Genomic DNA, 114,141 nt, shown 5'->3' on the forward strand with positions numbered 1-114,141 from the left:
TGACCTTCACCAAAAAAACAAAGCCTTGTCTGATGGGTGCAGTAGGTTTCATGTGGCTCTAGCAAGGGCTAAGAGGAACTGTGTCGGCCAGGATGTATAGAGATGTAGCTGCATGACTGTAGTTCAGACAATATTTTAAGACAGCATTATAAATGAAACCTTATATACTTAAGCGAGGCTCCCAGTCTGAAGAAGCTTTGGAAGTGGGGAAGTTTCCAAAACGAAAATGATCCCAGACAGACCGACAATTACCAAAGTTGTTTTAAAGAAGAAAAAGGAGAAAGTTATGACAAAGTATGTCCCTGATCTGAATCCAGTAAAATACATTTGAAGAAATTTGAACTGTAAGGCAGAGGAACAAAAGTCATACAGAAAAGATTAGCTTAACTAATTTTGACACCTTTGTGGGAAAATGTTTCTGTTAAAGGTTTTATTTTCACAATAAAACATTTTTACAAATTAACAAATTGCAAAGACTGCGCCACAAAACAAATGACCAAATGCAAATTGACTGCAAAGATTTCTCAAAGTTGTTCTAACTCAAGGTGAGAAAAAAAAAATAGCAATACAGGTTGTCACAAACTCTGCTGTGCAAGCAGGCAGATAAGTACTAGCAATAGCAAAAAGCTCTAAAGAAATTGTTTTATGTAAAGTAATAAGGTTTCTTCACATTCACACCATATTCTGCGAGGGCAGGAGTCAGGTCCTCCATAGTCAATGTGTACTTCTTATCCTATACACGGGAGGAGGAAGAAAATTATCAGGAACAAAAATAACTGAAAGCAGATGAAACCTTCCTCTTCTAGCAACACTCACACAGCGCTCTCTAAATATTGTACATCATATTTAAAGTGCCTGTTAAAATTAGACAAGCTTACCTTTGTCTTACTTCTTGAGCTTCCTGAGGCAGTGCCTTTCATTTTGCAGTACTGCAGCGCATCATTGGCAATGTCTGAGATAAATTTCTGAGATGCGAGGGAGATCAGACGAATTCTATGCATGGAAAAAAGAAAATAATTAATGACTTCTTCCCTTAATGGTTTACAGCCTATCTGTATCCTTACTTTGAAAAACACCACACACATAAACCTCAGATTTTCTCTGATCTTGTTCGGAGTGATCACAAAGCTGACATTAAAGAGTCTTACAAGGTTAGAGATGTTGCATTTTGGTTAAAAGGTTAAAGCCAGTTTGTTTTAAGCAAATCTAATCAGCCAACACTCCCTTTAATATCAGAAAGCACAGTGCTACCTGACTAATACAGTATTAAGATAAGAAATGCTGTATACCATTGGGAAATTCTTTAAATTAAGCAGGAGCATAGAAATATTTGACAATACAGTCATCTATTTGTGACTTCAACATGTTCCCAATGCCAGATTACATTAATTTCCGACTCATTCAGTGCCTTGAACTCGGGTTTTTAATGGTGAACTCATATTACATAAAGGCTTTTAAGTCATAGGTTTGTTAAGTAAATTGGTGGCTATCAATCAAACCTCTGAATGTACCAACTGAGCAGCCTTATGATTTGTGCTGTTTGTTTTGTTAGTCACACTCATATCAGGATTATGTACTCCTCCATGCGTGCACACTGACAGACACAAAGCTGTTCCTAGTATACAATTTCCCAGTCTATTTAAAGGACACATGTATAGGTGGAGCCTTTTTGCTGTATTTAATGTCTAAACTGACAAGTCCATGACATTAGACCAGAATTGAGTGTACTCACATCCTTGGATCAGAAGCCTCAAAGCCAGCCCGGTTGAGGTAGTAGCCTGTGACTGCATCAGGAATCTGATGGGGGGGGGGGGGGTTTAATAACTACTTATGTATATGCCAATCAAGCACTGATTAAGAAACATTACTGTCAAAAACATGTGAAGATATGATGTAGCAGGGTTAACTGACTTACCGTGGGAGTGTACTCTTCCAGCTGCATGAGGAAATCAGCCAGTGGCGTGGTGGAAACAGCAGGCTTCACATCTCCATTGGTGATGCCACCAGGAACATACACTCCATTGGAAACAGATGTGTCTGCAGACGGTGTCACCACAGCCGATGAGGACGAAGCTATAAAAAGAGACATCAAGAAGGGTCTATTAAATGCTTGGAAAAAGGGTGGCTTTACCCCTCTGGAAAATTAGGCAAAAGGAGGCCAACTGAACTTCTTTAAGTTTGTGAAGACGTTTCACGTCTTATCCAAAAGCTTCTTCAGTTCAAATAACGAAGGTGGAGAGTCCCAGATATTTAAACCCTAGTGCAGAATGTCACCTTTGGAGATAATCGTTGACCTACTATTAATCGTGTGTGACATGACATGAGCCAAGGAGTTAAAAAAGGGAATGAGTCATTAAACCAGAGGTTTCAAGTGAAATTAAAGTGAGACCTTGCCCCTCCCTATCATGACCTATTGAGGTTACCTGAGGCAAGGGTTGAAGTGTCTGGAAAGGGATCTCAAGATAGCATTGAAGGTGGCAGCTTGTGTTCAGTGATGTTTGTTGACACAGGGCAAAGATGGCCTATTTTACTCCTCTTTCAAACCATCTGTTTTGTCAGTCCAAAATGTGAACATTTGTATCATCAAAAGAGTGTAGCTGTGCATCTGCACCTAAAGGATAAGTTGCACCTTTTGCCGCTTGGTTATTTGGCCAGTGGTGTTGAGGATTTAGGTAAACTTGATTAAATTATAAACACACATGAATAGGGTCAGATTTTGATATCCACCACAAAAAACTATCTGGACACAGTTTCATCTTTTAGCATGACAATGACGCCAAACATATTGCTAATGCATTAAAAAATACCTGGAAAGAAAAATATACAATTAAGCACTATCACTCATGGATCGGGATCCCAAAGAACAAACTTCAACTTTACTGAAGAATAGTTGGACCACCTTGACAGACAACATAGCAAAAGGCAGCCAACATCCAAAGAAGCTTTAGATGTCCTTCAAGAAGCCTGGAAAACTATTGCTAAAGACTACTTGGAGAAGTAGTTTCCCATTTTTACATAAAAATTAAATCTATCTTAAGGATGGGGCCAAAGGGTCTTTCACCATCTCACAATGCTGTGACTGCACCAATTCCCCAACTCTCACTGAACGGTACCCATGGCCATTAATTAATGATCATGACAATTTCTATATTAGTAATCAGGAAACTGACCTAACAGTTAGTCAGTTGTGTTAGTTTCAGTCTTTATGCAAATGTAATGTTCACAAGGTTGGGGACCCCACAGTCAGCTGAAACTGAAGACGTCACTTGAATGAGTGATAAAACATATCTCAACAGTCAGATAAATAGAATCAGAACTTTCTGTGACGACTTAAAGAACCTACAAGAAAGCTTGCCTGAGAGAATTCAAGCTCTTTTAAATAATAAAGGTGATCATATCAAATATTCACTTTATTTTCAAGCTTGTGAGAATTGCACAAACTGTTTTTACCTTATATACTAACATTTTTGCAATACACTGTACCCATTTCCAATCTTCCCTGGCAAAATATAAGGAAATCATGGATGGCTTGAGACTTTTGCAAATTACTGTACTAACAATCTAAAAATTGCTACAGTGGTTAAGTTAGTGATACGGACTTAACCTGAAACATGGTAGTTGGTAGGTTTTGTAATAAATATGTTTAAATCACTTTAGTGTAAGACGGCAGCCAGGTTAGTACGCGTTTCTCTCAGTCAGGCTTGGTAATGTTGACAAAGTCAATGTACATCGTGGAAAATTCCGACTTCCACAGCGAGATGAAATCATCAAATGCTCTCAGAATAATAACAAAGACAATAACAAAGCCACGTTACGTTACCATTACTTGTGACCGACGGGATGCTGCTCACGTTGGTTGTCGTATTATCATTGGCAATGCAATTACTTGCCGTTGACGATGTGGTAGAAGGCACTCCTGTTGTTACAGACTGATTTAAGTTGTCCATGTTCATGTTGGCGTTAGCTAACGAGCTAACCGTGGTTAACTAGCACCGAAATATGCAAAACACCACAAATCCGCGATTTATAGCTGTAAGACAAATATTTTACAAAATTCTGTTTTAGTATAACTCTACCCTTTAATTCAACGAAATGAATTACCAAAACTAAAAAAAAAAACCTATAACTCGTAGCAGAAGTGTTCCTAAGTCCTTTGCAGTAAAACGCTGAGCCACCACTGTAAAGTAGATCGCTTCACGTGACCTATAGTCATCCTCTTCTTCTATGTGTTTTATTGCTGACTGCACACCGCCTCCTACGCCCCCTGCCGTAGCGGAGACTGTAGGTTATAAATTAATACACTTTCTTCGTGATATTTAAAGCATTTAATTCAGATTTGTTCAAAATTATATTGTACTCACAAATATAAAATGATTAGTGTGTAATTATGTCTTCCAATAAATTGATGCATTCTCATAAACTTAAAATGAATCCATTATGAAGACATGGGATCAGGCTCTGGCTTGAATAAGCAATCATGTTGCCCTGTCAGAAAATTCCTGTAAGAAATCAGCATTCAATTGATTGCAGTCTGCAATCTTTTGACATCTAGCGGTGCGATTTTATACCTTTAAACAGAGATTCACCTCTACTGGCGGTGCGAAGTGGTAGTTTACGAGGTGCACTGAATACAGCAGAGCGATCTCGTGAACACTGCAGGGGGCGTTAAGGGAGTGTCAGACATTTTCTCGGTTGATATTCTTGTTCGAAGAAGTGAGTCTCCGTTTTTGTGGTCAGTCTTTCACTGCAGTGGACTGTATGCTGAGCTCTGGACAAATTTTAGTCCTGTATTCGTCTGACCAACGCGGGAGACGGACGTTTGTGACAGTTGAATGGGACAAAACAGGTACTGACAGCCTTTATAAACGTGCAAGTTAAATTCTCCACAAACGTCGATTAACGACTTTCACAAAGTTCCTCTCGTCCCCTGTTCAATAATCACTCAGTTTAGTCCACTTTTAAATGATTGGCAATTTTGTGCCTATCTCTGTAGGTTTAACGTGTTTACATATCGCCGTATTAAGGGAAGTATCGTGCATCTGTAGAGGACTGCTCAACCTGTAATCTCACGATTATGTATTTTCTTCGGTTTTGTGGCGGTGTACCTACAAGCTTTAATTTGTATCAAAGTTCACAGGCTGGCAAAATGACTGCTCCTGTCCGTGCCATCGTGGTAGGAGGAGGATGTCGGGGTGAAATCTACTCCCAGTATGCGTCTATTCATCCCGAACGAATGAAGGTTAGGAGAGGCTTGTGTTTCTGAGGGAAACATTTGTCAAAACGTCAGCATGTCTTCGTCTGTCGAAAGGAAATAGCTGAAATCTGAAATTAGTCTCCTAATTATAACCCTTCTATGCTCAAGTCATTGATGCAAGCTGTTCCTACCAATGTCACGTAGTAAGTTGTAATATTTAACGGGGCGTACCTTGATTTATTCACTTTGACCTCCTCAGGTTGTTGCAGTGGCTGATCCACGGAAATTTGCAAGGACCAAACTTCAAAAACAACACAAAATCGTGGAGGAAAACGTATTTGAAGGTGAGAGGAAGAGAGAAAAAGTGTCAAATCCTTATAATTATCTGCCTTGTCCTTACTGAGTCCTCTTTTATCCAGACTGGCAGGCTGTAGTTGAAAGAGACAAGTTTGCAGACGCTGTGTTAATTTGCACCCCAGATCGCCTCCATAAGGTAAACATTGTCTGCAGCAAATATTTATTGGTTTAAATTACTTTGAGATGTTCTTAAATTAATTATTATGGTGATCACATTTATGCTTCCTAGGAACCTGCTGTGGCCTTTGCAAAGAAGGGATACCATGTTCTTCTGGAGAAACCAATGGCAGTGAGTGTTTGTGGATGTTATTGATGAACTGAGTTTACAGTAATAATGAATCCCTGATTTGCACCAAAAGTTTTATTGTCTGAAGTTTGGACACACAGTTTGATTTTAGCTTCTTTTTAAAAAAATACTTTTTAACTTGTATTGTTTAGAAAAATGGCCCATTGAACCTCTCTCAGACCATTTATTTTAGCATTCTAAAATCTGAGGCAGTGTTTGAACAACAGTATCAACATCAAGCAAAGATATTTTCTTCTATCTTGAAATTTGTATTTAGAGAAGACAGTTTAAAATATAATGTTAAAAGTAGTCTGTGTTTTCTTTTAATTTTCTTTAATGTGAACTTTATTAGTGTGTGCTCAAATATGGAACTTTACAGGACACCATAAACTGGCTAATACTTAGACATTTTTTATGTATCTGTTCAAAATTACAGATGGCAAGAAAGACCAGTGAAAATTTCAGGCTTATCTTGAATAGTGTTTTAAATATTAAATATCTTCAAATAGGTCTTTAATGTACAAAAAAAAAAAACTTCTGAAAGTGGGTCAACAGATTATTTTTTTCAAAGAAAGGACATCTGGAAAAGTATTTGATACATGAAGCTAAATTTTTACAGCAATTGTTCTACGTGTCCAAACTTTAAAGCTTTAAAATCTGCTGATTTGAGCTAGAGTGACCCAACAGTTGTTTGTTTTAGTTGCTTTCACGATTCACTATTCTGAGCAAAAGCTTTAACAAAACCACACACCCTCAGTATTTTACATCAAACTGAAGCACAGCGTCCCTCTTTTAATGTCCCCACATGACTTCAGACAACTGTAGAAGACTGCACGGCGATCGTGGAGGCTTGCATTCAGAGCGGCGTGATGCTGTCCGTGGGTCACGTTCTCCGGTACGATCCAGTCATCCACAAGATAAAGGTGAGCATTTTCTAGTGCACTTTATCCAGCTGTGACAGTTTTCTTCAGCAGGTAGTGGAATCTATTGTGGGTTCAAACACTTAAACTTCATCTGCCTAAAATCTATAGGAACTCTTTCTCATTCAAAACAGCCACACATTTACAGAATCAGCAGGATTGAGGAAAAATAAGCAAACAGAGCACTCTTTTGTGTTTGTGAAAGTGCAAAAAAAAACAAACCATCAAAAACAGCATTTTAATCAAGAGTGCTGAGGCTGTTTTGACTTGATTAAGTCAAAACTACAATTTTCTCATACTTGGGAAAGTGGTAAAGAAAATTTACAAAATCTGTATGAGGGTTTTGCTGTTTTTTTTATTTATAAAAATAAATGGTCTTTTACAGAAGCTCATAGACGCTGGAGTCATAGGTGAAGTGATCCATATTCAGCACCTGGAACCGGTGAGCAGGCAGATACGATAGAAACATAATAATAATAATAATAATAATAATAATAATAATAATAATTTATTATTATTATTACCATTGTTAAATTGAATTTAACAGACACATGTTGATTTTTCTTTTGTTGTTAATATTATATTGCAATATAAGACATAGTTTCATAATTAACATATTCATTAAGAAAATCATAATTTGGAGACATTTGCACATAGTTGTGGCCTGTGGGCAAAATTTTGTAGCATTGTATGTTTTTGTTATGTTTTGGGTTTTTTCAGGGTTTTTAAAGTGTTATTCAATGTTAACATTTCTGCAGCATGGTTAAAAACAGAATCGATCTTTCTTCCAGGTTGGGTTTTATCACTTTGCTCACTCGTTTGTTAGAGGGAACTGGAGAAACGAAGCAGAGAGCTCTTTTGCTCTTCTCACTAAATCTTGCCATGACATTGACCTCATACATCACTGGGCTGGAGGGCGCAGGTATATCATTAGACAGTAGTCAGTGATTAAACTCAAGGCTCAGTGTTCAAAAGTAAGATTTTCTTTCTCTTTTATTTTGGCCTAAAACAGCTAGAAAACTACATGTTTAGCCCAATTTTGTTGGACTAGAGGTAAATGGGGATGTTTTTTTGTGTAGTTTGATTATTTACTCTGGCAGTTTGTTCTTGGCAGGTGTGTGAAAGTGTCGTCATTTGGATCCGTCAGCCACTTCAATAAAGACAACAAGGTATGTTGTCTGTTCAGTGATCAAATGAAGATAATCAGTAGCCATGATGGGTAGAAATCTCTGTACTAAGCATGAATATAAAATGTGACGTTACTAGTTTTGTGTCAGCCAGCAGGGGCTGCAGATCGCTGCCTTAACTGTTCAGTAGAAAAAGACTGCCCGTACTCAGCATGCAAAATCTACTTGGACAGTGTGAAGAAGGTAAAAATTTCACCAATTTACTTTCATCATTTATGTACTTTTTTTATATACTTCTTATAAATAATTTTTGTGTTTTGTATGTTTGTGTGCTAGGGTCACACTGGCTGGCCAGTATCAGTCATATGCCCCAATTCACTCCCAGACATTGAGTCAGTAACAGAGGCATTGAAGACTGGACCGTATGGCCGCTGTGTCTATGAGTGTGACAATGATGTCTGCAGTAACCAGGTTAGAAAACACTGTGAAATCTGCAGCACTGACCCTTTCTGACTCAGTTATGCAGTATTAGGTTCCTATCAGGCATCAAAGATGCATTTAGAATATACAGAATATATTGTACTTCTACCTGCACCATTTTCATTATGTGTACTTTCTTTTTTCTTTAATCTCAACAAACAGTTATCTGCATATGAGTTAAAATAACTTAAACACAGTGAAATTTATTATTCATTTATTTATTTTTTAGCACAAGAAGCTTTCTGGTTTCTGCCGTTTTGCAGTTCTATACTGTACCTCTCATATTTAAGCAGGCTTTGTTGCAAGCAGGAAGATGGTGTGTGTGAGACTAAAAGACAGGTTGAATTTGGAGGACTGTAATTACAGAACCATTAGTTGTTGCTGAGATTAGTTTTTGTTTTGTAATTATGTGCATTTGCCCAAAATATTGGACATTGTCCCCATAGCTTAAATCAGCTGACTGACATACGAATTCCCAGACTGCACTTTGTTTATTTATTTATTTGGTCTGTGATTCTTTCCTTTTATCTCTTTTAACTTTTCTGATCTCCTGAGCAGGTTGTCAACATGGAGTTTGAAGGGGGTGTGACGGCAGCCTTTTCCATGGTGGCATTCACTGAGGAGATTTGTAAGCGAAAAACAACCATTTACGGCAGCAAGGTAGGACTGTAATTAATGTCTCTGGGAAAGATGAGAATGAGAGACTGAAGAAAATCACATAGAAACACATTAATTAGCAAATGAATTATATAAAAGTAAAAGTGTGAATGCTTACAGATACAGCAGGTAAGAAACATATATCACAGCACTGTTAATCCTTATAGACCCTGTAACAGTTCAAACTGTTAGAAGCATGTTATTTACTTCATAGGACAAAGGCACTCTTCCGCATCATAAAGCAGAACCGCAGACCAAAATCACCCATTCCATAATATGTTGAAAAATGGTTTAACAATGATATGTTATTATAATTAGGGATTTCCTGCCTCGTCATACATTCACAGAAATCTGTGTATTTCCATGTTTTTTTTTTTTTATGACCATTTGATTTAAAAACTATTATATTTTAGCAATTCCTTATTTGATAAAACTGATTCAGTTGTTTTACAATACTTTCAATTTTGCTTTGGACACCCTCAAAAACAGGACAAAGTTTCAATATTCAGACAAAAACCTTGTTGATAAAACCAGTTCGATGAGCTATCATTCATACTACTGATGTGCGACTGATGAAATGATATCTCCTTGAATCTTTAGTATTTGATAAACATAGAGTTAAGTATTTTACTAAAATTCAGCTCTTTCCTACATAATGAACTGGGTCTTCTCAGGGCGAGCTCTCATGCAATGGCCACGAGATCCATGTGTTCAACTTCCTGACCCAGAAATCCAGAAAGCACACAGCAGACTACAACACTACCAGGCAGTTCGGTATGAGTGGACATGGTGGAGCAGACTACTGCCTTATGCATGCCTTCATTTCTGCTGTGGCAGTGAGTGCTCATTACACTTTTTTTTATTTTTTAAAATATCTAATTTTAGATAAGATTTGTTGTTGCTGAGTTCTACTTCCACTTGAGATTGTCTGTATTTGCTTTTCTTGTACTTGTGATGCAGGACTTAAAGGATGCATGTGTCGTATCTATGTGTATCTGCTCTGTGATGGCTAATTTTTGTTTTCATATATCTTTATATGCATACAGAACAATGATCCATCACTGATACGGTCTGGTCCTGTGGAGACACTGCAGAGTCATTTGCTGGTGTTTGAAGCTGAGCGCTCACGACTAGAGAGCAGAGTGCTGCACTGTGGGGACATTAAACAGAGCTAAAAAAAAATACCTACAACATTTTTTTTTTTAGCATATTTTGTTATAGCTTCTTAATAAATCAGTGTAGTAATACCTATATTGTTAGTTATTGAACAAAACTATTAAACTTTCTCATTTGTCAATTACTAGATTTATATCCACACACTGACATATATAACAAGGACTTTTTTCTAGTGAAGCAAAGATGTCCTGAGAACGTATGATGATTAATGACAATGACACTCACTTCCTAAAATGATTACATAACTGATTCATGTCAGAAAAAGAAATATTAATTTCAAGGGACTGCCTGGTTTAATAAATGCTAAATAAAATCTGTTTTTAGTCTTGTGTCTTTAGTTTCCACATTTTTTTTTTCTTCCACACACTATCACGCTACAAAGCCTGACACTAGTCTTGAGGCAGTAGGACATGGAAAATATGTACTATTTAAAGAAAAAAGTAATCTTGAATTTAATGGCAACCGCACTCAAAGTTTGAGACTGTGTGTCACATCCAATCTTCAGCACCTGGACTCTTCTGCTCCAAAGCCATGCTATTGTAAGACATGCTGTTTGCCATCGCTTTGCTGAAATGTGAAACCTCTTCCATAAAAAAAGATGTTTGGATGAAAGCGTATGATGCTCTGAAACCTGTAATCTTTTTTTTTTTTTGGTCCCAATAATTTATTACATTTTGACATCAGGACAAATGGAGTACATGAGACCTCAGTTATTAATGAAAACATGAATTTCACAACTTATCACACCACTTTACAACTGCTCATTGAGGCAAATAGGTAGGGAAATATTGGGTGAATGATTGGGCACAAGCACAGGACTCTGTCAGATCTTTATGTAACAAGAAAGCTTATTTACACAACACCAAGACACTGAAGAAGTCACTTGGATGAGTGATGAAACGTTTCTTCCAATGAAAACGTTACATCCAGATGAACAGAATCAACGTTTGGGGATGCAGAACACCAAGTGCAGTAAAAAGTGATATTTTTTTAATTAAAAATAATTTTTTAAATGGAGGCTGTATGATAAAAAAAAGTATTTCTATACTATAAAATTAAAACAAAAAGACATTTTAAAGTGGCACATGGCAGCAGGTTTCCATGTAACAAAATTATGTTGTGATTCCATTTTTGCTATCGTTACCATTTAAAGTAACATAACATATATGAAACATAACAAGCAAAGGTCTTCACCATTTCAATCCAGAGCTTGGAGAGAAATTGACTATCACAGCGGTTGCAAAGCAAGGATTTACTAGCAAGCAGAAATTTGTTGGATTGCAAAACTACTGACCATCGACTGACAGCATGGGAAAAGTAAGTGCATGAATAAATGAATAAGTTCTTCAAGTCATTTGTTTTTGAATCAGGTGTTTAAACTTGAAATTCATATTTGCAAATCTAAAGATTGTACAATTTTTTTTTACATTCCTGCATTTTTTCTGTGCAGTCCTGTGAAAGGAAACCTTTTGAATCACTGTTTTGTTGTAACAAGAGTAAAAAGCATCTTTTAGTTATTGTATTTATTTTGAACCTTTAAAGCAGCTTGTGGTAAATATAACAGACACTCTGTCACGGTCCTCGGTCGGTGACCCAGTGTTTTGTGTTTTGTATTATTATTGTTATGAATTGAACTTACATTTTTTATGATTTTTCATTGCTAGTCTCTTGGTTTTTGTTTCTGTATTTCTAGTTCTGTAAGCTCTTTAGCATCTCCTTATTTCCAGTCTTTAAGTTTTGTTAATGTGCCTTCCCTCTGTTCACTGTCTTGTCTCTCTGTGCCTTTACTGTGGGACACAAATTTCTTGTTTTCCAGTTTCCTGAGACCTTACTTTTTTTAGCTTCTAGTTATTATGCTTTATTTTCTGTTACCCCTATTTCAGCTCTCTAGAGCGTAAGCTCATTTAGTTCATCCCTCTGTGTCCTGCAAGTCCTGCATTTGGCACCTATCTCCTTCCTTCCACACAGCTGTAGCCTTTACACACAGTTACTGAATTTGACTCATTTAAAATTTTAAAGGTAAAAAAAATAATAACCACTGACCAAATTTAAAAAAGCAAAACAAAACAAAAATAATATTAATAATGATAACAAAAAAACGCATTACAAAACTTAAATCTTCAGATAAAATGAACTGTTTTCATTTTGTTTATATCTATGTAAAAATGAAATATTTCTAATGCTCTGCTTTTTCCTTTAAATGTGGTGTCATATCATAATAAAAATTACTTGAAATGTGTATTGAAACAGAAAACATAAACCTACAATATATTTTTCACTACAGTTAACATTTTAATAACAGAACAGTGGTTTCTAGAATATATTTTTCATTTCATTATTGTTTAATCCACAAAACTTCTTTTAGTTCTTTAAGAAAATGTCTTACAGTGAAATAAATACAACTAAATCTTTTTTTTTTTTTTACATCTTGAATCCTGTCTGGCAGCTTTGGCAATCAGAATTATGATCTCAGTGTCAGTCACTGTCATTTATTCAGCACCAGTGTTTTGATGGGTATCAGTACATCAACACTGAAATGGTTTAACTGTAAATAATAGCAAGAATAAAACAAAGCAGATCACAACAAAACTTGTACCATGACTTCATATATTTGAGTATGTTTGCCCTTTATGTTTACCTGGTTGTTGAATGTCCCTGACAGGCAAAGATGAAGACAAAGTGGCTAGAGGACAGCAGCCCTGAATCCCTCCAACACCCTCCCGAAAAAACATATTGGACCACATTTGGTGCTCTGCTGGCGAGAAGCTCCAGCCCTCAGCCCTCCACCTCTGGCTTCCAGCATAGACGACCCAAGTATGCCAATCAAGAGGTGAGTAGAAAGCATATTCATAAGCTCATAGACAATGTAAATGTTTTGACATCTTCTAAATCCTACAAAAACAAGAACTGAGCGGTGAAAAAATACAAACTGGCATTGTAGACAAGCCAAGAGTTTTGACACACATTACTCCATCTCTAACAGGTAAACACTGCCCAGCCAGTGAGGAGGTCAAGCCCCCAGCCCTCCACCTCTGGTTTACACTTGAACCGTGACTGGAGAGCAAGGAGATCCAGCCCTCAGCCCTCCACCTCTGCCTTCAAGCATGGGAGAGAGGAGGCTGACCAGGAAGAGGTGAGTAAGCACAATGCTGTAAGCATCAGTGGTGGATATTTCAAGAAAAAAAAATACTGTCATGTATTCACTGTATTCACTTCAGCTTTAAATGTTTGTTGTCTGATCTCACTGTGCTGCACACACACCATACCCGCAGTCATTAGTGGCTTATACAGTCTCTATTTCTGACCCCTTCTATGCACATTACTGCCACCTTCTGGCACTAGCAGCATGTAGCAGCACACTATATTTGAACTCATGTTGGTTACATAAAGGTACATTTTGTTGCACTTTGCTAACTATTTCAGTATTCACAAACCAATTACCACCCCCAGTGTGCATACAGAACTGACTTCTGTTGAAGTTATCTGTAGTATTTTTGAAAAAAATAAAAGAAACTGCTAACGTAAGAATAATAGTTAGCATTTTCGGTGCTTAACATCAAGTGATATCTCACAGCTACCCCCTGGTCGGCGAGTGAGGAGATCCAGCCCTCAGCCCTCCAGCTCTGGCTTCCAGCATGGACGACAGGTGGGTGCTCATCAGGAGGTGAATAGAACGTATATTGTATGCTCACAGAAGTACATGTTTTAACATTTTCTAAATTCTACAAATACAAGATGTGAGTGATAAAAAAACAAACACTTGTTTCTAAAACTGGCATTTTCAGATAAACGAAGATCATGTGGTCCAACCAGTCTTCTACCTCTTTTTACAACCCTGGAAGAGAGGAGGCTGACCAGGAAGAGGTGAGTAATCACAATGCTGTAAGCATCAGTGGTGGATATTTCAAGAAAAAAAAAATACTGTCATGTATTCACTTCAGCTTTAAATGTTTGTCCTCTGATCTCTAATGACTGGAGCATTTTTAACCTGTTTGTTCCTTTTCGTTACTGCAGCAGGAACGCCAAAGATTCCGGAGCGGGTACTACAGAGTCCAGACTGACACCGACGGGTCCCGCCCCACCGTGTGCTTCCCTTATTGTTTTCTACCAAAAATTGTTAATGTTAATATTGTATATTGTATTTTGACTTTTCATGTTATGACATAAAACAAACAAAATAAAAACCAACTAATCTAATGGACCAGTTTTAGATTTTTATTGATTTGATGGGATGTTTCCAAAGGGTCGCGCCTATCTGTCTTTTAATGTTTTGTTTTATGTTTTCATTTATTTGATGTTTTTTAAGGTTAATAAAAATTTGCTAAAAGATTCAGTAAAGCCTTAACATTGTTTGCATTAAACTAATTCATTGTTTGGATTTTGAGAATATGGTTTCACTTCTTTATCAATCTGCAAACTGCCACTAATGAAAGAAAGCTCATGCTCAAACCATTATCTGCCCTGGTTTATTGATGAGTTTTGTTGTATTGCTAGTTCATTTTTCTCTCGCTCTCACAATGATGTGCGGTCATTCATTGACAAATGTACAAAGTAGAGAATGCCGCCGCCCGGTACACATTGCACCTGACCCCTATGGCGCCTCCTGCAGGAGGATAGGCCCATGTCCCTTTTTCAGGCTGTGCCCCGGCCGGGTCCCAAGGACTAAGGCCCGGGCACCAGACACTCGCCCTCGGCCACCCTCCCTGGGCCTGGCTCCAGGGCAGAGCCCCGGTAACACTATCCTGGGCAGGGTGAACTGTTCCCTTGATATTGTATTCATAGGGGTCTTCTGAACCTTTGTCTGGTTCCTCACCCAGGACAAATTGGCCATGGGAGACCCTGCCGGGGTACCAAAGCACCCGGGACAACACAGCCCCTGGGATCCCTGGGACACAGAAACCCCTCCACTACTATAAGGTAGCTATTCGCAGAGGGGATGGTGTAGAGCGTAGCCTTAAAAAAATCCAGCAAAGGCCTATCTATTTTAACTAAAATCCTTATCATAAATGTCCTTTGTTTCAAAGTTCGAGGAGTCAATTTTAAGGAAGGGAAAAAGTGAGTAAAGGCTGAGGTATGCCAAACACAAGAATTGGACTGAAAATCAGTGAACTCAATTCCTGTGGTAGGATATATATATTAACATGTGATTCAGAACCATAACATTTGAAAAATACCATAATGCAACATTAATAGTGAAACACATATAACAAAGTGGGAAAGGGTATAAAATCAAACAGGAAAAGTCAATAAATTTTGCCAAGTAGCTTTGGTATAGCAGCTAGTTATGTACAGAAGTTCCACCATTTGTGGGGATAGCAGAATAATACAACTTTGTACAGTCAGACAAGTAGCACTGAAAATGTCCAACTGCTGAAGTCATGAGATTAACTTTAACTTTATTACCATTACCTTTTCTGTATACTCTCGTTGATGTGTGCAGTATCCTTTGTGTATGGAAAGCCTGAATATTGCAGTAATGGGAGATTGTTTTGTTTCAGATCGAGCTTCTCTTTGATGTGCTGATCCACATCGTTAGCATTCTGGTTCAGCAACATCCTCTGTTTTTCCTGATTCTTCACACTAGATGGAGCCATCTAGTGTGAAGCACTCCAAGCACTGAATGTTGTTCCAAATTTGATACTGAAATTAGAGATCAGCAGGTATAAAATCACCGCCCACTGACCATTCAGTTCTTTGGAAAATAGTGTCACCATTCCTGGAAGATCCCTCTGACCCATCCATCCATCCATCCATCTTCATCCGCTTATCCGAGGTCGGGTCGCGGGGGTAGCAGCCTAAGCAAAGAGGTCCAGACCTCCCTCTCCCCAGCCACCTCCTCCAGCTTGTCCGGGGGAATACCAAGGCGTTCCCAGGCCAGCCGAGAGATATAATCTCTCCAGCGTGTCCTGGGTCTGCCCCGGGGCCTCCTCCCGGTGGGACATGCCTGGAACACCTCGCCCAGGAGGCGCCCAGGGGGCATCCTTGCCAGATGCCCGAACCACCTCAGCTGGCTCCTTTCGATGTGGAGCAGCAGCTGCTCTACTCTAAGCCCCTCCCGGATGGCCGAACTTCTCACCCTATCTCTAAGGGAGAGGCCAGCCACCCTTCGGAGGAAGCTCATTTCCGCCGCTTGTATCCGCGATCTCGTTCTTTCGGTCACTACCCACAGCTCGTGGCCATAGGTGAGGGTAGGGACGTAGATCGACCGGTAAATTGAGAGCTTCGCTTTTACACTCAGCTCCCTCTTCACCACGACTGACCGGTGCAGCGTCCGCATTACTGCAGCCGCAGCCCCAATCCGTCTGTCGATCTCCAGCTCCCTTCTCCCATCACTCGCGAACAAGACCCCGAGATACTTGAACTCCTCCACTTGGGGCAGGAACTCATCCCCGACCCGGAGTGGGCACTCCACCCTTTTCCGGCTGAGAACCATGGCCTCAGATTTGGAGGTGCTGATCCTCATTCCCGCTGCGTTACACTCGGCTGCGAACCGCTCCAGTGCGAGCTGGAGGCCCTCACCCGATGAAGCCAACAGAACCACATCATCCGCAAAAATCAGAGATGAGATTCTGAGGCCACCAAAGCGAAAGCCCTCCGCCACTTGGCTGCGCCTAGAAATCCTGTCCATAAAAATTATGAACAGGACCGGAGACAAAGGGCAGCCTTGGCGGAGCCCATCACCCACCGGGAACGAGTCCGACTTATTGCCGGCAATGCGAACCAAGCTCTTGCAACGGTTGTATAGGGATTGAATGGCCCGTAGCAATGGGCCAGACACCCCATACTCGCGCAACACCTCCCACAGGACGCCCCGAGGGACACGGTCGAATGCCTTCTCCAGGTCCACAAAACACATGTAGACTGGTTGGGCAAACTCCCATGCACCCTCAAGTATCCTCGAGAGGACAAAGAGCTGGTCCAGTGTTCCGCGACCAGGACGAAAACCGCATTGTTCCTCCTGTATCCGAGGTTCGACTAGCGGACGAACCCTCCTCTCCAGCACCCTGGCATAGACTTTCCCGGGGAGGCTGAGGAGTGTGATCCCCCTGTAGTTGGAACACACCCTCCGGTCCCCCTTCTTGAAGATGGGGACCACCACCCCGGTCTGCCAGTCCACAGGTACTGCCCCTGATCTCCACGCAACATTGCAGAGACGTGTCAACCAAGACAGCCCTACAACGTCCAGAGCCTTCAGGAACTCGGGGCGGACCTCATCGACACCAGGGGCTCTGCCACCAAGGAGTTGTTTAACTGCCTCAGTGACCTCGCCCCCGGAAATCGGTGGGTCACACCCCTCATCCCCAGACTCTGCTTCCTCCCCGGAAGACGTGTCAGTGGGATTAAGGAGGTCCTCGAAGTATTCCTTCCACCGCCCGACAATTTTCTCAGTCGACGTCAACAGCGCTCCGCCAGCACTATACACAGTGCAGGTAGAGCACCGCTTTCCCCTCCTGAGACGCCTGACGGTTTACCAGAATCTCTTCGAGGCAGTCCGAAAGTCTTTTTCCATGGCCTCTCCGAACTCCTCCCACACCCGAGTTTTTGCTTCAGCCACTGCCCGAGCCGCATTCCGCTTGGCCTGTCGATACCTGTCGGCTGCCTCCGGAGTCCCACAGGCTAACCAAGCCCGATAGGCCTCCTTCTTCAGCCTGGTGGCTCCCTTCACCTCTGGTGTCCACCATTTGGTTCGGGGATTACCACCACGGCAGGCACCAACCACCTTGCGGCCGCAGCTCAATGCAGCAGCTTCGGCAATGGAGACGCTGAACATGGTCCATTCGGACTCAATGTCCCCAGTCTCCCTCGGAATGCTGTTGAAGCTCTGCCGGAGGTGTGCGTTGAAGATCTCGCGGACTGGGGCCTCTGCTAGATGTTCCCAGCACACCCTCACTACGCGTTTAGGTGCACCAGGTCTGTCCAGCGTCCTCCCCCGCCACCTGATCCAACTCACCACCAGGTGGTGATCAGTTGACAGCTCAGCCCCTCTCTTTACCCGAGTGTCCAGAACATATGGTCGCAGGTCTGGTGATACGATTACAAAATCGATCATCGACCTACGGCCTAGAGCATCCTGGTGCCACGTGCACTTATGGACACTCTTATGTTCGAACAGGGTGTTCGTTATGGCCAAACTGTGATTAGCACAGAAGTCCAATAACAAAGCACCGCTCGGGTTCAGATCAGGGAGGCCGTTCCTCCCAATCACGCCCCTCCAGGTCTCGCTGTCGTTACCCACGTGAGCATTGAAGTCTCCCAGCAGGACAACAGAGTCTCCAGGTGGAGCACCTTCCAGCACCCCCCCCAGGGACTCTAAGAAGGCTGGGTACTCCGAACTGCCACTCGGCGCATAAACGCAGATGACAGTCAGGACCCGTTCCCCGACCCTAAGGCGCAGGGAACAAACCCTCTCGTCCACCGGGAAAAACCCCAACGTACCGGCAGCAAGCCGAGGGGATATAAGAATACCCACCCCAGCCCGCCGCCTCTCACCAGGGGCAACTCCAGACTGAGACAGAGTCCAGCCCCTCTCCAGGAGACTGGTTCCAGAGCCCAGACAATGCGTAGAGGTGAGCCCAACTATATCTAGCCGGTACCTCTCAACCTCACGCACCAACTCAGGCTCCTTCCCCACCAGAGAGGTGACATTCCATGTCCCTATTGCCAGTCTTGGCAGCCGGGGGTCGGTCCGCCAGGGCCTCCGCTCCTGGCCGCCACCCGGCTCACAATGCACCCGACCCCTATGGCGCCTCCTGCGGGTGGTGGGCCTGCGGGAGGATGGGCCCATGTCTCCTCTTCGGGCTGTGCCCGGCCGGGCCCCATGGACTAAGGCCCGGCCACCAGACGCTCGCCCTCGGGCACCCTCCCCGGGCCTGGCTCCAGGGCGGGGCCCCGGTAACCCTATCCCGGGCAGGGTAAACTGTTCCCTCGATATTCTTTTCATGGGGGTCTTCTGAATCGCTCTTTGTCTGGTCCCTCACCCAGGACCAGTTTGCCATGGGAGACCCTACCAGGGGGCAAAAGCCCCCAGACAACATAGCCCCTGGGATCCCTGGGACACACAAACCCCTCCACCACGATAAGGTAGCGATTCAAGGATCCCTCTGACCCCCTGCAAGCAATTTTGTTTTCAGATCATTACACAGCTCAACAGATAAAACTGTCTCTTAAAGATTGATTTAATGAAATACTTGATAATAATCCTTCTAATTGCCCTGTGCCTTAAAAACAGAGCAGTGATATTAAGTCTGCTAACTTAAACAGCATTTTTGCCACTTTGCTTTCCTGGCTATCCATATATTTCCAGTCTCGCTGACCAAAGTCCTTAAACACATTCAGAAATTCACACACCTCTTTTGTTACTAAACTACTGTAGAGCCCTTTTCCTTTCACACACACGTTCATGTCACTACTTTGTCTGCAGCAGCTTTATTGTTTTCCGCCTGTATTGTGAGTTTAATCTCTTAAGATTTTTCGGGTAGTATAGTTTTATCTTCCTTTGAAAAATCAACTGCTCTGCTGCCACTACACTCTTTCATGTTTGTGATTGGTCAGATGCTACCAATGCCACTCCTTACATGGAAACGTGCAGGGGAAACCCTGGATTTACTCAACAAGCTGTTAACTAGCTTTGTGATCACTTTTTTTTGTTGCAGATGTTAGGGTAAGTGAATCCAGATAACAGAGAGACACCCTGAGTATATTGAAGGGAGGCAGGCAGTGTTGGACCCTTTAATAACTCTGCTGGAAAACTGAACTCATATTTTCCAGCAAAGATTTCACATGTAGAAACTGTTTCTTCTCCATCAGTAGTGCATACAGCTCCCCCTTCAACTCACCATTCTTGGTTATCAGGCTATTTAAGCACTGGCAAGCCTTAAGTTAAAAAACATCTTAGCGTTTGTTTTTAAAAGGATTCCAACATCAAGGGGACCTAATACCAAGCACAACAGATATCTATTACTTTAGAAGTTGGCAAAATCACAGTGAAACTGACAGTAAAGTGTATTCTCTGTGCAACACTAACCCTGAAACACTTGTCTTCAGTATGCTGCATAGTTTTTAGAAATTTCCTGTTATCAAATTTATCAGATTTGTCAGGTGTGGTTGCCCTGATAGTCCTCAATTCCGCAAACTTCTCTCCCATTCAAGGATCTGAAAACCAAATCAACAATGAGGGACAATTTTATTAAGAAAGGTGGACTCAAATGTGCATTTAAAAGAAAAATATAATGGACAAAATAATGACCACTGCTAGTGCTAGTTCAGCCTCTTAGTAGATGAATTTAAAAATCCTTAGTGGCTTCCTTCTTGCGTGATTCATTGGAAGAAAACTTGATCTCTGATTTTAAACCTTGAGATCAAGGTCAGCAAATTGTACTTAGATTTTTAGTAGATGTACCTATGGTATTAATTTGAAAATCCTACATCTTCTCATTCTTGAGTCATCACAAAGTTGGATGTCCATGCCGAACGTGTGGCCATCCACCACCCGCCTGGTGGGGTGACAACAATACCCTATCAACCGTTTATGACTGAAGGGAGAAAAGCAGCAAAGGATTCACAAAAGATGCCAACATTTAAATTTGAGAAAAAAAATTATTTAAAAAAAAAATGAAAAAACAAAAGTCTCTGTAACTGACAGGTTTTTAACTCCATCCATCCATCCATCCATCATCCATCCATCCATCCATCATCCATCCATCCATCCATCATCCATCCATCCATCCATCATCCATCCATCCATCCATCATCCATCCATCCATCCATCCATCCATCCATCCATCTTCTTCTCCGTATCCAGAGCCAGGTCTCGAGGTTTTTAACTCAATATGTGAAATCTGTTTCTATCATATTTAGAATTTTAATGTAAGGGGTCAAAATATCATCCAGCCTCTGTAAAATGTCTCTAGAGCAGGCAAACAGGTACAGCCCCAGTCAAATATATGCACACACCCGAGGGCAGGGAAGTTTCTCATTATCCGAGACAAGTCATAATAAAAACCAACACGAAACTCTTTGACTGTTTACACAATGAACATGAAGTCAGTGCAGGAAGCTTACTGCATCAATTCGGTTGATGTTCTTTTGTTGAGTGTTTCATTATAAAATATGGGAAATAATGAAAAATAAAGAAATACTCCTTTTTAAAAATATATTTGTTATCCTTTTAACAGCTTTATTTGACAGAAACAGTGAAGATCGACAGGAAAGGCATGCGGCAAAGGGCCACAGGTTGGACTAGTACCCAGGCCCGCCACTTTCAGCCATGCGGCATATGGTCACCTGCTCATCCAGCCGAGCTAAACCGGCATCCAAGAAGTACTCCATTTTGACTGAGTGTGTCCAAACCTTTGACTGATACTGTAAAAAAACAAAACAAAAAAACAACTTACTCGTCTCTGCTGGTGATATCTTTGAATTTCTCAGTGCATGGCTGCTTGGCTGCCTTGGCTTTGTGACGCTGCCACTGCAGGTTTTTCAGGTCTGCTTCAGCCACATTAAAAGTATACTTCAGCAATGAGTCTTTTCATAATTACAGTGTAATGAATTGTGATCGCTGATATGTGAAAGATGTCTGTGTAATCAGGATTTACTGGTTATTATTTTGTGTTGCATCTTACAAGCAGCTTTCAACTAAAATTATTTAAGGAAAAACAAATGTATTTTTATTCTCAGTTAACTTACTCACAAAAATTATTCATCAGTCAGCATAGACACTTGAAGAACAAAAGCTGGAGCTGCATACCTGTGTGATGTGTTCTCATATATATCATACATTACAGCCACAGGCATTAGTGTGTGGAACACCTGTACAGATGAAGTTAAGAAAGGTACATCTATACAAAAATGTACACAATTGTTTAAAAACAATAAATTTTATGAATATAGGAAATGTTCCTCTTAGTGACTGAGATGTCCTATTGTGTTATAATAAAGCTTTGTCCTGATTTTTATTGATTAAGCAAAGCGTAACCCAAACGTAAAGTATTCATTAAGGTGTTTGTCACATAGGCATAATTCCATATGAAGCAAATTACAAACATCATAGGGTGTTTAGCTTAGGTAATATATATATATATATATATATATATATATATATATATATATATATATATATATATATATATATATATATATATTTACCTAAGCTAAATATATATATATATATATATATATATATATATATAGCAGCTGGATAGCGTAGTGGTTAGACTACACGCCTTTGACTACATCCTCTGTTCCTTTGGAACAGAGGATCGCAAGTTCGATTCCTGCCTGGGGCGTCTGTATCCAGTAAGGGTCCTAAGGCTAGACCCCCTATGCTAAGCAAGCCTACCGCAGACAGGGCGTTGTTGGAATGCTACTACGCAAGTAACCCCGGCGGAAGGGGCTACATGAATAGGATGACGGACCTATGGATTCTTCGATACCCAACATCCACAATGACGGCGAAACAACTAGTAGCTCAGTGTTCCAACATTCGAAAGAAGGGACTGCTCTCACAGCTAGAGATTGACGAGGTACAACACAAATGCTACGGCAAGGAGGAGTCAGGACGCCAGGTCAGGGGGGAGATATCATCACCCCCACCCGAGATTGGGTACATAGCCCCAAGTGCGATAGGAGAAGGATCGTTGAGTGCGAGAGGAACTGACCTGAAAAATAGGATAATGGCCAAGCTTGAAACCTGGATACCCCGTAGCCGGCTACCAAGATTACGTGAAGTACCCTCAGAAGGTCTGCTAGATGATGTTAATGCAGCACTACGGGCAATACCTACAACCACGATTACCGACACTAACAAGCTGATCTACAATACGGCAGCAGTGATCAGTGAGATGCTTGGCTACAAGTTGAACAGCCACAAGGGGCAGTACCCTCCATGGAGAAGGAGGCTAGAGGCCAAGATCAAAGTAGCACGGAGGGAGGTTAGCCAACTAACGGAGTTGCAGAAAGGTGCGACAAAGAAGGTGCATAAGAAATACAGCAAGCTGTCCATACCTGAGGCCTTGGAAACTGCCAAGCAAAGACTCACAGCCTTGGCCAGCCGCTTGAGGAGGTACACCAGAGGAGAATAAACCAGCTGTTCTCCACAGAACCAGCAAAGGTGTACTCTCAGTGGCAAGGGAACAATAAGAGAACAGCACCACCAAGGCTGGAGACGGAGCAATACTGGAAGAGCATATGGGAGAAGGATGCAACCCATAACGGCAATGCTCAGTGGCTAGAGGATCTGAGGGCTGACCACAGCGACCTCCCTGAACAGGGTCCAGTAACCATCACAGTGGCAGATATCCAAGAAAGAGTCTCCAGTATGAAGAGTTGGACAGCACCAGGGCCCGACATGGTTCACGCCTACATGGTTCACGCCTACTGGCTGAAGAAGCTGACTGCACTCCACGAGCGTCTGGCAGCACAAATGAACCAGCTGCTAGTTAATGAGAGACACCCGGAATGGCTAACCGAAGGTCGGACGGTCCTGATCCCCAAGGACCCCAAGAAGGGACTGGTCCCCTCCAACTACCGACCAATAACCTGCCTCAGTACTACATGGAAGCTCCTGTCAGGCATCATATCGGCTAAGATGAACAGGCACATGGGTCAATACATGAGCGGGACACAGAAAGGAATTGGCAAGAATACCAGAGGCGCAAAACACCAGCTACTGGTAGACAGAACAATCAGCCGAGACTGCAAGACCAGACTGACCAACCTGTGCACTGCCTGGATTGATTACAAGAAGGCCTATGACTCAATGCCCCACAGCTGGATACTGGAATGCCTAGAATTGTACAAGATCAATGGGACCCTAAGAGCCTTCATCAGGAACTCAATGGGGATGTGGCGTACAACACTAGAGGCCAACTCCAAGCCCATAGCACAAGTCACCATCAAGTGCGGGATCTACCAAGGAGATGCTCTGTCCCCACTGCTGTTCTGCATAGGCCTGAACCCCCTCAGTGAGATCATTAACAAGACTGGCTACGGATACCGACTACGGAACGGAGCAGTTGTCAGCCACCTCCTGTACATGGATGACATCAAGCTGTATGCCAAGAGTGAACGAGACATCGATTCACTGATCCACACTACCAGGCTATACAGCAATGACATTGGAATGTCGTTCGGACTGGAGAAGTGTAGTCGGATGGTAACAAAGAGAGGGAAGGTAGTCAGAACTGAGGGGATTGAACTACCAGAAGGCAACATTGCAGACATAGAGGACAGTTACAAGTACTTGGGGATCCCACAGGCGAATGGGAACCATGAAGAGGCCGCTAGAAAAGCTCTAACCACCATGTATCTGCAGAGGGTCAGGCAAGTCCTGAGGAGTCAGCTGAATGGTAAGAACAAGATCCGGGCCATCAACACGTATGCCCTGCCCGTGATCAGGTACCCTGCTGGGGTAATAGGCTGGCCAAAGGAGGAGACAGAAGCCACTGACATAAAGACAAGAAAGCTCCTTACCATGCATGGAGGGTTTCACCCCAAATCCAGCACCCTGAGGCTGTACTCTAAGCGGAAGGAAGGGGGCCGGGGACTGGTGAGTGTCAGCACCACAGTCCAGGATGAGACAACGAACATCCAAGAATACATTGGGAAGATGGCCCCAACTGACCGAGTGCTCAGTGAATACCTCAGGCAGCAGAAACCCAAGAAAGAGGAGGGAAACGAGGAACCATCATGGAAGGACAGGCCCCTGCACGGTATGTACCACCGGCAGATAGAGGAGGTGGCTGATATCCAGAAATCCTACCAGTGGCTGGACAAAGCTGGACTGAAAGACAGCACAGAGGCACTAATCATGGCAGCACAAGAACAAGCTCTGAGCACAAGATCCATAGAGGCTGGGGTCTATCACACCAGGCAAGACCCCAGGTGCAGGCTGTGTAAAGATGCCCCAGAGACAATCCAGCACATAACAGCAGGGTGCAAGATGCTAGCAGGCAAGGCATACATGGAACGCCATAACCAAGTGGCCGGCATAGTGTACAGGAACATCTGTGCCGAGTATAACCTGGAAGTCCCGAGGTCAAAAAGGGAGATGCCCCCAAGGGTGGTGGAGAATGACCGAGCTAAGATCCTGTGGGACTTCCAGATACAGACGGACAAAATGGTGGTGGCTAACCAACCGGACATAGTGGTGGTAGACAAACAGAAGAAGACGGCCGTAGTGATCGATGTAGCGGTTCCGAATGACAGCAACATCAGAAAGAAGGAACACAAGAAGCTGGAGAAATACCAAGGGGTGAGAGAAGAGCTCGAGAGGATGTGGAGGGTGAAGGTAACGGTGGTCCCAGTGGTAATCGGAGCACTAGGTGCAGTGACTCCCAAGCTAGGCGAGTGGCTCCAGCAGATCCCGGGAACAACATTGGAGATCTCTGTCCAGAAGAATGCAGTCCTGGGAACAGCTAAGATACTGCGCAGGACCCTCAAGCTCCCAGGCCTCTGGTAGAGGACCCGAGCTTGAAGGATAAAACCGCCCGCAGGGGCGTGCTGGGTAAAAGAGTAGATAGACAGATAGACAGATAGATAGATATAATAGTAGATAAAATAGCTCTCCAGTTGTTATCAGGAAATTGCATTCCATTAAGGAGCAAGGTGTCCTTAATTGTCCTCTCAACATAATAATGTCAACAACAGCATCCCAGCTCTGGGTCTTGCAACACATCCAAGATGACTAATCCTGGAGCATGTCCCACAGTCCATACTTCCAGTGGATCACGTTGTGTCGATGGCAGTTGTAAGACTAGTGTGGTAAGAAGGGTGTGTAGAGTAAACTCAAGAGATGACGACATGCTTGAATCACAGAAAAACTTTGACCTCGTGCCAGAAAGGGGATTACAGCAGCGCTGTGATGGGCACTCCTTCGAGCAAAGCCTCATTTTCCATTAGATGCAATCTGCTTTCTTTGAGCAGTTTGTGAATAAAGGAGTACAATTGTAGTTTTTTAAGAATGAAGCCTTTATTAGTACTATAACCTTTTCCTCTTCTCTTTTTCACAGTGACAATGATCACCTGGGAGGAGTTGTCTTCATGTCATAGTCAAGATATTAGTCCCTCAAAGGAACAGGGTGGACGCACACAAACACACATAATGCCACATAGGCTGGCGACGTGCTTCTGGAGACGAGTTTGCAAACTGAGTCAGCAGCTGTATTTCTGAATGACTCAACCGGTCCACCACAGAGCCCTTTCATTTCTCAGAGCCCTGCCTTCAACCCTGCCTAACACACAGGCATGCACTGAATATGTTAAACACTAGTGCTGACCTCACTACAGCATCACTTCCTCCCAAATGACCAGGGTAAGTACTCAAATACCAAGGCGCAATATGGACTTAATTTCCAAGGAAGTAATTCATCTCAGTGATCAATATTAACAGACAGTTTGATGCTTTAAGGTAATTTCTTAAGGCTACATCTTTTGTTTTTCATTGCTGCTGGAAACTTTTTTTTGGCATTAATGCTGTATACTGATGACATGTTGTGGCAAGTGAGGTGGTGAATTATCTGTAGAGCTAATAATCCTTTGATCCTCCAAGTCATTTACTGTATGAATCAGTCAAGTTGCCAGGAAGAGACTTGTACATCTGCTTTGACTTTTCCAAAATGCTGCTTGGAAGGCTGTTGTGGGCCGATGTTGTGTTTCATTCCCCTCAATTTAAAATGATAGCCATCTTGTGAACAAGGAAGTGGAGGAGGAAAGTTTAAAAAAAAGGGGGACTAATAAAATGTAAAACATGGTGCAGCCTGACTGTGACTCAACAGGAAATGATGGAGTGCGCGTAAGTAAGGTGAGAGAAGAAAAGGAGGAGGTCTGGAGTGGGAGGAGAGACACAGTGAGGAGGAGGGGGAAAAAAAGGAAAACTGCCTCAGGACTTCAAGTTAATTTTTGGGAAAGGAACAGACTATAAGAGAGCATACCATGCCTTTCTGGGGAAAACTGTGGGTTGTATACGTATATCATTTCTCAGCCTTGCTACTCAATAGAGCCATGACGTGGACAAACACACACACGCACACTCACTAAATAATCAGAACAACAATTTGACCAAATTTGACTAGTTTCCACCGTCCTCCTAAAGATGACCCGGGATGACGCAGTTGTGCAAAAAGACTTCGACCTCAGAACAAGTTGCGAAAACTGTGCAAACATTCAAATATTGACAGCGCCTTCGTGTCTCCTCTCTCTACCCAAAATGTCCTTGTTAGCTAATTTGCATTGATGCCTGCAAATGTTTTTTTCCACTCCAGCAAAAGTGTGATTTATCAAGAAAAGCTGCCACGGATGAGTTAAATAACGGTCAAAGATCAGTCCAAGGCACTCTCTGTATTCTTTTTATCTGGATTCTACACAGAGCCTCCTCCGGCCTTCTGTTCCCTTTTCTCATTTCAACTGAAGCTCTTAATGAACTGAAGATGGACTTCACAGGGCTGCGGAAGTCCTCCTGCTGGGTTTGCAGAGCCTCTGCCCACACTGAGGCCTGATGTAATGGGTAGAAAAGCTGGCCAGGCGTCCAGTTCAGTATCCTAGGAAAAGAATTGCTCTTCTTTCATGCTCAGATCTCTGCCATTCATTGAAACTGTCACCATGACATCTGATGTTGCTGCGTTTAAATCACTTTAACCCTTGATCCCTTGGTGTACTTCCTCCATCAGTTTGCCTGCTTACTGTGCTTTGTTTTTCTCTGCTGGTACTCTGGGAAAAGCTACGCTGCTTCATTGTTTGTTTGTTCTGTGTTTTAAAGAAATCTGTGTTCATTTATGTGTGTTTGTGTGTCATTTCTCTCTCCATTAAGCTCCATTGTAGCTGGATTTTATTCACAGAAAATATCAGTTGCTATTATTATTTTTTTAAAAAGCACTTTAGCATCAGATTAGATTACACAGAAGTCTTTGTGCACATCCAGATTTGTCCATTATTAAAAGGTAGCAGAGGCATGATTCTTCCATCTGTCCTCCTCTTCCTCCTGATGACTGTTGTTCCTTTGATAACTAAGCTAAGATGTGGTCAAAGGCTGTGGTGGTGAGCCCACACAGACATTTGAGGAGCCCAGCTCCCAACTTGTCAGATCTACCCGTAAAGCCATTAAATGAAACAAGGACTAGGTGTGGGGTGTGTGTTTCAAATCACACACAGCGTTGCACACAGCAGCACAACATTCAGGTCTTAATCACTGTCCGTCTACTTTGAAGTAAAGCATCAAACATAAATATTACAAATCAGGCTGAAGGAAGCAGTAGGTGGCAAGAGAGGGGTGCAATGCACTAAATATGAGAATTTCATAAGAATATCTTTCTGTTTTTTCTCAATTACAGCAACTCGAATCCAGAGTTAAATGACGACGCTCTTTCAGTTCTGGTGACCCATCGTTTACTCATCTCTGAACAATCTTGATTTTTAACCTCTTACACATATGGCAGCATCAAGTGGACATTGTTTTATGCAATCACATATTTAAAGTATACGGCTCATAAATATGGCCGCCATATGCGCCTGTAGTTATCACAACCTCTAACACAGATTCGCTGGAACAAGGAATGTGAAACCTAAACACAAGACACGTCAACCGCGACTTTGAAAACAGCAGCCCTGTAGCGGCGCTCTAATTGCTATTACATGTTTGTACACAGCTGGTTCCTCTATAAGAGAATTCCCTGTGTCACCGTGTCAGCACATCAACCTACACGAATGTATTTACCATAGAAAACATATGTTAACACCTACCTACTTCATTTCCTTTTCCAACTTGAGACACTGTTAAGCGCTGTGCTGCACACACACTCATCGTTTTAGTTTTCTATTCTCAGACAGATGGGGAACTGATAGATCAGTTTAATATAACCATAAGTCTTGATGAGTTTTATTATGATCTTGTACTTTTTACTCATTCTTGCATTAATCCTGTTCTTTTCCACAGAACAATTGATTTTTATACACACACACACACACACACACACACACACACACACACACACACACACACACACACACACACACACACACACACATATGTGTATCATAGTCCACCTGGTATTCCTGCTCATTTTTTGCCAGTCTGCATTTGAGTCAGGCCAGCTCTCGAAGTCTGACATATATGTATGTTTGCAACATTAAAAATAAGCAGTCTTCTTTATCTTTTTTGATAAGGATGTTGGGAGGTGGAGTGCTGCAGATGTGGAAGGTGGGCTTCTGACTGCACTGACATCTGTGAGGGACGGAGGTCTCTCAGAGCAGGAAATGACTTGACCTCCCCTGTAGGAGACTGGCCCACCCTGGCAAAAACCCCCACAGCCCTGAGCATCCTGGGTCACCACAAGCGCCCACAGAGGACTGCAAAGCAAGAGCAGAGCTGCTGGTAAAAGTGGCAAAAACTTTGAATTTTGCATGGCCATCTTTATGCAATTTATTAAAAGATGATTAGACTAAGATTTTGATTTTGAAGGGACAGCAGGTGGTATATTTAATTTCTATATAGTTTGGTATTGTTAGTCTTACAGTCTTAACTGTAACACAAAACGTGTACTTGGTTTACAGCTGAATGACAGTGGTGTGACTGGACATCTCTGTGTCACTTTGAAATTCCACATTGCACAATGTAAAGTTGATACATAACAGCTTATTTGTTGAAACTATGAGTATTCCTTTAAGCAAACAAGTTAACGTTAGTGGGAGAGGGATGGTTGATGATTGCAGCAATGTAAGCACGTTACATGTGGCGTATTTATTTTATGGGTTTGTGATTTACAGTCAGTATATAGGTATAAGGCACTCCTTAATCCGCATATGACTGTATGTGGGCTTTATTGGAGTAGTACAAGCAGAGGAACTACTCAACAATCTGCACCAAGGGAAGAAAGAAAGGTTACAGGGTCACTTGGCTTACAATTTTACGATTTGGTTATACAGTGTACAATATTTGATGGGTCATTTTGCCTAAGGATTTATTTGTGCTGTCACTGCAGTAAAAAGATCAGATGGCAGTCTGGGGGAAGACTGTAAGCTCAGTGTGGTCTGGACCCTGTGGTGAAAACAAGAATAGCCTGCACTCACTTCCCTGTTATTTTCTGGTAAATGGCCTCTCATATTGTCCTTCTGCCTCTCTCAGCGTGGGTGAGGACAAACACAGGACAAACACACACACACAGTCAACTCTTTTGTGACATGCAGGCTTCAAAACAAGTCCTCATCCTTCATGTCTGGTCTGCCAATCTAGTGCTTGTAACTCTTTATCAGTGTTATGTTGTACACACGCCAATATCCACCCACACACTTTCTGACTCCCACACAAGTCAGGCCACAATTGCTTGAAATGCAATTTCCTGTACACGCATTACAGGGAACAAATAAAATAAAGGACATTTTTGCTTTTTGACCTGCTGAGGCATACTTAGTGTAGGGTAAACGATGTAATAAAATGGGAGGGGAAATGCTTAATAGATTTAAGCATAGATCCTTAAGCTCTACAGAGTCTTAGTTCCACTGACTGTAAGGAAATAGATTTTGTGAATGGTGTCCTGAAACCTGAAAGTTGCGCAGACAGGTTAACAACATCTTGTTAGATTCACACTGCAGTTGAGAGTTCAGGAAGGTGAGTAAAACCGTACAGAGGAGTATAGAGATGAAACGTAAGAGAAACGTGAATTACTGCTGATAGCATAATGCGCAAGTACAATTTCAATGTTATTCCTGGTCAAAGGGAGACGATTTGTATAGTTTAATTGAGAACAAATAATCATATTTTATAACATTATCATGTGTATGTAAAAATGTAATATGAAAAGTAATTTCAGATTATCAGTTACATTTAATAGAGTCAAAACTATGTTGGACAGAATTGGGTTCTAACTACATACTCAAAAAATACATTTAATTAAAATTTTAAAAATCAAATAGTAAAGTAAACTTAGTAAAGTATTCAGTGCATTTCCTAGTAGAGTGATGTAAAAAGAATTACAGGCATTTTTCCCCTTTAAGGCAGCCATGGGTGGAGTTACAGTAACGCGTTCTGGGTGTTGAATTCTTTTATAAGGAGATGTGGAAACCCGCGTCACTCTGACAAAATGAGTTTCACCTCCCAGTGTTGTTGACAGAGGAGGGTCGATGCACATGGGTCAGGGTTGACTGACAGACTGGATTTTAGCCTCACGGGTGTCATTTCTCGCTTGGGACTGAGGGCGATCGAACGAAACCAGCTGTACGTGACGGATAAGCAGCATTTGCATGGTGAGGCTCATCACGTTCTCATAAAAGTTGTTTGATGAACATTGGCTCTTTTTTGTTGCCTTTGCCTTTACCACGGGACGGTCAGATGCTGTGTTGTATGTGATGTGAATGTTACTCTGTTACTAAGTGTATACGAGTGTTTTCCACACTGGGACGTCACGAAAAAAAAGAAAAAGAGCCGGTCAGAAATCACTGAGGTCTGTTCTCTGAGTAGAGCCTGTATAGTTCAGATGTGTGTGGACAGCATTTTGTAAGCTGGACATTTGTGTGAGTAGACCAGCTAGAGGAAGTTATTTATCTAGTGGAACGCACTGTACTTCTGACTCAATGAGGGATTTCACTCGCGTCCGCCGAGGGAAGTCACGTCGAGGCGGGATAGGTCTTGGACTGCTCGGCACTTCCATTTTCACCCACTAGTAGGCGATAAAGAGTAAACCAGTAATTCTATGTCTGTCTGACGTTTTCGTATAATTTAAAGCGCAAAAATAAAACAAAACGAGTGAGTCAAAATTGGTTCACAACTATCATTCAAAAAGTGTGACGTCAGTAATATAATGTAAAATAATTTACAGTAAAAAGCGCATGACCCAGAGTTAAACATAACTCGGTGTTATCAAGAATAGAGTGCGATAAAGGCCAATAACAGAAAGTGACAATAAGGGTTATGGAAATTAATTATAATAATAAAATAAACTATAAATATATAGTTTAATAGTTATGATGTGAAAATGTACTACATGCCGATGTGGCCCATGACCAGGTGGAGTTGCGCTTTTTTCAAACTATAAAAATGTGAAAATCTTCATTTTCTGCACACTATCTAGACTTTAGTTTATTAGAAACAAAACATTTCGGACATGCAAGTAGACTATAAAGTCTACCTACCATCTTGTTACATATTAGATATGTAACAATATTAGATAGGTTGTTACATATATAATATTATGTAACAATATTAGATATGTAACAACAAAAGATTTTTAACACGTTTATTTAATTATTTTTTTTTTTAAATATTTTTTGTAAGTAAAAAGCAAGTACTAAAACTGCATTTTTTCAGTTAAATATCATCACAAACATCTTTTCATATGCCTCTTTTATTCCCCAGGTGAATGAAGTTAAACAGTGGAAATGTCAGGATCTAATGAACTGCACTAAACTGTCACATTTACAGCATGGCCTTCGCCTGGTGACCCATTAAAAATCAGTACACGCAGATAAACCTAAAGGTCTGGTTTGTTAGTGCAATGGAAAAAAAAAATTGAAAGCTGCAGTCACACATTGAACCTAGATTAGTTTGGTGAATAAACTTGTATTTGGGCTGCGGATCTTGTTGTTAAAACGGTTTCTCTCATTGAATCAAATGCTTTATTGTTTAGTTTTGTGGCGCGCAGTGTTGTAGTTAGTCCCACAGCTTAGCAGACCTAATTAGTGTGTATGTATGTGTGTGTAAGGTGCAAACTTCACGCCATCAGGATAATCAACTCGTGCTTAAAGAAGGCCCGGTCACTGAATGGTCTATTGCCTGAAAAAAAGTTGAGGTGGGGACTGCCAAGGACAACACACCAAGGACCCTGCATGTACTAAACAAACTGTTTTCTCCAGCCTCTGGCTTGTCCTTCCAACTGTGCCAACACACGCAGTCCCCCCCGCAGGGGACTTTTTGTGGCACAGACTCATACCTTGGCCGTGGCAGCTTGTCTCCATGGCGTATCTCTAGTCCTAACCTCATGGGAGAGTTTACTTGTATTTTCAGGCTTGCTTCGCTGTGCACCAAAGTGGTACAAAGGCCCATTCATGCCCGAGAGTGGCTCCATTCATGGACACTGAGTAATTGCCGGTAGAATTCATAATTAGTCTGTGTCTTCCATCTCCGAGGCTCACGGGTGGAAATGACGCCACAGTTGGTTGTTTTAAGGATAGCATTAATATTCAAATCCACGCTTGAGTCACTGTTTTGTTTGTAGTTGGGTTTCCTTTGCATGCTCTGCATTGTTTGCTTCCCACTTCGGCATTGGAGTTATCATGGACAGGAAACAAAGCAGGTCTTTGAAGCGAAAGATTGCAGTGATAGTAGAATGGAGACCTTGGGTTGCCCTCCAGGCAGTGTGGTGCTTTCATTTTAATGTGAAATGGGTCTTTTTATTTCATTGCATAAGCACAGTATGTGTCCGCCTTATTGTATTTTAATTCTAAATGTTGCTTTCAATGCAAGAAGAAGCACAAATATGTAAAGTACAATATATGGGGAGAAAAAAGATTTAGAGGTATGTCATTGAGTCAGTGCAGCTGGGTGCTTTGCTGCGTCACTGCTGGGAAGACACAGGGGCACCACTCAGTTTTAAACTCCTTCAGTTGTCTGATGGTCTGCTTAACCTGAGCTGCACATCTGACCGTAAGCCAAAACCGCAACAGCAAGGTTGACATCATCATCTATCATAAAAAAAAAAAACCAGGATGACCTTCACCTTTGCCCTGATACAAGTGTCCATCGCCCTGGAATGATATCAGTTGCTGTGCATCATATCAGGAGAAACAGTCATCATCTTTATAGATATATGCTAGTTGAGAATCTTAATCATCAGCATGGATGTCACGTACAGTCTTTGTACTTATTTCATTGCTTTGCCTGTCTGCACAAAATTCTCTCTCACCTTAACCCCTTAAAATATTTTAACAGTAAGACATTTCCTAGTCATTCGCAGTGTGCCACTTTTTAAGTGCACTTTTGTTCTCAGCCAGTAGGCTAACAAGGTTAGGGCTTGTGACCCTGTCAGACTTAAACTAAATTTTCCTTCAAGTGCATCTATAATCGCGGTGCTTTGGGGCCGTCTCAGCGGTGGAGTTTGTCATCCAGCATCACAGGAATTCTGGACAATAAGCCCCTTTTGTGAGGGCAGATACTGGAGCGTTGCACAGAGACGAAGGAGGGTGCAGGAGTACTGTCGCCCTCCCACATCTGACCCAGAGGTTGTGTAATACCCTGCTCATCAGACAAATAGCTTTAAACTGGATACATATGGTGGCTGAGAGAGCAGGCTGAAGCAATTTTCTTGGCTTTTGTTGTTACTCGTTTCCTCAAGGCTCACCTAAAACATGCGGGGTATCGCAAGTCGTTTGTTTACTGCGTCTAGTGAAAAGTGGCATATGTTCAAAATGTAAACGTTTCTTTTGCCCTGCTTTCATAACCTTTTTGAGAATAGGAAAAAGCTATTGGATATAGTTGTGTAATGATACTTTTACTACACTGAAATGTGAATGATATGAATGTTTTTCACAATCCTGCAAATCTACATACTAAACATAAAGAATGTCATGAAATGTTACATCCTTTGAACTTTGTTATATGTTACTTATTCAATGTAAAATACTTTGCTTTATATACAATTTTCATGAAGTAGTCCATCTGTCTGTAATATATGCTGTATGCTTGTGTATGTGCAGTTATCTTGTATTGTTTGCTGCCTTTTGCCTTGCCTGGTAAGATAAGAACGTGCAGCTGAGTGTGATGGACGGTGATGAGATCCAGCTGTACCCTGCTTATGGGCATTTCACACCAGCAAAGGTGTGACCTGAATGATGTGATGTAATGCAAAAGCCAGATGTGAATGTAAAAGATAGCCAGATGAATCCCCTTGCACTCTAATGTCAGTGTTTCTTCAACAGCTTACCACTGGCTAGAATGAAGCTGTGATGGGTTTGACGGAGCTGACTTGTGTTGGAGCTTTAGATCGATATCAAACAGAGCTTCTTATAAGAACACGATCTCTTCTACATCATGGCCAGGAGTCAGAATAATTTGTGGAGACAGCATGACCTGAACAGGTACAATTAACACTACACAAGTCCTAATACTAATTTTTAAAAAAAATGTAAATAATCTGTTATTATTATCTGTGAATCTGTGGCAGCTTTGCAAAATGTTGAGCATGTAAATCTGACCAGGAAAAAAAGAGAAATATAAGAGAAGGGATAAATGTTAGCATGAGCAACTACATGTAGTCATGCAGGATTATAATATATGTATATAGCAAGATAATATGAAACTAAATAACAGTGTCTGGCAATCATAGACACAGAGTCTGGCTCAGAAAAGAAATCCAGTAACTTGTTACTGTTTTATACTGCAAATAGAAAAAGGACAACTGAACATATGTCCTGTTAATGCATTTGTTAGGCTCGTCTTATAAAGACTGATTTGGAATGATTTACCATCGTGCACAGCTCTGTATGGATTTCTCAACCTGTCCTGCTTTGCAGAGTGCAGAGCTTTGGCCTGAGGGCTTACACAGAGCAAACCCTGAAGGAGCTTCAACAGCAACAGCAAATGGCCAACGAGTTTAACTGTGAGTCTTTTTCAGATATTAGTGTTACATGTATGAAGGAAACGGATTTAGCATGGATGCATGAACTTTATCAAAGCTCCTCTGCTTTGAATTCGTATGTATCAGGAACACTATCAGTATGTATCTGCTATTACTGTAAATTGTAGAAATTCTGGCAATTTTTTTTTCATTGTTTTGAAATTTTGAAAGGATGTGAAGAGTTATGTTTGTTAAATTAGGTGAAGTTATGCACTTTTTTTTATTAGAGAAAAAAAAAAACCTTTAAACCTCATTTGTCTAGTAGAACAGTATTTAGACAGGATGCAAGTGAGTTTGCCATCACAGTACTAAGCTGTGTACCAGAGGAAAGAGATCGGGGTGTAGGAGGAGGGGAAGCTATCGCTCCCCAGTCACCAGCTGTTCCTGCAGTCTGGGGCACGTCGGATGTTTCCACAGAGAAGGTTATGGGAAGCTCAGTTAAGATTGTGGCCTGCCCTGCAGATAATGACGATTCCCGTGTTAATCAGGGTGTTGTGGCTGATGTTTGACGAAGAAGGCGATAGGTTAAGCTGGTGTTTTCAGGATGTTTTTACTCCCGTTTCCTGTACAGTATCTTCAGTAAGTACGTTTTTATAAGGCGGTTGGGCAGCAAGTTGTTTTCCATGTTTCTTCCTCTGAGTGTTGTTTCTGCACTGGAGGGGACAACAGCGATAGCAAAGCCTTACATAACAATTTGCTTTCTCAGTATAAAAGCAAACGTAGCATTTTGTGTGTTTTAACACATTTCCTTTTTTTGCCCCTTTTTCTCTCCGCAGCCAACCCCTCTCTCTCCCAGCCTCCATTTTTTTCTGATTCCTACCACCTAGCATCAGACAACATGCTGCTGCCCATTGAGGGAGACCAGGTGGTTCCTTCTTCCCAGAGACAGGCAGTGTTCGGGGTTGATCAGAGGGAGGCCAAACCCTTGCCACCTCTGCCAGACCCCGAGGAGCTTATGTCAGATGAAGCAGCTGATAGTGAGGTTGAGTTCTTTACCAGTGACCGACGGCCCCTTTTGCCCAAGAGCTGCCCTAAGCCTATCTGCAGGAACAGCAGCAAAGACTTTGGCCAAGTAAATTATGCCTACCAAGAGAGTTCATTGAGGGCTGGAGATGCTGGCGTTGGATCCATGGCATTCTCTTGGCCAAGCAGAGAGGGCCGGCCAACATTTGGAGGAGGCAGGTTTGCGGCCGACATTTGGTGCCTTGGTCACCAGACAGATGAAAACCAGCCTGTGGTGTCGGAAGCTGAGGATACCTTTGGAGCCAAACGGCCAGAGCAGAACCTATTACCTAGAATCCAATTTTTTGGCTCGGGTCCTTCCACCCAACCACACGCCAGCACCTCATCATGGTCCACTGACAGGCCACAAATCCCTCCTCGTATCCCCATCCCACCAAAATCAAAGACTGGGACCGATGAAGACAAACCTCCCAAAATCCCTCCTAGGGTGCCTTTAGTCCCACCCTGTCCACCACGCACCCCAAGCCCTAAAAGTCTTCCAATTTATATCAATGGAGTGATGCCTGCCACTCAGAGTTTTGCTGCTAACCCCAAATATGTCAGCAAGGCGTTGCTGAGACAGATGACAGGTGAGCCACCTGCAACCCAGTTTTCTCCCTGCATTGTTCCGATTTTGAAGGATGGCAGAAAGGCCAGCGGGACACACTACATCCTGCTGCCGCCGGGCCGACCGCCAAACACAGAGAGAAGAGAAAGACTCCTGAGTGAACCTGCTAAGACAGGGAACAGCAGCTTCTGGCAGAAAAGGTAGAAATCATCTCACCATGTCTGAAACTAGACGAGTACAAAACGGTGACTGACGTTATTAATCACTCTGTGATACACAACTGTACAGTGTGCGATGATATCTGCTCACATGTGTAACGTATTGGTATTTTCATTGACTGACATGTGTTTGGTGTAATATCCACGAGGTTTTTTTGACTGAACATTTTACCAATCAGTATTTTAGAGACGTCTCTTCTACTTCGACCACAACGACAATACACAATAATATAGTATTTTCACAAATAGAAAACAAATATTTATTTTCTATCACCATTTGTCAGTTTTTGATAACTAAGATACTGCCGTTTCCTTACTAAAAAAAAAATAGTATGATCACTTATAAATTTTTAAAGTCTGACAGTCGTATGCTCATACCACTAAAAACAGCCTTAGCTATGCAACATATACCTTACAAGAGAGCACGTCTTTATAAATGTACAAGCTGGGCTTGTGCCAAACTGTTCCACGTCTGTTATTTTTTATCACAATGCTGCTTGAAAAATATAATGTGTTGATAGATTTGATGTTTTTCCAAATAATTAAAGTACTATTTGAATATTTTAGCATCTTTTCAGGTAAACTTAATAAAGTGCTCCATTAAAAAATACCAGATTATAAAGAGTTAGCCAAGTGCAAGTCTAAAGATTCTTGACAAATTTTATAGTAAATTTGCAAATGAACATGTTAGATCCCCCCCCCCCCACACACACACACACACACAGTCGATGCAGCTAATATTGGGTGTTTGCGCTTTTGAATTAGCTTATGATTTCAGTATCACAAAGCTGATTGAGATAAGATAGCCTTATCACTCCCAAAGTTTAGAAATTTACATCAAACTACATTAACTACAGAAAAGTGTCAATTTGTTCATTTTAATCAGTGTGTATTTAAAGCTAGATTCTAATTCATTTTCATTAGAAACTTTGTTGAAAACCTGCAGTCACACTTATGTTCACAGGTCTTTAAACATATGAAGAGCAAGTCAGAAGTTTTTACTTGTTGCATTTGTAAATAGAGCTGAAAAATTGTCATTAGCTGATCCTCGTGAAATTTTTTAATGATGTAAATCTGATGTTGTGTATACTTTTTTTTTTTTTTACTGTGTGGGCATGGAAGTCATGTTACGTTTACACTGCTGAGGTGCAGGCCCACATTTACCTTTGTTACACCAACCTCTATGAAGTTCTCATGAAGGTTCTGTATCAGACTTGGCCCATTCAAAGGCTGTTTGTAAGTTCATAATTCTGTGTCAATTGTAAAAATTGTCTTTAATCTATTTATAGAAATAAATAACTTATTCATTCTAGGATTGCTTCATTCTCCACACTCAAGCTATGATATGGAGAGCTTTCTCTAAGTTTGACCTCCTTTTTTCAAGATAAGATAAACTTTATTGTCTCATCCATCTATAATCTGGGTTCAGGTCGCAGGGGTAGCCCAGACTTCCCTCACCCTGGTCACCTCTTGCAGTTCATACAGAGTTCATCTCAAGCCAGGTGGGGAATATATCTCTCCCATGAGTCCTCGATCTGTTATGGAGGAACTGAGAAACCTATGAACATATATATTTTTATGGCATTAGGGTGAAACCAGGCTGCCATCCCATGTCTAATTGAACTTTCAGGCACTACATAATAAAAAAGCACATGTTGTTATTTAGAGTGGATCATGTCACAAGCACCTGGAATATTGAACTAATAATAATAACACTACTAATAATACTATAATACTACTAATAATAATAATCAAAAGCAGAGAGTTGGTGTGACCGAATATAGGTGGATGGGGGCAGATGATCAGCTGTGAAGAACCCTAAAAGGAGCAGCTAACAGAAGAAGAACAACAACAACAACAATAACAAACTAAAGCGCTCAGAATGGAGTTTTGGGAGAAATTTTAATGGAGCATCAACAGTAGCTATGTGGAAAATTTCTCATAAAAGTATGAGCTACAAGATGAGAGATGTACATAAAAGAAAGGCTACTGTCTCTTCCCATTCCCTTGGTTCATCATGTGATGGTGGCAACAGTGTAACAGTTCATTTGGTGGTTTTCAGACATCTCAAAAAACCATTTCTTGTACATGCTACATTATCACCTCACAGCTCATATTCACAGCTCATTTGCCAACAATCCAAACGGGACTGGAGTATCAAGGTGATTCAGCAGGCTAAAAAAAACCCAACAAACCCTTCCACTATGGTACTGTTCGAGTTCATGCTCACATTCACGCATTTCTCCTGACTATTCCCTCAGCTCCACATTTGTTATCGCTTTATATTAGATCAGTCCAGTGATGCAGAAATGTCTCAAAAAACAAAAACAAAAAAAGGCCCAGGAAAACTAAAATAACTGTCACATGAGCAGAAGTTTTCAAGCTCCATAGTTTAATAAATTGGCCGGTTTTATCGGTTCATAATTAGCTGTGTTAAACATTTAATCGAAATGACATTTCACAAAAGAACAATTATTCTACTATGAAATAATTCATTTTTGCAAAATAAGTTAAAAAATAAACACAAAAACTTTTTGCTAACCCCTCATTTCACCCCCTCCCCACTGTCCCCTCACCCCTGCAGTTCCTTATGGGCCTTATTGAACTTTGACCTGTGTTCTTGGACAGGCACGGCCTCAGCGGTCTCATCTCTTGGAGCCGAGGTCCTTCGTGCAGCCACAGAGCTGGCAGATGTAGGAATTTAACCGTCGCCTTACCGCCAAGCCCGGTTGAGCAGTTTAACTTCTGCCAGGCGTTTGCTGATCATGGTGGCAAAGAAAAGGGCAAGAAGCACGCTACTGATCAGCATGTAGTCGTAGTCATCTTTTAGTACGTCGAACTGCTTCGAGGGATACACACGTGTCTGGTAGATGTCAAGACCATATGCCACAACCTAAAAAATAAAATTGTCATATTAAGATTTTATTTAAGTGGGGAGGAAAACCAAGTGGTGGCAATACATTTCCAAATAAGGAATCATCTACAGCCCTGTTTCCAAATAGTAGTGATGTGATGAAAATGTACATGCAATGATTTGAAGATGCTTTAAATTGGACGGTAAACAAGAAAAAAAAATGTTCTGAACTCATTTTGAATTTGACGTCAGCAACACGGGGAAGGGGCAAAAAAAACAAACAAACAAAAAAAAAAAGACTGGAAAAGTTGCGTAATGCTATACCAAGAAAAAAAAAAAAAAAAAAGATCCGGTGGAACATTCTCACAACTAATTAGGTTACTGAGTAACATGATTTGCTATACAAAAAAAAAAAACATCCTAGAGAAGCTGAGCCTCACAGAAGTAAAACCAACGAGGATTTCACCATTTGCGAAAGACAGAGACTGAGTGGGCAAACGTTTTTTTAAAACCACTGTCAATTTAATTTAAACTGGGGGAATTTCTCATCTATGGCAGATGATATTAAAGGATCCAAATAATTCCTTGTAAGTGGGGAAGAAAGTCAAAAGCAGATACTGAATAGCCAAGCTTTGGTTAAAAAACAAGACAATATTCCATTGTGGAAAATTGTGCATGAGCTCTACTGAACATAGTTCACTGCTGCGTCCACAAAAACAAGTTAAAACTCCACTATGTGCAAAAAAACCAAAAAAAACCCCAAACATAAACAAGACGCAGGGGCCAGGACATTTGCGAGGCCAAAGCTCATGTAAGATGGACTGAGGCAGAGTGGAAAAAAACTGCTCAGTGGCATGAAAAATCAAAATATGAAAATATTTTTGGAAACCATGAACCTGGAATACTACAGGCTTAAAAAGGGACCAGTGGGTTTGCTCTTAGTGCGTGGCTCACAGCTTGGTAATACGGTTGGAGAAAACGTGCACAGAGCTTGTGCACTAAATGATATGAAAATCTCAGAGCAACATGCCCAGAGTCTTTTTTCCAGGGAATGTATCAATTATTTCAGGATCACAACTCTAGTAAAGTACGCCATTAACTTTTGAGCAGCTGAAATCAATATATCTACCAAGGATGGGAAAACACTTCACTTTTAAAACAACAGCGTTTGTTTCCCCTCGGTTATGAACCCCATAGAAGAAATGATGCAACACGATATTAAACATGCTCCGATTGCCACAGTTACATGTTATATCCACTCACTGACCACTTCATTAGTTACACCTTGCTAGTACGATGTTGGACCTCATTTTGCCTTCAGAACTGGCTTAATTCTTCATGGCACAGATTCAACAAGGTGCCAGAAACATTGCTCAGAGATTCTGGTCCAAGTGGCACCTGGTGTGATCTACTCCTGCTTTAGTCCATCTCCTTTAAAGTTCGATGTGTTGAGTTACTGTTGCTTTCCTATCAGCTTAAACCACTCTGGCCATTGTCCTCTGACCTCTGACATCAATGAGACATTTTCACATAGAGAGCTCCTGATCACTGGATATTTTGTTTTTGTTTTTCAGATTATTATCTGTAACCATACCACATTCAAAGCCACTTAAACCACCTTTCTACCCCATTAAGATGCTCAGTTTGAGCATTACAATGCTGCCATGTGATTGGCTTATTAGATGTTTATGTAAACAAGTAGTTGAACAGGTGACCCAGTGCGGTGGCCGATGAGTGTGTTGTTCAACCAATAAAATTTCTTCATTTCAACATTTGATAGGTTGTCTTTGTACCATTTTAAACTAAATATATGTGATGTAAATGATTTTTAAACCATTTTATTTTAATCTTACACTGTGCTGTCATGTGCTTTTCATTACTTTGAAGGCAGACTTACCAGGCAGGTTGACTCCAGTCCAGACGGGGAAGTGTGAATACCTCGCACTCTTGATATACTCTGATTGTAGTTGATAAACCACTCTGTACGGATCATTAGCTCTGGAGCATAGGGTATCAGGTTCTCCTCACTGAAGATCAAGTTAACAAGTCAGACACATAACAGTAAAGAAAAATCTGACTTTCATTTTCACACTAAGCCTGACTTGAGGACTGACCGGCTTTGCTCAGATACTATTTCTGGCCTTCGTGGGTCGAGGAACATCTTTGGTAATGACAAAATCCCTCCAGACGGCAAGCCAACTATGACAAAGCAAATTCAAACAAACATATTACAAAAAGGGCAGCCCGGTTCTGAAAATACTTTTTATTTCTAACATATTATGTAATAACTAAAAGCCAAAAAACCACAGAAAACAGCAATATAACCGAGTAGCACTTACTGAGCAGATGGCGGCTGGTGATGCCCTTTTCAGTCAGCGTGGCCTCCATGGTAGAAATGGCGGAGGGGAAAATGTAAGACTGCTGGAGAACCTGAGGAGCGTGTGGCCGATCCAGCGAGCTGAACACGGTGCTGTTGTAGAGCTCCATTCCTTCATACAGTTCAATTACAGAGAACTCGTTCCTACGTGACTTGGTGCTCCAGTATTCATACTGCGGAGTCACACAGGGGAAGGAGACACAATAAATATAACCCTCAATATTTCTCCTTTTTTCCTCCATTTAGTTATGTGCTTTGAACAAATGGCCTTCAAACTGTAACGATGCAAAAAGCAAGACAACAAAAGGTGGTTGTAATTATTTCAATCCCTACACATGACTGTAGCAAACAAGCGTGCTCACCACCACCCAGTTTTCAGAATGCACAATATGCACCGGTCCTCTGGCTTTTCTCTGAACAGCCTCGTGGATGATGCGGCCGGTCACACCGTCAATCAGGATGATCCCGACAAAGCTGCGCTCCTGATGCGTGTCTGTGCTCTCAGTCACTACAGCCAGTAGATTGGGGTTCAGGTACTATAAAAATTAGTTAGAACACAATTGGACATTTAAATTAATATAATAGCACAAAAGTACATATCTCGTTAATTAAGATAAATTTGTTGTCAAATGAAGCAGAGCCTCACTCAAGCTACTTTTGGGCCACTCCGGATGTTTGATTTGGCAGAGTTTTACGCCAGATGCCCTTCCTGACGCAAACCCAAAATGGGATTTGTGTCTCCGGCTGGAGTCCAACCAACAACATTTGCTTGCCAAGCAAATGTGTAAAGTGCAAACCACTACAACCAAGTAGGACCGCATTAACGCACTGACTTTTTCTTTGTAGTAGGGAAATAAGTTGGGGGTTTTTTGTACCTGGTTTCATTTATGAAAAAAGGTTGGAAAATAAATTTTTCAGTCCATAAACGAGGGTTCTTGACTATGTTAAGCTACATTTGCCTTCTCAGGAATCTAGCTTACAAAAAATATGACCGGAAATACTTGCAACAAGGTCTCAAATATGGCAGTCAGCTGGCCATCAGCCTATCCAGATCAACAATTCTAGGAAACCTCAAGCACTACTCGATGTACCGCTATAAACTGTCCTAGTGAATGATTTCTAATGTGTTTTTATCCTCATCTTCTTGTGCTACTCTCTGAAATAATGAATGCAAGAGCACACTTCACGGGTGATTCATAAATCACAACAAAGGCAACAGTAAGGAGTACTAGCAGTGAATTCTTACTAAAAGAGGGCAGTCGAAGGGAGAATGTGATTCACTGGGAAAACAGTGACATGGGTTACAAGATTTCTTGGAAAGATGAGTTTTTAGTTTACGTCACAAGACGGGGCGTTACCGTCTTTTAGCGCAAAGAGGGAAAACTGAGCCAAAACAAACCAAAATCGAGCCAGAATAAAGTCAATAATATAAGCTTAACCAGAAGGATTTGAAGCTTTCTTAGTTGTTTTCACTTGCATACTTCAAAGACATACAAGTGTTTTTGTGAAATCATCACTGGGAACTTGTTCCTATCTTTGGTATGACTGTGTACATTAGACAAATTTAGCTATTTTACTGTTTCTTTTATTGTTGTAATTTTAATGTTTGTCTAGAACAGATCTATCTTGTAAATGAGACACTGAGTCGCAATGGGACTACCTGTATAAATAAAAGTTAAATAAAAATAAATTTAAAAAAATGTGTTTTAAAAAGGATGTTACGGTACCTTATAGAGAACACTGCGGTCTCCCATTACTCTTCCTTGCGAGTGGACATGCTCATTAGGCCTTTTCCCTTTGACAGAGACAATCCTTTGTATCTCCATTGGAATGACAACTTCCCAGATCTGCTCAGTGGACAAGTCCTGAGAACACAAAATGATACACATGAACTTTTTCTGTCTGTGACTTGGGTATAGTTTCATGACGGTTTCCTGTGAGAATCAGGAAATGATGCGTTCAAAAAGTTTCACTTGCCGTCCTTAGTCTGTAACCAGAAAGTCTTCCCTGGCTGGAGTCAACAAGATAAAAGAATATAGATGAGGCCATTTCCTGGAGCTGCTGCAGTACGTTCTTCGTAGAAGGAAATGCAGAAACCTGGGAAAAAGCGAGCAAGATGAATATCATTTGTTTGCAGGTAACCGACAGCTCACACAATGCCATTGTTAAACAGTGTTCTACTGCCTGGTGGTCATGCACAATATGTAAACAGTATAATTAATGGGACATAGAGTCGTTATGAGGCAGCATGATGAGTATTCATACAGAAATGGCTTCGAGATGCAATATAGTGAGAATGTGTAAATGTATACAGTTTGCTACAAACCTTGTACTGATCATCAACTAGAAGCAAAACTTTAGCATAATCCTGGTCCATGAGTGGCAGCAGGAGTGACTGAAGTATTGGCTGAGGTAGAGCAGGTGGAGTCACATGACTCTTCTTTCCAAAGATGGGGTTAAACACATGCAGTGTGGTGAGCCCTGTGTCCTGATGACCAAAAATAGAACAAAGAAAATAAACCTTAATCACGTTTTACAGGTCAGGTCAGTACTTTATCTGTCAAGTGGGTATCTTTAAGATTTCTTTTATCTTTTACTGAGCCTGTCTTGTCTTTAAAGTTGAAAACTGTAGGTACCATTTGGTCAGTTTTTTTTCCCTGCCAACTATTTGAGCTTTATCCATATTGTCAGCCTGCAAGATAAGAGCTTTGACACCAAACCTGAATCTCCAAACACAGAGCCTTTGCAATAAGTTACCTTATCTTTGATGAGCAACGTGCACTGCGGAGGATGAGGGAAGTGCGCTGTCGTTCGCTGTACCATCAGTTTGAACGCTGCATTCGATGGGACATCATTGAGGTAGTGCCTCCATAAAATACTGCCAGTCTTACTGTCAATCCCAAAGAGCTGAAAAAAGGAGAAGAAAAGAATGAACCTTGCAGGAAAAAGTGAGATGACTAATCTGAATTTATTTATCAGTGTTTCAATTCCCTTCAAGCCTGCCTGATTTTAGACAAAATAAACCAAATCTAGTTTGACCACAACTGTGCGGCGCTGCTCATCCTCCCTGAAATGCTAACAAACCATTTCTAAATGACAGGATAAGCTTTAGTTTCATACTTTTCCAGATGCAGTGACCATAACCATCATCTTCTGCAAGTTGAACTCATCTCTGGACAGGTTTTCGATGGTGACCTCGTTTTTAACTTGACTACGAGGCTTGCGTGCGTCATAGAACAGCTTCCAGAGGTGAGAGATCCAGGCCTGCAGCAAGATGAGCTGAGAGGACAGCCTCTTGAACACCATAGACATCAGCCCATCTGGACAAACGTAAACAAGAGCACAGATGCCGCTAAGTGACCTTCCGGGGACTTGACTCAAATTTTTAACATCTGATCCACATCATGTTTCATATCTTAAATACAACAAACGTTGCGAGAAACAACAAGGACACAGGGATACAGGTTTTATTTCAAGAGTGAAATAAAATGAAGCAAAGGGTTCAACAGAGGAATGGTTCACTGAATGTGAGGAAGTCCTAACCGTAAGACAAGGAATCAAGTTTTGCTGAAAAAAGGCACAGATTTGTTACCTTGAATGGCTGAATCCATAAGCAGCAATAACAAAAAACAGGACAAAAACAAACAAAATGAAAGCAGTAATATCAACACACATGCGAAAGATATGTTTGAAACTGGAATATAGCAAATTCGCCGATTTGATAAAGCAGCTGAGTTGTTTAAGGAAGGACAAAAGCAAATGCAACAACCCTCAGAAATGATTAGAAATTCTAAGTTATGGAACCATTAATGGAGACACCATCCAGTTCTGCTGAGTTTACGCTTTGTAAAGGAGATTTACATGACTCCATTCAAATACAGCAAAAATTTCGGTTTGACATTTACCGGCCTTTTTGCCGAACTCTCCCTCCAGCTCAGCCTGCGTTCCAGTGAGGGGCAGATCCACCATTTCCATTGTCACCACATCTGACAAGGCCTCCTCTCTAGTCCACATCACACGCCCTGGAAAGCAAGAATCATTATTGTTCTGCAATCGTTTATTCAATCTATTTCCCACACCCTGCGGCTGTATGCAGTTTGTGTTGACGCTTTCCATTAATTATATTATGAGACGCGTTTTTCCATCATTCTTGTGGAAAAGACAGGACTGTAGGTACATTATGAAATCTGTCCACACCGTGGTCAGATGTTGGCAGCAACCATGATGATTAAGAGGTGGGATAAACCAAAAATATTATCATGAGGCACTGCACAGCTTACAAGTCTATGCGCTTTGGGAAAAATGTCCAAGTTCTCAACACTAAACAAACACGCAGACTCCTCACTTACATTTAATTTGCCTACTGATTGACAGAAACCCACCGCAGTCAGACCACAGTATGAATATTCATGACGTTTTCATCCCTCTGTTTGACCTTGCTAAAACACATTCCAGAAAAAAATAGGGTGTCTATTCTTCTTTTGCTCTTTTGAGTACAATGAGAAGGATTTTACTTTGGTTAGCTTTAGTAAAACTATAATTAAAAAAGTCCTGCAGCATCAATAGCTCTGCTCACATTAACATCAGTACAGCCTGAAAGCACTCTTTCCTTGCTTCCTGTTTTTGCCGCTCATACCTGGCTGTTGTATGAAAGTGAGTGTGTGGTCCTCTGTTTGCACCATGGCCCTGTAGCCTACAGAGTCATCTTTTTTCAAGAATGGCTGTATGTAGATCTGAAAGAGAGAATATAATTTACTTCTATTGTAAAGCCATTACTAACACACTACGGGGCACATTTACTACTAAAGTTGGCATAAAAAAAAAAAGAAAAAAGTACTGTCTATATTTTCAAAGAAAGCCCAGAAACCAGCATGTCTTATTTTTTCCACATCATACTGAAATGAACTGACTGCACCTGTGTTTAGAAAACTCTGCCTGCTCTGAAAGGCCATAGTTCCCACAGTACCTCAGGAAAGAAAACTGACTCACTTTCTCTGGTTTGCCACCATTAGGATCCATAACGAAAATCAGTGTTGTATCTAGAAGTCTTCGTCCAGTTTCAGCACTAAAGAGGTTAATACTGCAGGCCTATGGGAAAGAAACAAATAATAATCTCCCAATAAAAAATTTTATTTAAAAAAAACAAGACACAAAAACCCCAAAACACACTTATAAGACAGTTTCCTGAAAGACATGAAAAAAAACAAAACTTACAGTAACAAGTCTAACCTTTACATTAAGTAAATCAATATGTGTATTACGCATCTGCCTTCTAAAATCAAATGCATTTATGACTAAGAAAACAGCTAAAACACATCAAAACCCACACATAAATCTAAAGGTGAAATATTACTTTAACTCACAGTTTTATTCTTGGGGGACATAACAGCAGCAATGGTCTTCTCTCCAGTGGTTGCAAAGGAAACCAGCAAGGCCTACAACAAACAAAGGATATAGCTCTGTATAATACAACAAAAGACATCATGTTTCTGTAGAAAAACAATACATTCTACAAAATGTCACAGGTTGGAAAAAAAAAAAAAAAAAAAGGATCGTATTTGGCCGTTTTTAACAGTTATTATGTTTGACATTTTCCCAGGGCAATAAAATATTTTGGCAAGGATGCCAAGCCACATTTACATTTTTGCAGATATTTACTGATGTTGGCTGATATAGCAGAACAACTGCAATACCAGGACAGGCTAATGTTTTTGAATATGAAACAAAAATATAGAGAAAAGCTTACGTACTGGCTTGAAATCCCTGAGCGTAACTATCTGACCATTGTTGAACTGGAGAAGCAGGAAGTTATCAGGGCCGAGCTGAAGGAAGAACTCAGACAGAGGCTGATGGGCTGAGTTGGGCTGGTGAGACACCAGGACCGGTTGAAAGTCTGGAGCTACTTCAAGTCCCAGTGACTGTGAGAAGACAAATAGGAGAAGACTGTAAAAGAAAAACTGTGCATTTACAAAGGAACATATAAGAACACAGAAGTGGAGAGCTGAGAAAGAGAGAGGCAGAATTTAAAACTTACCCAATCTAAAGCAGAGGACATACATGGCAATTTTGTACATTAGAAAGGTTTTTGTTAGAATCATACCTGCAGGGGGATCTGGGTCATCTGTAAATCATCCATATTTGGGTTTAAGTTGTACATGTACAGCGATGGAGTTGCAGAGTCTACACAAATCAGCACCCCCTGACCAATCACTGCACAGCTGGCCACTATGTTGGACAGCCACGGAGCTTCAACTGAGATCTGAAAACATTACAAACAAGAAACTCACAAAAATCATTCTATATACTGACCACTGGTTCAGTGTTTAAGTTAGTTTGTTCTTTAACAAATTACCTATTTTATATACATTAAATTTACAGAGCATAGGCTGATTTTTTTAATACTATCATTAATAAACAGGATTACCTGCTTGATTATTTCTCCATCATCAGTGCTGTAAGCAATAATAACAATGTGGGAATGGGGAACAATTCCCAAAGCATAAACTTCACCATTTCCTCCAGAATAAACAGTCTGGTAATCCACAGTCTCACTGTGGAGAGAAACAGAAGGTGACAAACGTTTCATAATAAAACTACTGTTTTTGCAACACTGTGTAGTATTTTCTACAAAAAAAAGCCTTTAAGGTGGTAAATGAATTCCTGTGTAGATTTATGTTCATTGAAACAGAGAACATCAGTACACAAAATTAACATTAATATAAAAACATACCTATCTGGTAGATTTTCTATCCATTTTTGATGGCCATTAGAAAGGTAATGGAGAGAGATAATGTTTTTTTCCAAAACAGCCACATGTTTCACTGTGCCTTGCTGTCCCACTAGACATGCTTTCTGGAAACTTGAACATATAAAAAGCAACGAGGTAAGATTTAATCAAATAAATGAATAAATAAAGACCATTCTTAACCTCAAGGTAATAATCACCTTCCAGAGTCGAGCACAATTTCCCAGTTCAAACCACCAACATTGACATCCCAGGATCGCAGCAGGCGGCCATTGCCAACCACTAGGATCGCATCTAGGACACAAACACAGTTTCATCAACTGGAGGAACTTTAAAAAAATCTTTAAACTTTACTGCAATTCAAATACATGATTAGAATCATTACAAAAAAATAAATCACCTTGTCCATGGTGCAAAAGAGCATCAATGTTTCCTTCGGGTCCAGACTTATCAACATGTCGCCAGACTGTAACAGACATTGATAACAAAGTGACAATAAAAGACTATACCTAATATATGAGAACTTCGTCTTTCAAAGGAACAACATACTCACAGAGTTCCCCGGTCCTTGTATTGAGTGCGGCAAAAACATTATTCTCTGTTGCTACAAGAACCTTTTTGGATGACTGTACATGTGTGTCAAAATGAGAAAAACGAACCTTGCCTACATACTGCTGCCTCCTGTGAAACATGAAGAGAAAGCACAAGCACTCAGACTGTCATCCAGCTCACCCATGATCATAGTGACACCATTGTTTTAATGACCACATGGATCCAATCCCGGTGCAAAGACATATTTCTCAAACTGAAAAGCCGAAACTACATGACACTGGTTTATTGATTATTATCAGATTGGCTACAACGTTTTCCTATTACCTTTAAATCACTTTCTATCGCGTTTCACTTGCTGAATTTAGTGGGACCAATGATTTACTTAATGTATAAACCATGGAGATATGTACACCTCCTGAAATTAACTACCAAATTTACATTTGTTTGTTTGTATTCATTCTGATGTGTTTTGACCTGTTCTCTCATTCAAAGTCCACCGATTCGCAGTTAGCTGCTTTGACAGGTGCTAACATTAGCATTTCCACATTAAAACATAATCGGCACACATTTGATCGTTCGCTTGACTCCTCTTACCAATCAAATTTTCCTACTTGGTCCTCAAACACAGCATCGACAGCATTGTATAATATGATACACTTAAGCCAAAGCAAAATTAGCTTTGCCATTGCTGCAGCAGCTCTGACTTGCTCTTCAACGGAAGGAGGAAGTCGGAAGCCGAACGACTTCCTTTTTGTTCTGCGATGGAGAAGTGCTGCCCCCTAAAGGTTGTAAAGGTTACAGCGTCGGTCCTGGTAGTGACCTTTCAGATTAACAAATATTCATGGATTGAACCAAATCCTAAACTGAAAGAAAAAAAAGAAAGCAGAGCACTATTGAAAAAAATAGTGTAAGACCGAGATTAATTCATGTGTGGGAAAATGTGTGATGGGATCAAGTGACAGAAACACAAATGATAAAATTTAAAAATAATGGTACCACAGGGGATAATAACAGGATTCAGGTGGAAGACAGAGGCTGCACCCCGACACGTTAAAAAAGCGAAAAATAAAAACCAATTAAATAAAGAAAAACGAAGAAGATTTGTGTATTTAATATATTTTATCTATTTAGCAGTGCATTCTAGGCCTTGTGTGGTGCAGTCAGAAATTAGACAATAAAATATTTATTTTATTTTATTTATTATATGAATTAATATTTACTTTTTTTTTTTTTACTTACTTGATGATCTTGGATAAAGTCCTGTTGGCTTTTTTGGAATCAAAAGGTGTCGTATTACTATATCTATCTATCGTTATACAAGAATATTAACATATGTGGATGAAAGTCACATAAAGTCAAAAACTTGATTATTGGTTTGTTGATGAAGTTAATATTAAAACAATAAAAAGATAAGTTAAACGCGGTAAAACAAAACAAAACAAAACAACCAATATGTAAGTTTTACTACTTGTATATGTAATTATATCACAAATGAATGAAGGGGAAAACATCGCTTTATTCGTTCCTGTAAAATGGGAACTATATTATTATACATAATTTAAAATGGGTTTAGAAACAGTAAACCAGTAAACATTTCGAGTGAAATGTTGGCAGGGCTGGTATCAGAGTGAGAGCGCCCCCAAGATTTACTTACACCACAGTTTCTTCTTCCAGTAACTAGTTTTTTCTGTTAGGATTTCAAGATGGCGTCGAGCGGAGGAGATGGGGAACACGAATGGACAGCGGCAGTTCGGCCGCTTTTATCAGCTTCGTACACTGCTTTTGAGACGAAGGAGCTACCTCAGCTTATTGGGTCTATAATCAACAGGTAACCGGTTAATTGTCAATAAATTGCAGGTTCATATTTGCTTGAATACTGCCTGTGTCCACCTAGGCGTAGGCTAGCTAGCTAAATTGCTAACCCTAGCTTGGTTAGTATAGTTGGATGGGAAACGATACCCATTTTGCTAACGTTAGCGGCTAGCAAGCTATTTAAGCTTAACTTGCACTGGCATGGAGTCAGCTCCAGACGTTAGCTGATATGCTAATGACAGCTAACTTACTCAAAATGCTATTTAGCGTTTCCTTTCTGCTGACTACAGAGTTTGAAACAACGCACGTCTTATGACTGATGGACATTTATCTTTAACGTAATGTCAGCGCTGTGCAAACGTTAAACGGTGTCGCAGTGTAAGCTTTAACAAAATTGCTTCATCATTAGCTAGCTAACACAAACATTAGCCGACAGGCTAACTCGGGGGGCCTTCCAACTGGACTGGCTAACCCTCAAACGCCCCAGCCAGAGTAATATTTGACTACGTCAGCTGACTTAATTGGGCTAAATTCAGCAACACTTGCATTATGAGGCGTAATCTGGGCATGTCATTAGCCAAATCACGCATTATATGGATGGCAAAAATAGCCAGTCTGCCTAACGTCATCTGTTTGTGGTTAGGCTGGAAGTAGGCGGGGGACCTTATCTCTCCACTCATTTTTGATCAGGTGATGGTGGGTTACCGTCAACTTGTTGTTAGTAAAATTGTTATTTAGGGTTATTGCTTCTAAGACTTGTACTTTAGGTAATGCTGAATGGTTCTGCTTAACCACAAAGATGCTGGTGCAGAATGAACTTGTTATCTCGTTACAACATTCCCACCTATTTATGTTCTCATAAAAGTAGGAATATGTGATATTAGTGCTTTGCAAGTATTGTTGAATGATTTATTTGATTCCGTAGTTTTCCCTTGATTCTCTGTTTGTGGCGTAACATAAGCTAGTACACTGAAATAAAAAGCTTCCTAGTATGTCTGTTGGTTTCGTTTTCCAGTGCAACAGGCTGTATGCAAACATAACTATTACGAGGATTGAAAGTAGTGTTGTGTAGTTGAATTATCCTATTGTGCAGTTTACTATAATAAAAAAAATTAAAATAAAATAAGACTCCATTATCTATGTAAGTATTGGATAAAATGTTTCTTTCTTTCAGTTATGTAATTGTAACAAGCCTGCTTATTAGAGGCCCCAGGTGCTTATGTAAAAGTACTTAAAAAATTCCAACCACACCAAAAGCCAGTTCCAATACCAACAGCATAAACACACCTTGTTTCCTTACATCTCAAGTCCTAAAGAACTATTTCATTCTGTGAAGACAACATTGAAGAAGTAGGCTTGAATTGCTAAAGCTTAAATGGCATACCACGAGTTTGACCACACTGAGTTTGGTAAAGCTGGGTGATAGGTTTATAAATTTTGTGTTCTCACTGTAGCACACTCTAGCACAGATACCAGAATGGCCATGCTATTGCAACTTGTCAATAGCATGTTAGCAATAGCATTCATTTTACTATTTTAATGCTTTTTTGTGAAGGTCATGATTGTTTTTTGTGAAGGTTCAATTAATTATTGATAATATTGACTATTTGTTGCATATATATTGCAATTGATTGTGGTTTGATATATGAAATTTATCTTCTTTTTTTTAAAAAGTTTTTTTAACTGAGACAAACTAATGCTCCTGGGAGATGTATCAGAAATGTTAATTAGTTAAGTCACTGAGGTGGTGTATACTGAAGAACAGTAATTATTTTGATGCTAACTTTTAACCAGATTATAAACCATTTAATAACCATTAAACCATTTTATTCTTTTATTTTATTAAAGGGTTGTGTTGACAAAATGTGTAAGAAATGTTAATGGATGGATGATAATAAATTATAATTATAAGAAGTCTGTTTTAAAAAGTTGAATTAATTTTTAAGACTGAATTCTTGCACAAACACATTGGACAAACTGTAGGTAAGCAAAGTTTACATAATTGCAGTGCCTCAGAGGAATCAATTTCACAATTCACAATGTAATGTCACCATAGCAACAGATGGAGCTGATTCTGTCTATATTTTAAAAGTAAGGCTGCAGTCAGCAGCTGTTTTCTTTATTGTTACTTGGACATTTAGTATGGCAGTTGATTTGATGTACATCATGAGAGGTTGCCATCTGTTTAATGTGACACAGCAGAACATGAGATTGTCCCGTGAACACTTTAACTCCCATCTTTGCACCTCTTACTCTTATTTGCGTGGAAGAATTAAGACACTAGTTGAGGAAAGGAGGAGGAGTTAGATCAAATCCACTCTGTGTCACTGTCCTATCTGTATTCTCTACCCCCTCCCCCCAAACAAACTAAAACAACCCACTATAAATGTTGTGTAAAAAGTCATATTTCCTTTGTTTGCAGTGAATCAGACATTCTTCACCACGACAAGCAGTATGAACCTTTCTACTCATCATTCGTGGCACTCTCAGCACATTACATCACCACAGTATGTGGACAAAGTATGTGTATTTCATTTTCTCCTAAGAGTAATAGACAAATTACTGCCACTCACTGACAATGAGCCAGAATCTTTCAGTGAAAACTGTTTTGTTGCTAGATGTTATTTTTGTTCTTTTCTTTGTTTCCCCAGTACCAAGAAATCAATTGCTGTCAGTTGCTGCAGCGTGCAAAGTATTGATCGAATTCTCATTGCTGCGCTTGGAGAACCCTGATGAGGCATGTGCAGTTTCACAGGTAAGTGAGACAGTCAGCAGGGTGGGTGTAGTCAATTGTAATACATTAGTGTAGTCATTTCTAGTTATCACTGATTTGCATTTTCTGGTGGTTTTCTGCTTTCTATTTGTATGGAATTATGTATTGAAAAAAAAAAATTGTTTTTCTTTAGAAACACCTGATCCTTTTAATAAAGGGACTGTGCACTGGCTGCAGCAGACTAGATCGCACAGAAATCATTACTTTCACTGCTATGATGAAATCTGCCAAGTTGCCTCAAACCGTCAAGACACTTTCAGATGGTAAGACTCCATAAAGGACAAAACTGAAAAATGCTTCACTGTCCTGGTAGACAACATGAATAAGTTATATGGCCAAAACTGGAAATTCACTGCATTCACTGGAAGGATTTGGACATTTTTGGTCTATTAGTTTTCTATATACTATAATTATTCAATGAAGCTGTGAGTATTTATCTGCCTGGGCTGTCACAGAGGCCCTTTTGATTAACAGCCTTGACATGTGGTGAAACTCTTGTGCCATTTTTTTTCATTTAATAGTGGAAGATCAGAAGGAGTTACCCAGTGCTGTGAACCCAGAGCTTCGACAAAAAGAAGTACAAATGAACTTCTTTAATCAGCTGACATCAGTTTTTAACCCTGACCTTACCACCATCTTGGCCTCTCCATCAGCAGCACACATGCAGGCAAGTATTAATGACCCAGCTACTCTCGATTGCTATTAGCAGAAGTTACGCAGCTTCTGCTTTTGTTCCCCTTTCCTTTTAAATTAATTTTGTTAGCTGCATTTAAAATAATATTCTGTCACTGTATTGTTGAAAATTATCTTTTGTAATCATTGCATCTCTTGTTAATTACAGGCTGAAAGTGATTGCGATGAACAAAATACAGATCAAGCTGTTCAGACCAAAATGAAAAATGCCTTTGTGTCCCAGAATGTGTCAAGCTTACAGGAACTAGGTAAGTAGTTGTTCCAAGAGACTGGACCTTTGACACTACTATATACAGGTCAGGGTTTAAAAGTTTTATCGCAGCTGTTGAAAGATGGGAGACTAGAAATCTTGGGTTGTTTTGTTTTTTTTTTTTTTTTTGAAAAATATCTGTTTAGTAAATGTCACCATTAAGTCACACTATGATGAATATACTTCAATAATTGATTTTCCATACAGGAGTGTATATATACACTGTGAGTGGCTGTAATCCAGAATTGAGTTTGTTTTTTCCCCCACACATCCATGTGGAAAATGTACATTTTTTCCCCCCTATTGATTCAAAATGTCAGATGGTCCCTTGTTTACTTTTCACTCTTGAAAGCACGCTTGAGCTCTAAATTATACGTAACCTTGTAAAAGCACTTTTTCCTTTACAAATTGCAATGAAAATTTAGTTTCTTTAGTAATCCTGCCATTAATTAATTTAAAATGAAACTTAATGAGTTATTATTTGATTAAATTTTTGATTTAATGTAATTTTTCCAGGTGGGTCTGAGAAGTTGTTACGAGTGTGCCTCAACCTGCCCTACTTTCTACGCTACATCAACCGCTTCCAGGATGCTGTATCAGCCAACTCATTCTTTATCATGCCAGCCACAGTGGCTGATGCCACTGCTGTTCGCAACGGGTATTCTTTTTTTTTTTTTCTTCTTTAAATCTACTGGGCTAATAAGAAATTGTGTTTAATTTTGGCATCTGGCCATTTCACCACTGGCCCCAACATTAAGTTGTTATCCTGTACTTAAAATACATAGATTTCACTCACTGGTGATAGATGTGACCATGGCTTTGGACACACTTTCCTTGCCTGTACTGGAGCCCTTGACACCAGGACGACTACTGGATATGACTGTGCTGGCTCTAAGCTGTCTCTATGCTGGTAGGTGGTTACATTTTTGGTTAAAATAAAACATACCATGTGATTCAGGCTGCTATAACATTCAAAAACCAAACTAAGGAAAAAAAAAAAAACCCATCTACAATGCGTTTTTACTTGTTTAGGTGTAAGTGTGGCCACTTGCATGGCCATTCTACAGGTGGGTAGTGGCTTGCAACTTCGCTCTGCCTCCACTGGTACCAAAGAAGAGGACTATGAAAATGATGCAGCCACAATTGTCCAGAAATGTGTAAGTATTATAACTAATCACTTTTAAAAAGTCTTTAATTACTGTCTTACTAACATGTATATTTTAACAAGATTTAAAAAGATGACATATATTTGTCTTCACAACAGCTGGAGATTTATGAAATGATCGGACAAGCCATCAGCAACTCTCGCAGAGCTGGAGGAGAGGTGAGTACCAATTTTGATTGATATATTGCGCAAATAGAAGAATAAATATATATTTATAATTGACAGTCCTAGACTGTCAGTTATAAGTTAAGTATTATGACTGATATTTTTAAAATTCTCTCTTCTCTGTTCTGCAGCATTATCAGAACTTCCAACTGCTTGGAGCCTGGTGCCTCTTAAACAGCCTGTATCTGATTCTTAACCTGAGCCCGACAGCGTTGGCAGATAAAGGAAAAGAGAAGGATCCCCTGGCTGCTTTGCGTGTCCGTGATATTGCAAGTCGCACCAAGGATGGCGCAGGGTCACCTAAACTTGGTCCTGGCAAAGGGTATTTTTAAATCTTAATAAAGACAATTTTAGTTCAGTAGGTATGCTTATGCATAAAAGGTCATTTGTGTGCATTAATGTTTTGCCTTTTTCTGTTTTGATCTTTTTTGTTTTCCCTCTCAAGACACCAAGGCTTTGGGGTTTTGTCTGTTATCCTGGCCAACCATGCAATCAAACTTTTGACTTCACTTTTCCAGGATCTGCAGGTTGAAGCTCTGCACAGAGTAAGTGAAGCAACAAAAAAACGTGGCTGCATTAAAACAAAACTGCCATTGTAGCCATACTGTACTTGCCACCGCTATCGCTGGTTTCAGATGTCACAATCGTTTGTAGGTTTAAACCCTCTACTGTAAAATTGAATTAAATACTAATGTAGCTAGTTACATTCAAGCCTTCATCTCTTGTTTGAGGAACCAAAAGAATTTTTTTTTAAATTACTGTACCTCAGTTAAATCTTCATGGCTTCATATTTAGTATAAGTTCCTTGTTGTTTTACAAGATTGCATGTTTATTTAAAATTAGACGCACAGATTTGAAAGTTGTTGTATTTTTTGTTTGTTTGTTTGGGTTTGTTTTGTTTTTTTTTTTTTTTTTTTTTTTTTTTTTTTGGTTTTTTTTTAGCATTTTCATTCTTTGTTACCCTTTCAGGGTAGGAAATGAATTCAATTAATAAAAAATTCAAAAGCATCCAAGTATGCGTCAGTAATTACTGAAAGTATTTTGTGTTCCTTAAAAGCCGTTTCCCCCCTTCTGCCAAATCTAAAGGGTTGGGCAAGTGATGGACCACCGGCTGAGCTCAACATCATGGCACAGAGCACTTCCAGCCAGAGGGTTCAAAGACTCATTGACTCTGTTCCCTTGACAAATCTGCTCTTCACACTTCTCTCCACCTCCTACAAAAAGGTGCTGTCAGTTGTATTTGTAATTTGCATTTGCAGTTATGCTGTTTTATTGATTTGAACATTAATTGTGATATTGTGATACAAAAGAAACAAGCAACAGATTTTGTCTGGTTCATTTTTATCTTTGTAGTTTATCCTTTTTTATCCCTTACAAAATTAGTGGATGTCTAGATGATTATTTATTGAAACCAGCCATTTTCAAATGTAGGTATACTGCAGCTGACTTCTCGGGTGAATCCTGGAAACTTTCTGTGTCCCAACCAAACTTTTAAACGTTGACTTTTATTTCATTTATCTGCTGTTAGGCTTGTGTTCTCCAGCGTCAGAGAAAGGGCTCAGTCAGCAGTGATGCCAGTGCTTCTACAGATTCAAACACCTACTATGAGGATGATTTCAGCAGTACAGAGGAGGACAGCAGCCAGGGTATTTATTTTCTTTGGATTCAAACAATTGTTTGTTACATAAAGTATGCATTTACATAGCAGCTCAGTTATGCAAATAAAGAGACATACTGCTCCCTGTGTGCTGCAGACAGTTTTTTCTTAAATCCTGGGTTTAGGAATGCAGATGATACTCTCAACAATTCAGACATTGTTATGCTACTCCTGGATTGATTAATAAAAAAGCAACAACTTAAAAAATACAGACAATCCACTGAAAAACAGGGGATTACATTAGCATGACCATATGTATCTATATTGTAATTATGAAGCACTCTACTTTTGCAATTAATATATACAAAAATGCAATTTATTAAAATATATTGATAATTTAGGGTCAAACTTTCTTGCATTTATGGACAATTAAAAACAAAGATGTTGTCATCTAGCTTTAAAGGTAAAGGGGAGACACATGAACTCACCATTTAAGGACTCAATTCTGTTTTAACATAGTGACCAAGAAGTGTTGTTTCATTCCTACAAGGTATGCTTCAGGTTTCTCTGCATCACAGTGGGGATTCAATTGGTGAAAGTAAAGTCACATATATTTTTACACATTTCCATTTGATCTGAGTTTCTGTCAGTGCTGAGCTGGATAAGATAACAAATGCAGTATTTTCAGTATTTGGGAACATTTTTAAATTGGTTTAATTGAAGGAGTGAAACAAGTGTGCTGTCAGTGGTTAAGTCAGTGAGGTAATGACAGCAGTGCGAAGGGTAAACTCATACATACGCTCACAGTGATGTGATTTAAAAAAATTTTGTCCATCACAATAATACCAGTGTAGTTGACAGTGTCTACTATTTCAGCAGAGAGAAGACAGGAGAAGACAAGTGCAGCTTGTGTCTCAGGTTAGCAGTTTTCTGTCCTCAGGTCAAAGACTTGGTGTCCGCTGTCCTAAATTCATTTTTGTTATTGTATGTCTCACAATTTAGACTCTGAGCCTTGATCCTAACGGCCTAGAAAATGATAAAGCCACAGATGAAGTCTTTGACAAAATACTCCCTGTTATCAGAGTTGCTCTGCCTTATAATTCATATGAACTAAATTAAACTTGTTTTATCAAAGAGGTTCATCTGTGGCTTGTTGTTTTAAAGAATAATACCAGTGGTGTTGATATGTGGGATATTATTTAAACTATTAACTACTGAAGCTTTCATTAAAACTAGTTAATTATCTGAATAATTACACTAACAGTTACTGACAGAAGTCATAAAACATTTCTCAGTGATTTATTTTAAGAGCTTTACCTCTATTACTTTATCATCCTTTTGTCTTCCAGTTTCTGCCTCTTTCCTTTTTCAACAGCGACTCCAAAGAAAGAAGTTTGTTATAAGATAGCTGCTAATAGTAATGCTTTAAAAGTATAACATTTATTGCTGGCCTAATGACTTTTCAGGTCGTGGTTGAAATTAAAATTAAACAATTTTCAGTATGGTATAAAATTATTTTTGAAATTGGCTGTGATACTACAAAATGATAAAATCCATTTTACCCCCGACTCTTGAATCTATTTTAACACAAATGAGGATAAAATTGTTAGAAAACTTATTTTAAAAAAAAAAAAAAAAAGTGAAAAACTCTTGATGCAAAAATAATCAAGACCCACATCAAAGCAGTGGTATCATTCTTAAATACAATAAATTCAAGTTGTGCTTAATGAGCTTAAACACACAATGCTACATCTTGCTGTCACCTGAAAAGTTCATTTTTGTATGTTGCATGCAGATGTGAATATCAAATTATTGTGATATTCTTTTGAAACACTAAAGTTGTCTTGTTTTTGTATTTGAAAACTTTCAGTGTAGTTGAGTGATATCACCTTTTTAAAGAATATGAATGTTTTGTGCATGGTAAGTGCACAGAGCACAATGAATCAATGAAATTTGTGGCTATAAATTTAAAAACATTATGGGGAAGGATCCAGAGCTAATATAGATGGTACACCCATGTAAACTAAACCAGGCAGTACCATCTCTCTAGATTGGTGCTATTAATTTGTCTCCTAGCTAGAGCTGGTTGGTGTCAGACACCTATTAGTGTTCACTGAAACCAGCCAGGTCAATGCTGCTCTGTTAGGAATTTTTTTTTTTTTCCTCCATAGCTAAGCAGAAGAGTTTTACAAAGATGAATGCGTCTTATTCTATTCATGAACTAATTTTTCCTCCAAGGCAGGGTCTAGGAGAGACTGGTCAAATTTGTAATTTGTTTTGTTAACTTAAACGCACATTCTCCAAAAAGTTGATTCTGTTCATCTGGACCTAGCGTTTTGTGGGAGAAACGTTTCGTCACTCATCCAAGTGACTTCTTCAGTCTCAGCTGACTGCAGGTTTCCCCAATCTTATAAACAGTGCATTTGCATAATGACTGAAACCAGCCCACTGAAGGAACAATGGGCTGGGAGGTCAGTTCCTTAATCTTAATTATGCAAATTCTCATAACCATTGATCAACAACCACTGACCAAAACCCACTGATCAAAGACCACTGATTAATGGCCATGAGTACCATTCACAGACAGTTGGGGAATGGCTGCAATCACAGCATTGTAAGATATACCCTTAGGCCCCCTCCTCGATTCAGAGATGGTCTTTCCCTTTTCACGTAAATGGCCTCCTTGACTCCACTCTCAAACCAGCGTTCCTCCCTGTCCAGGATGTGTACATCCTCATCATTGAAAGAGTGTCCACTGGCCTATAGGTGTAAATAGACTGCAGAGTCCTGGCCTGACGAGGTAGCTCTTCTGTGTTGTGCCATCCGCTTCGCCAGAGGTTGTTTGGTTTCCCCGATGTATAAATCCTGGCAATCCTCCTGGCACTTAACAGCGTACACTATGTTACTCTGTTTGTGTTGGGGGACCCGATCCTTGGGCTGGACCAGTTTTTGGCGCAGCGTGTTTTGGGGTTTGAAAGCCACAGAGACCCGGTGTTTAGAAAAAATGCGTCTCAACTGCTCCGATACTGCTGACACATATGAGATCACTACAGGTTTTCCCTTGGGCAGCGGTTGTCCTTCTCTCCTGGATCGACTGGCGCTTTCTTTAGGTGCCTTTCCAGCTTTGACAAACGTCCAGCTGGGATAACCACATTTACTCAGGGCCTTTTTGATGTGATGTTCTTCTGCCTCCCTGGCCGCTGTGTCTGTGGGGATGGTATTCGCTCTGTGTTGTAGCGTCCTAATGACACCCAGTTTGTGCTCCAGCGGATGATGAGAGTCAAACCTTAAATACTGATCCGTATGTGTAGGTTTACGGTAAACGTCAGCTTTTAGATGTCCCCCATTCCTGATGGAAATCTCACAGTCTATGAAGGCTAACCTGCCACTCTTCATATCCTCCCTGGTGAATTTGATGTGTTGGTCCACCGAGTTAATGTGATCCGTGAAATGTGGTATGTCCTGAGATTTGATTTTCACCCAGTTGTCATCCACATATCTGAACCAATGGCTTGGTGATGTTCCAGGGTAGGATAGCAAAGCCCTCTTTTCCACTTCTTCCATGTACAAATTGGCCACGATGGGTGAAACTGGGGAGCCCATGGCACTCCCATGTTTCTGCCTGTAGAATTGACCCTTGTATGTTAAGTAGGTGGAATGAAGACACAGTTCCAAAAGCAAACACACTTGGTCGATGCTGAGATCCTGGCCCTGAGGTTGGAGTCATCCAGTAATCTCTTACGTACTACCTCCAATGCTTCCATGACTGGGATGCAAGTGAAGAGAGATGTAACGTCGCAGGGCGTGGCTCAAGAGTTGGGAGTTCGCCTTGTAATCGGAAGGTTGCCGGTTCGAGCCTCGGCTTGGACAGTCTCGGCCGTTGTGTCCTTGGGCAAGACACTCCACCCTGCCTACTGGTGGTGGTCAGAGGGCCCGGTGGCGCCAGTGTCCGGCAGCCTCGCCTCTGTCAGTGCGCCCCAGGGCGCACTGACAGAGGCGAGGGTGGCTGAGGCGAGGGTGGCTGAGGCGAGGGTGGCTGAGGCGAGGGTGGCTGTGGCTGTGGCTACAGTGTAGCTTACCATCACCAGTGTGTGAATGGGTGGATGACTGGATGTGTAAAGCGCTTTGGGGTCCTTAGGGACTAGTAAAGCGCTATACAAATACAGGCCATTTACCATGGTTTCATCTGCCTCCATAATGACATCTCTCACCTTCTCAACAAAATCCAGGGTGTTCTGGATGTGGTGTTCAGAACTGCCCACCAGCGGGTTGAGGATCGAAGCCAGAAACTTGGAGATGTTATAGGTGACCGAGTTGATCATGCAGACAATCGGTCTTAAAGGTGCACCCTGTTTATTTATTCTGAAGAAGTCACTTGGATGAGTGACGAAACGTTTCTCCCACAAAACGCTACGTCCAGATGAACAGAATCAACTTTTTGGAGATTTACTTCCCTGGATGATTGAGAATGCATCAAGACGTTAAACGCACATTGACAAAGTGGAATGAAAACCCAGTGGGGACTATTATGAGCAATGCCGTGCCTATTCTGAACCTTAGTGGAACCTTGTGACATCTGTTAGTTGTGGTTTGTCCTTGACAAGCATGCTGTATCAATAAATAAGAGCCACGAACTTGACAGCAGTGCACTTCAAAAAAGAAGATTGATTGCATTTGTCATCAACAGATCACATCTGTTTACATATCCTACAAGGAATAACATAGCTGTCACCTGAGTTAAATCAGATGGCGAGTAAGGAAGCCATAGAGACTCTAACTTTCTTTGTGGTTAAGCTGAAAGCGTTGGACTGAAACTATTATCAATAGGTCTTAAAAACCTGCTTTCAAAGAAATTACTCCTGTATCGTACTGCAGGCTGAGCACACAGAATCAAAATGCCTGTGAAACAATTTTTCAGCAGGTGAGGGAAGCAGTTGAGCTTGAGTTGGCGACCTATTAGAAACACAAGATTTAAATGAGTTTTTTCCCCTCATATTTAAATTCAATGTTTGTTATATAGGTGCTTTTTTTTTCTAAATTCTTACTGTGAATTTTTATTTGGTAGAATATGAATTTTTCAAGCTATCACTGTAAATTAATGTACAGTATTATGTAGTTCTAGGCTGTGTGACAGTCAGTCTTATATTTTTGCACCAAAACATTTAAAGAGAAGTGTGCACATTTTATATTTTATCATATTTTTGACCGACTGACATGTTGATTGTAGCAGTGTTTTCTGCAGAAGGTGTAATAATGCATCCTCACGCTCTGTTCAGCACATTCAGATTCTAAGCAATCTGAGAATAACGTGTGCTTTATGTTCAGCTAATTCTAGCATTGTTTCTTATTTTTGCTAGAAACACACAAGAATGTATAAAATGTGTAAAAATTCTAATGCAGCACAACTTGGAGCTCATAATAATATAAATTAATTTAAAGGAATGATTGTGGCTTTCCTCTCCACCATCTATGGTAGCTGACAAACTGCAGCATGTCTTTTGTTACTAGCAGATTTACTTCCACTTTGGATTGCACTTGTCTTATACAAAGATAAAAATATAAATCAATACAAATTAATATGTTCATGTATTCTCAGTGACAGCAATGAAAAGTGCATGTCTTTGAAGATAAATTGTGTAACATCCTTATGTAGATATTCATCAAGAGGGAACTGGTTATTGTTTGCTTCTTACTGCAGTCTTTGGATCTTGTTCACCACCTTCACTGTGTTGTACACTCACTGGCCACTTTATTAGTTACGTCTTGCTAGTAATAAGTTGAAAATTTCCTCATTGTTTGTGACATGGAAACAGCAACTTGCTAAAAATTTTAGTCCATATTGACATGGCATCATATAATTCCACATAACTTTTTCATGCCTGGCTACACGTTTTACTGCTTCTTTGCAGGGTAGTAATGTTTTGTTTGTTTGTTTTAAAGCAACTGGCAAACAACATGACATTGTTGTCAGGCAGCATATTTTTAAGATCATGACAATTCCAAGTACACAGGGGCTCATAGTGTGGTTAAAAGAAGGCCATTATACCACCACAAAAGGACCAAATGGTCAATAAATACACTGCGAGCACACTAGCAAATTGGCCATGGGGAGAGGATAGTGTTACTCAAGTTAACCTAAAGCAGTCAACCTCGGGGTAATACTGAAATGCGTTTTAAGTTCTACCGTGTGAGCGGTTGAAGTTTGTTTAAACAAATGGTAACTGATGGCCAGTGTCCAGTGAGTGTAGTTGCCATGAACTATTGTGAAGCTTTGTTTTCCTTTTATTGGTGACACCACTGCTACATCACAAATACTTTCATGAATGTGTGAGCATTTTACCTCAAGATGTTTATGTAAATAATTAACTATTCTTTACAGATGATGACAGTGAACCTATCCTGGGGCTTTGGTTTGAAGAGACAATTTCACCAAGCAAGGACAAAGTGGCTCCTCCACCCCCTCCCCCTCCACCACCTTTGGAGACTTCTCCCAGACTGAAGAGCCCCAGCAAGCAAAATCCAAGCGAGAACGGCAACATTTTAGCTGGCCGTAAAGATCCCGAACTGGTGAAGACAACATATAGATTGTTGCTGTTACAATGCATACAATACTTCTTCTTTTTTTTCTTTTTTAATAGGGCTTATGACATTGTATCATCTCAAATCTTTGTTTCTGCAGTTCCTCAGCTTAGCATCCAGTATTCTGAATTTCATCACCACCTCGATGCTAAAATCCAGAAACAACTTTATCCGTAACTACCTGAGTGTGTCTCTCACAGAACAACACATGGCTACGCTTGCCAGTATCATCAAAGATGTGGACAAGGATATCAAAGGTATGCTTAACAAAAAAACCCCAAAACAAACAAAAAAAATTGCAGTTATTCAAATATAAGAATATTTACCTAAATTCATAATAATTTGCTTTGCAGCCCTGCAGACTTGAGTATTTTGACAACAGTGAACATCTATAGTTATGCGTTGTTGTTTCTTTTACCCCACAGGGTCTTCAGATGAAGTCTTTTCTTTAGCACTGTATCACTTCAACCACACCCTAGTGACCTCAGATCTTCCCTCCCCAGCATTGCAGGTAAGAGGTTTTGCTTTGCTTTTGTTTCTTTGCCACTATATGAAAAAATCTTTTAACAACTACTTTCTACAACAAACTTAAAATAGATTTTTTTTTTTTATTATCTCAATTCTCATATTGTTTCTCTTAACTATTTGCAGAGCACCCTTTTACAGCAATTAGGTGTTGCACCCTTTTCGGAGGGTCCATGGCCTCTGTACATTCACCCTCAATCATTATCAGTGCTCTCCAGACTTCTCCTCATATGGCAGCACAAAGCTACTCTGCAGGGAGAACCGGATGTTCCTGAGTGTATGAAAGTTTGGGAAAGGTAGAAAAATTCAGTTTTTCTTATCTGAATATTTATTATTATGATCAAATTGTTTAAATGCCTTGACGCTGCAATCGAACTTAGATAGTATGGTTGTTGGCATTTATGAAAAAAAAATGGTGGTGGCTTGATGGGGGCGACTTGTATAAATATCCAATATTGTAGTCAATAACAATGGAATTATTGTTTGCAAAAACATCACAGTTGTAGTCTAGCTTAGTCTTCCATACATTTCTCTTTAATCTGGATTTTTTTTCCCTTTTGCTGCCTGTACTTTCTCAGATTTTTGGGAACCTTAAAGCAACACGCCATCCAGGGTTCTATTCATGGCGAAGATGACCTTAATGTGGAACACCTCCAGCTGCTGCTGCTCCTTTTCCACAATCTGTCAGAGCGTGGTCGTCGATCAGTCCTCACCTTAGTCACACAGGCTATTACAGAGGTGGCACAGAGCAGAGACTCCCAGCTGAAAGCTGTGCCCCTCAATTTGGCCCGCCTGTTGCTGGTTTTTGACTACCTGCTGCGCCACTACTCCAAGGCTCCTTTATATCTTTTTGAACAGGTTAATGCTTTCTTTCAAATTGTTATTTATATGGTAAATTGAACAATAAAGCTTTTTCTTTTTTCTTTTCTTTGTTATTTGATTTCCATTCATTAGGTAAAATATCGTCCTGCAAGTGCATTAATCTGGGTTCAGAGTAACATAAAGATGTCATTATGATTGTAATATAAGGCTAGTTTAGTATAAAACATACCAAGTCCTATACCTAGTAAATTTTTGCTAAACATTCTAATAACACAGTATTGTGTTTGGGACTCAATAACAGTGTTTACTCTGTGTGCTATAAATAGGTGCAGTACAACCTTCTTACCCCACCATCTACTGGGGCAAGTTCTGTTCAGGAAGGTGGAAAACGCAGCAACATCCCACTTTACTATGGATTCAAAGAGGTGGAGGAGAACTGGGCTAAACACTGTTCGACAGGTAAACCCAAATATTTTTTTTAACTAAATTTCAGTTTAATCTGTTTGTAGTATATGAAAATTGAATTTTATCTTTGATTAAATGCAACTGTTTTAGATTCCAATGTCCAGCCCAAGTTCTACTGCGTTCTGTCTCCTGAGGTGTCTGAAGATGATATCAGCAGACTAGATAGCAAGGTGAGGCATGGACTCTGTTTTATGTGGTCTTAAATGAATTTTTGACAATACAGTTTAAATGTGTCTTAAAACATGCTTTTTATTTTATTTTTTTGTATATAAATACTAGGGGTGCAACAATACTCGTATCGGTATTGAACCGTTCGATACAGTGCTTTCGGTTCAGTACGCATATGTATCGAACAATACAAAATTTTTTCTTTATTTTATCAACTTTTCTTCTGACGATGCTGTCTGTGTTGAGAACTCAGTGAATCTGCGTTCGACTACTCCTCCTAGGCTGCACTGTCGAGCGCAGATCCGCTGAGCACAGCGCAAGCTAGCAAGACAGCTAAGCTCGTTGCAACATGGCAACTGCCTCAACGCTAGCCGAATTTTAACCTCCCCCACCCTCATTCAGATCTGGCGTTTGGAACTAGTTTGGTTTTCATGTGAAGTATGACCCTGATGGTAAGCGCGTCATGGACAAAAGTAAAACAGTATGTCGGATGTGCCACGCAATGCTCAATTACATTGGTGGGAACTAGTGCGTGCGTTAGCTCGTTAACGTGTTGACGCCATCCAGCCCCACACACGGGGCGATCCGCGGTAACTCATTAATGGAGATTTGCCGCGTTATGGCGTTAATGTCATTTTAACGAGATTAACGCTGACAGCACTAGTGGGAACACAATGAATTTGACTGCACATTTGCGCCGACATCATCCTAGTGCAAAGACAAGTGGAAGCAGACAAAAACAACAAGCACGCATGCTACAAACTTTACCCGAGTCATTTAGACAGCCGTTAGCACATGATTCTCCTTATGGGGACCTGATATGTTTAATATGCTGCTGAGAATATAGCCCAGAAGAAGCGTATAGTATAGCTTTTATTTTGGAAAGAGCCATTTGTAATAAACTCTCATTTCCAAAGATGAGTGATTTCTTGATCAGATAGATTTCTTTTTTAATTATTTTGTTGTTTCTGCAACAGTAAATTTAAAAACTGTACTTTTGAGTTAAAATATATATTTATAATTTTAATAAATGACAAATTAAAAAGGCATGAACATCTTTTGCATCGAAAAAACATCGAACCGTGACACCAAAGTATCGAACCGAACCGTGAATTTTGTGTATCGTTGCACCCCTAGTAAATACCAGTATTTCTGTTTTTAATCACAATATTTTATCACAATATTAAAATTATTGCCATGCCTAACTGTTAAACATGTCCTCATAGGTCTTTCCAAAGCTTTTTAATGGAGCAGTGAAATATGATGAGCTGTATATATGGCTCATCTCACTCCTGGCTGCAGGCTCTCAGTTTGACACAGCAAGAAGACAAGAGAACAAGTCCATCACTCCTATGGTGAGAGCACCAAATGAAGAAATAGAACAGCTGAAATAAGCCCACTGAGCATATGGCTTTAGTGGTTTATCTAAAAGGCATTAAACACCCACGTGCTGCAGGGCTTGTGTTTTGGTGCGTCTTTCTGGTTAACTTAGAAATTGATCTGCAAACAGAAACGTGATATAAAAACCCTTTCTATAATGATGCAGTCCTTTTTCTAATTGTTCACTGCTACTGTTGACTTCAGTGACTGGTTTAGTTGGTTCAGGTGATAGAGGAAAATGCATATTACATTTTTGAAAATAGACCAATAAGAATAAAACAAAATAAACAAGAATAAGCCACATTGGAAATGTTTATCTGCAATTCTAGAGACAAAAAAAATGATAAACACATGCTAACAATATTGGCCAAAAACAAAGTTAATATCATCACTGCAGTAAGGCAGGACCTACAATAAATGTTATTCTAAACTGCTATATTGTTGTGTAAGTAATTTGAAGAGCTAAGCTTCAGTTTCTGAAACATTAGAGACTTGTATACATAATGATACTAGCTTAATGGCAGCAAACTGTTGGGCCCCATACAGGAGGCCTGCTCCCTTCAGTACTACTTCCTGATACTGTGGAGGATCCTCGGCGTTTTACCACCTTCCAAAGGCTTCATGGAGCAGCTAAAGACTGGCTGCAGTGACCCCAGTGAGAGCGACATCCTACACACACTGCGATGGTCATCACGTCTCCGCGTAGCTACGTATGTAAACTGGATCAAGGTCAGTTGATGCTTGAAAGTCCTACAAATGTATTATCAGTGTGATGGGTTTGTTGTTGTTGGTCAAACCTTAGAATAATGTACTTGATTAATTCATGGGGGGGGGGGTCTGGAAATTGTTTGCTTTTTCAGAAAAATTTATATTTTGTATTATTTCTGCAATTTCAAGTCTTTGATGGGTGTTTTTTGTGTGTCATTACTCACAGGAACACTTGGTAAAGCAAGGAATGAAAACAGACCAAGCTGCTTCTCTGGTTGAAGTGACTGCTGCTAAATGCAGCACTGTGAAATACGATGTGGAGCTAGCAGAAGAGTACATTGCCAGACAGGTAATGGTTACGACAGATACATTAGTAACTTGTGTTGGTGGTGTTCAGAGTTTTGAAATCAATTGACACCTCCTGACAACTTTATTTTGTTGCAGATTTCCACATTCTCAAGTGTAGACCCACATGTCATCCTACCACTTCATCAGTTGCCCTCTCTACAAGCCATCTATACGCTGGATGCAGTCATCTCTAAAATTCAGGTTTCTTTAGATGAGCATTTGTCCAAGGTTGCCATTGAGGCTGACACCCACAAATCCTCTGAGATCGCAAAAAATCTGCTGCCTGCCACACTACAGCTCACTGACATTTACTCAGCTTTCACAAGGTGAGAGGGTAATGTTGTTATAAGCTCTTGTTATATCTAGTAGACTGGAATGCAATAATGTGATTGAAATGCTTGATAGATCACATGATCATGTGGCCAATCACATGGCCAGTTCTTTGGTTACAGATACTCAAAATATTGACAAAATCCAGAGGTCATAGCTTTGGTGACTTAAGTTACATTTAAATTATTACTATTATTATTATTATTATTTTTAATTCCACCATATTCGTCAAAGCCAACATTTTGCAAAGCACACATCTACTACATGCACGCTACATAATTCTAGTATCCATATATCTGTTACTTTATATATCTTTTACAGTTTATCAGTATTCTAACACCACTGGCATGTGGATATTTAAATGTTGAATTTATTTAGAATTGACTGTAATTGCTAATGTAAGCTGTTTTTAAAGTTTAGTTTTAGTGAAAGCTTTAGTAAAAAAAACCCCCAAAAAACAAAACCCCTCCGTTACCTTCAGAATGCATGTGTGCTTCAATTTAAGGAATACAACTTAAGGAACCTTAAATATTCCTTCTTTAATTTATATATCATAACATGTTTTTAAATATTTCTAAATCCTTTGATAGTTTTTCTAATTATTTGTTTAGATTTGGAATGTAGCCTACTTCATGTCTAAGAAATAAGACTTGTGGATGATGTTCTTTATGACAACTCATCCTGATCTAATCATTAAACGAAACTTGTCTTGAACAGATCTTACCTATTAATGAACATCCCAGAGGAAGGGGAGAACAAACTGACCGATGCCAAGCTCCAAGGTTATGCTGCAGTTCTGGCCATAGGTTCCACCCGATGCAAGGCCAACATACTTGGTATCCAAATGAAATACTGAAAAATAATATTTTACAATGCAGTGAATATGATTACTTTAATAGCTTTTATGCAGTGGTCTAACAAGACTTTAAATTTCTACAGGTCATAATATTATGCAGAACTTGCCAACAGCTGTGCAGACAGTTTGTGAGTCTTGGAATGGTGTCCACACCACTGAATTTCCCAACATTGGCTCATGGGTATGTGGTTAAAGTTGGAAATTATTAAAACATTTGTTACACATGGCATAATTTTAAAAAACATTGAAGACTTGGCTTTTGCCTGTATTTTCCCACACCATAAATAACAAAACTGGTGGTATCTTTTCAGCGCAATGCATTTGCAAATGATACCATTCCATCAGAGAGCTACATCAGTGCCATCCAAGCAGCTCACCTGGGCACACTGAGTTGTCAGTCCTTGCCTCTGGCCTCTTCTCTTAAACACATCCTTCTCTCACTGGTTCGCCTGATTGGAGACCTCATTGTGTAAGTTAAAAAAACGTCTACTGATAAACTCTTTTGCATGCATAGTTTTTACTCACGAAAAACCTGTTATTGTCTTGTGAATAATGCTGCATTATTGTCTCTTCAGTACTGAGGAGCTGAACCCCTCACAGGTTGTGAGCACCCTGCTGCCTCTGCTCTTGGAGAGCAGCACGGAGAGTGTAGCTGAGATCAGCACCACTTCACTGGAGCGCATCCTTGGCCCATCAGAGTCTGAGGCCTTTCTAGCCCGCATCTACGAGCGTTTGGTGACCGGATGTTACAACATTATTGCCAATCACTCAGATCCCAACAGGTATTTTTAATATGTATCAGATTTCATTAACCTTTAATGAACCATGTTAAATATTAAAATTCAATCAAAACATTACTTTTTATGCTTTTTTTTGTTTGTTTGTTTGTTTTGTGGGCTGCTCTTCAACATTTATCTATCCCATTTTTTTTTTTTTTTTAATATTACTTAGTGGTTTGGATGAGTCCATCCTTGAGGAATGCCTTCAGTACCTTGAAAAACAACTTGAAAGCAGTCAGGTCCGAAAGGCAATGGAAGAATTCTTTTCATTCAGGTATTGTCTCTGCTGATGACACAATCTGGCTTCTCATTCATTCAGTCACCTCACATATTTTGGGTTTCTTCTTTTTCAGTGGTGAGCTTGTCCAAATTATGATGGCAACGGCCAATGAAAACCTGTCTCCAAAGTTTTGTAACAGAGTGCTGAAATTCTTCACCAAGCTTTTCCAGCTCAGTAAGTCTGTAATAATTTTAAAACTATACTGTCCAAGTTTGGTTATATTCAAGCTTTTCAAGGCAGAGCTCTTTGAGCTAAAGCTGGAGTAGATCCCTCTAAGTTTCATCATGCATTTTTCTCCAGCGGAGAAGAACCCAAACCCAAGCCTGTTAGGCCTGTGTGGCTCTTTGGCCCAGCTGGCCTGTGTGGAGCCCTCTCGTCTGCAGTCCTGGCTGACACGTATGACTGCTACCCCACCAAAGGACTCAGAACAACTGGAAATTGTGCAAGAAAACAGACAGCTTCTGCAGCTGCTAACCACTCATATTGTGCGTGACAATAGCCAGGTGGGCGAAGGAGTGTGCACTGTACTCCTCAGCACACTTATTCCCATGGCAACAGACATGCTGGCCAATGGTGATGGAACAGGTTTTCCTGAGCTCATGGTCATCATGGCCACACTTGCCAGTGCGGGACAGGGTGCAGGCCACCTCCAGCTGCACAGGGCAGCTATAGACTGGCTGACTAGATGGTAAGAAATGAATTTTACAGGCATGGAGATCTAAGTTTCAGTCGCATCACTAAAGAAATCTAAAGGGTGGAATTATATAGTTGCTACAGCCAAACTCGCTAGGAAAAAATGCTTGGTTTAAGCTCAATTTATACTTCTGCTACGAATCTATCCAGCAGCTATGACAGCAGCTACACCCTAGGGTGTGGCTTTATGTACACATCTCCACATGTCTGATTGGTTTTCCTGCTGATTGCAATGTCATCTTCTTTTTGTAACTGTATTTCTTTTTAATTATTTAAGCTTAAATCTGATGTTGTTCAATTTCCATTGGTAGGAGTATTCAAATAAATTTAGCTCAGTAGCACAGAAATCTGAGCCTCAAGTAGCATTTTGGCTGTGTTATTACATGTTATAGTGAAAGCTCTCTGTAGATTCAGTGTGGGAGTATAAATCTAGGTAGAAATTTAAATGGAGAACTTGTGACATAAAAGCTTATTTTTTGTTTTGCAGCAAAAAGTATTTAACACAGAAGAATGTCGTGGAAAAAGTGAGCACAAACTTGTCTCATGGAAAGGTGGGTTTTTCACACACTGAAGTGAATTTTGGACATTTCCACAGAATGAGATTTTAATTATGCCACACTTGTTGTAGACCTATGATCAGCCTTGTTATTTGAGAATAATATCGTCACCTCTCTAAAGGTTAAAGACCTTACGTATTCTTTGTTTTGGGAGTGTATTGCAATCTGTGGACTTTCTCTGTGGAAAAAGAAAGGATGTCCTTCTTTGTTACATTTTATATTAAGAAAATGTAAAATCTCTTCAAGGTTAAAATCAAGTGTAAATCATACTATTCTGATTTGATTATGAATTTACTACCACATAGTTGTACATCATGTCCTCTGGTTGTCTGTGTGCTTCTCATACCCCATATTGGACAATCAGAATGAATGATAATGAAACTGGCTTTAGGCAATTAAAGGAAAACACTGTAAAAGTACCAATTTGCCAAAGTATTTTTCTGTGATATATTACATTTTGAAAAATGGCCCAAAATGTGTCCCCTGCAGTTCAGATATTAACATATCTAAATATCAACTGATATGCACTTCTTCTTTGATTTCAGCATGCCAGCATGCTGGAATGCTCATGTCACATCATCTCCTATCTAGCTGATGTGATGAACGCTTTGCGTCAAAGCAGCGGTCAAGGCAACTCAGCAGTGCTGATGGAGGGAGAGGAAAAGGCCATGGAAGTAGACTCAGACTGGGTGGAGGAACTTGTAGTAGAGGAGGATGATTCCCAGGCAGAGGACTCTGTAAGAAGTTGTTCTTTTATTCTCGTCTGTCTCTGTGTGTATGGACTTACAGACATACATCAGTGCTGTTTTTGGGCTTAGCTTTTATCTCTGTCAGTTTGCTATATGAAACAATCCTTTTTAACATGTATGTCATTGTTTGACAGGATGAAGACTCACTTTGCAACAAACTTTGCACTTTTACCATCACTCAGAAGGAATTCATGAACCAGCACTGGTAAAGAAAAGTTTGTTTATTGTGATTTTGTTCTAATCTTAAGTGCAGCCTTTGGTTCCAAATACATCCGCATTACACCTAAAAATGGATTTGTCATACAGTACACGTTTGATTATTTCATTTGTTATTATTCATTTTTTACTAAGAATAAACAAAAAACAGAAACTCATATATTTAGTAGATTGCCTTTATGAATCAGAAAAGCTGATGGTGTTTCTCGAATCTGTGGAAACGGGAGGACTCCGCACTGCTGAATTACGATGGAAGACAAAATTGCATACATTTGTAACATTTGTAATGTAATTAGTGTTATGTACCTGGAAAAAGTAACAGTGTGTTAGCAACATGTAATATTTTCTATGTGAATTTTTATTTGTTTTTTGACTTGCTGTGAATATTTAAGGATACAGAGGGCAGCTATAAAAGGTTAAAAATGCCTTAATTCATCTAGAGCCTCTGTGGTGTGTAAATCTAACCGGGCAGCAACATATTTAAAGCTTGTCTGAGCTGAGTTAATCTTCTGGAAAATAATCTCCTTGGTTAGCTCTGGAATATGAGTAATTTTTAATTAATTTATCTGGGAATATTTAGGTGGTAGCATGATCAAATAGCCTTCTCTTGTGATATATCCATTTAGACATGGAGAAATACAGTGTCATTCTTTAGTTTCTCACATGATGTGATGTGCCATGCTATATATAGTATTGCCTATACTTTTCATTCTGCAGGTACCACTGTCACACCTGTAAGATGGTGGATGGGGTAGGTGTGTGCACAGTGTGCGCCAAGGTCTGTCACAAAGACCATGAGATCTCCTATGCCAAATATGGCTCTTTCTTCTGTGACTGCGGTGCCAAAGAGGATGGCAGCTGCCAGGTGAGACCGAATACCTCAGGTCATCATGGGAAGAGAACAACAGCGGTAACTTTAGCTTGCAAGTCATTCCCCCATTGACCTCCATCCAGTCATTTCATTTGATTAGGGTTATAGCTAGCCCACACATTTGGCCAGAAAATGAGCAAAATCATGTTAGGAATGTCTTTTTGTCAACTTTTTGTGTACTGAACAGGTCAGCTTCCCTAGTTAATCTTAAAGTCCGTGTAAAGAGATAATTCAAGGTTTACTTTGTATAAATATAAAAGTCTTTGAACCATCTTTTACTGAATTTTGTAGGCGTCGTATAATATTTTTTATCTGTGTGGTTTATAAAATATTTTTTATGATGTGACAAACATGTTTGTAACCACTTTACACGGACTTTAACAAATTTTTTTTATTTTTTTATGTGCATGTGATGAGCAAGCCATCAATTACATCTTACCTTTAGTTTACGGCGTAATAAGTACGATAGGCTTTTAGCTTTTTTGTTTTGTTTTGTTAGTGCGATGTTTTCCTCACTATCAGTGTTGTGATAACATTTGCTCATAACAGTTTGGTTCACTTTTTTATAAATGTTTGTTCCACTTCTGCACTTATACGTATTATCGGTTGACATTTACAATGCATAAAGGGGAGCATAAAGAATCATTTAAGTATACATTTATATTAATATCAACTTTCTCCACTTCTTACTTTGTGTGTTGCATCATTCACAGGCCCTGGTCAAACGCAGTCCCAGCAGCGGCATGGGCTCTACTCTTAAAGAGTCTTCAGCTTTCCAGAGTGAGCTGCGTATTCCTGAGAGTGCTATTCGCCACCAAAATTCCTCACCGTCTGACAAGGGCAAGGTCACCATCTGTGATGGCAAATCCAGTGATGAAGACAGACCTAAGAAGAGCAGCGTGTGCAAGAGCATTGAAGGCTGTCAAGAAGAGCTGCTAGCACAAGTGGTTAGAGAGAACATATTAATTTATTTTTATCTGTCATCTCCTAAAACCGTTAAGAGTTCTTCTTTTTTATGTGAAAAGATGTTGTGAGACTTATGTTTTTGCCCCTCTTTTATCATGCTAGATGGGGTCATCTACTGCTGCAGTCATACTGGAAATGCTCATGTTTCTCATGGAAGCTATCCAGACCAACTTCCAGCAAGCATCAGCAGTGGGAAGCAGCAGCCGGGCACAGCAAGCCCTCAATGAACTGCATACTCAGGACAAAATTGTGGAGATGACGGACCAGTTAATGGTATCATGACCCAAATAGATTGCCTGTTCCAGTAAAACACTTAATTCATTGATAAGTTATTAAAACTTAATTAAAATAGAATTCTATTATTTACCTGCTGCATTTCATTGTTAACGGCTACTTTTTCCCTTCAGGTCCCCACACTTGGCTCCCAGGAAGGAGCTTTTGAGAATGTGCGAATGAACTACAGCGGTGACCAGGGGCAAACTATACGCCAGCTCATCAGTGCACATGTCCTGCGCCGTGTTGCCATGTGTGTTCTGTCTTCCCCCCATGGACGGCGTCAGCACCTGGCAGTCAGCCATGAAAAGGGGAAGGTAAACTAAACAATTTAAGTTCCTTTGTCCAATTAGAAGGGCTTTCATTGAATTCTTATTTAAAATATATGCATTGTTATTGATTCAGACTTGCCTGTGAAACGGAGCATCATGACAAGGAAAAAAATCTACACTCAAATGAATAATAGAATAAAAAACATTCCTCTTTCTATGTTATTATGTTTTTGTGTTTTTTCTCTTTGACTTTTTTCTTTAAGTTTTCTTTAAGTTGTTTGGTATGTTATCAAGATACTTTGCAAACTATGAAATAAGAACAGATAGGGAAATCTGTGTTTTCACTGTTAAAATGTCTCAACCTGACTTTTTCTCCATTTCCTATCTGGCAGATAACAGTCCTTCAGCTGTCTACTCTCCTGAAACAAGCTGACTCAAGCAAAAGGAAGTTGACACTGACCCGTTTGGCTTCAGCCCCAGTCCCATTCACTGTCCTTAGTCTTACAGGAAATCCCTGTAATGAAGACTACCTGGCTGTGTGTGGCCTTAAGGTCAGAAACGAGCTGCTTCTTGTAAAACAACTTGTAGAGTCAAAAGAACAGTTGCTGTAGGAATTCGTTAAATTTAACTATCTTGTTTTTTTTCCTTTCATCTCTTCCCAGGACTGCCATGTACTAACTTTCAGCAGCACAGGTTCTGTGTCTGACCACCTGGTGTTGCATCCACAACTGGCCACTGGCAACTTTATCATCAAAGCTATCTGGTTACCAGGCTCACAGACTGAACTTGCCATCATCACTGCTGACTTTGTCAAGGTATATATTAAAATAATAAACATATTTTGCACTTAAAGCAACATAATTGATTTTGTTTCTGCAATTTCTTTATGAAAACAACCATAGATACTATACATATACCTTTCTGCCCTAGGAAAACAAAAGATTGCTTAATACTGCCTTTTAATGCTTGTTCCCTTTGGAAAACAGATCTATGACTTGTCAGTGGATGCCCTGAGTCCAATGTACTATTTCCTGCTCCCAAGTTCCAAGATTCGTGATGCTACATTCCTTTTCAATGAAGAGGGGAAGAACATTATTGTCATCATGTCATCAGCAGGTTACATGTACACCCAGGTCATGGATGAATCTAGCAGTGCTCAGCATGGCCCTTTTTATGTTACAAATGTATTGGAGATAACCCACGAAGACTTGAAGGTAACTAGGATTTGACATGAGTTGATGTTGTGACAAGGTTGCTGTCTTAATGGTCTCCAACAGGGGTGTCAAATGTACGACCTTCGGGCCACATTCGGCCCACAATACAATTATATCTGGCCTGCAAGGTATTTTCATACGTCAGTTATTAATGGCTCGTCAGCATGGGGGAGCTAAATCTTCAGCCCTGCTGAGAATCCATGCAAGCAGGGGTGGGACTTTATTTTGATGGGCACACCATGCTGCTAATCACATGCAAAGACAGACTGCGATCAGACCATTATGTGAAAAAAGGAAAAGGGGGCAGAAGTTCCAAAAGCAGCAAGTTTAGTGGTGTGCCAAATCATGCCAGAGTACAAAAAATGCTTAGCTATGTCTCTAATAAAACCTCTGTAACTTTGTGAAAAATAGAAATGTTTCTGTTTTTCACTTTCTGCTATAGAATTATCAGGGGTGGGGGCTACAGGCTAATTAAAGGCTAACTACAGGCTAATTTTGTAACTTCTTTACACTGACCAATTTCGTTGTACTCTGTACAATGACAATAAAGGCTATTCTATTCTATTCTAAAAAGGGGAGTTTCACTGGTCCGGCCTGCTTAAAGTCAAAGTGGGCTGCATGTGGCCCACGATGTAAAATGAGTTTGACACCCCTGGTCTACAGTATTTCTGTCATACTTTCCAGCTCTCATTTCTTTTGGGGGAATGTTTGGTTGATGTGTACATCATACCTTTATTCAGTGTTCAGGTGTTTTTGAAACTACATTAAAGAAAGCAGTTTTGAGGTAAATTCTTTCTTTGTAAACACAGGATAGCAATGGACAGGTAGCTGGCGGTGGTGTTTCTGTCTATTACTCCCATGTCCTTCAGATGCTTTTCTTCAGCTACAGCCAGGGGAAGTCATTCGCTGCCACAGTGAGCCGCAGCACAACTGATGTGCAGAGGCTCTTTGCCATCAATGTGAAAGGGTAACACAATAAAATAGTCTGTAAAAGCCTATCAAATATAATCGTAACTGGAAAAGAAAATTATGAACAGAAATATTTTTTTTCCCATTTTGTCTTTAAAGCTCCAATGGTGGCAGCAGTAAGATGTCTCCTGCACTGTGCCAGTGGTCTGAGGTCATGAACCATCCAGGCCTTGTGTGCTGTGTGCAACAGACAACAGGCATACCTCTGGTTATCATGGTCAAACCTGACACCTTCCTCATCCAAGAGATTAAAACCCTGCCAGCCAAAGCTAAGGTAAATACCATTTACTATTGTGACATGAAACTGGTTAGGATACCATGAAAACAGTAATTGGAGGAAAAAAAGGAAATTCCATTTTGGAGTACAGAACTGTATAAACACAAAGCTTTTCCGGTTGTCTTGTTTACTAAGCAAAGTTATTTCCCATGAGTTTACCTAATTTTACTGTTTTCTAAGGTTAACATTTATTTGTCGGTTTCTGTCAGATTCAAGATATGGTAGCTATCCGACACACTGCCAGTAATGAGCAGCAGCGCACTACCATGATTCTTCTATGTGAGGATGGCAGCTTGCGAATCTACATGGCAAATGTGGACAACACCTCCTACTGGCTCCAGCCCTCATTGCAGCCCAGCTGTGGCATAAGCATCATGAAGCCAGTCCGCAAGCGCAAGGCCGCTGCTGCCAGTAAGTTTGTGGACAAGGGTTATTTTGTAAATGCCAGTTATGTATGATGAATGAACAGCTTGTACTAACCTGTTTATTGCTTACTTAATATTTGCTGATATGTTACTGATGACACAGATTTGTAACCTTTTCCATAAATGCCCGTATGTTTTCTGATTTAAGTTTGCTTATTTTAAATTCTTCTTAAAATTCAAAGTGTAATTCATTCACATTTTCAGATCATGTTTCTTGTGTTCATTCTCCATGTAGCCAGACATACACAATAATAAAAGCAACTAATCTAAAATTTTGGGGAGCTAATTTGAATGTAATGATTTTACTTTAAGCCACCCGGACTTCCAGTCAGGTGACATTCCCAGTGGATTTCTTTGAACACAACCAGCAACTGACAGAGGTGGAGTTTGGGGGTAATGACTTGCTGCAGGTCTACAACGGACAGCAGATCAAACACAGGCTCAACTCCACAGGGATGTATGTGGCCAACACAAAGGTAGAGGCATTGTACCTTAATGTTCTGTGTTAGAAAAGGTGTAAAAACATTGCTCTGCTTCTCTCTTGTAATGCAGGTTATTGCTGCGTCAGCAGTGCTTGAGTTGATAACCATGGTGCAGCAGAGGGATCTTTGTTAATTAAATTTTATGTAAATGTAGTTTAATGTTATCTGCCATCACTTGTGTTGAGACTTTGCTGTCTTTGCCATCTACATTTGTGCAGTTTACTATACCAGAGTACATTAGTATATGTCCAGTCTAAATCCAAGTGACCCTGCTTTAAATAAAAACAGTGAAGACACCTATTCTAAACATGTTTTTCAGCTGTAGTCAAGAAAAAAAGATGTAAAATAACAAATGTCATGTTTCTTTTTGCTTTCCTTTCTCTTTTCCTTCATCCTAGCCTGGAGGGTTCACTGTAGAGGCAGTAAACAACAACAGTTCAATGGTGATGACAGGTATGCGGGTTCAGGTGGGCACCCAGGCCATTGAAAGGGCTCCTTCTTATGTGGAGGTCTTTGGACGCACCATGCAGATAAATCTGACAAGAGCTCGCTGGTTTGACTTCCCCTTCACGAGAGAGGAGGCCCTGCAGGCTGACAAGAAGCTGTCTATATTTAGTAAGATCAAGACTGTGCAGTGGTTATACGTTTTTTTGTTTTTTTTTACTACTTAATGGTTTTTCTTGTTGCCTGTATTGATATTCCAATACACGTGTTTAAATAATTTGCGCTGACCTGTTCATATTATTTGGTCATATGGTCATATGCTTCAGTCTGTTTAGATAGATCTTCTAATACACTGTCTTGCTAATTTTTAAGTTGGAGCATCTGTTGACCCAGCTGGAGTCACCATGCTTGATTCAATTAAGATCTATGGAAAAACCAAGGAGCAGTTTGGCTGGCCTGAGGATCCACCAGAAGACTTCTCATCTGCCTCAGTTAACAATGTCTGCAGTCCCAGCCTCAACCAGGGCAATGGGACCTCTGATGGAGACATAGCCACCCCAACAACAACTAATGGCACTGTATTAGAGAGGTATGAGCTTTTCAATTTGGGCTGCGAAAAGGTCAACCCAAGTTGTTGGCATTCATTTTTTATCCCCAGGGTTGAATAAACCACTCCTAATGAACTGATGAGCAAGTTGACCATCATCTATTAAGTACCTTTTAGAGATGGCACGATACCACTTTTTTATGTCCGATACCGATATCATAAATTTGGATATCTGCCGATACCGGTATGAATCCGATATAGTGTTTTTTAATCAACAAAACTGTTTTTTTAAATATCTTGCTGCATTTTGTATAAGTTCATACTCAAGTTTAAAACAACAACTACACTAAAGCTATTCTGTTATACCTGTATGCAAAAAAAAATATTTCATAGTTCAGCAATACTGATCAATCTAATAAACTTAGACCTACACCATCCTCCCTATTCTGGTATTTTAAAGAGTGCTTAGCGTAAATATTAAGCAACCTTACTAATAGGGTTCCAACTCCCAGCAACAAAAATAAATAAATAAAAAATAGGGAACCACCCTCCACCTCATGATGCTTAATCGACGTAATCAACCTTAATTTGATGCAGTGTGAAAAAAAAAAAAATGCACAGAAATGAATTATTTTTCAAGAAATATTAAATAGATTCAACATCTTTCTTCAACAAAATTGCAGACTGCACAGATGGTACCTTCCCAAAGGAAAAAGTACTATAGCTTACTAGGGTATATATATTAGACTTAATAGTTACTATATACAGTAATTGACTTCTATTCATTTTACATCAAATTAAAACTTTGGGTGTCAGATAATTATTTATTAAAAGCTAGACATTTTAAATGAGAATAAGAAAGAAAAGTATGTCTTTGTGCCCCCTTTTCCCTGTTAATGCCCTATCGGCCCCCCTGGCTAAACTTTGCTAGATCCGCCCCTGCACAGTTACCAGCGTCAGCTACGTAGAAAAAGATCCTCGAGTAGAAAGTAATATTAAATAAATTCTAACAACAGCTTATCAAGCTTAAACGTGCTGCTGTTGTTCAGCCGCTGGTTTCCTCTTTCTGGTGCAAAGTGGGCCAAAAACAAACAAGAGAGACGTACTCGCGACAGAAAAGCCAACCAGCTGATCATTAAGCAGTTTCATGATTGAAGTAGCAGCAAGAAGAGGCAGTCGCTTGTTAAGCTTAATGCAGGAATGCTTTACATTCAGAGATGGACTTACACACTTGCTTTACTTCTCTCGGGGATAACTTTGTCGGAGATGAAATGCCGGGTTGCTAGCGAAGCTCCACATGCTATCCAGACCACCGACAGGTCCCGCATGTCACAGCCGCTCTATCACGTGATGCATACTGCTCCGACGTGCTAACATTCTGAGGCGAGTTACGGCGTGTTGCAAGTTTTGTGAGATGCTTTCGTGATATTTAATGGATCGGATTACATTTTTTATTTTTCTCCGATATCCGATTCAGTAATTTAGGTCAGTATCGGACCGATACCGATACGTAATATCGGATCGGTCCATCTCTAGTACCTTTATATAAAACCTCTCGGTAGATTTGTTGGGTTCAGTGTTTCATCATAACTGTTTTTTGGTCCATTCACTTGACAACGAAATGTTTTCTAAAACATTGTTTTATCTACATTTCCTCAGTTTTGTGTGAAGATGTATATTTTGTGAAAAGCGCAATACATATGTTACCATAGATGTGATGTTTTTTTAAAAATTATTTTAACTCGTACTACATTTTAGAAGCATGTATTGAATACAGCTGTGTAGTATGGGTTGTTGGACACAATCCTGAAATTTGAGCAGTAGCAGTGAGCTCTTTAGTGTGTTTTAGTGCATGGCTCTTGTGATCATCTTTTCTTGCATGTGTCTTTTGTTCAACTGAATCATTTATTTCCACTTGTTTCTTTCCGTGATCCTCACACTTATTTTTGTTCTTTTTCTTTTGCTCCCAAAATTACAATAAAAAGTTGTGAAACTGAGTCCTTATCAACATTGGACCGGTTAGTAACTGCCTTTTCTCTGCTTGTTTGTATGGTTTTGTGCATGTGTGCCAGCTTGTTTGTCTTTGCCTGCAACCGAACATGCCATGCACCATTTCCACACCTGTGCAGCAACAGAAACATTTTTCCCCTGACATTTATTCTTGCACTCAATTTTGTTTGGCGTTTAGAGTAGCAGCAGAATAATAGTGCTTTTTCCCCCTGTATGATTGGTTATTTAAAGAATAATTCACAGGAGATGCAGAATTGATGTTCTTTCTCGATTTCAGGTTGGTGGTCAGCTCCCTTGAAGCTTTGGAAAGCTGTTTTGCAGTTGGTTCATCCAGTGAAAAGGTAAACCTGTGAAGACTTTATTTTTTTATTGACTTTTAAAAGCATAATTCTGTATAAATGAATCCCTGTTATCTACATGCTTGTGTTCAGGATGCATTTTTAATTCATGTCAACTCTATAGGAGAAAAACAAGGCTGCAGCACTGGAGTTGGCAACTTTACTTCTGTCGATGCCAACACCTGTAGGTGTGCAGCAGCAGACAAAGGGGCTTCTTGCCAGTCTGCACACAAGCCGTACTGCCTACCACAATCACAAGGTAATAAAAGAGGCCAAATTCATACAATGTTTAGCTCATTATAATCTGAAAAATGTTGTATTGATTTTCATTAACAGCCAAACACCTTAATACTCTCGCGAACCACTATCCCTCCCTCTGTTCTCCTCAGGACCAGTCCTTGCTGAGCAATGCTGTGCAGTGTCTGAATAGTTGCAGCCGGGAAGGGAAAGAGCTAGACCCTGATGTCTTCCAAAGACTTGTAATCACTGCCCGCTCCATTGCGATCATGAGACCCAACAACTTGGTGCATTTCACAGAAACAAAATCATTGCACCATGACTCGGGTAAGAAGCTTTTCTTGTTATGAAGAATGTTGGCATAGAATAGAATGTTTTATATGTATTCTTGTGTGAGCATATAACAAATAAACTTGATTTTTGTCATTTGGAGTCAAAGTCAGAAAAAGATACTTTTTACTTTTCACTTACAATGAAACAGCTTGGAAGTTAACTGACTTATAATTCTCACACTTACTGGTGTTCTTCTCTTACTAACTCAGAGGTGACAGAGGATGGACAAAAGCATGTGGATAGTGAGAACTGTAATTTTATTGCACAACTGATGAATAACTTCTGGAAACTTCATGCCCTAAAACCAAAGAATGCCTTTCTTGCTCCTGCTTGCTTGCCTGGTAAGTTCTACCCTGTGGGTCCCCAACATTTTGCAAGAACATTTATTGTTAAATGTATATGCATTTATACATATGTGTTGTGAGTAATGTTGATTCACTTAAATCTTATGTAAACAATTTACACGTATTGTAATGCCCAACAGCACGAGTACATTTGTCTTCTATTCTGAAACCCTAGTCTGGAAATGAGTTATTTATTTTAAATTTAAGGTCTAACTCATGTGGAAGCAACAGTAAATGCCTTGGTAGACATCATCCATGCATACTGCACATGTGAGCTGGATTACGTCAATGTAGCCTCCAAAATCTACATGCAGATGTTACTGTGTCCTGTAAGTATATCAGTTTTATTGATCAGTCATTTTTATTTATCTTCTTCTCCTTGAACAGCATTTTAACTACTGTAGTTTGTACCTTGTCAGTAGATTTTTTTTACATGGCTTTACAAGGGTGATAATAAGCAGCATGCCTATATTAAAGATTTTAGGCAATTAGAAGGAGCTCTTGCATGGATCACTGTCAAAGTCATGAGGTAACCAGTCTATATTTAACAATTCACAGGACACTGCTGTCAGCTTTTCTTGCAAGCAGGCTCTGATCAGAGTGCTTAGACCAAGAAACAAGCGACGCCATGTGACCCTTCCATCTCCCCCACGTTCCAACACACCTATGGGTATGTTTATTAATTAATTCAAAGTATTAATTGAATGTTACTAGATGTACATGAATATTTGATAGTTTTTTGGGGGCAATATTAAATATGATTTCTCATATTAGTTATCATTTTAACAAGGCTTTAGGGATCCTCTAAATGTTTGCGGTTGATCTCCTTTATCAGGAGACAAGGATGATGATGACGACGACGATGCAGATGACAAAATGCAGTCATCAGTGTTGACTGGTGGAGAAGAGGGTCGACAGGAGAGCCAAGAACAAAATGAAGTGGACCATGGCGACTTTGAGATGGTGGTGAGACAAAGAGCAGCAGTCTGTAGGCCAGGGGTGTCCAACTCCAGGCCTCGAGGGACAGTGTCCTGAAGGTTTTAGAAGTGTCCTTGATCCAATACAGCTGTTTTAAATGGCTAAATTACCTCCTCAACATGTCTTGAAGTTCTCTAGAGACCTGGTAATGAACTAATCATGATTCAAGTGTGTTGACCCAGAGTGAGATCTAAAACTTGCAGAACACCGGCCCTTGAAGCCTGGAGTTGGACACCCCTGCTGTAGGCTGTTTCTGACATTGGACTAGCATTTTTTTTAGACTGTTTAGAGACACTCATCGCAAAAGTATAAATGATCTTCCTGTTCCTGAATTATTCTGGATGCAGAGTATAATGTTGTAACATCGCAAAGATATATTTAAAGTAACTAACTAGCTCTGACGATGTCAAAAAGTTTGTAATTCACTTCTGTTCATTTATATTATGACTAAATTGTTTTTCTGAGCTCACACTACATAGACAATAAATATACACTGGAGTAACATTTTTAAAAGCCACTTATATTCCTTTCTTTGGCTTGTATGACCATCTTCAAATTTAAATCTTAGTTATCTATAAATTACATATGCTTGTTAAAATTTGGTAAAACATGCCTGTTTTTGTGCTTCACAGTCCGAGTCTATGGTCCTGGAGACAGCAGAAAATGTCAACAATGGAAATCCATCTCCCCTCGAGGCTCTGCTTGCTGGAGCTGAAGGTTTCCCCCCCATGCTTGACATACCTCCTGATGCAGATGATGAAACCATGGTAGAGTTGGCAATTGCTCTAAGCCTGCAGCAGGATCAACAGGGTAAGTGACCAGAAAATCCTAAATAAAGTAATAATTTTGTGACTAGTGTGACTGTGACTTATTACTAGTCCTACTCAGCATTAGTCTTTCCTGTCTATGCTGAAACTATTCTAAATTTCTTTAAACCTTGAAATTCATAGAGCCTTACAATTTTTCTTTTACATAATTGTTTCGAAGCTTTTTTGTTGTGTGTGTGTGTGTGTGTGTGTGTGTGTGTATGTGTGTGTGTCTATATCAGTTGCCACCCTTCAGAGTGATTTAAACCCTCATAAGTTATTCAACAAAATACAATTTTTTTTTCTTCTCCCCCCCCCCCCCCCCCCCCCCCCCCCCCAGATTACGTTATTTGAATTGTTCTGATCTGCAAAACTTAATGTTTCACCCTGACACATTTTAATGGAAGTTTGGGCACTCCTAGAAGTCCGTCCTTAAACACAATTTTTGACATTTTTAGGCAGTAGCAGCAGTGCTCTTGGGCTTCAGAGTCTAGGCCTGTCTGGCCAGGCCCCAAGCTCCTCTTCACTTGATGCTGGCACCCTGTCAGACACCACTGCATCAGGTAATAAGACCATCTTCACGTTCAACCGGAAGCTAGTTTTTAATGCTTGCAAAGTCACTGTTGCAAGTCAGTTAAACAAACCTTTTTTTTAAAGTTCCAAAAATAAAATAACTTTTTATTTTTAAATTAAATAAAAGGAAATTATTATCATTAAATAATTTTATTCTAACTTGAAGCTCATAAGCTCATCAGTGATACAGCATGTAGTTGTACTGCTCATATCTGTAAGCTGGCCAATGTCAAATTAACCCCTATAATTTAATGCCACACTGGTCACAATGGGTTCGGTAGCACTTATTTTTGATTGTACTGCATGCTCTTTGCATTGTTGGTGCACAAGTATAAACTAAGATCATGTATCCTGGCCAGATGACCGCGGTGTATTTACTGTTACAGCTATTGCTATGATTTCAGCCCCGGCATCAGATGATGAGGGCAGCACAGCTGCTACTGATGGTTCCACATTGCGGACCTCCCCAGCTGAGCACGGCGGCAGCGTGGGCTCAGAGAGTGGAGGTTCTGCTATCGACTCTGTAGCAGGGGAGCACAGTGGTGGGTGATTTAAGTAAAACAGGCCAGTTTAATATTAAAAACATTATATATGCATGCCCCGAATTAGTGGTAGTATCTCAAATATGTAGGAACTTCTATATCCAATTCTTTTCAGCCCCGTAGTAAGTATTAGACTTTAAACTTCTTTAGACATTAATTTTCTCTAATTCCCAATAACCTTCTGAGAAAGGTAGCTCTAAGTTTACAGATTATAATATAGTGTGTCACCTTTCCTGTCCTTCCCTTTTCCCATGCCTCATTTTGTTGCGCTTTAAAGTCCTGAGGGGCAAACGTGACTCTTCAGTTTAAAATAAAACCTAATCCTTCCCTGTGTTACATTACCAGATTTCCATATTGCTTAGTTGCTTTCATTCATGCATTTGTATAGTGTCAGGTCGCAGCAGTGCATATGGAGACACAACAGCGGAAGGCCACCCCGCTGGTCCAGGCAGCGTGAGTTCCAGCACTGGAGCCATTAGTACCACCACAGCCCAGCAGGAATGTGAAGGCTCAGAAGGTGAAGGAGAGACTGAAGGAGACATTCATACAAGCAACAGGTCAGATTCATGAATTTGGATTATTTTAGGTTAACTTAAGGCTCCATGATAATGAACATCTGCCATGTGATGTGCTGAAGACTCATTTATACTATCTATGGATACCAACATGACCATAAGAAAGACAGATAATAATATTTACTTTTTATTACATTGTCATGAAAAGTGATTTATGCTTAATAGTTTAACCAGTAAAAAAATGTCATTATGTTTTTCATTAGGTTGCACATGGTTCGTCTTATGCTACTGGAGCGTTTGCTTCAGCACCTTTCTCAGCTCCACAATGTAGGTGGAGTCCAAGCTATCCCTTACATGCAAGTTATCCTCATGTTGACCTCTGACCTTGACGGCGAGGATGAAAAGGATAAAGGTGCTTTGGATGACCTGCTTGCACAGCTCATTGCCGAGCTTGGCATGCACAAGAAGGTAACTACTGTTTTGTCCTTTCCTCATTTTGTATCAGGCTCAGAATATTTTTGTTTTACTGAATCGTGTTATATCTCTGCAGGATGTTTCCAAGAAGAATGAGCGTAGTTCCATAAATGAAGTTCATTTGGTCATCATGAGGCTGCTTAGTGTCTTCATGTCTCGAACAAAGTCTGGATCCAAATCTTCCTCTGAGGTACAGTTGTACTATAATCACTATGTAGTGTGTAGCCAGGTTTGCACCTCTCTCAACAACTGCTCAAAATTGATTGCAGTCATTCATCACATCTCATTTTTGCTCAAGTTTCATATTATTATTAACATAACTTGTGCCATGAAGCTCACAGTTTCATGGCTATCATGCAACTTGATTATACTTTGTACATCATGAATTTTGAAGTCAGCTGTTTTCCCTCTTTTTGTCTTCTAGTCATCCTCCCTCATTTCCAATGCCACAGCAACCGCCTTGCTCAGCCTGGGTTCTATTGACTACTGCCTCCAAGTGCTCAAGTCACTCCTGGAGTTTTGGAAGAGCCAACAGGGTGAAGAAGAGCCAGTGACTGCCAGCCAGCTCCTCCGCACACACACAGCTTCCTCTCCCCCTGACATGAGTCCTTTCTTCCTTCGCCAATATGTTAAGGTAAGATAATCTCAACATAAAAAACGTAAAAGACTATTTATATCTCTCAAATTTTAACATTAACTCAATATATTGTTTTTGCAATCAGGGGCATGCTGCTGATGTGTTTGAAGCCTACTCCCAGTTGTTGACTGAAATGGTGCTTCGGCTGCCATATCAGATAAAGAAAATTGCTGACGCCAACCCACGTATCCCACCTCCTGTATTTGATCATTCCTGGTTCTACTATCTATCTGAAGTAAGCCATCATATAAATGTTTTTTTTCTTTTGTCTTTCCAAAAGAGAGAAATTGATCTCCTCATTCCCCCCCCCCCCCCCCCCCATTTTTCCCAGTATCTGATGATACAACAGACACCATTCGTCAGGAGGCAAGTCAGAAAACTGTTGTTGTTCATTTGCGGCTCAAAAGAAAAATATCGTCAGCTACGAGACCTGCACACTCTTGACTCTCATGTGCGCAGCATCAAAAAGCTTCTAGAGGAACAGGGCATCTTCCTCCGGGCTGGTGTAGTCACTGCCTCATCTGGCTCAGCCCTACAGTATGACACACTCATCAATCTGGTGAGTGTCTTGATAAGACAGTGTACCACTCCTGCATTACTCTGGATCCATTATGTATAAAACAGGTTTAGTTAGAACTTGTTTATTTGTGTTTTTATCCTTTTTTGTGTCTTAGTAAGCTGCAGTGCTGTGTTGAATTTATTTGTGTGTGTGTGTGTGTGTGTGTGTGTGTGTGTGTGTGTGTGTGTGTGTGTGTGTGTATGTATGTATATATATGTGTATATATATGTATATATATGTATATATATATATATGTATATGTGTATATATATATATATGTATATGTTTTTTTTTTTTCTTTGCTATGCTTTGCTGTAAATTGCTTTATTTATTTTTGTAGATGGAACACCTGAAAGCTTGTGCTGAAATTGCCACTCAAAGGACAATCAACTGGCAGAAGTTCTGCATGAAGGATGACTGTAAGTTGTTTGTGATTACTTATTTATTTTTGAAGCAACAAATGTTTTACACAAGTACTAACTATTTATGTCTCTGTCTTTGCTTTTCTTTTTTTCCATACAGCTGTCTTGTACTTCTTGCTCCAAGTCAGTTTCTTGGTGGATGAGGGCGTTTCCCCAGTTTTGCTGCAACTCCTCTCCTGTGCTCTGTGTGGCAGCAAGGTGCTGGCCAGCTCCTCCTCTACTTCATCCTCATTCTCAGGCGGAGGGTCTGGTAGTGCTGGACAGACAGGAGCCTCTCAGTCCTCTCAGAGCAAGTCTTCTAGTAAAAAGAGCAAAAAAGAAGACAAAGAGAAAGAAAAAGATGGTGAGAAAATAAAAAATGACTAGTTGTACTTCTTCGAAAATCAACTAGCGTAGAAACACATATTGGGTACTGAACTGGGCTCCAGTGCTCCTTTGAACCTGAACAAGATGTAAAAGTGGTGTAAAATGATTGGTCGATGAGAGTATCCTGAATTTAATTGTATATTGTCAACTGACCACAGGGGATGGTGTTGGTAGCCAGGAGGATCAGCTTTGTATGGCTCTGGTCAGTCAGCTTAACAAATTTGCAGACAAGGAAACGCTCATTCAGTTCCTACGCTGTTTCTTGCTGGAGTCAAACTCATCTGCTGTGCGCTGGCAAGCCCACTGCTTGGCGCTGCATATCTACAGGTATTGTAGAAACATACACCTAGTACATTGGGTAGTTTGGTCTAAAGATTAGTCTATTTAACAAAAGCTTAGGCTTATTGCATCACTTTTTAACAATTGAATACATGTATGGACAACCTGATATTGTTTGTACTTCCGCAGGAACTCTAGTAAATCTCAGCAGGAGCTGCTGCTTGAACTGACTTGGGCCATCTGGCCAGAGCTTCCTGCATATGGCCGTAAAGCTGCCCAGTTTGTCGACCTACTTGGTTACTTCTCACTCAAAACCCCTCAAACTGAGAAAAAGGTTAGATTTTTTTCTTTTCTTTTTTTCTTTCTTTAAAATCCTTTTCTGTATTTCATGCAGTTTTTTTTTTTTTTTTAAATAAAATTATAGTTTGGCTATTTTCTATATCAATTCAAAGAGGAATAATTCAGTATTTACAATTAAACGTTTAGTTTTTGTTCTTAAAGTATTACACAAGGGTTCATATCCTGATGCTTGTGTTTTTATTTGTCTCCACAGACCATAGACACCACTTTCATTATGATAGAAGATGAAATTGTTTTGTTTCTCTTATTTATTTATGTATTTTTCTCCAGCTGAAGGAGTATTCCCAAAAGGCTGTGGAAATCCTGAGAGCACAGAACCATATCCTGACAAATCACCCCAACTCCAATATATACAAGTATGTTGATAGATACTGAAATCGAAACATTCAATCTTATAACAGTGAGAATGCAACTATTGGGCATCATCTACATAAAATTACATGTGTTTTTTTTCTGCAGCACACTCTCTGGATTAGTGGAGTTTGATGGCTTTTATCTGGAAAGTGACCCCTGCTTGGTGTGCAACAATCCAGAAGTTCCCTTCTCCGTGAGTGAAACACACCCTCACACAACAGGCATATTCTTTTAAAAAGTGCACAGGCAGTCAAGCTAATTAAAATAATTTTTACATACTAGTAAATTTCACAGGGGAAGGCTTAAAGAGAGATGGTATTGGTTTCAGAATTTGAAAACCCCCTGCGAAATGCAAAACTCTTAGTATTAACTGTGTAACATAGCTGGTTAGTTAAACAATGATGAAATACAGTTATGTTGATAGAAACATCCTCTAAACGTAGGTATAAACAGTTCTCAGTATTGTTTTAAGCATAGTTTTTATTTTTATTTTATTTTCATCCACCAGAATATAAAACTGTCATCCATCAAAGTAGACACCCGCTATACGACCACACAACAGGTTGTCAAGCTCATTGGTAGCCACACCATCAGCAAAGTCACAGTGAAGATTGGTGACCTCAAACGCACCAAAATGGTCCGCACCATCAATCTCTATTACAACAACAGGACAGTCCAGGCGATCGTGGAGCTGAAGAATAAGTATGTCAGCAAAGAGCTGCTGTTCTTTCTTGCTTTTAGTTTTCATATTATTATGGTAAATTTTAAGGTGCAAAGATGTAGTATCAACTTGGAAGTTTCATTTTAATTTACTTTTTTGGCATTAATTAGGAGTCCTTAACTTTACTGTCTTTTTTCTTTTCTTTTTAGGCCTGCTCGTTGGCACAAAGCCAAGAAAGTTCAGCTCACCCCGGGACAAACAGAAGTGAAGATTGACCTTCCCTTACCTATCGTCGCTTCCAACTTGATGATTGAGTTTTCCGATTTCTACGAGAACTACCAGGCTTCCACTGAGACCCTGCAATGTCCACGCTGCAGTGCTTCCGTACCGGCCAACCCCGGTGTGTGTGGCAACTGCGGTGAGAATGTGTATCAGTGCCACAAGTGCAGGTGAGCCCTGTGTTTCCTCTGCGGTTCTTAAAGAATTGAAGACACTTTTAGATTTATTGGATTTTTACTATATGGTCGACACTTTTCAGGTCTATCAATTATGACGAAAAAGACCCCTTCCTGTGCAACGCCTGTGGTTTCTGCAAATATGCCCGATTTGACTTCATGCTGTATGCTAAACCATGCTGTGCTGTGGATCCTATTGAAAATGAGGAAGACAGGAAAAAGGTAGAAAAAAAAAAAGAAGCCTCTTCTAGGACAAGAAAAACATTTAAAGGAATTGGTTAAAAATAGGCTTACCATTCCTAAAAGTCAGACTACAAAATGTTTTGTCCCTTTTTGCATAGGCTGTGACCAACATTAACACCCTGTTGGACAAAGCTGACCGGGTCTACCACCAGCTGATGGGTCACCGGCCTCAGTTGGAGAGTCTCTTGTCTAAAGTCAATGAGGCAGCACCGGAGAAGCCCCAGGTCAGTCAAGAGGGACTGAAAGAGCACTTGACCTAAATAAGCACAGCTTGTACTAATGCAACCTGCACATGCTGCAGAGATCATTTATGTTTTTCTTCAGTCTCTATTTTAGCTCTATTTCTACAGTTTTATCTAACAGTATTTTCTCTTGTCTTTTATTTCTTTCAGGATGACACTGGAGCAGGAGCAGGACTTGGTGCATCCTCTGCTAATGTGAACAGATACATTCAGCAGCTGGCTCAGGAATACAGTGGAGATTGCAAGACCTCATTTGATGAACTCTCCAAGATTATACAGGTTAGGAAGAAAATGCAGTTAACTTTCCTGATATCTGTACCCTTGTTTTCTTCCTGCTCTCATACAATTGTGCCCCTTCCTTCTTTGTTTACAGAAAGTGCTTGCATCTCGTAAAGAGCTCTTGGAGTATGACCTACAACAGAGAGAGGCTGCCACTAAGTCATCTCGGAGCAGCAGTAGCCACCAGCCCACCTTCACCGCCAGTCAGTACCGCGCCCTCTCTGTGCTGGGCTGCGGCCATACATCCTCAACCAAGTGTTACGGCTGTGCTTCAGCTGTTACAGGTCACTGCATCACACTGCTCCGCGCACTGGCCACCAATCCAGCCCTTCGGCAGATCCTAGTCCTTCAGGGTCTCATCCGTGAGCTGTTTGAGTATAACTTGCGTCGAGGTACAGCAGCCATGAGGGAGGAGGTGCGCCAGCTGGTCTGTCTCCTCACTAGGTATGTCCTTTCCTTCACATATTTTCATGTGACAATTAATTGCCTGACTTCAGTTCCACATATAAGCAATGATAGTATTGTAAGTTGTTGGAACGATAACATTGAAATCTCAGCTTTTTGCTTTTTAACTTTCTATGTTAATACACGCTGTATATAATGGTGTTTCATTGTCATTTGGTCTCCTGTATCCTTACATGTTTTTGTTTTTTTTCCTTGCCTCTCTATCTTTTGCTTCAGAGATCACCCAGAAGCCACTCAGCAGATGAACGATCTGATCATTGCCAAGGTGTCAGCTGCCCTCAAAGGTCACTGGGCCAATCCTGATCTGGTAGGTCTCAGAGGTCATACTGAAAATAATTTAAACCCAACAAACATTGTTTTTGTGGGGGGGTTGTTTTTTTTTTTTTTCCAGAGTCGCTGTGACTATGAACTTTACTATAAAGAGCTCCGATTTTAAAATACACACACTGTTTTTTGTTTTTCCCCCATCAGGTTAGTAATTTGCAGTATGAAATGCTGCTGCTAACGGACTCCATTTCAAAAGAGGGTGGATGCTGGGAATTACGGTTGCGTTGTGGTAAGCATTAATAATATACTTCAATTATGCCGTGCATTGTTTGTCTATAACAATTAATAAATTAAATTAATAAAATATGCATATGATATATTCTATTGATGGATCATTTGTATGGATAAGGCAGCGGTCCCCAGCCTTTTTTGCGCCACGGACCAGTTTATGTCCGACAATATTTTCACGGACTGGCGGACGGACAGGTGTCGCGGATAAATACAACAAAATAAAACCAGTACCGGTACCACCCCCCCACCCCCCCCCCCAAAAAAAGATTTTTTCATAACACACAGAAAAAGACCCAGGGAAACTATTTAAAAAAAACTAACGCTAAAAACAGATAGAAACCATAAATTTCACACCCGAGCCTCAACTCTCGGTACCAAACGACTGGTCGATGGCCCGGGGGTTGGGGACCACTGGGCTAAGGGACTCTAAATTTATAAACAGTTCATCCAGCTCGGTCAATCCTGGCCAGAAATTTTGAGAGAACAATTTATTTATTTATTTATTTATTTATTTAGGTTTGGTTTGGTTATTTTTGTCTGACCAAATCAGTCTCGGTCTACATAGGGTGGTATTGATTAGACACCTGGAACTATCGCTTCTTCTTTTTTCCTCTAATATTATTTTGAAAGAGGTTTTGTTGGATTAAAGCAGTTAAGAGTCTTCGACTAATAGTGTTGTATCTTTTGTTTTGTTTTCCCTCACTCCTTCCCCATATGTAGCCCTCAGCCTGTTCCTCATGTCTGTCAACATAAAGACACCGGTAGTGGTGGAAAACATCACACTGATGTGCCTGAGAATCCTGCAAAAGCTGATTAAGCCCCCTGCTCCCACTAGCAAGAAGAACAAGGTAAAAAAAAAATTTGCTGCATGTTTAAAATAGATAAATATAAGCATATCTGTTGTGTCGGTTACCACTTGGTTGTATTATGCCACCTAACAAAGTTATGTGTGTTTTCTGTTTAAAGGATGCTGCCATTGAGTCTCTGACTACAGTCAGGCCCTACAGTAATGAAATCCACGCCCAGGCCCAACTCTGGCTCAAAAAAGATCCCAAAGCATCTTATGAGGCCTGGAAAAAGTGTCTTCCAGCAAGATGTAAGTATCATGTCTGAACGGTTTACATTATCTGAGTGTCACAGGTTTATTCATTTATTGTATTTAATGAAATAGGAGCACTCAATAAACTTCTCATTGTTGTCTATCGCAGGTCAGGAAACGATGTCAAAACCTCAGGGGAAGGCTGAGTTACGGAAACAGTATCTACTTGAGAAGTATGTGTGGAAGTGGAAACAGTTCATGAGGTCTAGAAAAGGAGAAGGCCTTTTCCCGCGCCTGCTTAAACTGAGCCACAACAACTGGCTGCGACAGGTAATAATTAAAAAATAAAAAATCAGAAAAATGTTGTTTGCTTTGTTGGTTAGTTCACAAACCGGTAAATGCAATTTCTTAAAAAAATGCTAACTTTAGCTCTACTTTTTGCAGGTTCTTTTCACACCTGCCACCCAGGCTGCAAGACAGGCAGCTTGCACTATTGTGGAGGCACTTACCACAATCCCTAGCCGCAAGCAACAGGTCCTGGACCTGCTCACCAGGTACGAGTCTCAACAGAAAGCCATAAAATCATGACATGCTCTATTTTGAATTTCATATACATAAATTAGGTTGATAATTCCAATGAATTTGGATATGCTTAGCAATATAGCATAACTAGTTAAAGATGAATAGCTCTTATCATGTATTTCCATGATTTTATATTTGCTGGAAAATGAATTATCGGGCAGAAAAATAATATTATTTTAAATACTTTACAGATAAAGTGTTAAAGAAAAATATAATTCTGTGCTTAATAATGAAAGAAAATGCATCTCAGGCAGCTCACTTATTGCATAGTTTCTCAAGCAAAAGGATGAAAACTGTTAAAGTGATTAAAAAACTGTCCTTCTTTAAGTTATCTGGATGAACTGAGTGTCGCTGGAGAGTGTGCAGTGGAGTATCTGGGTCTGTACCAGAAGCTGATTAAGCCAACACACTGGAAGATTTATCTGGCTGCCCGGGGAGTCCTGCCCTACATTGGCAACCTGATCACCAAGGTATTATTTTAACGTTCAAAGAATGTAATTTTATAGTCAGATAAACACTGGTGTTTTTAAGTTAGTATCTTCATAGTCCTGTTCCTTTCCCAATTTCAAACAACTGAAGTGTCACTAGATCCATTAGAAGTGCTCCTATTTCAGTATCTTATCTTGTTTATTGCTATGATCAGGAAATAGCCAATCTGTTGGCTCTAGAGGAGGCTACACTGAGCACAGACTTGCAGCAAGGCTACGCCCTGAAGAGCTTGACTGGTATGTTAGTTTCCATCTTTAGATTTTCAGCATATATACAGATTGAGTGGTACAAATTACTTTTATATCACAAGTAAAGTTGCAGCTAATTCAGACTTTCCTGAATCTTCTTTTTTTGGTTCTGTGTGTGTTTTTTAGGTTTGCTGTCATCTTTTGTCGAAGTGGAGTCCATTAAGCGGCATTTCAAAAGTAGGTTGGTCGGCACGGTTCTTAATGGTTATCTGTGCCTGAGGAAGTTGGTGGTTCAGCGAACCAAACTCATTGATGAAACTCAGGATATGCTACTTGAGATGCTGGAAGACATGACGACAGGTGGGCATTGACAATAATTATAAATTTAATTATGTTTTTAAAAAGATAATAATATTCTTATTTGGTCAACTGAATATTGTACAAATTGTGCTTAATATTTTTTTTTATTTGTATGTCTTGTATTGTTTATAGGAACCGAGTCTGAAACCAAAGCTTTCATGGCAGTGTGCATAGAGACTGCAAAGCGGTACAACCTGGATGACTACAGAACACCTGTGTTCATTTTTGAGAGACTTTGCAGCATCATCTACCCTGTGAGTTGCCTTTACCTCGATTAGAGCTGCAACAAATAATGTCTTAAATTTTAATATAATGTTCACTAATTTTCACTAAGTCATACAAGTAATTTTCATTTGACTGAAGGCTTTCAAGTGCAACATCCTGCTGCTTTCTTGACATTTGAGATTAATGATCAAGTAATAAGAAGTAATTATATACAAATTGTTATATTATATACAAGTATTTGTATTATATACAGATATATTTAGATTGAGTGTAGTTTGTGTTTTAACGTTCATTCTTTGAGTTGTGAGTAAAGATGAAGAAGTGACGTGCTTGTGTAATTTTGGAAACAGTTTTGAAGCAGAATTTGTTTTAATCTGGAGTAGGGCTGGGCCATATCATACCGTTCAGGTAATACCAGTGTAATGTTAGGCAATGATAAGAAAATGAAATATCGCAGTAGAATACGGGTAAAACGCGCATGCGCAGTGCCTTTGTTTTCATACCCACATGGCAGAAAAAGCATGGCGGCTACGGAGAATGAGAAGGGCGAAAGCGGATCGTTGAATGACAGATGAACCAGAATTGGTTTATAGGTGCAACTTCAGTGGTGTGGAACTGGTTTGGCTTTCGTCTGTCAGATGCACACCAAAGCACTATTTTGTAGAGCATGCAAGCAGGCCGTTGTTATTAACGTGTTTTTCGGTAAATAAGTCGCTCTTAAAATCCTTTGATTTTTCTGAAAAATTGACAGTGCCCAATATAATTCTTATGTATGAATTCTGGTTGTGCTTACTGACCTCGAACTGATTTATGTGCTACACGGCGCTCGAAAACCTGTCAAAAAATGTTTTAGTACAGTTTTAGTACTAAGCTACAGAGCTGCACCGCTTGACAGATTGTCGGAGCATTACAGCTACCGTAGTCAGGAGTCTCCCGGAGTGATATGTACTGCGCTTCAACATAATATTACTGTATTGTGTGTATAACCTCTTTTTAAGTTTTGTGGATATGTCGGCCAATTTCCACTGGAAATGCCTTTTGGTTAAACTGTCAGCAAGGATTTGCATTTGCACTGTTAAATTTTTATATATAACTTTAATGCACATAAAAAAAACAGCTGCTTGTTTCAGAGCAGGGCGATATGACCAAAAATATTTATCACGATATACATTTGAAAATTTGCGATAACGATATAACTGACGATATAATTGACACTAGACAAAATACTTTACAACTCCACAACTTTATTAGTGCAAAAAAAAAAAATCAATGTATTTTCACTTAAACAAACAGCTTTTTTTAAGTGCATTAAAGTTATATAAAAAATTAACAGTGCAAATGCAAATTCCTTGCTGACAGTTTAACCGAAAGGCATTTCCAGTGGAAATTGGCCGACATATCCTCAGCATAACCATGTATAATATCCACAAAACTTGAAAGAGGTTATACACACACAATACGGTAATATTATGTTGAAGCGCAGTACGTATCACTCCGCGAGGCTCCTGACTACGATAGCCGTAATGCTCCGACAATCCATCAAGTGGTGCGGCTTCGTAGCTTAGCAAAGTCGTACTGAAACATTTGACAGATTTTCGAGCGCTGTGTGCCACATAAAATCGTTTTGAGGTCAGTAAACACAACCAGAATTCATACATAAGGCACACGGGATTATAAGGGGCTCTGTCGATTTTGTGCTTTGTTGTGTATCTGACGGATGAAAGCCAAACCAGTTCCACACCACTGAAGTTGCAGCATTTTTACAAACCAATTCTGGCTCATCAGTTTCATTTAACGATCCCCTTTTGCTCTTCTCATTCTGCGTTGCCGCCATGTGCGTATGTAAACAAAGGCACTGCGCATGCGCGTTTTACCCATGTTCTATCGCGATATTTCATTTTCCTATCGTTGCCCAACATTATACTGGTATTACCGTGAACGGTATGATATAGCCCAGCCCTCGCTTGTTTAAGTGAAAATACTTTTTTTTTCTTTTTTTTTGCGCTAATAAAGTTGTGGAGTTGTAAAGTATTTTGTCTAGTGTCAATTATATCGTTATCGCAAATTTTCAAATATATATCGTGATAAATATTTTTGGCCATATTGCCCTGCCCTAATCTGGAGCATTTGTTTCATTCACTATCTAGGAAGAGAATGAGGTGACAGAGTTCTTTGTGACGCTGGAAAAGGATCCTCAGCAAGAGGACTTCTTGCAGGGTCGCATGCCAGGAAACCCCTACAGCAGCAACGAGCCCGGCATCGGTCCTCTGATGAGGGACATCAAAAACAAGATCTGCCAAGACTGCGACCTGGTGGCTCTTCTTGAAGATGACAGTGGCATGGAGGTAAAGTAACCTTACATTTGAGTTGCTTTGAAGGTTTCCTTTTCTTGTGAAATTATAAAAGGTGACACAGTTCAAGAAAAAATTACCAGATGTGTTTTTTGTTTTGTTTTGGGTTTTTTTTGTTTTTCAGCTTCTGGTAAACAACAAAATCATTAGTTTGGATTTGTCAGTGGCAGAGGTCTATAAGAAGGTGTGGTGTCCTACAAATGAGGTGAGACTCACATTTTCTATGAATTAGTTACACTTTTACAAACATTTGGAATCATACAAATTGTCATGAAATGCTTACAGTCCTTTAAAGAATTAATGGTACTGAGAGCCCACTGACCTTGTCTCCCCACCCCCCCCCCAAAAAGGGTGAGCCAATGAGAATCATCTATCGTATGAGAGGACTACTTGGAGATGCTACTGAGGAGTTCATAGAGTCACTGGATTCAACTACAGGTTTGATTTGCTTTTAACTTGGTGTGTCTTCATAATTAGGGTCAAGTAGGGCTGCTCAATTAATCGAATTTTAATCACGATTACGATCTGGGCTTTCAACGATCATTAAAAATGACTGAGCCGATTATTAGCCCCTCCCTCATTTATCCGCGACACCTTAAAGGCCGTCTGTGAAAATATTGTCGGGCATAAACCGGTCCGTGGCGCAAAAAAGGGTGGAGACCGCTGATTAAGAGGACCCGAGGGAAGCTCGGAAAGCTAAGCAGAAGTTATTTGGAGAGTGACTGCCGTTGCACACTATTTTATATTATTTTTTTTAAAGTTATTGTTAACCCTTTAAAGCCGGTCAGAGCAGCACGCTCCGTTTTGCGTAACTATTTTTAAATCCCTGTAGAACCTGAACCGTGTAAGCTAGCGCAATAATTTGTTTTGCATATGAAACCGGAGGAGTTGTACTTACATCTGATGCCATCAGCTTGTCCTCGGTCACGGTTTCGTTCCACATATAGCTTTGCAAAAATTGCATAAAAAGCGCTTGCAGGAACAAAAACATAATATTCCAGAAACACGCTTCGCCGTTCCTATCAGCTGTTCGTAACACTTCCCACAGTGAAATGATGCACCTGCTGTTTTCTTTGCAAATTTGCATCATAGGATTGTTTTTTGTTTTTCCTGCAGTATATAAAAATTGCTGTATCTCCAAAATAAAACTATGAAGACACTCAAAATAAATTTCCTGTGGTGGGAAACTATTTTTTTGCAACTTTATTGTATTTAAAGTTTTGAGGGATAAACCTCTTAAATTTCTCCAAGTAGAAATATATGTAAACAAAACAAAAGCGATTTTCAATTTTTTTGTAGTTTATTGCACTTTTTTGCAATTTATGTAATTACTATGGACTTAATGCATACATATTATTAAAATATGGGCTATAACAGTTGTATTGATGTATAGCAACTTGAAATGCTCCCACAAATGGCACTACAACATGTAAAAAAAATATATATATATAAGCTCTGGTGGACTTGGTTCTATGGTAGGTCTTAAAGGGTTAAATAAATATCGTCAAATAATCGTGATCTCAATTTCAGTGAAAATAATCGTGATTATCATTTTTGCCATAATCGAGCAGCCCTAGGGTCAAGCTTGTTCTCGTTTATGTGACATCTACCAGGTTTTGCCCTTAATATAATTATTGCTGTATGTATTCTTGGCCATCATATGTACCTGTATGCACAGAATGAGATGCAAATGTTTTAATTGACCTCGTTACAGATGAGGAGGAGGATGATGAAGAAGTGTACAAGATGGCAGGAGTGATGGCACAGTGTGGAGGACTCGAGTGTATGCTCAACCGGCTGTCTGGAATCAAAGACTTTAAACAAGGAAGACATCTGCTCACCGTAAGACAGTATTTTTGTGTCAGAAAGCGTTTTGAAATAATACCATTCTTTATTCTCCAGTCATCAATGTAAACTGTAATTTATTTGTAATTTTGAATTCTTCTTTGAATTAGTAAAAACGAATGCTGGTTATCTAGAATATATATGTCATTATTATTTAGAATTAAATTCATATAGTGCCCTAAATTAGAATTAAAACTTTTTTTTTTCTCCCCCAGGTTTTGCTGAAGTTGTTCAGTTACTGTGTGAAAGTGAAGATCAATAGGCAACAGCTTGTCAAACCAGAGATGAACACACTCAATGTCATGCTGGGAACTCTAAACTTGGTGAGTCTTATGCTGATTGTTGTGATTCAGTTTCTAGATTGTATTTTTGTGTGTGTGTGTGTGTGTGTGTGTGTGTGTGTGTGTGTGTGTGTGTGTGTGTGTGTGTGTACACACACACACACACACACACACACACACACACACACTTTGGTGTCACGGTTCGATATTTTTTCGATACAAAAAATGTTCATGCCTTTTTTAATTTATAATTTTAATAAATGACAAATGTATATTTTAACTCAAAAGTACAGTTTTTAAATTTAATGTTGCCAAAACAACAAAATAATAAAAAATAAATAAATCTATCTGATTGAGAAATCACTCATCTTTGTAAAAGAGTTTATTACAGAGAAATGGCTCTTTCCAAAATAAAAGCTATACTATACGCTTCTTCTGGGCTATATTCTCAGCAGCATATTAAACATATCAGGTCCCCATAAGGAGAATCATGTGCTAACGGCTGTCTAAATGATTTGGGTAAAGTTTGCGTGCTTGTTGTTTTTGTCTGCTTCCACTTGTCTTTGCACTAGGATGATGTCGGCGTAAATGTGCAGTCATATTCGTTGTGTTCCCACTAGTGCTGTCAGCGTTAATCTCGTTGAAATGACCTTAACGCCACAACACGGCAGATCTCCGTTAACGAGTTACCGCGGATCGCCCTGTGTGTGTGGCTGGATGGCATCAACACGTTAACAAGCTAACTGTGCTAACGCGCTAGTTCCCACCAATTGAGCATTGCGTGGCACATCCGACATACTGTTTTACTTTTGTCCATGACGCGCTTACCATCAGGGTCATACTTCACATGAAAACCAAAATAGTTCCAAACGCCAGATCTGAATGAGGGTGGGGGAGGTTCAAATTCGGCTAGCGTTGAGGCAGTTGCCATGTTGCAACGAGCTTAACTTTTGTCTTGCTAGCTTGCGCTGCGCTCAGTGGATCTGCGCTCGACAGTGCAGCCTAGGCAGAGTAGTCAAACGCAGATCCACTGAGCGCTCAACACAGACAGCATCATCAGAAGAAAAGTTGATAAAATAAATAAAAAAATTTGTATTGTTCGATACATATGCGTACTGAACCTAAAGCACTGTATCGAATGGTTCAATATCGATACAAGTATTGTTGCACCCCTAATATATAGATATAGATATATAGATATAGATGGAGAGATGGAGATGGATAGAGAGAGAGAGGGAAATATTTTTTTTATGTTATTTTTCCTTCAGGCCTTAGTGGCAGAACAAGAGAGTAAGGATAGTGGTGGAGCCTCTATAGCAGAGCAAGTCCTGAGCATCATGGAGATCATTCTGGATGAGGCCAATGCTGAGATTTCAGAGGACAAGGTAACAATCTGAAGCTAATTTTATCTTCTGCTACAATCATAAAATCATACCCTCAAAAAGACCTTTTAATTCCGTTTTTGTGTTTTGTTTAGTTTTTTTAATTAGAAACTGTCTTGTCCTTTGCAGGGTAACCTTCTCCTTACAGGAGACAAGGATCAGCTTGTCATGTTGTTAGACCAGATCAACACCCTGTTTGTGCGCTCCAACCCCAGCGTGCTCCAGGGTCTTCTGCGCATTATTCCATACCTGTCTTTTGGCGAACTAGAGAAGATGAGGATTCTGGTGGAACGCTTCAAACCGTGTTGCAACTTTGACAAGTGAGCACTCAGCTTTTACTTACTAATAAGCACATGAAGACTTTAAAGGGGCTATTATTTTACATTTTAATGGATAAATCGGGCTAATCTTTGTAGGAGAACCATGCTCCTATGGGCACTTTTATAGTTAATTTAGTGAAATTGACTCTTATTTTTGTGTTTGTGTTGTGTTTCTTTAAGGTACGACGAGGAGCATAGTGCTGATGACAAAGTGTTTTTGGACTGCTTCTGTAAAATCGCTGCTGGAATCAAAAATAACAGCAACGGCCATCAACTGAAAGATCTTATTCTGCAAATAGGAATCACACAGAGTGCACTGGACTACATGAAGAAGCATATCCCAAATGCCAAAAAGTAGGTCTCTTGTAGGTAAATATTTTGTATACAAGTACAAATGCAAGATTTTTTGTTTTTAAACCTCTTTTTTGTTTTTCTGAAATCTCTCATCAGTCTGGATGCGGATGTTTGGAAGAAATTCCTCTCTAGACCTGCTCTACCCTTTATTCTCAGACTTCTCCGTGGTTTGGCTACCCAGCATCCCCCCACACAGGTACAGAATGCTTTGAATATTAGACTAAACTGGAGTCAACTCAGACAGTTCTTTTTGTAAACACATGAACCTGTCTCCCTAATATAGCTGAGTGTCATCTTCTTTTGTCTAGGTGCTCATAGGCACAGATTCGATAACAAACTTGCACAAGCTGGAGCAGGTATCCAGTGATGAAGGCATAGGAACTCTAGCAGAGAACCTTCTAGAGGCTCTGAGGGAACACAGTGACGTCAACTTGAAGATTGAAGCAGCCCGCAGAGAAACCAGAGCTGAGAAAAAGCGTATGGCTATGGCTATGAGGCAGAAGGCTCTGGGAACTCTTGGCATGACGGTATTTTTATTTTTTTTTATTACCACAGACTTGAATTGAAATGTGGATTTTATTGTAAGCTTTATGTTTGTCTTTCAGACCAATGAAAAGGGGCAGGTGGTGACAAAGACTTCACTCTTGAAGCAAATGGAAGAGCTGATAGAGGAACCAGGCTTGACCTGCTGTATCTGTAGAGAAGGTTACAAGTTCCAGGTATAAAAGCACATACAGGATTGAGGGAAGTTTGACATTATTTAACACTGAAGACATCTGGTTTTGGAATCCTATTTAAAGTATCAGTAGCCAAATTGTAGATAATTAAAATGACACTCTTATCAGTCTGATTTGCTGGTTTTCTTGGCATGCTGAAATTTGTTGTTGTTTTCAGTTCTCATTTTCATTCTGGTTTCTCTTTCACTAGCCAACCAAAGTCCTGGGTATTTACACTTTCACAAAGCGTGTAGCCTTGGAGGAATTTGAAAACAAGCCTCGCAAGCAGCAGGGTTACAGCACTGTGTCGCACTTTAACATAGTCCACTATGACTGCCATCTGGCAGCAGTCAGGTAGCTACAAACACCAGCATTTACTCTGTGGTGATGTTTAGAGTACCCCTTACATTCTTTCTGCAGCCCCACTTTTCATTTTTTTTGTAATACATGCCTGTTATTTTTACTTATTTTAGGCTGGCTCGTGGGCGAGAGGAATGGGACAGTGCTGCTCTCCAGAATGCTAACACCAAGTGCAATGGTCTGCTTCCTGTGTGGGGGCCACATGTGCCAGAATCAGCTTTTGCTACATGCCTAGCAAGGTTAAAAGAAAAAATCAGCATAAATTAGAGAGAACATTTTCTTCATGTGGCACAATTTCTTCAACCAAACTCTTTTACTGCACAGGCACAACACATATCTTCAGGAGTGCACAGGCCAGCGAGAGCCCACATACCAACTCAACATCCACGATACCAAACTGCTGTTCCTCCGCTTTGCTACTGAGCAGTCATTCAGCGTGGACACAGGAGGTGGAGGTCGGGAGAGCAACATCCACCTCATCCCCTATATCATCCACACTGTTCTCTATGTCCTCAACACGTATGTACATTTTTGATGTGCACAGAAAACACTTGCTGACATTTACTCAATATTGATGCTGAGGTGATACATGTGTGGGACTGTTGAGGCTTAAAATAAAACACAAATCCAAAGTTTGATTTTACAGCTCATAGTTCTCATTCCCATCTCACCTTATTTCACTTTGCAAATTCTGTCACTGTAGTACAAGGGCTACGTCCCGAGAGGAGAAGAACCTGCAGAGTTTCCAGGAGCAACCATGTGAGAAATGGGTTGAAAGCTCATATGAAGTTGAAGGGCCCCACTATTACACCATCCTGGCCATGCACATCATGCCACCCGAACGGTGGAGAAGTTCTCGTCTGTACTTCCTGCGGAGACTTCTGGGCACTGCGCATGCCCGTAAAGTCTCGGCAGCCTGTGCAAACAAGTATGAGACCTTTCCTTTCCTGTCTCCATTTGTTTTACACTCAATGCAGGGCACCTTTGTCTGTGATATTAATTAAATCCTTCAAGCAGGGAGCAGGTTCAGTACCAAATTATTAATTTGTTTGCCAATAATTCCAACAGGAAACTTTTACACTAGTGTAATTTTATTTTGAATACATCTAAGACATGTGAGTATTGACCAGTGAAGCAGGTCAGAGTTATAAATTTAAAAAGAAAAAGGAATAACCATTGAATGTTGTGTCCATTATTTATCTCAGAAGGTCTTCATCCACATCTTCTCTTATCTAATCTCAGGCTCACAGATAAAACACCAAAGGAATATGCAGTGTATCGCTCACCTCTTCTTTTCTGGGGCCTGGTGGACCTGGTCTACGACATGTTCAGGGTAAAGTATTTTGCCTGTCGATACTGTAAAACGATGGTATTATGCTCTTTCAATTTTGGGGATGCTTTGTAAAAATAGGAGTCATTACCTGTAAATACAGAATTCAGAATGTTGTTTGTTTGTTTGGGGGGTGGGTGTTTAGGGACATTTTCAATCTAATGGGAACATTGACATTAGACAAATAGATAATATACTGTAATTCCCTCTTCTGCTCTTGATTTTGTTTTTACAGAAGGTACCAACCAGCAACACAGAGGGCGGCTGGTCCTTCTCACTGGCAGAATATGTCCGTCACAATGACATGCCCATCTATGAGGCCTCCGAGCGTGTGCTCAGGGCTTTCCAGGATGAACTCATGCCCGCTGAATCCCTGTCAGAGTTCTTTGATGTTGTAGGTCAGTATGCACACACACACACCTATGTTTCTGGCTGATACTATTCTGATACTACTTCTTTTTAGACAAAATAAATCATCTCAGATAGAGAAAGCCCACAAAAAAGAACGTTTTGGTAGTGAAATTTCAGTGAAATCCATCTCAAATAAATGCCATCAGTGAATAAGAGGATTTGCATTATTCAGTGCAGAAGTATAAACAAGCTTCACAGTTTATTTTCGTCTTCTCTTGTGCCATTTTTCTTTTAATTTACGACACTTCTTTTCTGGTGTGAATAATAAACTGTGGTGTTGGTCGAATGTTACTATTAAACTTTGTTTTTCAGGTCTCCTCTCTGAAATTCCAGACCCGGACCTCTTCCTGCAGGATTTGTTGAACTCTTTGCCCTAATGGCCAACCTCAAACCACAACCCCTCAAACACAAAACGCCCCTGCAATTATCATCTGGACACCTACCAGCTGAACAAAAATTTACTTTTTACACACTGATATTCACACAGTGTATACACCACGCTTCCTACTTAACTCCCACTCCCATATGACATCTTCAAATGATCTTTAAGCAGAAACTATGTGTAGTTTAAAAAAAACAGAAAAAGAGAAAAGAACCATCTCTGTAAAGTTTAACACAGAAACACCGTGCTGTCAAAGGTTGGGGAGGGCACACAAAACAGAATTTACACTTTGATTCAAACTCTTTCAGACTAGAGTTGAGATCACAACTTGTTTTGTTTCAGGAAGCTTGAGGGAAAAATGAAGCAGGGCTCTGCCGACCACCCAGCCACAACCATTCACATCTGTCACCATCAAGGCATCTGTCTCTTTATGATGCCATAGATGATCAAAAAAAGGCCAGCTGAATTTAATGATTCATGTGAAAAGAAGAAATAATAGTTTTTTTTGTTGATGGGAACAGCCTACGAATTCTGTTTTGTTGTGATCCTATCTTTTGGCTTTAAACTCCTCCCCCTCTCTTTGGGGTACAATAACTAAAATGTTTTGGGTATTTGACCCACCACCTATGAAGAGCGGCATTTGATTTTAACTCCTTTTCCTTTTTTTTGTTTTTTTTTCTTTCCATTTTTGTTGTGCTTTAAGTTTTTTTTTGGTAAGGGTTTTTTAAAATGGCAGAAGGTTTCACTGTCACATGGTTGCAAGCTAACCTGTCCTTTTCTTCTGGGCTTTTGCTGTTTGATCTTCATGTAGAGTCTAACTGGAATTTGAGTGACGGACAGGGAAACAAAAAAGCAGTTTGGTTTTATTTTTTTCTTGTATCGACCTTGGAAGCAAAGAGGGGGAAAGAACAATGAAGTGTTTTATTTTCTTCCACAAAGCTATGCCTTGGTGATGAAGTAAACTTTGGATTGATGAAAACATTTCCATCTGTTGCAATGAAACACCAGACTTGTCTAAATGAATAATAAACATAGACCTACATTATATCCTTTACACTTTTTCTCTTTTGACTAATTATTTTTATTTTTTTCCCTCTTGAGCCTCTCTGCACTCTTTAATTTAGGTTTTGGTTTTCCTCAGAATTTCTGGAAACACACACGTCAGTTTCCAGAACAGATTTCTGGAAAGCAAAGTCTCACTTTTACCCTCAACAGTTGAGCAAACTTTGAACTTACAGTTATTACAGAACCCTTGTACTCAAGAGTTGAATGCATGGTGTGGAGTTCACCCAGTTTCTCGTCAATTCACCTATTCCCGCTGCTATACGATGTTTAACTGTTGCTGAATGTCTGCTTTTTGAATTTAGCCTATGATTAATAAAGCCGTAATAATTCCAAATCTGATTCAGGGTAACCTCTTCTGTTCCGGCTGGTTTCTAGATTTGGGGGGAAAAAATATTAAAACCTGCACCTTTGTTTCCTTTAATCTTTTGACAGTGCTCATAACACTGCTGTCTGTAAACATGCACAGAATACAAATGAACTCTAAATAATGTGGAAAGTGTAGTTTAAATTGGATCTCATATCTATTGGATTGATTTAGTCTTTGACGGTTTCATTAAAATTAATTTCTTCACATTTTGCTTCAAAGGCGACATTTTCTTAGAACTTCTTTAGGTGGTCTTGAGAAATAGTTCCCCAGGCTCTCTGAAGGTCTGGATCCTGGATGCTTCGAGAAGCCTGGAGAGCTGTTCCTGAAGACTACTTAAAGTATATCACAAGAATGCTCCCTAATAGTTTAGACGAAGAATAGGAAGACTGTTACAACTGCACTGTTTTTCCTCTTTATATATTTGCACATTTCAACTAACTGCTGCACCTACTTCCAAGTTTTTCAAGCATAATGTAAAGAAATGAAGGGTGGCTAGAGACCTTTTGCGCAGCACTTTACATCAATCAGTATACTTTTCATTAAAAATGCAGGCATGTGCGTAGTGGTGTAAGATGGTAAGTCCCCAGTCTGATTACTTCCTCTTTTCATGCACAGAGGGTTAAAACTCCAGAAATGTATTTAAGAACACTTTTATAAAAGTTTGCAGCTTTAAAGCAGAGCTCTGAGAATTTATGGTTGAATAATTGTGGATCACATGTGAAGTGTTGTTGCATTAATGCACACTAGAGGGTGACATTGATTATGACACTAAAGTGCAAGATATGGAAGTCGAACCTTTCGGGGCTCAACACAGAATCATAATTTAATCATTTACATTTTGAAAGTGCCGGAGCAAACAAAATAAAGAAATGTATATATTTAATCCATTTTTTTAGAAAACAAAACAAGCAGCACATGATGGGAAAACATGTCATTTTACTTAAAATTGCACAGGAAAGCACATTGCACTTTTCACTTATGGCTTTCAGCAACAAATTTTATACATGACTGACAATATCTTAAACATTTACAAAATATGCATTGGCATAAAATTAACTTTTACCCTTTATACAAAGGAATATGACTTTCAGTTTAATAAAACTGTAATAACATGATCTTAAAGTTCTAAGAAGTACTTAGATTTAAGGCATAACATGCACAGTTCTAGGGCCTGTGCAATGACCAATAGGATCACGGTGCAGGTAGTCACAGTTAATGAGAACTCCCATCTTTTCCACCATTTGTGCTTAAGAAGACATTTGGAGAAAAAAGTTTATAAAAATGCCTAGATTTTGTTTTCCTCTTCGTATTTCAACCCTCTTTCGGTGCACTTCTTACTGGCAACACAAAGGCGACACATCCTCAGAAGGTGAGGGGAACAGCCTCATGGCCTCTCTGGAGGATTTGGTGTAGCCATTATGGAAAATGAAGGCCTTCTTCACTGTGAAAAAGGAGACAGTCTTGTCCCACACGTCAGAGCTGCTCATTCCAGTGCTTAGATGGCTCTCTAACGTGGAGCGGAGCCTCACTGCTCTGTCTGTGCACTTCCTTTCCAAAATCATCATCTTACACAGGCTGTGGAAGGAGATGGAGAAACATCAAATTAATGGTAGATGCAGAGAATTGGGTTGTTTCCAGGAGAAAATACCAGCATGCTTAAATATTGACGGCACATGTAGAAATGGTTTTGGTAACATTCATTCAACATAAAAAAAAAAAAAAAAAAGGAAAAACTTTCAATCACTTTTGAGTCAAATTCACAGATAGTGGAAGAAACATTGCTGTGATGCCTGTTCAAAACTAGGATCAAGCCTAGGATGATCTACAATGAAGTTTCTTGTATTCGAGCTTACGTTGTGTGTTGATCCCTCATGGCGAATATGCAGTCGGATGGCGTCCCGTGAGTCCAGGCCCGTGTGGGTTACAAGAAAACGTTCAGGGTTATGATTTTACCCACAGAGACCTCCCTCATTTATATACTTATGCCAACTTTCCCACTGATTTAATGTGATGTTGGTTCTCACAGTGTTTGGCCAATCACAAAGCAGCATTATGACAATAGGATGTGAATGAATTAGTTGAATTCATTGGGGTACAATGGCCCCAATCCAAACAAACAGGTGGGAGGGGCCCATTGCTTGCCCCTTGTTGAGGGAGATTTCCTTGTTATTGTATCCACTGGGATGATATGTGGTGGGAACGTGGAGGACAACATCTGTCTGAGGACGTTCTTCCTGGAGGAGAAAGACGTCCATTGGTGGGCAGAGTTTCCAGATAGGCAACCTAAATATTTAGATACATTTTTGGAAATGTGATCTATGTGAGGGCAACAAAAAGCATCATCACAGACTGGATCTGCATCTAAGTGTTGTTAGTACCTGTTATATTAGTCTTTAATATAGAATAATCCCTTTTCTGTTGCAACAAGCTGAGAAAGTGAAGTGGTTTTCACTTTTTTCTCAATTTCTTAAACTTTTCGTGTCAAACAGTGTAAGAGTTTTGCACCTTTTTATTCACAGATTCTTAAAAAAAAAGTTCATCATCCTATCCAGAAAGTTTCCCACCCTCCACACACACACTCCCTATTCTTCTTATTTAACTTTCTGTCTCTATTTCAGCCTCTCCAATTCTCACGGTAAACATCTCCCGCGCTTGATCGGCCGACAATGGCATACAATCCATCCAGATGGTGTGCCTGGAAGCCCTGTTGACAGCCCTGTTTTCCTGGGTGTGTGCGTGCATGTGTTGTTAGTGGGGCTCGAAGGGGGGGTTGGTCACTCAATCTTTGTGCAATGGGGCACACTTCCTTTGTGCAGGCGGCCTCAGAGTCATTAAACACTGAAGTGTGGGAAGCCTGGGACCACAGCGGCTCCCACGTTCCACACAGGCAGGAAGGGAGCGTGTGACTGAGACGTGGCCAGCGGCATGCAGGTCAGCCAGCTGTGTGGGTGTGTGAGTGTGTGTGTGGGGTAGGGAAAGTGAATGAGAGTGTGGCTGTCTGCATGAGTTTGTGGGGGGTTGCCTGATGTGTCAGCATGTGCTGGGAGCGTGAAAGCTTAAAGCTGAAGCACTTTACAATTCACACACAGCTCTAATCACGTTCATCAGATTAAAGCTGACAAACTGATAACCAAACGTGTCGCTAATGAGTTATAACAGGCAAATTTTGAATGGCAGTACTTTTTTGTAACTGAGAGAGTACACTTTGCATCAGCTCTACAGTCTTTAGATGTCACACAAATCTCTATGAAAATGCTTGAGATTGGTGAACGTAATGAAAATTAGCTGCGATTAATCACTAATACTTCAGCTTCATCAGGGCTGGATATTGTGAGAGTAATTTGGTCAGATTATACAGCTGTCTCTCAAGAATTGTACTAAACCTTGAATGAGGAAACACCTTATAAACATATAACAGTTTAATCAGATTATCTGAAAAAAGGGTTAAATATTCATAGTCTAAATATTCTCTTTTCTTTTTCAGCTGAATAGGTTTGAGTTGCAAATCTGTTGCTTTCTTTCTCTTTGAATCTTTGAGGAACCTCAACCTGTTGCACAGCTCTGAAAGTCTGCCATTTCACACTGGTGGAAGTGGCTGCATGTTGGTCTTTCTCTAATGCTTGGCCCTCTGTAACACCCACGTGTGCCTGGTGGCAGAGGCACTTTGTCTTCAATTACGTGGCGGTGAAGATGACATGAGACAGCGGCATGCTTCCCTCTGGGGTCACCACTTTCCCATATCAGCACAAGCACCGGGTCAGTCTCCCATCTACCCCCACTCAGCCCCCCTCCCTCTGCCCACTCCACCCCGGGCTTTCTCTTGCAGTCTATTCCTCCACCTGCTCCCCAGAGACACACTCATTGTCCCCACGGCTATAAACACTTCATTGAGCATGTGGCAGCCCTGCTTTCCTCAAAGCCCTTCCCAGCACTCCCATTGGCCCGGGGACTGTGAGAAACTCCATCAAGCCTAAGACTCACACATTCATATGGAGATTTGGGTGTATAAATACAGGGCAGTGGCAGAGGAGAGGAGAACGCAGCTCAGATCCAACCAGCTCTTCAATCCGAGTAGAGACCCTGACTCCACAGCAATGGCTCCCTCTGTTTTTGGACAAGCAAACAAGGAACACCTGACCCCTGCTCACAAGGTAAATACTTTTTTCAGAAAAGTCTCATAACTGGATTTGTGTTGGTACAAATAATTCAATTAAAAGCAATGTTCAATTTGATTAAAATACCTTTTTTTTCTCCTTCTTTTCTTCAGCTGAGAAAGCCAATGGTAGAGAAACTACGCAGAGACCGCATCAACACCAGCATCGAGCAGCTGAAATCCCTGCTGGGGCCCGAGTTCCTCAGGCAGCAGCCTGACTCCAAGCAGGAGAAGGCTGACATCCTGGAGATGGCTGTGTCATATCTGAGAAACTGGCACCAGCAGCAGAAGCAGGCCGGCTTGACCTCTAGCCCGATGGTGGCTAGCGACGGTTACTCCCACTGCGTGCAGGAGGCTGTCAGCTTCCTGTCCCACTGCCAGGTCCAGACTCAAGCCCACAGGCTGCTACTCAGCCACTTTCACGGCCTGCAGGCGTCCAGCGGGACCAGTCACAGTCCCTGCAACCTCCCCTCCCCTCCTGGCTCCCCACTCCATCAGGTCAGCTCCAGCAAGGGCGTAAGCCAGGTCAGCTGTGCTCTGTGGAGGCCCTGGTAACATGGAGGCGGGATCACCTGTGAACCGAGAGAGAACTACGTCTGTGAACGTCATGGACAGAGAGTTAAGGACTTATAGAGAAGTCTGCTTTCTTCTGCTTTAGCAGAAGATTCAATACTATCAAGTGTTTTATTTTGTGGTGAAATCAGCACGATGTGCCGGTACCCCTTTGGAAGGACTGAAATGATTTAGTGTATTATATATGATACACGCTTTATTATTTGGAGTGCTCATTCTGTGAATGCGTTAATTGTCCCTGTGGGAAAACTGCTCCTGACTTTTTGTTTGTTTTGCAAACATCATTGAATTATATTAACCACGTTGGTTTGAAACTATTTAAGTGTCCGAGACACTGATCGATGTGTTTACTGTTTGTCCCTGATACTGAGTGTCACTGATTGACGTGTTTCATCAGTTTGCTGTTGATGAATCAAAAACAAGCCATAGAGAGATCCCATGGATCCATCTGTACTGTAAATCTTATAACGATTATACTTTGTTCTATTTGTAACCATCATTTGGCCTGTGTATGAAGGATACTGATACTGTAACCATTACCTGTCCACTTGTAATGTTCATAATGGATTTTTAAAATCTTCATAACAATGCCTTTTATAAAGGCCTTTTGCGCTGATATCAATCTTTGTAAAAAAGAATCTGATTTATTGCTTCCTTGAGGAGTTTGATATTGAAAAAAAATAAATGAGAAACTTCTGATGAAGTTCTGCAAATATAAGTAATCGCAATGTGCTTTCTTTTAAAGAAAACTACAGTGCTAAATATGTCTTGACTTATTACTGATTGATTCATTTCTGTACACCAGAGTGAGAGACAGAGAAGGGAGCTGGTGGAGTGGGGGACTAAAAACTTAAATCCAGTCAGAACTGACAGCAGCTTTAGTTCAGTGTAAGAATTGAGCTCTGGTTCTTGTAAAGATTCATTAGGTTAGTGCTAAATATTTGGTGGTTTGATCACCATTTATGCATCTATGGCTCCAGTAATTAGTCACTTACATCACTACAAACCTTCTAAACATTGTAAAGACTTAGGAAATGGGGAAAATAAAATGGCGATATAACAGAAACTCCAACTAGACGCAAGTTTTCACCATTTAAAGAGTGATGCCGATTAAAATGTACAAGTCTGTCTTTTTTTCTTGCCATAGTGCCAGGTGTATAATACATCTGTTTGCACAGGTCTGGTGGAGCTGAATGGTGGCACTCTACAAGTGCTTAAATTAAATTCTAATTCTTACAAAATGACTACATTTTCAAGTCAGTTTAAGTGACAGTAATTTGAGCAGAATGCAACTAAAGAGTTTGAATCGTTAATGTTAATTTACTGATTCAGGAGAGTGTCTTGTTTAGCTAAATTTTGATTTGAGATTTACCACAGGTATCATTAACATGTCATCTTATCCGACCTGGTAATCATCAACAGGTGCTTAAAAAAAATCAAAAATCAGTATGTAGACGCCCCAGCAGGCCACATATGCCGCTTTTCTCTGTTGTGATTGTCTTGGTATGTTGTGCAGTGCTTGAGTTATCTCTCAAGTGCCACAAAAGTCTTTCACAATTATTTGTGTGCGCTGAAGTTGT

The 114,141-nt window shown here is 40.1% G+C and overlaps 7 protein-coding genes across 21 annotated transcripts; 5 read left to right on the forward strand and 2 right to left on the reverse strand.

Moving 5' to 3' along the window:
- Positions 1 to 415: 415 nt before the first annotated feature.
- On the reverse strand, positions 416 to 4,221 carry taf10 (TAF10 RNA polymerase II, TATA box binding protein (TBP)-associated factor). 2 transcript variants are annotated; one of them, XM_085258703.1, is made up of 5 exons: positions 3,827 to 4,221; positions 1,916 to 2,073; positions 1,733 to 1,797; positions 879 to 993; positions 416 to 733 (listed from the first exon to the last, which is right to left on the reverse strand). In XM_085258703.1, exons 1-5 carry the CDS (start codon positions 3,951 to 3,953, stop codon positions 644 to 646), a joined length of 555 nt encoding a protein of 184 aa, XP_085114829.1. In that variant the 5' UTR covers positions 3,954 to 4,221; the 3' UTR covers positions 416 to 643. The 2 variants fall into 2 exon arrangements, with proteins under 2 accessions (XP_085114829.1, XP_085114828.1); XM_085258702.1 differs by having other exon boundaries at positions 3,821 to 4,219.
- Positions 4,222 to 4,658: 437 nt separating this feature from the next.
- Positions 4,659 to 10,526, forward strand: LOC146550262 (uncharacterized). 2 transcript variants are annotated; one of them, XM_085260231.1, is made up of 14 exons: positions 4,659 to 4,846; positions 5,131 to 5,239; positions 5,454 to 5,538; positions 5,614 to 5,687; positions 5,781 to 5,840; positions 6,653 to 6,760; positions 7,146 to 7,199; positions 7,549 to 7,679; positions 7,872 to 7,926; positions 8,035 to 8,127; positions 8,221 to 8,355; positions 8,923 to 9,024; positions 9,696 to 9,857; positions 10,068 to 10,526. In XM_085260231.1, exons 1-14 carry the CDS (start codon positions 4,833 to 4,835, stop codon positions 10,194 to 10,196), a joined length of 1,311 nt encoding a protein of 436 aa, XP_085116357.1. In that variant the 5' UTR covers positions 4,659 to 4,832; the 3' UTR covers positions 10,197 to 10,526. The 2 variants fall into 2 exon arrangements, with proteins under 2 accessions (XP_085116357.1, XP_085116356.1); XM_085260230.1 differs by having other exon boundaries at positions 4,660 to 4,846; positions 7,143 to 7,199.
- A 1,737-nt stretch (positions 10,527 to 12,263) lies between these two features.
- Positions 12,264 to 14,396, forward strand: LOC146550263 (uncharacterized). Its single transcript, XM_085260232.1, has 5 exons — positions 12,264 to 13,027; positions 13,181 to 13,330; positions 13,772 to 13,843; positions 13,983 to 14,061; positions 14,212 to 14,396. Exons 1-4 carry the CDS (start codon positions 12,866 to 12,868, stop codon positions 14,049 to 14,051), a joined length of 453 nt encoding a protein of 150 aa, XP_085116358.1. The 5' UTR covers positions 12,264 to 12,865; the 3' UTR covers positions 14,052 to 14,061; positions 14,212 to 14,396.
- Positions 14,397 to 31,270: 16,874 nt separating this feature from the next.
- errfi1b (ERBB receptor feedback inhibitor 1b) lies at positions 31,271 to 38,893 on the forward strand. Of its 2 annotated transcripts, none has more exons than XM_085259301.1 (4): positions 31,271 to 31,428; positions 35,095 to 35,253; positions 35,689 to 35,774; positions 36,569 to 38,893. In XM_085259301.1, the coding sequence occupies exons 2-4, from the start codon at positions 35,207 to 35,209 to the stop codon at positions 37,564 to 37,566; spliced, it is 1,131 nt and encodes a 376-aa protein (XP_085115427.1). In that variant the 5' UTR covers positions 31,271 to 31,428; positions 35,095 to 35,206; the 3' UTR covers positions 37,567 to 38,893. The 2 variants fall into 2 exon arrangements, with proteins under 2 accessions (XP_085115427.1, XP_085115428.1); XM_085259302.1 differs by lacking the exon at positions 31,271 to 31,428 and adding an exon at positions 31,453 to 34,993.
- Positions 38,894 to 39,463: 570 nt separating this feature from the next.
- emc1 (ER membrane protein complex subunit 1) lies at positions 39,464 to 50,877 on the reverse strand. Its single transcript, XM_085259300.1, has 22 exons — positions 50,703 to 50,877; positions 50,110 to 50,237; positions 49,957 to 50,022; positions 49,757 to 49,850; positions 49,542 to 49,670; positions 49,236 to 49,362; positions 48,912 to 49,070; positions 48,562 to 48,729; positions 48,175 to 48,246; positions 47,801 to 47,899; positions 47,448 to 47,544; positions 46,717 to 46,833; positions 45,932 to 46,131; positions 45,569 to 45,718; positions 45,138 to 45,299; positions 44,789 to 44,908; positions 44,539 to 44,676; positions 43,174 to 43,347; positions 42,774 to 42,984; positions 42,549 to 42,633; positions 42,332 to 42,461; positions 39,464 to 40,473 (listed from the first exon to the last, which is right to left on the reverse strand). Exons 1-22 carry the CDS (start codon positions 50,792 to 50,794, stop codon positions 40,294 to 40,296), a joined length of 2,898 nt encoding a protein of 965 aa, XP_085115426.1. The 5' UTR covers positions 50,795 to 50,877; the 3' UTR covers positions 39,464 to 40,293.
- A 908-nt stretch (positions 50,878 to 51,785) lies between these two features.
- On the forward strand, positions 51,786 to 107,807 carry ubr4 (ubiquitin protein ligase E3 component n-recognin 4). Of its 12 annotated transcripts, none has more exons than XM_085259287.1 (106): positions 51,786 to 51,936; positions 54,343 to 54,440; positions 54,572 to 54,675; positions 54,827 to 54,956; positions 55,215 to 55,360; positions 55,535 to 55,634; positions 56,153 to 56,294; positions 56,422 to 56,546; positions 56,669 to 56,793; positions 56,901 to 56,960; positions 57,098 to 57,288; positions 57,412 to 57,511; positions 58,053 to 58,190; positions 58,495 to 58,612; positions 59,440 to 59,481; positions 64,943 to 65,130; positions 65,243 to 65,399; positions 65,568 to 65,653; positions 65,794 to 65,963; positions 66,246 to 66,525; positions 66,816 to 66,948; positions 67,045 to 67,124; positions 68,349 to 68,477; positions 69,049 to 69,231; positions 69,437 to 69,559; positions 69,655 to 69,884; positions 70,606 to 70,724; positions 70,828 to 70,925; positions 71,056 to 71,213; positions 71,320 to 71,526; positions 71,696 to 71,797; positions 71,877 to 71,977; positions 72,104 to 72,491; positions 72,984 to 73,047; positions 73,599 to 73,790; positions 73,937 to 74,007; positions 74,736 to 74,928; positions 75,603 to 75,836; positions 75,958 to 76,128; positions 76,263 to 76,445; positions 76,793 to 76,951; positions 77,063 to 77,215; positions 77,387 to 77,614; positions 78,424 to 78,581; positions 78,683 to 78,857; positions 79,070 to 79,271; positions 79,598 to 79,761; positions 80,166 to 80,382; positions 80,584 to 80,800; positions 82,744 to 82,776; positions 83,046 to 83,109; positions 83,231 to 83,365; positions 83,496 to 83,670; positions 83,886 to 84,017; positions 84,228 to 84,349; positions 84,579 to 84,690; positions 84,856 to 84,986; positions 85,631 to 85,808; positions 86,263 to 86,367; positions 86,764 to 86,919; positions 87,308 to 87,476; positions 87,698 to 87,902; positions 87,985 to 88,098; positions 88,333 to 88,542; positions 88,631 to 88,780; positions 88,877 to 89,104; positions 89,445 to 89,523; positions 89,627 to 89,869; positions 90,051 to 90,219; positions 90,361 to 90,505; positions 90,802 to 90,887; positions 90,991 to 91,078; positions 91,394 to 91,587; positions 91,756 to 91,995; positions 92,085 to 92,223; positions 92,343 to 92,468; positions 92,637 to 92,765; positions 92,860 to 93,209; positions 93,447 to 93,537; positions 93,702 to 93,786; positions 94,509 to 94,636; positions 94,755 to 94,884; positions 94,997 to 95,157; positions 95,272 to 95,381; positions 95,738 to 95,879; positions 96,053 to 96,134; positions 96,273 to 96,446; positions 96,579 to 96,700; positions 98,819 to 99,016; positions 99,147 to 99,227; positions 99,373 to 99,460; positions 100,737 to 100,864; positions 101,083 to 101,190; positions 102,417 to 102,533; positions 102,660 to 102,850; positions 103,031 to 103,204; positions 103,301 to 103,400; positions 103,513 to 103,731; positions 103,810 to 103,923; positions 104,132 to 104,274; positions 104,394 to 104,519; positions 104,605 to 104,799; positions 104,984 to 105,208; positions 105,523 to 105,613; positions 105,846 to 106,008; positions 106,334 to 107,807. In XM_085259287.1, exons 1-106 carry the CDS (start codon positions 51,812 to 51,814, stop codon positions 106,396 to 106,398), a joined length of 15,615 nt encoding a protein of 5,204 aa, XP_085115413.1. In that variant the 5' UTR covers positions 51,786 to 51,811; the 3' UTR covers positions 106,399 to 107,807. The 12 variants fall into 12 exon arrangements, with proteins under 12 accessions (XP_085115413.1, XP_085115415.1, XP_085115414.1 ...); XM_085259289.1 differs by having other exon boundaries at positions 51,803 to 51,936; positions 86,782 to 86,919; XM_085259288.1 differs by having other exon boundaries at positions 51,803 to 51,936; positions 84,856 to 84,983.
- A 3,026-nt stretch (positions 107,808 to 110,833) lies between these two features.
- Positions 110,834 to 113,279, forward strand: LOC146550267 (transcription factor HES-5-like). The gene is made up of 2 exons (XM_085259304.1): positions 110,834 to 111,986; positions 112,103 to 113,279. The coding sequence occupies exons 1-2, from the start codon at positions 111,825 to 111,827 to the stop codon at positions 112,541 to 112,543; spliced, it is 603 nt and encodes a 200-aa protein (XP_085115430.1). The 5' UTR covers positions 110,834 to 111,824; the 3' UTR covers positions 112,544 to 113,279.
- The last annotated feature ends 862 nt before the right edge of the window (positions 113,280 to 114,141 follow it).

Source organism: Mchenga conophoros, linkage group LG20 (genome assembly GCF_057382185.1).
Source record: "Mchenga conophoros isolate Kocher_MC1m ecotype Shallow Benthic linkage group LG20, M_conophoros_male_GT1.1, whole genome shotgun sequence".
NCBI classification, from domain to species: Eukaryota; Metazoa; Chordata; class Actinopteri; order Cichliformes; family Cichlidae; genus Mchenga; species Mchenga conophoros.

Bases quoted from the DNA above. Each gene is read 5' to 3' on its own strand.
- LOC146550267 (XM_085259304.1), top strand. From the start codon at position 111,825: ATGGAGATTTGGGTGTATAAATACAGGGCAGTGGCAGAGGAGAGGAGA. The intron at 111,987-112,102 runs GTAAATACTTTT...TCTTTTCTTCAG, and splicing joins ACCTGACCCCTGCTCACAAG to CTGAGAAAGCCAATGGTAGA.
- LOC146550263 (XM_085260232.1), top strand. From the start codon at position 12,866: ATGAAGACAAAGTGGCTAGAGGACAGCAGCCCTGAATCCCTCCAACAC. The intron at 13,028-13,180 runs GTGAGTAGAAAG...CATCTCTAACAG, and splicing joins CCAAGTATGCCAATCAAGAG to GTAAACACTGCCCAGCCAGT. The intron at 13,844-13,982 runs GTGGGTGCTCAT...TGGCATTTTCAG, and splicing joins GCTTCCAGCATGGACGACAG to ATAAACGAAGATCATGTGGT.
- errfi1b (XM_085259301.1), top strand. From the start codon at position 35,207: ATGGCCAGGAGTCAGAATAATTTGTGGAGACAGCATGACCTGAACAG. The intron at 35,254-35,688 runs GTACAATTAACA...CCTGCTTTGCAG, and splicing joins AGACAGCATGACCTGAACAG to AGTGCAGAGCTTTGGCCTGA. The intron at 35,775-36,568 runs GTGAGTCTTTTT...TTCTCTCCGCAG, and splicing joins AATGGCCAACGAGTTTAACT to CCAACCCCTCTCTCTCCCAG.
- ubr4 (XM_085259287.1), top strand. From the start codon at position 51,812: ATGGCGTCGAGCGGAGGAGATGGGGAACACGAATGGACAGCGGCAGTT. The intron at 88,543-88,630 runs GTAAGATAATCT...TTTTGCAATCAG, and splicing joins TCCTTCGCCAATATGTTAAG to GGGCATGCTGCTGATGTGTT. The intron at 92,469-92,636 runs GTCAGTCAAGAG...TATTTCTTTCAG, and splicing joins CAGCACCGGAGAAGCCCCAG to GATGACACTGGAGCAGGAGC.
- taf10 (XM_085258702.1), bottom strand. From the start codon at position 3,953: ATGAACATGGACAACTTAAATCAGTCTGTAACAACAGGAGTGCCTTCT. The intron at 2,074-3,820 runs GTAACGTAACGT...CTCTTTTTATAG, and splicing joins CCCGTCGGTCACAAGTAATG to CTTCGTCCTCATCGGCTGTG. The intron at 734-878 runs GTAAGCTTGTCT...TCCCGTGTATAG, and splicing joins GCTCAAGAAGTAAGACAAAG to GATAAGAAGTACACATTGAC.
- emc1 (XM_085259300.1), bottom strand. From the start codon at position 50,794: ATGGCAAAGCTAATTTTGCTTTGGCTTAAGTGTATCATATTATACAAT. The intron at 49,071-49,235 runs GTAATCCTGTTT...TAATGTTTTCAG, and splicing joins ATGGAGAAATAATCAAGCAG to ATCTCAGTTGAAGCTCCGTG. The intron at 42,985-43,173 runs GTGAGCACGCTT...GTGACTCCGCAG, and splicing joins ATTCTGAAAACTGGGTGGTG to TATGAATACTGGAGCACCAA.
- LOC146550262 (XM_085260230.1), top strand. The intron at 5,240-5,453 runs GTTAGGAGAGGC...TGACCTCCTCAG, and splicing joins TTCATCCCGAACGAATGAAG to GTTGTTGCAGTGGCTGATCC. The intron at 7,680-7,871 runs GTATATCATTAG...TGTTCTTGGCAG, and splicing joins CACTGGGCTGGAGGGCGCAG to GTGTGTGAAAGTGTCGTCAT.